Source organism: Rhipicephalus microplus, chromosome 2 (genome assembly GCF_043290135.1).
Source record: "Rhipicephalus microplus isolate Deutch F79 chromosome 2, USDA_Rmic, whole genome shotgun sequence".
NCBI lineage: Eukaryota > Metazoa > Arthropoda > Arachnida > Ixodida > Ixodidae > Rhipicephalus > Rhipicephalus microplus.
In genome coordinates, this window is record NC_134701.1 from 250,700,008 (window position 1) to 250,834,908 (window position 134,901).

At 46.6% G+C, this 134,901-nt stretch overlaps 5 protein-coding genes and 1 long non-coding RNA gene across 7 annotated transcripts; 2 read left to right on the forward strand and 4 right to left on the reverse strand.

The window, feature by feature from the left end:
• Positions 1-12,278: 12,278 nt before the first annotated feature.
• On the reverse strand, positions 12,279-16,575 carry LOC119169291 (uncharacterized). Its single transcript, XM_075879315.1, has 2 exons — positions 16,463-16,575; positions 12,279-14,577 (listed from the first exon to the last, which is right to left on the reverse strand). The coding sequence occupies exon 2, from the start codon at positions 14,556-14,558 to the stop codon at positions 12,588-12,590; it is 1,971 nt and encodes a 656-aa protein (XP_075735430.1). The 5' UTR covers positions 14,559-14,577; positions 16,463-16,575; the 3' UTR covers positions 12,279-12,587.
• Positions 16,576-28,017: 11,442 nt separating this feature from the next.
• Positions 28,018-31,198, reverse strand: LOC142776159 (uncharacterized). Of its 2 annotated transcripts, XR_012887361.1 has the most exons (3): positions 30,961-31,198; positions 28,459-29,981; positions 28,018-28,311 (listed from the first exon to the last, which is right to left on the reverse strand). It is a non-coding gene; the product is annotated as an uncharacterized LOC142776159 (long non-coding RNA). The 2 variants fall into 2 exon arrangements; XR_012887358.1 differs by having other exon boundaries at positions 28,018-29,981.
• A 10,824-nt stretch (positions 31,199-42,022) lies between these two features.
• LOC119170144 (adiponectin receptor protein 2) lies at positions 42,023-53,811 on the forward strand. Its single transcript, XM_037421202.2, has 2 exons — positions 42,023-43,755; positions 52,755-53,811. Exon 1 carries the CDS (start codon positions 42,169-42,171, stop codon positions 43,702-43,704), a length of 1,536 nt encoding a protein of 511 aa, XP_037277099.2. The 5' UTR covers positions 42,023-42,168; the 3' UTR covers positions 43,705-43,755; positions 52,755-53,811.
• Positions 53,812-54,400: 589 nt separating this feature from the next.
• LOC119169290 (basigin) lies at positions 54,401-57,156 on the reverse strand. The gene is made up of 3 exons (XM_037420403.2): positions 57,151-57,156; positions 56,890-57,068; positions 54,401-56,054 (listed from the first exon to the last, which is right to left on the reverse strand). The coding sequence occupies exons 1-3, from the start codon at positions 57,154-57,156 to the stop codon at positions 55,052-55,054; spliced, it is 1,188 nt and encodes a 395-aa protein (XP_037276300.2). The 3' UTR covers positions 54,401-55,051.
• Positions 57,157-69,353: 12,197 nt separating this feature from the next.
• Positions 69,354-88,916, reverse strand: LOC119170143 (17-beta-hydroxysteroid dehydrogenase type 6-like). Its single transcript, XM_075879334.1, has 6 exons — positions 88,444-88,916; positions 81,904-82,132; positions 77,583-77,795; positions 75,239-75,421; positions 72,686-72,818; positions 69,354-71,218 (listed from the first exon to the last, which is right to left on the reverse strand). Exons 1-6 carry the CDS (start codon positions 88,483-88,485, stop codon positions 70,846-70,848), a joined length of 1,173 nt encoding a protein of 390 aa, XP_075735449.1. The 5' UTR covers positions 88,486-88,916; the 3' UTR covers positions 69,354-70,845.
• A 3,436-nt stretch (positions 88,917-92,352) lies between these two features.
• LOC119169342 (neprilysin-1-like) lies at positions 92,353-109,614 on the forward strand. The gene is made up of 16 exons (XM_037420448.2): positions 92,353-92,564; positions 94,327-94,454; positions 94,548-94,787; positions 96,035-96,112; positions 96,193-96,461; positions 97,687-97,845; positions 98,442-98,563; positions 101,632-101,860; positions 102,419-102,595; positions 103,711-103,811; positions 103,903-103,961; positions 104,101-104,152; positions 104,530-104,597; positions 106,728-107,011; positions 108,013-108,086; positions 109,467-109,614. Exons 1-16 carry the CDS (start codon positions 92,488-92,490, stop codon positions 109,564-109,566), a joined length of 2,217 nt encoding a protein of 738 aa, XP_037276345.2. The 5' UTR covers positions 92,353-92,487; the 3' UTR covers positions 109,567-109,614.
• The last annotated feature ends 25,287 nt before the right edge of the window (positions 109,615-134,901 follow it).

The window sequence follows — 134,901 nt, forward strand, 5'->3', positions numbered from 1 at the left end:
GTGATCGCTTGTGAGATGGATCAGTGCTCTCTCTGTTATCGTTACCAGTTGCTACTTTTTTTACCCATTTCAATAGTTACACGTGGCGCAATTGTGCTTGACTTGCATGTCACTTCGCTTTCTACTGGTCAGTGTATCAGCGTTTGTGGAGGGCGGCTCTTCTGGTCACGTTCGCGGGTCATGCCTGCGCTTATTTCTATAGCATATATAATATATATATATATATATATATATATATATATATATATATATATATATATATATATATATATATATATATATATATATATATATATATATATATATATATATATATATATATATATATATATATATATATATATATAATCTTAGTGGGACAGCCCACCTTTGCGAGAGAAAATATTGAGACGACCGATCGTGCGCCAACCTTTCTGAGAAGACGGCCATGTTTGCCGAACAGCGAGGGTCAAGCCAATTACGTTGAATGAAAGTTTGCTCTGGGCAATGACTGAAGGGGCCAGAAATGTAGCGAGCTACATATATAAGGCACTTTGCTAATGCTCGGTGCATCATAGAGATATGGCGTGATCATATATGATGGTGTTTTAGCAATCGGGTGCTATTTGAGCCAAGCAGGAGTTGAACAACGTGTTTCAGGTATGCCTTGCGGTACTTGACGCACGCTCTTCAGTTTGGGCTCAAACCAACTGCGTAATGAGTATGTTCACAGCCACAAGCAACAAGATAATAGTAAGTACTGTAAAGGCCACTGCGTCATGCATCGTGCGATCTTCGAGCTTTTTAGCTTCCGGAATTGGGGGCATTGTTTCGAATACACTACGCAACTTACAAAGATCAAATATATATATATATATATATATATATATATATGCGCAGCATATTTTACAGCTTCTGGAATGGAACTGCTGAAAAATAGGAGTATGCGAATATAAATTTTGATCCCTATGCTGTAAAAACGTCTTACGCCAACACTTTTTTTCGTAAGAGAATATTTCAGCCAATTACGATGCGGGACATACTTAGCAAAGCCGGTTGACTAATGGGAGAACGCATTTACGAAAGAGAAGAGGAAGCTTTGTGAATTCGGCTCTTCATAGTGGTCTCTTGTAGGTTTTCCATGCAATGCCTGTCGGAAAACGACCATCGTTATCTTAATGATTCAACTCGATCCTTGGAATAGGTTGACGTTGATCTCGTCCTTTCTTCTATATTACGAACAATTTTTGATATAAAACTAACTTTGAATTTTACGGAGGTTGAGTCCACAGTGCGTCTTCACGCTGTCTGTCAGACAGCTTCTAAAGGAGCCGGTATAGCCTATGCATAGGAAAGACAACCGTTACAGCTTCGCAGATTTCATGGAACATTTTGAGAGCAATGAGACCTGGGAAGTTTCGTAATATTTAGCACAATATTCGGTGCTTTTATCATGCACCATTATTTTGAGAAAATGTTTTGCTTCATCTTAAGAATTATTTTTCGTTTGACTGGCCCCGGCTAGCAGTGTCATCCTTTTTTTTTTCATTTCTTAAAGCTAAAGAAGAAAGCTACCCACACTATCGCATGGGCATGAACGAGAACATTTTGCTTTTTTTTTTCTTGTCACCTTTCGTATTCACGCGTGTTCGAGTTTATTCCCCGCACTCATTAAACCTGTCACATACGAGCCCTGCTTTTTTTTAAGTGCGGGGTGCTTTAAGGGTCCGGGCTGTTGTACGCTGTCGTATTAATGATAATAATTATTGGAGTTTAACGTCCCAAAACCACCATATATGATAATGAGAGACGCCGTAGTGGAGGGCTCCTGAAATTTCGACCACATGAGGTTCTTTAACGTGCACCTAAATCTGTAAGCACATGGGGGCCTCAGGCATTTTCGCCTCCATCGAAAATGCTGCCGCCGTGGCCCGGTTGCGATCCTGCAACCTGCGGGTCAGCAGCCGAGCCACTAGACCACTGTAACGGGTATGCTGTCTCAATCTGTAGTGGTCGCTTGGCGTAACGAAGGCGAAAGCACTTGTATCATGTCCATCTCCGGCATACTGAACGCGCTCTCTCTACCAGGAGATCCCTTTTGGCTGATGTTCTTCAAGGGCCTTAACTGCTAGCCATTAAGTTCGAAGGAGTTTAGGCTCCCAGGCTGTCGTATTAGGTCATCCCTTGGTAATGGAAGGCCCCGCCGCGGTGGTCTACTGGCTAAGATACTCGGCTGCTGACCCGCAGGTCGCGGGATCGAATCCCGGCTGCGGCGGCTGCATTTCCGATGGAGGCGGAAATGTTGTAGGCCCGTGTGCTCAGACTTGGGTGCACGTTAAACAACCCCAGGTGATCAAAATTTCCGGGGTCCTCCAATACGGCGTCTTTCGTAATCGTAAGGTGGTTTTGAGGCGTTAAAACGCACATATCAATTAATCAATTGGTAATGAAAGACAAAACCTCGTATAAAATAAAAATAAAAGAATGCAAGAAATAAAACAAAAGAGGAAGAAAGGGAACAGTTAGAAGAAATTAGAAATAAATATGAATAAAGGGAAAAAAGACAGAAAAATGGAAAAACATAACAAAGAGTAAGGCAAGAGAAAACCGAAGAAAAACAAAGGCATGCCTGGTTCCGCACTTATTTATTTATTTATAATACCCTCAGGGCCAAAAGGCATTGAAGAGGGGAGTGGGTAAATACATGAAAAAATACAAATAAAACAGTACAATAAATACAAATAAAACAATACAATAAAAGACTGATAATATCAACATTTCTGCAGAATATACAAAAATAGTTATTTCGAAAGTATAAAAATAAACAGAAGCAATAAGTAAAGGTAACACATTTTTCTGGTTATATAATTTTGGCTAATGTTTCGTGAAAAAGTTTGAAGTCAGTGATGGTTGTGACATTCGAGGGAAGGTTGGTTCCAATCATGAGATGTGCGGGGAATAAATTACTGAAAGAAAAACTTAGTGTGCCATGATGCGATTCCTACCTTATTGCGATGATCAACACGGTTTGAGATGTACAGAGGCCGAAGTACCAGGTTATTATGAAGTGTTGGGTCATTATAAAGTGTTGCTTGAGGCTTGGCATCACTAGTGCAACGCTGCCGTAACTTTATTTAATCCGCCGTGGAGGTCTACAGTGGCTAAAGCGGCCGGCTGCTGGCCCGCAGGTTGCGGGATCCAATCCTGGCAGTGGCGGCGGCCGCATTTTCGATGGAGGTGAAAATGCTGTAGGCCCGTGAGCTCAGATTTGGGTGCACGTTAAAGAACTCTGTGTTTAAAATTTTCGGACCCTTCCACTACGGCGTCTCTCATAATCATATATGGTGGTTTAGGGACGTTAAACCCCAGCGATTATTTAATTCACTACTTTTATGTTGCGCCGTCGCTTCAAAGGTCACGTTCATCGCTGCTGCCAGATAAACGTCAGCGACTTCCGCCAGCCGGTTTTTATCAGCCCCATTCGAATGCCGCAAACCGGAAGAAGTAATGTGTGTGGTGAAGTGTATGCGCGGTCATAATTATATGCAATTGGTCAAAAGGGTCTAATTTTAAGATGCATAGCTGTTTGAGCGCGTGAGAGTTGATTCTGTGTATATACGTAAAGCGTGACCCGAGAAGAACGCCAGAGAAAAACAGGATGATTTAAGAGAAGGAAGTTATCCACCATAGCGCATGAACTGTCTCGACAAAGCTGCAAGTCAGAAAACCTATACCTAAAACGTGCGTCCTCTTCAACTTAAAAAAAAAAACAGTCGACAGTTTTCCTTGCCAGTTGATGCACGTGTTTGAGAAGAAAGTGTGCGTTTGTGTGTGTGGGTGTTTTTTGGTCTTGCGTCGCGCTGCACTGCTTAATTAAATGTAAGTGCGTGTCCTTTCATTGTATTGTGGTGTTGCCCTATAGGCATTCACTAAAGAAATGGCTAGTTGGTCCTACGTACCCCGCGTGACATGTCAAAGCGAGGGGAAATAATTAGGCTATTTTTCTGACCACGATGTTTACTGCTGGAGTTGAGGAGCCTCGCCATTATGAGTACCATATTTATATTTACTCGCTTGTAACGAGACCATGATTGTAAAGTGAGGGGTGACTTTTCTGTAAGTGCAGGAAGAAAAAAAAGAAGTTATTTTAGTATTTTATTGTAACTCACATGTCGACTTTGAGTAACATGTGTCGACTTTGGGTAACATAAGTCTGAATAAAAAAGATACCATATTACATTCGAGTAAATATGACAGGCGTGAGTTTGATCTTATAGCTCTGTATGCCAGCTGTATCTGACTCTCGAGACTTGGGCATGTCAGCTGTGCCTCCCTCTGGTCCTCTGTTCGGGATTGAATAGGCTTCGTTCGTGAATTATTGCTACATTCCCAGACCACGTGGTAAAGTTGTCGGTAACTTGAATTCGCGCTCTCTTTCATATGTTCCAGGGTAGATCACATGTAGCGGAGTTCCGCGCAGGTGATTTCCGTACTTGAAGTTGGTGCACTACGACATGTTCTTATAGACATAATCTGTATTATGGCGCCAGGTGTTTACACTTCTTGTAATATTATAAAACATCGCGGTAGTTTCCTTGCATCGTTTCATCAGGTTCTGCTGGTGGACGATGTCGTATAGTAAGGTCGAAAAACAACAACAACAAAAAAGAACCTTCTGGACACTCGTCGCACTAATATCTTCAAACAACTAGTAAAAAGCACTATTTAGATCGCGTCTTTCAATAGCCAAGGGACAATCTGTGAACTGCGAATCTCGGAGCTCGTGTTTCATAAAATAAGCTAATTAAAAACAAAAGCAAGACATTTTAGTTCGAAGTGTATGACGTTGTCTATTACGCATATATGACACGGATCTCCTTCCCTTCCAAGTAAGTAGATTGACGAACTTTTATTCGATAAGACGGGCGAACCTATACAAGACGTGTCAATAATGCCCGTCACATATGTTCGAATAGCGCGGCCTATAACCGCCTTTCTTTGTACGGTAGGTCACGTTCGCCGCATCACGAGTCAAGCACGTGCGGTGGTTGCGTCACCTTGGCGAGAGTGCGACGCTGGCGAGTGTTTATTGCGTTGATGTGCCACCGCCGGCGAGGCAGAGAGGAAACAGTATAAAGTACATACTGTTTGGTCCTTTCTGTACTTTTGTGGCTTCCAACAAATGCTTCATCGACGTGAATTGACGCCGAGTATTATACTCCCCTCCCCGTACGCATGTGGTCCGCAAACACAATGCTCTTTTATGTTAGGCGCAGTATTATACTGTTTCGTTGTAGCGTCGCGTTTGTCTTTCTTCTGACTAGGTGCGTAAGTGAAGCTCTCGCGCCTGACTGGCCTCGCCTTCCTTTGTTCGTTTAATGAATGAACACTAGTCGGCGTCATTGCAAAGGAAACGTCTAAAAAAATAACGAAATTTTAAATGAACATAACAAGAATCTGCCTGATCGCTTTTGTGTGCGGTAGTGCGACACAATTGATGAGCCTCCTTTTTTTTATTTGCCCGTTTGTTCGAATTCGGCGGAGCGCTTGTGAGGCACGTCTCAAACAGCACGTGCGTTGATTGGCCCCCTTCGAGTCAGTCTTAGCTTTACGTCTCCTTCTCTCTCTCTCTCTCGTCTCTCTCTCTTCTATGAATCCAAATGAGAGGGACATATACTCGCCGTTAAACTTAACTTGCATATGCCAAGCTGCAACTGTCATTCTTAAATATCTCAGTGTAGTAAATCGGAGAGTTCTTATCTACGCTCTTCACGCGCCACAGTTTGATGCATGTAGAGAAATATACGTAAGCACTATAAATGCAATACTTTTTTTTAAGTACGCTACTTAAGAGCAAATAGGAAGATGCACACGCTCTTAACCTCTCGGTGAACCATGCTTGTAGTGCGTTTGTCCATATACCGAGTATACCATGCACAGCATGTTTGTGTGAACCGGCAAATACATGTAATGTCTGGAAAATAATCACCACTGTTCGTAAGAGGTGTACTCATTGCGTGTGTCTCTTTCGTCTGCTTAAATCCAACAAGGTGGAAGCTTGGACAAATGAAAAGTGCTTGAACAGGGCACGTAGCTCTGCATATGCGTGTTTATAGGGGGGGGGGGGGGGGGTGTACGGGTTAAAAGAGAAGGAGTTAGAGAAGGGTGGACCGCATCCTTTCTTCTTTTCCACACCTCCGGTGTCGAACTTGCCCATCTCTCCCCTCTTGTTTGGTGCTTGGGGAAGATCGTACGAGTTACACACGTTGTACGCGTCAAGGCTGGCAGCTGCTGCGTGGGAAAGGAGACCACTCGTCGAAGCGTTGGCTGTTCAAAGATTTTTCGTTCCTCGTCAGCAATACATGCGAGTTGGTGCGCTATTCACGACCATACTATAAAGCTAGCTCTACGTTGAGATACGACCACTGTGTGACAAGCGTGACCATCGAAGCTTACCGCTTTAAGACGGTATTTTGCCCCGCCGCAGTGGTCTAGTGGCTAAAGGTACTTGGCTGCTGACCCGCAGGTCGCGGGTTCGATTCCCGGCTGCGGCGGCTGCATTTCCGATGGAGGCGGAAATGTTGTAGGCCCGTGTACTCAGATTTGGGTGCACGTTAAAGAACCCCAGGTGGTCGAAATTTCCGGAGCCCTCCACTACGGCGTCTCTCATAATCAAATGGTGGCTTTGGGACGTTAAACCCCACAAATCAATCAATCAAATCAATCGATCGCTTTAAGACGGTACAGTATAGTAGGATGAGCCATACGTCAATAGTGTTAACGGAAAAGTGCACGCAGTACCTTGACGAGCCAGAAACGCGTTATTTGTTCATGTGGAGGCGTGCGCAGTGTAGAAATTATAGTTTGAAAGATCATGCCCGCTCTACGTTGTCTTTGGAGCGGGCCGTGATTGCGACATTTCTTCGAACTGAAGAAATAAATTGGCCTTTATGTTCGTCACCGCCATAATGGCCACGTCGGGGTCAACTATCTTATGGGGCTTGCACCTTACTCATAAGGCACTCGTATATCTGAAACAAACATAATACAATCCAAACACACAGCATTAGTTCGAACAATGTTGAGTAGCCGGGCCACCAGAAAATTTTTGTCGCCATTTTTTGGGTCGGATGGTGCCTTATAAATTACACGTTCTTTGGTTTCTTTACGATCAGATCAAATGTTTTGTCCCACGTGTTCCACGGTGTCACGTTACGGCAACGCTATAATGTACACCGCATTAGAAGTGCCAATCAGAAAACAGACGCATTCGTTTCTGCGTATCTAGTCGCTCATTATCCTTCATGGAAAGAACGCTCTCGTTGCTTTTACATGAACAAGAGGTGGTGGAAGCCTCACTTGTTTGCTCTTTCTTTTTTCTTCTTAGAAACGCCACTACCAGAGAGATGAAACTGGTCTCCGGGTAGCACAAATCCGTGCTACCTGGCGATGCACTTTGTGCGACGGATAACCTTAATTAAGGTTATCTGTCGTCAACATAGAAACGTTAAGGGTTTTTTTATACTACAAGGAGCAATATTAGTGCTAAACCAGTCACTAAGCCATTCATATTTGCTGGTGAGTGCATGATAACCCGATGCTTTTCATTTATAGTTCCTTCTTAATTTCTCATTTCGTGTTACCTCTTCCGGTTCTTTTCTGTGTTTCTCGTTTGTTTTCCCTGACTCGCTTCATGTACTCTCAGCCACCGGGATTCCCCTTGGTTACACCAATGAACGATATCCTCTTATCCCAAAAGTAGGGATGGTAGATTGACTCGTTGGCATTTTGTCTCTCGATTCGAAGCTCACGAAAGCTGACAAGATTTCCAGAGCATTTCTTCGACGCCCAGGTCATTTCAATGTGCTCAGCTCTGCCTGTATTCTCTCTGCCTTCCTCCTCTGTTTCTCTCTCTCTCTCTCTCTGCCTTAATTCTCGCACGACAACGGCATGTCTTATTTCTCCAGCCCGAGAGGGAAGAAAAATGCTTTAGAAACGGCGGTTTTACGACTTACAATATCATTGTGTATCTGCATCGTCGACTAATATGCAGATCAATTATCAACAACAAATAACTTGCACATTTGACACTGTTGACTAGGTTCTAGTCGTGCGGGAAGTTAATGGAGGAACATACATTTGCAGCGCTGTCTATAAAACTCCATAATAACTTGTGCCCGAAGGAAGAGCTTGCAACATTTTGAGACGTAAGTATTCAATTAACGAGATCTCCGTCAATTCAACACTAGGATAACTGACGAATCAAACTGAGTCTAAGCGTGCCACTACAAACTTAGCTCGCACAAGTCTTTTACTATAAGTATAGATGCAAAAAAAAGGGGGAACAATACTTTGTATAGTGTAACAAGTTTTGTGTTTGGGAGAAAAGTATTTATGAAACAGCTGCGTTTGACGTGTCTGAAGAACGTAACTCGTCTAATTGCGTTTCCGCTTGTACACTGTTGTTGGACGAAACTTTTAATTATCAACAAATCTCCCCGCAGCGTACAAGCCTTAACAGAGCGTTGAAGTTTCGCATTTGCGGCTGTTTGAAGAAGAAGCCAAGGAGTGTTTTTTTTTTTTCGTACATAAAAAGTACATGGGCTGCTTAGAGAACGTGTTATCCGCCTCGGTTTTGTTCTCGCAGCTGTTGGGAAATAAAACTTGCCACTTAAATCACGCCGCGGACTCCCTTTATTTTGAGGTTTTCGTTCTTTAATGTGTTACTACTCGGCAACGACTTGCCGCATGATATTAACTTCACCATTATGAGGCAACAAACATCCGCAATGTAGGATTTCTCGTGGCGCTATGGTTGTTAGTTTTTCTCTGACACCAGATCCGCTTTAAAATATAGACCCGTAAATTTGTATGTTACACCGGAAGTATTTTCTGTAATGACCCGGTTGTTCCGAAAAGAGTTGCGTGATATAATTCCCGCTCGATATTTTTGGCCTGTGTGCGTTATGCTTATCCAGTTGAATTCATTTATGCTTAGAGTTTTTCGATATGGCGGAAATATTGTAAGCAACACTGTCACACCCCCCCCCCCCCCACACACACACACACGCGCGCGCGCACACGCACACGCACACACACACACGCACACGCACACGCACACACACACACACACACACACACGCGCACGCACGCACACACGCACACACACACGCACACTGATCCTGATGGTCGCTGCCATAAATTCATTATCGATAACCTTTTGGTCGGAATCGATTACTGGAGGATAATATGATATCAAAATTTGGATACTGTAGGATTGATTGAATGATTTATTTGTATGTAGGGTCTAACGTCCCAAAACCACCATATGATTATGAGAGACGCCGTAGTGGAGGGCTCCTGAAATCATACTGCAGGTGGCGCTGGACATATACCACACGTCACGAGCAGGGTCAGCATACCTAAACACTCAATAACAGTGGCGATGATGCAGATAAATTTATGCGTGATATTTATGGATCATCTATATGCTCGGAAACGGAGCGACGAACGACAGAACATTCTATATTCACGGTGATAACATCACACATATTTCGATGTTAGTGTCGCATAGATACCCAACGTGGGAAGCTTCATGTTTCTGACAGGGAGAGCGACTGAGTGGTTATGGTACGGATAAAATACGCAAGCTAAAATTAACTTACTGATAAGGTGATTGTCATCTATCAATGAAATTGCCAGATATAGCCCGCATATTGATATCTATGTAAATGAAGCTTCGGTCCAGCCCAGTGTGTTAGGTTCTATGAAATTAAGAGAAACACGAATGCAGTGTTCACTTTCGTCGTATGCGTGCGGGGAATCTCGTCTAATCCTTTCGTTTTGCCTGCCACAAAAGGCTATAAGCTCATGTTCACGCAATTATTATATTTATGCCCTATACCTACCTCGTGTTGAAAAGCTGTGGTCATTGTAAATACAAAATTGGCATCACTAGAATGCCTATGCGTGAGGCCTCTATGGCAGTTATGTGAAAAACACCAAAGCGATGCGTTACAATTGTTAACGAAGGAACTGAGATTACGTGTGTTTTCACAGCGAGTTGTTTTCGACGTGTATGTAGCTACACTTAGAGATTTTGTTTTAGATCTTAATTATGTCAATGCGGCACATATTCATGCTGCCCCTTTGTACCAAAACTGTGCACATATTCGGTGGCTCATACCGAACGGCTGACTATAATCAAATCAAATATAGATAAAAATCAGTTGTGTACAACGAGCCCTTCCGATGCGAGGTATGTGCGCTTTGGAGAGACATGTGAACTGGCAAGTTTTTTGTCCACTAAGCAGAGCTGTGGTGCACGTACTGGCACTGCCTTGTTACTCGGCATACGTGGGTTATGTGAGCCTCCATTTTTGTTGGTACGTTGCATTCAGCCCTTTCGTAGTGAAGCAACTACTAAGTTTGCAAATGGTTCAAGCCAGAAGCAGTGCCACCGCAGCGAATTTATTAGAATGCTCAGGTATGTATATATAGAAAGAATTTGCGCATACTATTGCTGTGAATTCACAAGTTCAGTTATACGGGCACATAAGAAAAGATGATTCGGTAGCGGCCCATATCGATAAGACGCGTAGAAAAAAGCATGACTGCAAATCAAGTGCACATATGGGGAAAACATTCACCTACGCAGCTGATTTTTATCGAGAGTCGTACAACCACGCATTCTGTGCAGCGTGCAAAGCCTGCAAGCCACACAAAGACGCAGCTAGCTCGTGAAAAGACCTCCATGCTCGATACATTCACCCGGTTCCTCTTAGCAGATTCTTTCACTGTGGTTTCGCCGTCGATGCTGGAACATATATTTTTTCCAATGGAAACCTGCTTGAGCCGCCACCTATTTCTCATTTAGTAATCTCGTACGCAGCCGCTAAAACACCTCTATGGTCAAAATAGTAAGATGCCTCGACAGGTTAAACAGGGGTCTCGGCGAAATATTTTAGTTCCAGGAAGGCGTGAAACTAGGGCAGTTGACTAGCTTCTGGAACATGTAGCGGCTAAGGCCTGACGATGTCACAAGACAGAAAACGTGGGTTAGGTCACTGAGAATGGTTTCTTCAGCTGCACCCGAACAAGTGAGCGTGGTTATCTATTAAACTTATATCTAGACAGCCGACAGGTAGCTTCGGTAACGTTCTGGCTTGGGTCTGTTAAGTCTGGAGTATTGTCGTTCGAAAAATCGGGCATTCCTCTCGGATACATCGTCCTCGACATATTATATAGTTATCGAGTGTGAAGTCTTTGTAGCCGAATAGCATGTGACAGTTATCGCAATTTGTGGTATCCTAAACGTGACGCCTTTTTCGTATATCCGTCTCCCACTGTAGTTTCGGCCTCACGCAGCGAGCATCACAATGACCTCTGAGATTGGTATAATTTTAGCCATACGGCAGAATCGGACACCGCTTTTTGAACCAGAAAAGTGGAGAAGCAAGCGTACGTCTTTTGTGTTGTCAAGTCCTTAACGTTTCAGTAAATTATCACTAAAATGTGCCCGTAATCATGCAGTGAACACAACTGCCTTGTTGTTGTCATCTTATTTTATTGGAAGACAAACGTCTCTCACACTGACGGGCTACAGGTTCTTGAGTTCAATCTCATCCCTGAAAAACCTCGTTCATCTGTGTTTAGAAACAGCAGAGCCATGCCGGTAGCCTTCATTCAAAAATCTTTAATATTCCTATTGAATTCGTTATATTCAGATAAGAAATTATTCTATTCATAACCTACTGACTAGACGCACTGCCACTCATTGCTGCGTCTTCATATACGTCTTATCACAGACAACGTCTCGGAGTGTATCCTACGCATGTACACGCTAGTTCCCCACACTTCTTACGACAGTGGTTACGATAGTTATATATTTAATACTAGAAGTGTAAATGCGTTTTTTTTTTCAGGAAGGGTCATTGTAAGGGTTACGTGGAACAATGGCTACAGTTCATTTGGTAAAATAATGCGTTGCTGGGCTAATCGGTTCAATATCATAAAGCTTCAAAGCGCAAAATTGATGAGGACAGGAAGGAACACAGAACACGCGCCATGTCTTGTGTATTTATGTTCTTTTATGTCCTCGTCGATCTTGCTCTTCCAAGTTTTAAGCTCATTCGTGTCACCTCGGTTCATCTCGGCATAAGTCTCGATGAATTGACTTGACTGGCCCACAGCATTTAGGTTTCTTTCGCGGTATTTTAGAATTAAACTTTGTCCATAAATTATTTTGGCGTGTTCTCTTTGAGATGGGTGTGGTGATAAATAAATAAAAGCTCACTTAAATGCACGTTATAAACGTACGACACTTCGTGCAATAGTCAACTTCCTTTGTCTTTAAAAAACAGCGCTAAGCTGCCGAGATCAGCACTGAGATGCATGGACATGCCGTGTCAGTGAGGTACAATACACACGCCCTTTTCGACGGAGGTTACCACACTCGCAGCACGGGGCGACAGTCCGTATACACTCGCTGCATGAAAGAATGCACGTGACGTCCGTCACGAAGTATGAGCTGTAAAACACGAGGTGCCGTCCATAGGGCCTCGTCGTCACTGTTTAAGATCAGTGTTTGTTTCTCTGCAAGACGTGCTTCATCCTAGTCCCCTAGCAGTGTTCACTTGCGTCCTACAGTAGCAGAACTTACGCAGAACCGCGTCCGATATGCACTCCCCCTGACTGCCATACATATTCAACCTGCTTACGTCACCGAGCACGACGTACTGTTCCGTCGGTTCGTAGTAGCGAATGGTGGCCTCTAGCAGTGCGCTGCTGGGTTTCACCATCACCGTGACCATGTAGTCCAGCGGCGCGGTCACTCGCTTTCCAAGCTGCACTCCGCGACCTATGACGTCGTGGTAGTGGCGCACGAAGCGCAGCACCTTCTCGTTGGGCTGCGACACCGTCGCGTCAACGACCTTGTCGAGCTCGAGCGGGCTGCAAAGTTCGGCCCTGCTCTCGAGCTGAGAGTTGACGGCGCTCACCAACGCGTGCGAGGCGTTGATCACACCGGGATCGTTGACCGGCACCACCGTCCTGTTCTGGCAGGTGCACCAGTGCGGAAAGATGAACGCGTCGTCGCAGCTTCGGTTGAACGGCACCTCGTGGAACAGGCTGAGGCCGTGCATCGTCCGGTGGGGATGTTCCGGTGGGAACGAAGCCAAGTGCTGCAGCGTCGCATGTACGTCAAAAGGCGTCGTGAGTCGCCGAGTATTGGTCCGCAGCCGCGCAACCGCGGCTGGGTATTGCTGCGCGAAGGCTTCTGGGAAGGCGAGAAACATGATAGGCATGCGCTCTTCGAGCTTCCCCACAAACGTTGAGCGTATGGGCCCGAAGCGCAGACCGTGGTCGCTGAAGAACACGAGCAGCGTGTTCTTGAGTGCCCCGCTGCTGTAGAGGCGCTCGAGCAGGTGTACTGAAGGCGCGTCGGCGTAACCGGCGTTGTTGAGGGTGTCATGCGTCAGGCGGGCCGCGAAGGTGAAGCCGAAGTGAGGACGTGAATCGCACGCCTCTGCGAAGTCGGCGAGGTAGTCGAACACCACCTCCATCTCCATCTTGGAGCCCCAGCAGTGGCGGCCTGCTTTGGTGCGCACGACCGAGTTTTCTGTGGCCAGACACAGCGGTCTCAAGTAGTAGTCCGTGGGTGGTTTGGCGAAGCCGTGTTTGAGGTAGTTGAAAGTGGCTATGTTAGGCGCGTCCTCTGCGAACAGTGAGCGGTACCCCCTCTTGGCGAAATCTTTCCACACGAAGTGCAGCCCGTCGAACGTGAACCTGGACATACTTTCGTTCCAGTAGTACTCCAGGAAGTGCCCCGTCAGCAGTGCCACTATGTTGGGGAACGTGTTGTCACCAATCTTGGTGTAGCCGTGAAGTTGTACCGCGCCAAGAACATCCTTTAGGAAAGCCTTGGTCCTTGGCATATGCCTTTCGAAATTGAGATTTGATATAGAGTCCACGCCCACCATGAGTACGTTCAACTTCACCGCCGCCGAATTTTCGGAAGACTCTTGGAGTTTCGTGAGTTTCAACTCCAGCTCCGGCGACAGAGGCACGAGAGGCACGTGTTGCACTAGCACTTCCTTGTGGTCGTGGAAGCAGTTGACGATGGCGTGGTGCACTTTCAGCGGTTTACCGAAGGTCAGCTGCCTCGGAGCACTCAGGTTGTAGCGATCGTCGGCCACGTGCGCCGGGGCGTTGGGCGTCCTGTACACTTCCCTGTAGGTGCACCTCACTTGCGAGTGCTTGAGCTTGTAGTAACGCCAGAGGAGCGCGTCATCCACCATCAGCACTGCGTTGGGACGGACGCGCAGGAAGGAAGGTCTTCCGGGGCACACGAAGTCGGCCACCTTGCGGTACAGGTGTGCCACGCTGGGGTCGAACGGGTCCCAGGCGGGGATGTGACACTCTGGCGTGCGGATCAGGTAGCCGCTGGCCTCCAGGTCCTCGTCTTCCTCCGAGCGCACCGACTTCCACCAGCTCAGCCAGGGGAGCACGCTCGTGTAGCGCGACAGGAACACGAAACACAAGGCCCCGAGAGCGGTGGTCAGAGCGAAGGCTCGACGCATCCCGGGCTGTCCTCACGACCTGCATAAAACCGGAACATGCGATGTCTTAAATCAAAATAATTTCATCCTTTTAACATAAATACTAAATACAATTCCCATTGTTTATTAGAGGTCAAAGTTAAGTTTTGTGAACCAGTACCAGGGCCCAAACATGAGGCATGTCACAATGGATGAATCTGGTTTCATTTTTAACACGTAGAGTTCCTTAACGTTGACGTTAACTGAACTACACAAGCCCAAAGTATTTAGTCCCCTCGAAATGTACCAGCTGTGGCTGTGGTTAAACAGGGAGTTTCCAGCTCTGCAGCTCGTAGGTGTCAAAATGCAAAACGCATCGCTCGCTTAAGCAGGTTGGACGCCTTCAAAGCGTTCGCGTCAAGCCACAGTCACGTGAATCACGAGAGCAGAAAGCAAATCGTGCATTAATTGCGTCCACTTGTCTTCCAGAATTTTTAAGGCATCAGCACCTTTTCAGCAAGGCAGCGTAAAATTATTATTGTAGATTTAGCGGGTGTAGTGTTCTCCAGTTACATTCCGGCACCATTGATGGCGTGTAGAATATCCCTTAAATGCAACGGTTTGGTTTCTAGGGCATCTTTACGTACGTAAGGGCATCTTTACGTACGTAATTTCAGACCAGCTGCACATTTTACTTTCCACTATGTTCAATCGAATGCCATCTGGTCAAGTGTGGTTAAGTGAAAACAACGAAAAAATTCGGAATGTCTAGGAATTCGTCGTGATCGCGAAACGTCTCATCTCTATCTCGCTCAGTCCTCTCCTCTTTACTTCGGTTGGTGAATTGTCACTCACATTCAATTTCCACTTCTTTCGTGGACTATCGGTCATGTATTTACATATTAGTAATTCATTCGCTCTTTGAAAAAGTGGTTGTCTGTATGTATTTCAAGAAAGGCGTTATTAACCTGGTCTGTATTGCCAGTCTGTACCAGGACATACGCGACCTGTCAGACTAAAAGACTGAAACTCGATTGGTTCAATTGACGACGGAGGAATGTCCCCATACATGTTTTATATTGAAACAGATTATGTCAAATATTTTTTTGGACCGGTTCATCCTTTCACGCGCGCTGACTCTTTCTTCAGGTTTGGCTTCAGCACCTGTTGACGAACTACTATACACCTTTGGGGCTTCAACAGAAGGCTCAGCTTTGCCGAGGAAAACGTGCCTTATTATTCATTCATGTTTGCCTCATGCAACAGCTGTCACATGAAAAGCACCGTTTAATACACGTAATTTATTTTACAACTGTATACGTAAGCCGTTATGCCGCCTTTTTCGACGTGCGTCTGTGTGCAGGGGTTATTTTCCACCTAATGGAAACTGCTGACTCTTTGAAGCAAACTTGAAAAGCAAAATGTTGAAAACACGTAACATTGTACACTATAGTTGATTTGGAAAAAGGAAGATGTCTACCCTGCACGTCTTTATTATACATATCCATATATTTTTAAGAAGATTTTTTTCACGCATTTATAACGTTTTTTTTGTGGCGTGTTTTCCCGGCCTAAAACAATGACAATTAATACGATGGTGGCTGCAACGGGAGCCATCAACTTATCATTGGTTTTATCGACTGGTCGTACGGTGCAAGTGAACATGACCACCAGCATCGCGTACAAAATGGATGTATTTTCAGCTCTTAGTTTCGTTTGTCATAGGAAATGAAGTCGCTGATGTCAGCAAAGGTACTAACGTTTCCTCTAAACATCGTCAATAAAAAATACAAAAACGAATAAGACGTCAAAACTACAATGATGACGACGACGACTGATAACTGGAGTAATGCATCCGTAGCATAATGTTATCAACAATACACGTGGGTGCGTTGCGGACAGAAACGTAAGAGTGAAGCGATGAGTTGTCGCAAAATTAGACTCACCTATAGCAGCGAAGTGCTGTTTCTGAAAGGGACAGTTCGGTGACCAGGCTCAGTGCGTGGAGGTATATTTCCCGTCCGTTCCCTCTACGTCCTGCGCTGGAGAATTGAAAAAACTTAGGACGGGAGAGGTCCTAGCCTGTGAACATTTGGCTTCGCCATTGCCATCCCACCACCTTCATGACATTGTAAGCTCTATTTGTACACAACGACTCCTTCACTCAGCGCAATGCCGCCAACTGCAGGGCAGGACGAGTTTGGGCCGACGCAACCTCAACCGCGAAACTGCTCGCGCACCAGCGGCATTGATATCCGGCCGTTGTGTGAGGAGCCAACATTGTCCGGGCATCAATGTCAGAGTGTTCGGCTGCGCAGCTGCCACGCGTTCCCGGCGCCTCGCTAAACGTATAACCGCACCCCAACAGATGCAAATGACGACACATTTACCGCTGCCTCGAGAGTTTTACGATTCAGTTTTCGTTGTTGTTGGCCCAACTCCTCGGCTGCGCTTCACAATGGTCCCAATTCGAAGTTGCCCGTATATTTCACGCACATTCGTGAAATCTGTACACGGAAGTCGTTTCCAGTTCACGCGAAGTCGCGCCAGTATACGTTACTGGTTCGTTTCTTTATTTACGCGCGTCGAGCAGTCCAACTTTTTCGGGGCCATCTTAATCAGGTCGTACCGTTTAGAGAATGTTTGTTTACCTGCAGTATCACCTTGCCGCTTTTCTTTTTCTTTTCGTAGGTGTGTTCGTTAGCTAGTTAAAAAAATGGCAGCATATCCACGGAGTGAATGATGGATAGTGGGGCGAAGCGTCCGTCCGTCCATTCGTTCTTGCTTCCGTCCATCCATGCGTGCGTCTGTGTGGCCGCCCGTGTGTCCATCCGCCCGTCCGCGCGTGCGTCTGTTCGTGCGTCCGCACGTTCATCTGTGCGTCCGTCCCTGCTTTTGTCCATGCATCCGCTCCTGCGTCCGTCTATGCGTCCGTCCATGCGTTCATCCGTCCATGCAGCCATCCGTGCGTCCGTCCATGCATCTGTCTGTGTGTCCGTTCGTCCACCTATACAACACTCCAAGTACCACCATCTCGCATCTTTTCATCAAATATTCCCCATTAGAGTTACTGTATATGCTACCTTTAGATAGGTAGCATATACAGTAACTCTATTTCCCATATAGAAGCACCGCCACCCAGCGGACATTCCAAGGACTAAACGAGTGGTGGCAGACGCACACTTTCTTACGGCTTGCCCTTCGGGTCTACTTCCCACCTTTAACCACCTCGAGTTCATGATATATACTAGTTCACTGTATTCATGGCACTGCGGCCCAATGCTCGCTAAACCTTTCTAAAACCTAGGAGGTTACGCCCAGTGAGTATAACGTAGCATACCCTTTTTGTCTTCTGTGCGTTGTTGAACAATAAAAGATTCGCAGCGTGCGCGTCAACTAAAAGCCGAATTCTCCTGTCTCTCATTCCCCCTTAACAGCCATTGGCATGTACATCGAGCACTATCTTTTATTGTTCAACAACGCACAGAAGAAATTTCTCACCTGCACCACCTTGGAGGTCGAAATGTTATACTTGTTACACACTACAACGGCTATGAGGGACGAACGGGCGCCGCTATAAAGAGCTTCGCCCCTAAAACAACATCAGAAAACGCCAACATCGAAAATTTCACGCCGTACAGTATTCTCAGTGATGGATCGCGCGTTCACGTATAGTTTCCTGTTTCTTAAATTGCTGCGTTCCTAATGGACTTCAGATTGCCGAGTGCAACTAATCTGTAATGCTGACGTTTTTAGGTAAAATTTGTTGCTATAGATAAACGTTACGTCACGCTTGCAGCCGTTGACGTCAGCCGTTGAGTTACGAAATAAACCGACATTATTCCATCGTTCGACTTCTAAAGCCTGATCACACAATAAAAACATCCTTCACTTCGACTGGTGATTCATTTCAGAGTTAAAATGAACCCGTAACGTATACAAGTACCTTTTGAAGTTTGTTCGTTTTCCAAACCTTGAATATGAGTGATATAACCGCGCAATCGGCAACCAAGATTATTCAATTGATGACGTAGTATATTTGTGCGCATTAATGTGACCTGCTGTTTGACCATGCTCAACCTGTATGTTACATTATTGCGCGCTTTAATACAGTCGCATCAACGCACACTTTATTCGCCCCTGAAGAAGCGACCAAACCGTAACATTGGGGTACATTGCAAACGAAACGAATTCTCCGTGGCTGCTGAACCTTATTACCACGCTCCGAGAAATGTATAATATATATGAAATCGTGTGCAATGAATTTGGTGGCGAAAGCCCGACGCGCAATAATAATGAAATCAAATGCTCGGCGCAAGTTCCTTACAAAGCGCAACTGTTTTGAAGTGGGGCAGTTTTTCAACGTTCAAAAAAAGACAAAAGTCGTACAAGGTGGTGATCAAATCGCCTCGCTGCTTTTGTTCAAGTAACCGAGCAAAGCCGCTTTTCTACCGTCGGGAAATTCGGCTGAATGAACGGGGGGGAAAGACGCAATCTGTTTTGTCGAAATGTTTTTCGCCCCCGCGTTGATGGTTCGAAGGTCCGCATTTCTGCGAGCACGATGACGTTGGGGTAATCGCTTCGATCTGCGACTTCTTTACGCGTGTTCGATTCCGCGACGTTGGGTCAAGTGGCACCACTGTCTTCCTCGTCTTAATTCGCTGTGCTGTCTCGTTTTTGTTTTTTTCCCGGTTGGCACGGAGCCAGCAAGCTACCGCTGCTCTCGGTATACCACCCGTCACGAGCCACTCGTCACGGGGTGCGTTGGCTGTTTACTTAAAAATTACGGCACCCCTAAGCTTGGCTTAGGGTCCCGGATAGTGGCAATCTTATCTTATCTTAGAATCTTATCTTAAGATAGTGGCAATCTACCTAGCACTCTCAAATTATGACAGGTAGGTTGCCACTATCCCTCAAGGGGAAGGTATATAACAGCTGTATCGGCAATTGCCGGTACTTAGCTACGGAGCAGAAACCCGGAGACTTACAAAGAGGGTTCAGCTTAAATTGAGGACGACGCAGCGAGCAATGGAAAGAAAAATGGTAGGTGTAACCTTAAGAGACAAGGAGAGAGCAGATTTGATTAGGGGACAAACGGGGGTTAAGGATATCATAGTTGAAATAGAGAAGAGGAAATGGACATGGGCCGGGCATGTAGCGCGTTGACAGGATAACCGGTGGTCATTAAAGGGTAACTAACTGGATTCCCAGAGAATGCAAGCGGGTTAGGGGGAGACAGAAGGTTAGGTGGGCAGATGAGATTAAGAAGTTTGCGGGTATAAATTGGCAGCAGCAAGCACAGGACCGGGTTAACTGGCGGAACATGGGAGAGGCCTTTGTCCTGCAGTGGACGTAGTCAGGCTGATGATGATGATGATGATGATGATGAAGCTTCGCTTTAAGAGTTGAACGCAATAGTATATGGCTGCATTCTGTGTAATATGTAGCATGCACCGCGAGATATTATTAGCGTGAAATGTTCTCGAACTTGCTGTGCACGAACAGGCGCAGTAACGTGTGTGCCTTTTGCAGTGACTGGCCGGCTGTAAGCCATGAAGTCATTATGGTAATCACATGTTCTGACGCCCGATCGTGATGCAGTGTACGCCTATACCACGCGTTATTACTGTGATAATGCGTGTTCTGTTGTGAAGCGTGTATACAGGACGCGTGTTTTTGTAAAGCGTGAAAGATACGTCCACTGCATTTCCAACTTAAAAGGAAGTTATTTTCACTGTTATCTCGGGTAGACGCGTCGCTCTGTGGTATAGAACAGCTGCTTGCCACGCAAACGAATCGGGTTTGGTCGTCGCTTGGACCCGGAATTCTTTATTACATATTTTATTTGCATCTCTCTCGATTTCTCGGTCACCCACAAGAGTATGATTTTTTCGCTCACAGCTAATGACGGTGCTTCCGACGCCGACGTCGGAATTTCTGCGAAACGAGCTCTTTAACGCTATCGCCTAAAGATCGTTTACCTAACCGTTAATTGCCGTAACGCAAGGAAAACATCGCTCTAACGTAATTCTCTCTCTGTCCCTCTCTGTAAGTGGTTATGAAAAAAAAAAGAGAGACAAGTACCGAACCGTAACTGTCTTTCTTTACGAGGGCACCTCAACAGGCCAAACTATGTCCTTCAAAGTACTTGCAGTATTCGCCGTTTTCTAACGTCTCTGCAAAAAAGAAAAAAAAAACAAAAAAACATTGTAGGCCGATGTTTTGGTAGCGCGTGACTTGAGCTCTGATGTACACTCAGCTTAGGTCACAGAATACAGAAAGATGCGACAAACACAAACAAGCAACTATAGCGTTTACGACTTATTGAAAGGTGGTAACGGGCATTCTGGCCTGTTGACCTATTTTTAAATGGAATGAAGCATACATGACCTGTTTGTTCGCTTGTTGTACTAGAGTGTAACATAACAGAAGCTGATACCTACGCAAACATGACCATGATACGGCAAGCACTACTGGCGATGGATAGCGGTTGGTATGCGCACATAAAAAGGCGTCAGCTGTTTAGGACTCATAATTGTCAGATATTTTTTAATCTATCCCTCCCATATTTTTGGGGGGAATCGCATAGAATTGAATTAAAGTCATTCATATCTCCGAGTTCTACTATTCCTATTTTCCTCTCGTTTTCTTTTACAATGCACTGTTTCCGACTTGTGAAAAAGGCTTCCTGAATATAGTAGCGCAACAATAAATAGACTATAGTTCAGGCTAGACATTTGAAACTGTTACAGCGTGTGCTGAAAGGGTCAGAGCACAGTGATTATGGGACGGCAAGTGACAAACAAATTGACGTATGTGGACCACAAAGTGTGTTTTCCAGAATAGATGACGCGACCACAGTCATATTTCTTTTTCTCTGATTCGCAATCTGCGTGTCATTTCATGCATTATCGCTGAAATAACAAAAATCTATCACGCCTGATTCGCGAACAAATAAAATTTGAAGCAAATGTCAAATTTCTAATTTCATTTGCAAGACCCTAAGGTGTGGGCTCAATCAAATTAAAATAAATCAAACCAATCAATCACTTAATCGTTATTTTCTCTTTGCTAGAAACAATAAAAGTGACATATGCTGGGTTCTTTGCTTACATGGTGTGTATAGAATAGAGATTTCCGCAGCGTGATTTCATTCTAGGATCAGCCGTTGCATGTGCTGAATCAGCAAAAGTATGTCTGCATTGTTGCATTTTTTCTGCCTCTTTACATATCTATACTTCTGAGAGCCTCTCTATAAATTGGTTAATGCAATGAAAGGGAGCAGCAAAAAAAAAAATCGTGTTTTCTCGCGATATCTAAAATTTAAAGAAATCTTATACACAAGTTGCATGCGGAAAATTATAGTACAAATTATTCAGTCGGGAGCAATCACCGAAAATCAGAAGATAGCTCTGAGTGAACGTCACTGAGATTATTGCAGACAAATGATTGGGCTACATATTTACAAGAAAGAAAGTGTGCTATAATAAATCTCATTTCATACATGCTGACGTTGCAATCTTCGCTATAGCGGCGGTTGCAATTATTCAAACAACGAATCAGCAAGAGAACGCGAAAGAAATAAACGTAGAATGTACACTAGCGTGCCGAGTGCTAAGTAATTATGACCATACATGTGCTCATTATGTGTACAAGATAATGATGCATTAAAAATACATTAAAATATAGGTGTACATCCCTGTTTAACTCATGAACTGCAAGACTTTCTACTCGTACTGTGGGAAAGCGTCGCCTCTGCATCCCATGCGGCACTGATGCATTTTCATTAAATGCACCTTCTGCGGTGGTTTCACACGCACGCACAAGTTCGGAGGGAGCTTTGGGGGCCCACGCTGTCGGGTTAATTGGTGTTTGTTTAAAAACACGGAACTACACCACGAGACAGTTATGAAGAAAGCGCCAGTGTCGTGCGTCTATATAGTTGATTTGTTTGCGGTTGTGTATTCGTGTGACATTGTTGTCTTTGAGAAACACTTTTCTTCTTCAGAAACAACAATCCGTGTGTATTTCTCAAGCCCAAGACTTAACGTAATTCTTCAGCGTTAACACCCTATAGCCTTCCTTCACAGTGTATAGCAGTGGTCGATTGCGCCGCATAGTACAAAGTCTGTCATGTAAAAGGATTCCAGATTGTAAGCTCGAGTGCAAAATGTAACTTGTCCTAAGGTGTGTGGGTTCCGATTATCTAGAAAAAAAAGAAAAAAAAATTGGCAGATCTCACGTACAGTGGGAATCGATTATATGCGAACCACGAATGAGGAAGGGTGATACTCCACTTTAAAATCAGCACAATGTTACGAGGCGGACGTAAATTATGCCGTACATGACTTTCATGTCCTGATTATCATGTCTGGACGAGTCATTTACCTTCGTCATCTATTCACGTCACCTGATATCAAAATGGGTATGTGTGGAGCAAGCAAAACGGCCGCTAGCGCGCTATGAGCGTAGCATGTAGCCATGTATTACATGACACACATATTATGATTATCATGTTTGGACCAGCCATTTACATTCGCCGTCCATTCGCGTCATATAATACTAAATTTCGTATATGTGGCACTAGTGTAACGGCCGCGAGCACGCTATGAGCGTATCATCTAGTCACGCATATCGTGATCATCATGTTTGGACGAGTAATTTACCTTCGTCGTCTCTTGATGTCGTGTGATACCAAATTTGGTATATGTGGAGCTGGTGAAACGGCCGCGAGTGAATCGTGAGTGTGGTATGTTTTCATGTTATTACATGGCACGCACCTGATGATTATCATGTTTGCACCAGTCACATAACTTCGTCATTCATTGGCGTCCCGTAATACCAAATTTGGTAACGTGAAGCTAGCGAAATGAAGGGCCCCAAATACTCCGAAGTATCGTTGACGCGCACGAACGCTGGGCGCTATATGACGCCACGCTAGCAAAATGCGAGCACTCTATGTAGTCTGACGCCAGGAGCGACCGACGCGACCAGCGTCCGTCGGCGCGTTCCGACAGCAACCGGCGCAAAATGCATAACCGGCGTGAAATGCAACATGATGCATTTCGCGCCGATGACCTTACCCAGCTCTACAGGTGTTCTGTAGCTCTACCCAGACAGCACTGCCTCTCTTCGTGATGGAGGGACGCTGGGAGCGCTCAAACGCGCATGCGCGTTGCGCTGCGTTGCTCGAACGGCCGCGAGTGCGCATCATGAGTGTGGCATGTAGTCATGTTGTTACATGACACGCATGTCATGATTATCATGTTTGGACATCTCGTTTACATGTGTCATCCGTTCGCGTCACATATTACCGAATTTGGTACATGTGAAGCTAGCGAAACGGCCGCGAGCGCATCATGATCGTGGCATGTAGTCGTGTTGTACATGACACGCATCTCATGATTATCATGTCTGCACCAGTCACATAACTTCGTCATCCATTCACGTCCCGGAATACCAAATTCGATATATCCGAAGCTAGCGAAACGGCCGTGAGTGCATGATAAGTGTGGCATGTAGTCATGTTGTTACATGACACGAATGTCATGATTTTCATGTTAGGGTCGGTCGCTTGTGTTCGCCATGCAATTACGTCATATCATACCAATTTTACGACATGCCATGTGAACTAAACCACCGCAAGAGCTGCAGGACCATGAAATGTAAATCATGACATTCATGACATACATGTCATGATTTTCATGTTATGACAAGTCAGATATGTCCTTCATACAGTCATGTTATGCCTTACCAAGTTTGGTATTGATACCATTATTGAAACGGCGTGGAGAGCTAAAAGTCGTAAGCGGCTAAATAGATAGATAGATAGATAGATAGATAGATAGATAGATAAATAGATAGATAGATAGATAAATAGATAGATAGATAGATAGATAGATAGATAGATAGATAGATAGATAGATAGATAGATAGATAGATAGATAGATAGATAGATAGATAGATAGATAGATAGATAGATAGATAGACAGGCGGACGGACGGACGGACGGACGGACGGACGGACGGACGGACAGACAGACAGACAGACAGACAGACAGACAGACAGATAGATAGATAGATAGATAGATAGATAGATAGATAGATAGATAGATAGATAGATAGATAGATAGATAGATAGATAGATAGATAGATAGATAGATAGATAGATAGATACGCTCAAAGTCGGCGAAGTTCGCTAAGAAATGGTTCGCATTTAAAAAATCATTCGTTTCGTGACTGAGGGAAGCCGAAGAGCGACGCGTCAGAACGAGCACTCCTTGGCCAAGATTGATTAAGAGCTATAGAACTGTAACGAGGCGCACTAACGACTCAAGCGCTGGCTAGACTGATTTCATTTTAACATCCGTGAGCAGCTTACGTAACCACCCGTCCGTGTCTTCCGGGCACTTTTACCATTTCTTTCTGCAGCTCCAATTAGCCACCTATGTACTGGACAACCTTACGGGGCGCTTTCCCCGCATAAACAACGGCTGTGATTCGGAGAACGCAAGCAATACTTCCGTAAAAATTGCTTCCCGAACTACTGAACGTTTGCCTTATGAAGAACGCGCGTAACCTCATTTGCGATTATGCTTCTTGCCCATGAAACACATAGCATAACCCCCCCCCCCCCTTCTCTTCCTTACAATGCAAGGACTCTTGCTACGATGATCTTGCACGTAACGTACATATACCAGGTGGTGTATTACGGCTGTTTCGCCGCAGTGGGATGCTTGCATTCGGTTGAATTATTATGAACGTCTTGGCAAAATTTTGGAGCGGAGGCATGAGATAGAGCATGCGCGGTTATTAAAAATTATTAATCCGCATTTCCGGCAGCAATAAGGGCGTCGCGTTGCGACCCGCCGACATCATACCTATTGGGTGATCACCGCGTGTTTCTATAAAAAGCTTTCCGAAGCGAATTTTCATAGGAAAAACAGTAGACAAAGCAAGTGCATTGTACATCATGATGATACGTTTGAGATAATAACGCATGTCTGTTTGGAAGTAATGTTTTACGTGGGAAAGCTAGAACAAAGAAAACGTTTGTTCGGGACTGCAAACTCCAAGCGGGAGGTCTTATAAGTTCGAGTGACGAGAAGAAATAGCCTCAAACTCGATATCGGTAATGCCGCAAACAACTTGGTTATACAACAAGCCCCACCTCCTGCACGGTAACAATGACGGTGCACGATGCGCCGAATCTGCCGAACCGTATAGCAGCCGCTTGCCTGAGAATCGGTGCGTCCGTCAAAGGAGATTCGCTTTATCAGTGAACTCCGGAGCAAACCGAATGCGCGTCTTCCCGGAGCGTGCGCATCGTGGAGCTGTAGCGACGGCACTGCAACTGTGACCAGCTGAGTTAGAGGAGCGTCTTCGTTGGCGGAGGAATGGCGGAACGGGCACTCCGCGGCTGCTTCGCCGGCCCAGGACTGAGACCTCGAGTCGGTCGCTCCGGGCACGCCGGCGCTGGCGGCGGAGGGGGCGTTGCAAGGCGCGGCGGGGCTGCTGGGATGCGGTGGATCTCCGTCCACGGCAGGGAGCGCGCGGCCGCCATCGATCCGAACCCGGGGAGCGAGCGGATCGATTCGGTGTTTCAGAAAGTTCGCGCGTGCCGCTGCGAGCGAAAGCGCGCTTCTTGGATCGCTTCTCCGCTTTGACATCTCTCGCGCGAGGTCGAGCGCAGGAACATTTGCATTTGCCGAGCGATACGCGTTGACAAACAAAGTCTGACGGATTGTATAGCGCTGCACTGCGAGTGCATCGCTCTTCTCTTCTTCTGTCTGCGAGGCTTGAAGATTTTCTGTGGATTTTCACGTTGGTTCGCCGCTCAAAGGGGGTGTGCGCTTCCTTTCCAATTGGACTTTCGTAGGAAGGTGATATATACTAGAAAGGAAAGGTAGACAAGTTAACCAGAAAAAGTAGTTTTACTACCCGGTATGCACGCACAGTGGAGTGTATACGGAGAGGACGACAAATACACAAAGGGGGACGTGCAGGTATAGACATATAAAATACACAAACTTTCATAGCACAGGATGACACTTATTAGTTTAGATTAGCTCATGGAGGATGTGTTGTTGTAAAAAAATGGCAATAATACAGTTAATTTTTTGGGGTTCTTCTTGGCTTATACAGCGAAATCGTGTCTATCGAAGTGAGGCAAGTTCTTTGACCGTAGTTGTCATCTCGAAACTAATTGGGGTGACCGTCGTAGGAAAAAGTGCACCGCTTCTGTAGAAACATTTGGTGATGCCGACCTGTGAGTATATGAATGTGGTCAGCATAAACTGATGCGACTGGAGTAAATGTAGCTTTGTGAGAGCTGGAGTTGACAGTTCGAGTACTTTTCTAAAGCGGGGTTCTTAGACACCCGTTCCTACGTGGAGCTGCGTCGCCGTTGTCATCGCCGTCACCTTCGGTGGCTAAGCGATAGACACGGAAAAGTGAGCGATACACGCGCGAAAATCGCAAGAATATACTCGGAGCCAAACGAGAATCGAGCCCGGACTTTCTGCGTGGCAGTCGAGTATCCTATACCACAAAGCTACAATGGGGCTTGAAACTCATTTGCAAAAAGACTCTACAGAACAATAAAATATCAACTAGTCATCACACAATGCTAATTGATTGCAAAATGAGCGTATAGGTCGATGCTTCGCACCCACTGCAAAGTGCTCAGCCATAATTCTTTCATCGTTGTCAACCACACGCGGCCTCAACAAAGCGCACGTAATACCTAACGTGATGTGTAGCGGGTACCTCGCTTATCCGAAGAAAGACGAGTAATGGCGTATAGTGGGCGCCGTCCTACTTCACAAAGGTTATCACTTGTGGCGTAGTCGACACATTCCCGAAAGGCAGAACTTCAAACACAGTTGACGTTGCCTGAACGCGAAGCTGTGCTCTGAATTCGCATTACGCAGTATCGTCATTATCGGCGATTTTTTTTTTTTTGCTATAGGTATGGTCAGGCTCGCTTCGGGTCAGCCAAACACCGAGGTTAGCGTCGTTCGTTTAAATGCCGTAGTGAAGCTTGTTGGAAGACCATTGCAATGCACTCTAAGCCAAAACGGAGCAACAGGGGTATAGGGGTTGCTCCTTTCAGGGAGCAATTGCATTGCCACTCCCATTACTCTCCTAAAAAGAGTAACTGCAGAGGGAGGAACCGTTGCTCTCCTTTCAGTTCCTCCTTCGGGGGATGAACAGTTACTCCCTCCAGTTCCTCCCTGCAGACCAACAGTTACTCCCACCAGTTGCTCCCTGCCGACCAACCCTTACTCCCACCAGTTGCTCTTCTAAGAGCAACAGTTACTCTTTACCGTTCCTCCCACGTGTTTGCAGTTACTCTGTGAAAACCAACTGCACATGCTTCCAGTTACTCCTTGGGGAAATGAGTATTTATCTCGAGTATGCTTGTCACACGCTTAACACATGGCGAGAGCTCTTTGGAAGAGCACTGCTTGGGTGCTTCTAACACAAAAAGTGGACAATACTGAAAGGAAAATAAATGCTTTATTGTTCTTTTTATGAGGCGACGTGTGACCACACGTAAAAGTAGACTTCGCCACACCACAGCCAGCACTAAACAAACACCATAATACATCAAAGGTTTTCTGCGTCATCCGTGGAAAAACAATCTTGAATTTTTAGCATAGGGCAGTCTGTGTCATCATTGGTGAGAGAAGGGCATCTTCTCCAATTCTGAAGAACTCAAGTTTCGCAGCTGGTGTTTCCATCAGGCTAGCGCAGCAGAACGTCACCGCAGGCATATGTGAAGCATCTCATTGCTGCAAGAAAAAAAATAGAAGTGTGAGGTTAAACATGCCAGAATCAATTCATAACAATGAGTCACACACACTGAAGCAGCGCTTACATTCTAGAACGTCTACTGCAAAACGAAATGTGAAAAAAAGGAAGGTTCGGCCAAACGTTACTTGGCAAGCCATATAAATGCTGATGTGGTAGACGCTCTTCACATGATGTCTCGGACAGCAATATTCTGGAAGAAAATGTGCAGCACCTATACAAGGCATATTTGTAGCAGTTAAAGATACCCTTAGGTTCAGTTAACTTGTTTCCTATACACAGCTGAGTTACATTTCTATGAGCCCAGTCACCAATGGGCATTCTAAATGAGGTCATGTGTGTGGCAAATAACACGTACTGTCCGCTCATGTTAAAATACTTATTTAGCTGGTGCACATAGTTGCTCTCGATTCTACTGTTCTATCATACGCTGCTGCGTCTTGAATTGTGCAATACCTGTAGGCACAAGCCAAGCATGCAAAGCCTGCTTGAAAGCAACTATTTGCAGAGGCTACATGATAATCTTCAGTATATTTCTTTGTACCTGACGCAAACGGCTGGACAAAACTATAGACAAATAAATGTAGACCGTGCTACCTTCAAAAAATGCTTTTAATTTAGAAAACTAGGGTGCATTTGTTCACTCGGTTGACGAGTCACAGCCACGAGATATGTAAACGAAGCAATATATCTTAAGGCATGCACAGATATTCTGATTCTTTGTTTGACAGTGTCACAGATAGCTTGCCAATACATATATATTTGAGAGCAACAAGATGTGAAGCTTTTATTAGTTCAACGTCTTGTTGGTTCACAGCCAAACAGGTTACTGCTTGTTAGACAAATTGGAATAAGCACACCATGGTTTCCAAAAAAAAAGCATTATTAGAAGTTAGCTCCCGGTGTGAATGTCTGCCTATTTATTTTGTACTGCCTTCTACATGTGCCACAAAGACATTTGTTGAGGATGTGCTACCAGTCAAGCCAAGATCGCATACTTGGTCAATGTGATGGAAATACAAACATTAGAAACACTGCCACCTCTAGTAAGAGCATAACACTTCAGTATCTTGGACTAGCAAAGAGGTGCACAAGAAAGTTAAGCCCACTCTTGCGGAACTTTGAACGCGAATATTTCAGAGTGGGGGAGGTCAACATGCTGTGGCACTTTTAAACCCACGAAACATCTGCAGAAAACAGGGTAAAGGCAAGTCAAGAAACGCTGTTATGAAGGCCTGCGCATGGACAGCTTTGTGAATCTAGGCCCAAGTGTTATGCTTTGTGCAAGCCAAAATCCATGTAAATAGGGAAAGCATACTTTTAGGAGTACCAGCATAAACAAATCTTGGCAGTTGGCTTTTTAGTACAAACAGCAATCCCTGCAATGAAAACATAAACATTTTATCTTAACGGTAACAGTGTGAGCACACACACGGGCCAGCGGAGCCATGTCGAATTGTCAGTGCCAGTGTAACCATGTGGCATAATGAACTATTCTCTGGCCAACACATGCACAGTTTGCCCCTAAAAAGCGATGCTTTCATATACGTAGTACAAAAAGTCTGCACTTACCAAAATTCACTTGCTTTCTGTACTTTAGCATCGTTGGGAGCATCTTTATCTGCAGTATAACCAAATTTGTGTCATATCCCTGAAAAAAAAGTAAAAGACATGCATCAAATATTGTTTCATTTGGTAGCAGTGAAGTCAGGTTAAGAACAGCCAAGTGGGAATCAGCCGAATTATGTGCATGCGGCAAATCCCAAACGGCGTTATTGAGGTTGTCGAAATTTTCGTCGATTGGTATTAACGTCGATATGTGACTTCAACGGCATGCCAAGTTTTCACAGCGCATAAAGATTTCATGATGCAGAATAATGACAGCGCTAACGAGAACATACAGCATTTATGATTGTCTTTTACAATATTCAGTTTTGCTAAGGTTTTACATCACTAAAGAAATCTGAAAGATTTGGGTCATTCCTCCTCCAATTGTTCTGTCAATATGTAAACTGCTCGCTTGATGGTGCGCTTATAAAATAGTACGTTCAGCGCAGAGGTGAAGCAAGTGACGCAGTGATGTGGGCAGATTTTTTTTTTTTTTTTTTAGGCGTGCGGGGAGGGGGGGGGGGGGGGGTCCGCTTATCTGAATAGGCCGGGCAAGCGAATATGGTCGTCAATTTGGGCTCCCTACGCCCGGCCTAAAAAAATTCTGTGCGCAACCGCCTGGCTATGCCAGTGAAGTGATGCGACAATGATTTGTTCACTTACTGATTTACATACACTTTACATCTCTAAAAAATGCGGCCCAAGGCCCCAACACTCAGCCGTTAACATTACATAAAGCCAATGGTAGAAAAGTGCCAGTATGAATGCAGCTACAACCCCGCCCCAATGTTTTTTCAAGCGAGGTAGTGTTGCGGAAATGAACTTTTTAACTGCAAAAGTACACTGGCACTGCAGTGGTGACAGGGGAAGCAAGAGGGTATGCAGGCGGTAATAGAGGTAATTTAGTCCGATAGGGCTAGCAATGGATACGGTGAATAAGAGCAAATCATTTCTTTTTCAATAGCGCAACCACTCAACAATGTATTGTGAGAGCATTAAATGTTGCTGGAAATGCCACTCACCTGCACGCTGATGCATGCTCGGTCCTTTGTCCGACGAGCGAACAGGCTTGCAGATAGCTGAAGACGTGTTTACGATGTGTTTGTTCCACCCAGCAGCAAAATCCACAACTACTTCGCGCTCCATAAAGATAAATATACACTAACCTTCATCACGAATAAGCAGAAACGCAAATCTGCGGCACACACACACGATCAAAACATAGCTCACAAGCTCGCCCGTCCATGTGCTCGCCAACCACAGACCATATAAAAATGAGTAAGTAGTGCGAACGGGGACCTAGTTGCGCCGAAAAAAAAAAAACGTCCAGCAGTGGCAGCACAGGCGTCAGCGCAATAATTTCAGTGTGTTCTCCTAATACAATTATAAAAAAAAACTGAGGTACACTAAAACTCATAAATAAATATAAAAAGTTTAGTGTAATTTTTATTTAGTGCTAGTCAACATAAACACTGAATAAAAATTACTTTGTAACTTACATCGTTTGCTACACCAGCGCCACTTTTGTCGTGCGGGTGCAGATGGCGCAGAGTTGTCATTCTGCCCTCAAACTACACGGTGAAGCGTGCTACTAAGTGTATGGCTGATGAGAAGCGCGTCTGGGTCCGCTTTTTTTTTTTTTCTTCTCCGATATATCTGGGCGGGGGGGGGGGGGGGGGCTCCTTATGCACGTGTTTCGGTGCTTGATCGACTTTGACGCCCTTACTTCGCGGACGAACGGCGTGTCTAGGCTTTTTTTTATCGTTGTTTTGCACGTGTTTCGGCATTCGGTCCGCTTTGACGTGCCAACTCTCCATTCTGCTGCTGCGTGTGTTAGGTATTTGCCGTACTGTATTCTCAGGCCTTCTGTGTTCAGCCAGCGCTGCTATCTTATTATCTACGGATGCTAAAATAAATCACTGTTTTGGCTTGGTGAAGTTTGGCACACAGAACAAACAATAATCTGGCCCATAAATATCAATGTGGGCGGCATGCATATTTGTGTGCGGTGTCCTGCCGGGGAGTAACCGTTGCATGACGAGAGCATTTACAGCGGTTCCTCCTTCCGATGCTCCCTTACAAACTTAAGATGAATACAGTTGCTCCCCCATTCTCGAACAAGTCGGCCATCTTGTTCCGCTTGGTCTTTTCGGAGAGTAACAGTCGGTCTGAAGGAGTAAAAACAGCCGTTGCTCCCATTTTGGCCATTTTTGGCTTAGAGTGTGGGCATAAGGATCAAATTTATTTTCGCGGACCATTTACTTTGCAGTACAGATGAACTAATGAATTATATCATAATTGACTAGTTAATTTATTATTGTAGCGGTACATGTGTCGTGCTCAAAACGAGATAAGCGAATTATTAGTTTTCAACACTTCGAGGAAGGCGAGTAATCATAAGCGCGACATTAACGGTTACGGTTAAGCCCATGGTGCGTGTATACGACCTTTTGCAAAACGATCCATGTGTGTCCGCCGAAGGTGAAACCGGTGACCTTTCTCACCATCGATGTGAGATAACTTACCAAGGACGCGCAGTCGTGTTATGCGAGCGGTTGTATAAAGAGATACGGCTCATTGCAAGACAGTGAAAGGCCCCATTCGAATCTATTATTTCTTTCATAATGGTGCCCCACGGAGGTTTGTTCAAGGCGCTCTGCGTTCCCGTAAGCCTCGGTCGGGAATCTCGCATTTGTTCCGTGTTTATTGAAACCGCGAAGTTTCGCAGGAGATATCCGGCGGGCTTCGGTCTTCGTAGAGCTTTGCTAAGGCCGCCGAATCAACGGCGCGTTGCGTAATATTAGTTCTGGATACCAGTATAAAGAAGCGCATTTTGTTGGCAGTCTCTTCGATGGTAAAATTATGAAATGTCTCACGAATTTCATTACATGAGCTTGTGGTAAGCATTCTCGGAAATGAGAACACGCTGAAAATTTGATGACCCCAATCTTAGCCATCCTATCAGGTATTCAAAGAGATAGGTGAAGCAGATCTTATTATCCACGGTAAGTGTGAAAAATACCAGTACAAATCGGGGTGCGTTTTGTGAGTATTCTCTCGATTGCATTACAAACGTAGGCGTCATTATTGACAATACGCCTATGCGAGAAAACGCTGGAGGTGTGTCCTGTATCTTCTTATCTGTAACAACGGGCTCTGCTGCCACATACGTCAATAAGAAATGACCTTGGTCGAACATTTGCAAGTGTGCAGATTGCACGCGATTCCGCCTTGTCATTATCTCTGCTTTTAGCGAGACCACTGATTTGAGTATTGCGTGCGGCTATATATATGGCAATTGTAATAATTTCTGGGGCATTACGATCTGACAACCCTATGTGATTATTAAGCACGTCTTTGGGAAAGCCTCCGAAAACCTCTGCCTCCTGGGTTTCAATAACCGACAGTCACATAGCTCAGAAGTGCAAGCACCACTTACATTTCACCCCCTTCGAAATGCGACCGGCACGGCCAGAATTGAGCCAGCCTCTTTCGGGTCAGCAGCGAGTGACCACTGCTCCTCTCTGGCGGCTCATCGGTATCATTTTATCATTATTGATCCTTATAAATGCAATGATAAATTATAATACATCTGAGGACCAATAGCGTTATCTTTCGCGTGTTTAAGTGCTTCACGTCATTTTTAGCGTAAGGAATATATAGGTCACTGTCGAAACCAACACAAGTGACACGGATAGGCACCAAGTAGCCCAATGATAAGTTATGCGCCGCAAAACTCATTCGGTTTGAATAACATGCAATGTGGTTAAATTCTCGTAGCGTCCATCGAGCGTGGTTACGGAAGGACACGCTGGGAAAAGAGCTATGCCGAAGGCCACTTTCCTGCAGGTGAACGTCGGTCTGCATAAGCGACGTGATAAACAGCTCCGGAGCAGAAAGTGGCGCGACCGCGAAGCGACTCTCTCCTGCCTTGAGACGCCCATTTGAAGGTCACGCGTTATATGACTAGTGGGAGCCGCTAGATCGTGCCAACTTAGGTTCAGGAAAATAATAACGGAAGGAAGGGCGAGAATACCGGTGTGTGTACACGAACGCGCATGCAGTTTTTCGCTAAAAAAAGCACAAGTTTCGTGTCTTTCGAACATATACCAACGTATATGTTCGACGATTCTTTTATGCAATAGAAGTGTCTGAAGGCTGAGTGTCCTGGTGGTGTTTTAAATTAGGCACTCGCGTGGGGCATAACTAGAAGGCTTTGCATTTGCCTTCGAAACTTAGCGAAAGCATGCGTCGGACGCGATGACAAAGAAGGCAACAAACATAGAGTTAATGCGGCTGGGGGTGATGCACTTACGTCATAATGATTGATGATTCATTGATTTGTGGGGTTTAACGTCCCAAAACCACCATATGATTATGAGAGACGCCGTAGTGGAGGGCTCCGGAAATTTTGACCACCTGGGGTTCGTTAACGTGCACCCAAATCTGAGTACACGGGCCTACAACATTTCCGCCTCCATCGGAAATGCAGCTGCCGCAGCCGGGAATCGAACCCGCGACCTGCGGGTCAGCAGCCGAGTACCTTAGCCACTAGACCACCGCGGCGGGGCCGTCATAATGAGTAAGATATTTTGTATACACCCTTGAAGATCCTCCGATAACAGACTATTTGCAAAAAGTCGACCACTGATTACAACCTCGAAATGCATATTCGTAATTTCGTAAAGGTGCATAAACTATCGGTATAACTCCCGTAACGAAGGATATATATTTCCGCATATACACGTCAGTTGCCTTGTTGCACGTTCACCCTACGATTCACCTATGTCGTTGGCCTGCCCCGCCGCGGTGGTCTAGCGGCTAAGGCACTCGGCTACTGATCCGCAGGTCGCGGGATCGAATCCCGGCTGCGGCGGCTGTATTTCCGATGGAGGTGGAAATGTTGTAGGCCCGTGTGCTCAGATTTGGGTGCACGTTAAAAAACCTCAGATGGTCAAAATTTCCGGAGCCCTCCACTACGGCGTCTCTCATAATCATATGGTGGTTTCGGGACGTTAAACCCCACAAATCAATCGATCAATGTCGTTGGCCTAGCTGGTGTCAAAGAGCGCTTGCGTTCCGAAATATGTCGATTCGGTTCTAGAAACGTTGCGTGATAACATATTCAGCCATGCAGGCTCAGCTAATCGCCTTCGCGCCGAACTTCCGAGACCGTGCTGTACGAATGCATATATGATTTAACGATACGTTGTACAGTGTTCTGCAGTGTTTTTTATGCATACATGTACAACACATGCCCTAGCCTTGGCACTGATATGTTGTTGAGAACTGCGCTTCCCATAAGGATTCTTTTAATTTACAGTGAAGTTAAATGTGGCTATAGTTCCTGAGCCCCAGTGTGCGCAAAGACTTTACTTAAGGCCCAGTTATCGCCCAAGTAGGAGGTGAATGAGCATACAATAGGAGCAAATATAAAAATAGAAGGAAATGAGAACAAGTATTGAACAATAATACAATTCATTAACAATATGTAAGACATAATGCAAAAATTAGTAATTAAAAACACAAAAGAACACGGAGTATTCCAAATGAGCAACGGTATTATAGCAGCAGATGATGACAATATTAAAATTCGTTTACAAGGTATAAAATATGTGTACCTAGAAAAAAAATGTCCGATGATGTAGAAAAGATACTTCGCTAAGTGAAAGCGGTAAGTTTTCCCTGCAATGTCAGTGCAAATATTCAACGTGTGTTTGTTATCAACGATTTACGGCACTATTTATACGCACTATACTATGAGACAGCAGTTCGCCGTCCCGGATTTAACTCATGCGCGAGAGCGGGTCTGTTTAGAAAAAAAAAAGATGTTTCATCGTAGGACGCTACGAACACGTAGAAGCAGTGTCTATACAGCAAAGACGATAACATACACAAATCACTACGCGTAATATAGATGAAAAGTTTTTACAAAAACGTCGAAGTACACAGGGTGTTCCTAACACATGCTGCTAAGGACTAACAAACACACACACTTGTCACAATAAACACAATGTACACTATGATCTATACAGGGTGTCCCACGTAACTTTAGCTAGAGATTAAAAATATGCCGGAACACGTAATTACGACTTGGCCACATGCATGTTGTTCAGCGTTGCCTGGAGTTGGTCAGACTATTTTTTGTGCTCTCAAAAATTGTTTAATTAGATATGTTTAATTGACCAACTTTTTAAGAAACGAAGATAGATAAAAAATTTGAATGACAAAGTTGTAGATCGGTTTTGCAAAACGTTCGATTTGACAATTCTGAACTTTGTATCTGTAAGGCATTAGTGTTTTTCTGCTAATTACAAATGCCCGCGAAAAACAAAAAATACCACGTGACAAACCCGTTCGTGCGCCAGTGCGCAAAATGATTGTAGTGCTCCCTAGCGTTCCGCGTTCGAACGACCATAGCATTTGCCCCATTCTGCTGTCCGCAACGATGGTGGTGGCTTTACGACGAACACGTTTAGCTATCGGCCACAAAAACGATAAACACTGTGACTGCTTATCGCTGTCATGAACCGTTGCGAGGGAAGCGTGTCGTTCGTACGCGGAACGGTAGGGAGCACTAGAATCATCGTGCGCACTGACGCGCGAGCAGGTTTCTCCCATGGTATCTTTTTTGCATTTCGCGGGCATTTATAATTAGCAGAAAAACACTAATACTTAACAGATATAAAGTTCGAAACTATCTATTTGGACGCCTTGCTAACCAATCTACTGCTTTCTCATTCAAATTTTTTATCCACCTTCGTTCCTTCAAAAGTTACTTAATTAAACAGATCTAATTAAACAATGTTTGAAAACACAAAAAATTGTCTAACTCCAAGCAATGGTAAGCAACGTGCATCGTAATTCGTAATCGTCGTAATTACGTGTTCCGGCATATTTTAAAACTCTGGCTAAAGTTACGTGGCACACCCTGTATGCACAATACACATGACCTGGTGAACATGTCAGCAAATATGTACAATAAATGTTATGGTTCATGTAATGTGCATAATTTTCAGCGTTAGCTTGAAAAGTACATAGTCAAGAACCCCCACGCATTCGGTGACATGCTCGCACAAAAGTATGCGCTCTTATCATCGGTGCTTCTGTATTGACCAACGAGACTCCCAACGTGGACCTGAAAACAACCACCACAATAACTGATGAAACGGCCATAAAAGCTACTTAGCCTCCTTAAAAATTTAAAAAAGAAAGCAGCCTCTTGCATTACAATGTGGCCGATATTAAATTCTTTATGGGAAGCCCATCGAATGCAGCTGGGGTCTTTTCAATTAACCGGAGGCGCTGTCCACCCGACCATGAAGCCAACAGGGAGGGGCAAGCGAAAATTTTTAGTCGTTCCGTTTCGCTGAACTCGACACGTCCCCTGCAGTATCAATACGTTTTTCTTTCGTTTGTTAGTTTGTTTTCTATTTATTACTTTTTTGTACAATATGCTCTCATTATAAATGAAACAAAACAAAAGTGGACTGTTTCGAAAGACCAAACGAATTGCAGCTTCTACCCTCGATATACGGGCACAAGAGCCAGACTTTTGCGGATAAACCAAACTGTACTATATACCAGAAATTACGGTATTGATTACTACTACAACCACAGAATGAGTACCACATCGTGCGTTACGTTAACAGCTGACGCCACATTCGACTTAAGGTTTTTCCGTCAGCATCACTTCTGTCCATGTTTACTTCTGAGACTGAAGGAAAGAAACATAGCTAAACGATAAGCACCATTGTAGCAGTATGGTTTAGATTTAGAACAAAAAAACACACACACTTCGACCTAACGCAATGCTGAAATACACATATGTGACGCGAGGCTTTCTTGGGTTTACTAGAAAGAAAGTTGGAGCATATGCACTTGTCTCTTTCTGTGCGCATGAGTTTGCGTCCATGTTTTCCTTTGCTTACGACAAGATTGAGCGAATTGGTTTGTTTGTGAGCTCTCCATGCATGCCGGTTCATGATGATGGTAGTTTTTTACTATGACACACAGCAAGCCTCGAACATCACAGCTTATAATGATGCACAAAATGATTTAATAGTTTTTGTGATAGCGCAATGTTGTCACGTACGGCAACTCAAAGGCATTAATGAATAATCAAGTGCGTCAATTGAGCGAAAAAAAAAAGGGGGGGGGGATCGTTATGGGCAATAGTTGTATGTCGAATTATTCACCTATTATTATTAGTTTTTTTTTTCGATAGCAGGAGCTGCGATATCAAATCGCAAACTCGATATATTTGTGGGCAGTGAAACAGCTGCAACGAATGTGGCGTTCAGAAGTGCCATTTAATGTGAGGTTAACAGAGTATATGTTTTTTGAGGGAAAACGCATTCCTACCAAATTCCAATTTTTAGCATCATTTCGCCAGTTTAATGTGAATCACAGATTCGCCCCAGGTCATGCCTTGTTTGCAACACAGCCGGTCAGTGTTGGCGTCATACAAACTTTTGTAAGTGTTTAGAGGTCCATATTGAAGGTGAAAACAATTTTCGACTAGGTCTGCGATCAGGTCCCGTGCGAATGTGTATACCTGTTGTTTTTTTATATGTGTCCAAAAAATCTCCGCACGTGAATGCACTTGGGCTGCGCTGCACGCCAGCGAGATGGATGTGTGCATTTGTCTTGTATAGGTTTCAAAACGATAGGTGTGGAAGGTGTGGCCAAAGGTACAGTAGTTTGCAACGGCTTAACAAGAAGTGACGTGGAAATATGGGATCGTTAGTGAAATTTGTCCGCCAAGTCACGTTTCGCTAGAACTACGGGTTGACCTATGCTGAGGTCGTCTCTAGATCGATATTTTTTTGCCATTATTACAGACAGTGCCCACCCTCTTTTCAATACTGTTATATTTATTCGTTGCCGATTGTTTTGGAGGGGCAAAGTGAAAGGTCAGTCCTAAAAATCTCGCGCAGAAGACCTATTCGCGTTATAGTATTTGCTCTAAGCATAATAATCAGGGAAGATTGTGAAACACTTCTGTCCTGCGCACCATAGGCTATCGCAGGCTTCTTCGTTAGTGCTATCCAAGTTTCACCGCAGCGTCACTTCCCTTCACACGTATTGGTCGAGCCTGCTCGAGAGAACAACCTTCCAAATAGGTTCGAATGTTAATATGAAGCGATGACGTTTATTAAACTGACTTCTATTAAATAGAATGAATATTGTTTTACTAGAGCTCATATTGATTCTTCTGAAGTTTCTAAGTGTGAAAACGCATTGCTGAAACATGATGGTGTTCGGAGAGTTAATTTCAAGTAGTCATCAGTGTAGAGAAGCCTATGCTAGCAGTTATATTGTCACGTGGTAGAGACGTGGTTGTCTACTGTGGTAGTTCACTACTAAGAGAGCAAACAGAAGAGAAGGTTGACGTCTACGCCCGAGTACACCAGGCGAAACGTGAGAAGTTAAGTTTTATTGCAGGTATAGTGAAAGGGAATGGAAAAAAGAACATTGAGTGCTTTGTGCGTTTTAAGGTAATGCTGCGTTGCACCAAAATAATTTACGTGGCCCAGTTGTTGTAAAGAAAAAACATAAAGAACGAAAAATAACTGACGCACACATATGGAGCTTCTGAAGAACAGCTGTTTTTATTTTACTTTGCACAATTTTTTAGCAGGAAAGAGCGAGAATTTCTTATAATACCCCGTAGAAAAGAAACAGGAGTAAAAAAAGAGTTCCTGTATAAATTTTCGCTGCTAAAACACTCGCGCTGTGGCAAGCTTGTTTGTGTTTTCTTATATCTGCACAATTTTTGGCAGCAATTTCTGGCTTTAGCACAAGGAACACTAAAGTGCGTGCCGTATTTGGGCAACAGCATAATAGAAAGTAGCTTTATATGGAACATATTCGTTTCTCTTACCACTTGAGGAAACCAAAGGATTGTGTAAGAAACTTGACTTTTTTTTCCTTTTTAGTCCCAACGTGTCGTAGACGAGGCCTCCCTTCTCGTTGTTTCCTACACACGCGCTCTCTATGTCACGACGCCGTTGCTGTTGCCACGGCAGAGAGTGCAGAGAACTTATCCCTATGACGAACTAGCGCCTTTAGTTGTTTGAGAGCCTTCCTAATCTATATTAGTATAATTAGATTGAATGTTAGGTAAACGTTCGAGAATCATTAAGAAGTGAACCCACTGTACCAGTATGTGTATAGTTGCTCTGCGAGGATTTTATTTTGGGAAGCGTGTGCAGGTTCGGTTTAGTGGTTAAATGGGCTAGGGCCTTGATACCTCATCAGACGCTCAATTTGACTGTCGACGTCGGCAACATCAAGACGACCGATGCAAACTATCATAAAAATAAAGTTAAAAAGAAACAAAAAGATTACCATGTTAGTGTTATAAGTAGACGTGTATGTTATCATTTCTTCACTATTTATTATTATCTGTACTGAATGCGAACAATTTTTTGCGTACTGCAAGCACTGCAAGCGTACTATAAGCCGCCTACATCTGGCTGCTCACATGATCACCCCCTTAACATGGGTGGGGTACAACGCCTAAATTATTATGGGAGGGTAATATGGTTCGACTATTATGACGCGCTGATAATGACATGAATAATGTTGTATCGTTCAAGGTATACACCTTGAACGATGCGATTGACACTGTATACGTACCCTTGATACCGATACTTAATGCATCAGCCTAGTTTGCCTATGTAGATTTAACCTCAGATGAGTGGTACCTCATATAGACAACACATCGCGTGCATTTCGCGAAGTGCGGCGTGCGTTTGTTTGTGAGTTGGCGTTTTTGCTCGAAGGCCGTGTGAAGTTTGTTTCGAACACTGACGCTAGTTTTCTAGTTGGAGAAAAAAAAAAACTTCCACTTGCGCTCTCGGAGGGACCTTCTTATGGCACTGTGCGAAATTTCATGGAAACAAGGACTGGCAGCCTTCATTTTTTTTTCTTTTTTCACGACTTCCTTCCGTCTTGTTCCCGTATACGTGGATGGAACAATTCATTTTCTTTATTGTGGTTTCCTGGGTGCCATCCTGGAAATTCATGGTGAAACCAGCCAAACTGAGGCTACAAAGCTGCACCCGAAAGATTTCTCACGTGTTGTGAAAGTCTTTCTTTGATGAAGCCCGTACGGTAATTACTGTTCAATAGCTTCGAACCAATATGCCGGGTGCGTACATCCCACAAACGATTCGGTGTCATAGTAGTAACACTGTCATTATTGCATAAGAAAACTCGCATCGAATTTCTGTATGTTCAAGTCCCATATTTCTGAACACCAATGACTCTACCTCAGGTATTCGTGGGCTCCAAGCGTACCGGTTTTTCGCATTGTCGTAAGGAAACTGGTTATGTACTCGTCTTTGAAATGCATGCCTGCACAATCAGTGCTACTCGTACCCTTTTCTACAAAGCTTGTTTGCTATTCCTCATACGATATACCGGCATCGTACGTGTTGACAATGCATGCATGGCGCGGAACAACAACATTTCAAGGGCGTATATACATAAGGCCTGAAACATGTGCACATCGACTGATCGACGAGACGCTTAGCGTTTTGCTTATAGACGTTCCTGTGCGTGCCTGCTTATTGCGGAGTTTCCCGAGGTATAGTGAATCGACGATAACCACGTTTTCCAGGTTTTATTTATTTTCCGTTATGCAAGCTTAGCATATATCGACGATACAGTCTAAATACATTTCCAGGCAGCGCGCGTCAATTTAGCGCACATGCGTTCGCGGGAAATCGGAATCGTTTCGAAGCGCGTCGGAACGACGGACGACTCTAAATGATGATCCCCTTTCTTCTGACGCTCGCGGAAAAACACGTCGGACCTCACTCGACGGAGGCCTGGCCGGCGACGTCGACGGCAAGGGCGCCTTTGCGTCACCCATGCCCTCTCCTGCTCTCACCTGAGGTGCAAGACGGCTTTCCCTGTCCGTGTGTGCGTACATGGAACGAAAGAAGCCGCGTTATCCCGCCCAACTGCTTTCTCTCCTGCTTGGATTTTTTTTTTTTCATTTTTATTTCCCGAGGGCCATCGGGCCGTTGCCTCCTCTCCTCTTGGCCGCCGCTATAACAAGTAGCGGCCTGGTTCTTTTCGTTCAGTGAGAAAAGAAAGCGCAGCCTAGACAAGAGGGGGTGCTCGAGGAGCCAAAGTGTATGGTGTTTTTGTTTTTGATCCCCCAGCAAAAACTTTCAGACGCGTGACCCCGTGCTTGTAGTTTGTAAGCGGCCGGGATGAAACAGAAACCTTCTTCACCACGGATCCACCTCTCCTCAGATGGCAACAAGTTCGTGGAGTTCGGCATCGTCCGACAGGGACGATGCGGTGGGCCCGAGGTTCACCTGCGGTGCCGTATCACGGCCATGTCGCGGCTCTCGCCTCGCGACAGCAAGACGGTGTCCAAGATCCCCAGCAAGGTCGACGACGTCACGTTGGAGGAGCCGGCTATCGTGGCAGGACCCGTGGCCGGACCTGTGTCGCGTGTCTTCGGACTCTTCAAGAGCGTCGCGCATCGCATCAGGTGCATGAACCGACTGCTAGTGCCGCCCGCTGATGAGTCGAGAGTCGAAGACCTGCTTCCCGAGGATGACGAAGGCGTCCTGTCCGACCTTCCCGACCAGGTGCCCGTGGAAGAAAAAGTGCTCGAGTGGGCTGAGGGCGTGCTTCGAAGCGGGCTTCCGGATATTCAGGTGTCCCCTCCGGATAGCGACGGAGGTTCAGACGCGGACGATGAATGCGATGACGACGAGGAAGAAGATGGCAGTTCTGGTTTTTTCAGCGACGAGCTCAGTGAAACGGATGTCGACTCGGTCCTCTCTACCAGCGACAAACAGATTCAGTGCAGCTTGGGTCGCTACACGCTGAGCCAAGCGCAGCGTCGGGAACGAACCAAGCTGAAGCTCGTTTCGCACTCAGAACTTCCGGAATGGTTGAAGAACAACGAGTACCTCGTGAGGTACCACAGGCCTCCGCTGTACAGCTGGCGCGCGTGTGCCCGCTCCATCTTCAGCCTGCATACGGAAAGCGGAAACATCTGGACGCACCTTCTCGGTGCCTTGGGTTTCCTAGCGCTGGGCGTTCACTTCTTCCGCTCCGACGTTCTCGCCCTGGACTGGGCGGGTTGTCTCGCCTTCGGCATCTACTTCGCCGGGGCAGCCCTATGCCTCACTCTTTCTACGACGTACCACACGTTCAACTGCCACTCCGCGAAAGTGGGCAAGTTCTTCTGCAAGATGGACTATTTCGGCATCACGGTGCTCATTTTGGGCTCGTTCTACCCGTGGCTCTACTTCCAGTTCCTCTGCGAGCCCCTCAAGCGGCTAGTCTATGGTCTCCTAGTGACTGCTTCCGGTCTCTTGACCATGCGCGTATCGTTGTCGCACAAGTTCGGCGAAGCGCGCTACCGCGCCCTTCGCGCGGGAATCTTCTTCAGCTTCGCCCTGGTGTGCGGTGTCCTCCCGTCTGCGCACTACGGGATCCAGCATGGTTGGAACGACCTCATGTACAAGAGTTCCTTCCTGTACATCCTGCTCATGGTGGCCATCTACGTGAGCGGCTGTTGCGTCTACGCGAGCCGCGTTCCTGAGCGATTCTTTCCCGGACGCTGCGACCTGGCCTTCCAGAGTCACCAGATCTTCCACGTGCTCGTGCTCATGGGTGCCCTGGCGCACTACCACGGGCTTTCGAAGCTGGCCACTCTCAGGGTGTCTCAGGGTTCCTGCCCACTGGGACAGACCGACTCTCTGCTGCACAGCTTGGCACTTGTATGAAGCAAGGCCAATACGACAGGAGAAGAAACGAGGCTGACCTAGATTTTTCAGGTGAGAATATTTTTTCTAGTAGATGTCTTACTTCTACAAAGAAGAACGCCAGATACGTACCATCGTTTTATAATATCGAGCGGCGTGGTACGTGCAAATATTTAAGTTTGCTGACATTTATTGGTGCTTGTGTTAAGTCCTGTATTAGAATCTGGAAGTATGGACATAAAGGCTACTGTAGAAAACAATACCTAAGGGTTTTTAGGAGCCGAATGTGACTAATGTTCTTAAAGATGCACGGTAAACATGGCCAAGAGTCGCATGCATTCAAAACAGAACTCTGCTTATTCTCCCTGTACCAAGCACGATGATAGCGATAGCTATGGGGGTCTTTAACCACTATCGTCACGGCCTCGTGTGGTGTTGTCAGGTCAAGGTTTTCATCGGTCACCGATCTGCGAACTAAATGTTAGTAACGGAGGGCCCTGAACACCGTTAAAGCCTGTTGGTGACCCTGATTCAACGCTCTGCCTCGGTGTGCCACTTGCAGCTCACGGTTTACTGCACTGCACGTTAACAGTTGACTCAAATGAGCGATGCTCTCCTTGAACATGTGTACTGAGGACAGGTTGCGCACATTCTGACGAGTGCAGTAAAAGAACGACGAAGTGCGACCAATTCAGGAAGTGTTTGGTTTGTAGATGCTACTCTCCACTGACCGATTACCTTCACTCATAATTTTTAAGACATCGCTTGCAGGCGGTACTTTTTATTAGGAGCAGTTCGAACGTAACAACATATTGTCATTACTAGTATTGTTGGATGTGTCGCTCGTTATGTAAATGGCAGGCTTGCGTTTTGAGAATTACACATCCTGGTTGTTCAAGTGTACACCGTTTCACGACGAAAAACCCACCGCAGTGGCCTTCTTATGAGCACTGAAGTCGTGTATATTCAAAGTTATAGTCTAGGGCTCTGTACTTCAGCCGGAGCAAAGGACGTGCATGTTCATGCACGTAGACATCTGTATAGAACTGAAACACGAGTTCCTATCTTCAGACGGTTTCGCAGTCCTTTAATGTGGCATCTTTCTCAGCTTCAGTATGGCTTCAAAACCGTGAAACCTATATCAGATACATAAGCGACATAAGCAAAAAAAAAAAAAAAAGATACGTGCGAAGTGCGCGCAACCGCCCCCATTGTCAGTCGTGTTCGCAGCGCTGTTATGCACGTCTCCTCACAAGCGCCACACTCTTTGTATAAAAGGTTAGTTTCCGAGTGCTGTTACATCAATCTTCTCAGTGAACAGTGAATAACTATGCAAACTTCGGTGGTTAGGATAAGAAAAAAAGAGAAGAAGAAACCGCATTTCAGATGCATACTGTGATGCAACAAAAGGAGGGCCAGCTAGAAAAAAAAAAAGAAAGACGAAAGAAGTGCTGAGTACTTTTTTTTTATTCGAAGAAAGGAAAGAATGTGAGCAAGAAAATACGCGACATAAACCTATCAACTATCACGCTAGTTGTATTGAAGACTGACACATTCCAGCGAAGATACGCCCATCAACGCAACGGTCTTTCACAATAAGGTCGGGAAAACGTTTCTTTTTTTTTTTTTAGCCTGATAACATTATTACCGAAACATAGCGTCTAAATGGCGGCAGACGTCGCTCTGAGGTATGCCACAGGGAGACGCATAATATACTTCAATAAAAAGATTTCACTGGCGTTCGTATAGTTGCACAGTATACGTCGATGGTACTCAACCAGGGCTGCAACACAATGGTATATCGTCGACAGGCAAAACCGAAACACAGAGAAGATCCATTGCAGTTGTTTTAAAACCGACTCGTTACGCTTGGTCATGACCGTCAGTTGTTCGCAGTGGCATGTATACAAGTACATTGACAACGTGGAGCGTTGTCCAGCGTGCCCTCACTTCTCAAGAGCATCGCCATCAGCTGATAGGCCAGTTCCCATGAGAGCGAACAGGAAGCGCGGTACAAACGGCATACCCGAGAGAAGCCACTGGTCCACTGACGAGACGTCAGCGACCTCGGAAACGAACCGCTATTTTCGAACGCTCGTAATTTTAAAGCCTGCCGCGCTGTGTGATACATACCGTGGAGGATAAGAAAGCGGCGCGTGTCTCGGAGCTCCTTTTTTTTTTTTCCTCGCGTCCTGTCCACTCATAACTCGCGCGTTCTTTTCTGTTCTTCGCGTTTGCTTGTCTCTTCTTCCACTGCGCTACCAGTGACCCGCTTTTTTCGCAGAAGCGTATAACGCAGTGGACAGGCGAGCACACACATGCACGCGCTGCTGCGTTGACTTCCTTCCTTCCTTTTATAGCCGAACGCGGAAGTGTGTGGCAGCCATGCCACGAGCGAAGCGATGCGGCTGCGCGCAAGACCGGGTGCGACCTTACGAGTGTGAAAAAGAAAAAAGGAAGCAAAGAAAGCGCGCATTTCTGACTAAGGTATACGTGATTCGAACGTATACGCTTGCTCCGAACAATGACCTCGTTGGCTTGCAGTTGGGAAGGAAGGCATAACTTAACTAAACGACAGGGAAAGGAAGAGTGGAGACGTGGCGCATGCACGAATTAGCCCTTGATAGTTACGGTGACGTAACTTGCAGCAGGACGCACGTGCGCAGAAACGCGTGGAGAAAACTGGTTTGCATATGATCAAAGGACGGTAGTGAGAGCTTATCTTACTCACTTAACGACAGTGCGTGAGTTATACGCCTGAGTGCCTCTGTTGAGGGCTCAGAACAATGGCCGCGCAACATCGACAATCGATCGATCGATTGATTGATTGATTGATTTATCGATCGATCGATCGATCGATTGATTGATTGATTGATTGATTGATTGATTCGCTATATGTAGTTTTATAGAGTTACGCAATGGAACGAATGCTGCAGTCGTAGGACGCAGTGATCACGTGTCATTTTGCTCTGCAGCAGATCCCCATAGTGCGCCAGACGCTGCAAGTTTGTTCTTCCAGCTTGTAATCAGAAACTATGTGACGGGTCCACATGAATTTCCGCACGCTACTGAAGTGAACTTTTCACTTGTTATTACAGCGTGCGCACGCTTCCCTGGCGAACACGTGTGCGTGAAGGGGTGGCGGAGGACGCGCTCAGCGGACACGAGAAGGCGGCAAGGCTATTAAGCGCCGTCCATGCGAAGCGGCTCAACTCCGCAATCTTGCCGCGTGCACCTAATGTTTACCGGCGCGATCGTTGCGTGAAGTGCAGTCACCCAGTGACCTCCAGCAGCGCGTGGTAGTGGCTAGCTGACAGGGACGACAAAGCTGTGTTCATCTTGCAGGACCGCTTTTGCCGACATGTTTAACATTGAAACATAAAGCGTTTGCTGCTACTGAATATCACTTAGTGTCTCACGCACTTGTAGCCATTTGCCGGGGTGTACTGAGCACTATAGGTGTGCATCTGTTTTCCATACAGTCTCACACAATAAGGATGACTACCTTGAGAAACTAAGGCCTTGAGCGAGGGCGATGGGTATGAAGGGCGAGAGGCACCGTATAGTTGTTGTTCTAAGCTTTCAGGTATAATTGCAATGTACTTTTCAATTTTTGCTTGTGTTTTGCGTACTTGGACTCGACTGCGCTAATTGAGGCTTTGCCGGTAGCTTGGACACACACTGCAGCCAAAAGTGTTATATATATATATATATATATATATATATATATATATATATATATATATATATATATATATATATATATATATATATATATATGTATATATATATATATATATATATATATATATATACAAACTCTTGTGAGGTTTGCAGTGAGTTCGGTCATCAATAACGGTCTCGTGCTCCTGAAGCGACCGCTGAAATATTAAAGCTGAACCTAAATATACTGCTAGATTTTCGTGTTTGCAGATATGTATATTCAATATAGGCGTTCATGTGACATCTCCTTCCAGGTCGTTTAGAACTCACGGCGTTCTTCTGCTGAATATGAGGTCACTGTTTCGAAACCGTAGCCGCAGCGACTGCATCACAATGAGAGTAAATTTCAATACCAAATGCTTGTGACGTGAACGAATAATTTGTGCTTGTCACAATTATTTCGCCGTCTTAAGGATCTCACACAGTCCAGGAAGCACATCACGATGGTGACGTTCATGAATCAATGAATGAGTCACACAGCTTAAGTGGGACGCAACGGTTGTATAGCGTAAGCCAACTAATATCTGCCGCTAAGTCATCTCGTTTCGCCGTTGTAAGCACTGAAGAAAGCTAACGGAAGTGGTCTAAACTGGCTGCAGCCTTTTTCAAAGCGTCTCCATAATAAAAATTCTTCGCTGTAGCTACAAATTAAATGGCCTCCTCAAAATTCACGTACAGTAGCCATTTACCGTCGCTCATGGGCTGCATTAGGTCGATACTCTTTAGTAATTTGCTTGAAACGCTGCCCAGGCCTTCTGATTGCCTGCAAGCAGCACATTTGTCGACTAAGCACTGACTCTACGCGTGCCCACTGCACAGACCCTTTTTTTGTCCTTCTCTAAATCACGAAGCAGAACGGCAGTTAATTATGCGAAGCCGGTATGCTCCCCTCATGTCTGTTATCGCTAATATAGTTCTGACGGCCAGCTGCCTGCAGCGTGAGCAGGTGGTTGCTACAAATGAATCGAGCCAACGGCGTCGACCTCACACATACCCCTGTGCTTTATTACGTTCTTTATTCTTAGCTACACTGAAGGCGTTTCTGTCGACCTGGGCATCATTCGGACAGGTATACTTCGTACATCATCTCAGCTGTCTTCCAAATCGACTTTATATTGTCTTGGTTTGTTCTCGGAAGCAAGCGAGGTTTGAGGAAAGTCTTTTATATATTTTTATTGCGTACGTTTACCCTATGACATCAATACATATTAAACAAATTGCGCAGTTTCGTTTCATCCGTTTTGAAGGACGCTAGTGGCATGGCATTTAGCCCAATACACGGTTGGCGGCCTCGTCTATAAATATATATATATATATATATATATATATATATATATATATATATATATATATATATATATATATATATATATGCCTTTGCCCTAGACCGCCACGGATCCCTCCACGTTGTTTACTCGCCGGTGAAAGTTGCGTGCGCGGGAATGACCCTCGACGCCGACTGCTACTTGGCAGAGTGCCCTGTCTGGTCGCGGAAGATACGGTCGCCTCAGCGTAGTAGCCGATGTGACGTCATTAATGACGAAAGCGGCAGCCTTGAAGAATTGCCCGACTTCTAAGCGTCCACGCGGCTTTGTTCACGCTCTCTCTTCCTTTCTCGCTCCCTTTATCTGTTTGTGTCTGCTTCGTTATTTTTTTTTCACAATACCTGCTCCTTATGTAACTTTCAAGTACGTCGGAATAGATGCCGTCAAGGGCGACGTCCGACGCCCTGCTTTGAATTCACGAACGATAAGGCTAATGGGGTGGCATGTGCGGGAAGGCTATTTTTGGAAAGCGAGGTGACAGAGAGAACCTTTCTTTCGGAGATCGGACGCTCTGATGTTTTTTCTTACGGTCCTTTTTCGGACATCGCCGGGTAAATCGAATGTCGGTACTGTTTCCGGTCGCTGTCCGCTTATCTCTTAGATTCGCGGATTACAATTAAAAGGCTGGCAAAGCGTTAATCATTCCATCACTTTTCCTTTACTTTATATTTAGTTAGTTTGACCCTATGTAGGATCAGTTAGGCGCCTCGGCGTTATAAAAAAGTGGGCGATTTCCCTTCTACCTCTCCTCGGCATTGCTATCTCCATCGGTTGCTTTAACTCACAGGTGCCTGGGCCTCGAATGTTAATTTTACATACATACATACATACATACATACATACATACATACATACATACATACATACATACATACATACATACATACATACATACATACATACATACATACATACATACATACATACATACATACATACATACATACATACATACATACATACATACATACATACATACATACATACATACATACATTGAATTAACTACAATTATGTACAAATATAGTGATGATACGACGCAGTAATTTGCGCCGTGAACATCGAAGGCGAGTGACGGATTTTGCGCCGAAATTTGCCAATAAAATCGGCTCGCTTATGTTGAAGTGCCATTGGAATAGCTCAGGCTCTTCCCCCGGAAAATAGGCAAATTTGTGCTATTATGCCATTGAGGAAAGCGGATCATACCGCGGTGGCAGCGTCGTACTATATATATATATATATACTGAGTCGCTCGATTTAGCGGGGGTCATACCAGTTAGTTAGAAGGTCTTAGGGGGCGGAAGAGGGCAATCCTGTGAAGCCAGGCTAACCACGGGAGTGTAATTACCCGGAAAACTCGACTCGGCGAAAAAAATCGACCCTACGCATTGCACCCGTGATTCTCATCTAATAGCCTGGTCGCTGTAATTTACATCGCTGTTATCACTGCGCTGTAATTTGCCGCGAACTTGCTAATTCGGTTGCAATTAACAAAGGTCCCTGTGACCTTCCAGATAATCTTGTACAACAACCAAAACGCGGGTAATTGCATAGAGTTATCCTTATTTACCGTACATATTTGTTCATCACGTGATGAACAAATATGTACGGAGCTAGGAATTTCAAGAAACCATGCTGCAGGCCCGTGTGCTCAGATTTTGGTGCACGTTAAAGAACTCCAAGTGGTCGAAATTTTCGGGGCCCTCCACTACAGCGTCTCTCATAATTATATGGTGGCTTTAGAACTATAAACCCATACATCAATCAATCAATTATTTCAATAGACTAGTACACTGCACTAGGTGATTTTTCTGTAGATAGTACGTAGTATATACTTCGCCTGCAACATAAACTGACTGGATGTTTATTGCAACGCAAGGGTCAGTGGTCTTTGGCAGCTGCAAAGCGTCTTGTGTCGCTGTGTGAATGCACAGTTTACTACGCACGGGTATTTTAATACCACACACACAAAAAAAACTGGACTTCCGGCATGTCACCGTTACCCGCCGCGCTTCTCGTCGACACTTGGACACGCTATGCCGCGTGCAGCCTCCACCAGTAACGTTGGCCTCCACAGCATCTCGCGCAACTGCGTCTCACGTACACATACTACACGAACGGATTTGTTGTCGCATTAGCGTGCGCGTGGCTCCAAGTTATCCAACTTTAGCCTGAGTCCCAGCCGCGACGTTAGATTTCGAGACTCACAGGCGCAAAAATTTTATATTTAGGTCTCCGCGAGCTCGGTGTGCATCTTAACGCGGCGCCCTTCATCGTCACCGACGCGTGCACGCAAGCAAATGAGGCCGGAAGAGAAGCAACGCCGCTGTTACTCAACGCTTGCGTCATCGGCGGTGTATATATACGAAACGCCGGCACCGGCGGCAGAGATGCAATCGCCGTGCATCGCTTCGGGGGTAAAGGAACTTGCGAGAAGTTCTCGAATTTGAGTATATCATCGCTACAGCTGGCTTCGAGGCACGTGGGTATAAACGAGGCGTGTATGCGGCGACCTACGAGGAAATGGCAACTGCGGCGGCGACAGAAGGAAGTAAAGCAGGAAGGAAGTTGCGTCTTACGCTCATTCCGAGAGCTCGCACAACGGCACGTGTGCCTCGGCTGCAGTGTGGTGCGATGTGCTGGTAGAAAGAAGAGAGCGAAAGAGAGAGAGAAGGAGGGTAGACTCGTGTTTCGTTTGCGAAAACGCGGCCGTTATGTCATTAGAGAATCTCGAGGAAACGTTTTATAAACCGCAGCCAGTGCGAAATGGTTGCCCCGTGGTAGTATATACGCTACAGTATCTCGCAGAAAAAGAAAGCAGATTAAGATTATGCAACAAGCGTAGGTGGATAATGGAATCATTAAATTGGAGTCACGACCACTATAGATCCCATTTCTTGTCGTGTAGGGAACATGGGACAGTGGTGAACGTACATTGAAAAATGTGTGCGTGGCACAGATGTAGGCCAAAAGTGCAGAATGGAACTATTTCAAGTTTTGTATTCGTCCTGCCCTGTGCCCCGCCGCGGTGGTCTAGTGGCTAAGGTACTCGGCTGCTGACCCGCAGGTCGCGGGATCAAATTCCGGCTGCGGCGGCTGAGTTTCCGATGGAGGTGGAAACGTTGTAGGCCCGTGTGCTCAGATTTGGGTGCACGTTAAAGAACCCCAGGTGGTCGAAATTTCTGGAGTCCTCCACTACGGCGTCTCTCATAATCATATGGTGGTTTTCGGATGTTAAACCACACATATCAATCATCAATCCTGCCCTGTTAGGAAGTCCCTAAGTCTAGCAAACGATAGCAACACACGGAACACGCCCGTCGCGTCAACAAACGTTATGGGCTGTCGTAAAGTGCAGAGTGAAAGTGTTTCTTTAACGATACTGTGCACGCCACAGGACTGTAAACAACCTTTCCTACAGACATGTTTCAATAGGGTGTTTGTGCGCGTGCACGTTGAATACAGCTCATAATTGAAAGCCTATAGCGCAGAGTTTATTGACAGTGACCATGCACGGATGCATTAACAAGATTTTTTTTGTGAACAGTCTCTGTAATTTTTTTCCTGTTTATATTGTATACCCCACCCTTTATGTAAAGCCCTGCGGGGTCTTCAAGGTAAAATAAATGAAATCAAATTAAATGAAATGATCTTACAGCTCGTAGGCCCTTCAGTCTGTCAACCATGCACATTTATGATTTTGAACTTTTCACAGCATGACAAAGAGCAATTTTGCGGACGATACAAAATAAAGGAGGTCGCATGGAGCCTCCGTTGCGTATGAAACTTATAATTGTTTCGTTGATTTAATAACTCACTGCTATTATGTTGACTTTCAGAAGAAGGTCACAAAAAATAATTTGTCCTCAGCAACCACTGTTACCAATTTTATGAATGCAAATTCTTTTTACTTAGTTGTGTCAATAATCGTAGTTTCTCAGCTCAAGTCGCCATCATCAGTGGCAGTTTGGGTTACCACATGTCACTTAAAACACGCGCTTTCTTTTTTTTTTCTCTTTCCAGACTTGGACCTTCAGGCTCTCCTTCCCGACCAGCTGGCAAGCCGAGGTCGTCTCCGATGTAGCGTCGCAAATAGCACGTCGCTTTCAGCGGCCTGCGCAGCGTCGAAGAGCCGAGAAACTACAGGTGTTCATCGCAGAAACGAACCGAAGCCGCAGCTTGTGTCCGAAGTGCGGCGCTTCGTCCTTCCCCCATTCGCCGGTCACGACGCTGCAAGACCTATAGGAGACGACCGAGGAGGAGTCCAAGCGCAGAGCCATGGCGTTGCTCACGTTCGTCCCCGAATTCTCGCGAGACTGACGAGAATCGAGAACGTCCCTCCCCGTATGTTTCAGCTATCATACGCAAAGAGTGTAACGCCATGGGGACACAACCACGTCCAGGACCGGTCAAAGCAATATCGCGTGATACCTTCGGAAGGAAGAGCGTGCAGACTTATAGCGTTCCCAAACACCCACCGCTGTCGCAACCTTCGGGTCTCCAAGCGCGCTCAGCTTTAACATCGCTGCTGACGACATCGCGAGCTGCGACGCACGCATGCGAAATATGGGCCAAAACACTCGGACGGAAGATGCGTGCGCATTTCACAGACTGTTGCGTGGTTTTGAAACGATGTCCCACCAGGCGTATATGCTTCCGAGAAGTCAGAAGACGTGCCTGTATTCTTCGCTTGGTGGCGCCGCTGTGCAAGACATCCTCATTGTAGCCACTGCCAATGGACACACCCGCCAAGCTGCACCATCTAGTTCCCTCGTTCCAGCCATATAATATACAAGCTTAGCGGTGTGTGGCCGAGTGTTCCAGTCATTGTAAACCTCCTGCCGGATTCACGTCACTTTTTGGATTGACCGAGACGCGATGTATATACAAGAGCATATATTTGCGGTGAACTCTATGGCTGCGTCATTGATTATATAGTACGTAAATTAATAAATTAACGCAATGTATATTTGTTGTCTTGTACTCAGCGTATATGGTACATATGCAGGAGTTGCACGGTATACCGTACTTTTTTTACTTGTGTCGGTTGACGCCTAATAAAAACTTTTTTCTGACATAATGGAGTTCTTACGTGTACGTATGTAGCAGCACCCCTTCCACAGTTCACAAGCAAAACACTTTTTGTGAGCTTCTCAAAGCACACAAAAACGCAAAAAAATTAAAGGAATACCACTAATGACGGAACATCACTTTATTATTATAGGTAGACGCGGAAGTAATGGGAATAGAAGAAAATTACACATTATTTAATGGTCTATTGAGGTTATCAGCATCAAGTAGCCCAATTCATTCAGACAACACAAAATGGCTTGTAATCGAACACCCTATCGCATTTCAGAGCAAGGATGACTCAAGCAACGATGACCTGAAGGTGTCAATTATTGAGGGTGGTAACAGACTAAAGACATAGGCTGTTCTTTTATCGTAACCAGGCCAGTCGCCGAAGAATCAAATACTAAAACACCTTTCTACACTATTCACACATTTCACGTCGCTAGCTAACGAAGGCTAAATAGTCTACGGAAGAGGTCGCAGTTATATTTGAAAGAAAGAGAAGCCGGGCAATGCAATATTACGTAATGGCTTTGTAAGAAAGAAAGAAAGAAAAAAAGAAAGAAAGAAAGAAAGAAAGAAAAGAAAGGAAGAAAGAAAGAAAGAAAGAAAGAAAGGAAGAAAGAAAGAAAGAAAGAAAGAAAGAAATAAAGAAAGAAAGAAAGAAAGAAAGAAAGAAAGAAAGAAAGAAAGAAAGAAAGAAAGAAAGAAAGAAAGAAAGAAAGAAAGAAAGAAAAGGCTAGATAAAACGAAACTCTGCGAAATGCGTTGATACGCATCACTTTCACTCCGCTTAAAGCGAAGTGCTGGTAAACAGTAGCCCACTTAGGTCCTCGTTATGTTGTGGTAAGCCTGCACAAGGGACGCTGCAGCACACTATGGATACCGAATGCTGTATTGCACGCGGCGAGACATAGGTGCATGTAATACAGCAAGAGCTAGCGTTTTTGCCAAAGACACCATTGTGCACACGTATGGTGAATTAAATACTTCAAAGCTCCCGAAAAAAAGAAAGAAAACGCGTCATATTTCACTGCTGCATATTATAGTGTTCTCGTATGTTCCCACTTTCTGCACGCCGACACCATGCGCTCACTGTCAGAGCACACGAGACAAGACTGCATTGCGTGCAAGTTGGCAGCGCAGAGCCAGGTTTATTGAGCTCTCCGGGAGCCGTCCTGCGCTGCGAAAAGGGCACTCGGGAAGCGCTATATCCGAGTGCCCGCTACAGTCTGGGCGCACGACGCTTACTGGGCGTGTGGCGGTACATCAGCCGGCGCATGCTGCGGTGCGTCAGCCGCCTCTTGGGGCGGTGCCGATTCGGCAGCAGCCTCGTGTGGCGGTGCGTTAGCCGCCGCGTGCTCATCCTCCTGGCCCTCTGGTGCTGGAGGGACCTCTTGTCCGGGTTCCTCCCCTGCATGGCCGGCGGCTTCTTCGGCCTCCTCGTGCTCTGCTGCGGGCAGCTCCGAGGCGCTGACTGCGGACACCGGCGGCCGCATGGCGTCGCCGAGCGCTTTCTTCTCCACCACGTAGACGATGGCGCACAGCACGGCCACCTCGACGCAGATGCCCATGAAAGGGAGCAGCGCCGCGTACTTGCCTTTAACCTCGACCGTGTGCTCGAACTCCACGTGCTCCTTGCCGTTATCCACTAGGCACACGTACTTGCCGGCGTCTTCCGTCGTGAGCGGCTTGAAGCGGATCATGGCGTCCTCCACTTCCTCGAACTTCTGCATCGTCACGCGATCGTCAACCTTCAGCGGCCGATCGTCCTTTGTCCAGGTCAGCGTGAACTTATTGGGGTAGCCCACGATGGCGACAGCGATGTACGCCTCTTTTCCCTCGACCCAGGCCGAGGGCGCGGTCGAGTGTCGCTCGCTCAGTGTGGCCGCCAGCTTGAAGAAGGCGTCGATCTCGGCGGAGTCGGCTCCGGCCGTGCACTTGTACTTGCCGGCGTCCTTGGGGGTTGGCTTCTCGATGGTCAGGCTCCACGTGGTCCTATTCTCGAGAACCTTGAGCCGCGGATCGTCCTCCGCTATGGGACCATCTCCTTCTTTCTCCCACTTAACCGGCACGCTCGCCTGGCCCGAGTCGCAGCTCAGCACGAACGGCTCGCCCGGGTCGATGGTGATGCCTTGACCCTTTTGCTCCTCGTTGGTGGTGATGGCGAGGACGCTGACGAGCAGCTGGGTGGACACCTGAGAGGCGAGCCGATCGCTGCAGTGCATATGCGCAGCTCGACATGTGTAGCTGCAAGAGAGGAAACGGCACATCTAGGGGTCATTCACAACGACGCTCTTTGACGGGAGTACGCGTCAGGGAATCTAGTTCGGCGAAAAACTGTTTTGAGCTAGTATTGGCAAAACAAAGCAAAGTACCATTTCTGGGATTACTTCAACAAGCCTGCTGCCAGTATCCAGAACGTAGGACGAAACAATTGAGCCTTCGCTTACACAAAAATAAAGGAAAAAAAAGCTTGTATTCCAGAGAAAATTAACCGATCCGGAATTTGTAGCTCTCTTGTATGTTCGGGTGGATGCCAGTTTTGTTTTTTTACGAATAAGTCAGTTGAGTCTGTTTTAACGATCTCTGTCTACTGTGAATGACGGCGGTACAGGAGGGATTACAGAAGGGTGAGGGGAGGGGGCATGGGCCCGGCACTCCTCTGACAAGCCAAGGGGTTTATCTAGCCCGTGAACTACGTGTATTGTACGTAGATTGTCTAAACTTTCCCTTTGCGGTTTCAAACACCTTTTGTGACTTGGAAAATTATCTCTTTCAGCAAAGTATCACACTACAAACACAGTTTGTAGAGCTGTTCTACGTACGCAAAGTCTTTTTGTTTCAAAACTTGAGCCATTATAAGGCAATTTTTCACCGTAATGATAATGCTGCAGGAAGAAAGTACTAAGCCACAAGCAGGATGATAAGTTAAATCGACAAATACTGTTTGCACGACCCTCCCACGTAATCTGGGTGATCGCAGTGCCACAGATCCCCCTGGTGGTCCTAGAGAAAAACCCGGCCATAAATATGGGTTAGCTCATGTAAGGTTAGGTTCGGTTAGGTTAGACTAGGCTCTTACGTATTGCGATCCTGGGGAGTTACGTGTAGAATCGTGAGCTTAGCATTCTCGACGCCATTTTTTCCGGGCGACAAGATAAGCCGATCCGAAGGCGTCAGTGGTGAATCACCGAGAAACCACAAGACGCGGGGACGCGGCTCGGTGTCGATATTGCACAGGATGCTGAACGATTTGTTCACCTGCGGGAAAGATACAGCGTCATCAGTCGTCACTTCATTTTGGTAGACTTGGCGCGACCTGAGAAATACAAGCTCCACTCACAGTCATCACTTCCCCTAGCACAGGGAATTTGCGTAGACATTCCGTCCAATTACAGTTGCAAATTTCCGTGACGTCAGTATTTTTTTTGCGAGTTTCGAGTAATTGTTTCCGTACAGACATGTTTGTGTCGTTGTCCGAGTAGAAAACTTGAGCATCCTGGCAAATTTCATCAGAGATTTCGATGTCACTGCTTACATTAGTGCCATATTTTAGGTATAGAAATAACGAACCCGTAGTTTTCTATATATGGGACTTTACATTGGCACAGAAAAAGTGTTTGCGGTTCGAAAAAAAAACTGACTTGCACAACACTCCTACATAGGTGATCTGAAAGCCTGCCGGTCTTGTGCGTGGAGTTCATCTTTATTCTTGGGTTGTAGCCGAGTGCATGACGATGCATAAGTGCTCATGCTTGTTGCACTGGCCATGACAAGTCGCCCTGTGGAATAGCTGGCTCAAGCGACATATTCCGCAAAAGCATTTCTCAGCACTATAGTGGGAATGTCGGGCGGGCTGGCGGGCGGGCTGGCGGGCGGTCGGACGGACGGACGGACGGACGGACAGACAGATATTTCACGGTTTACAGCTTCGCCCCGCTCATCATCATTCACTCCGTGGACTTGCACCAGTATCATTTTCTATAGCTAGAACCGAGCCGAACTAGCCGAGCTGTCTATATAGTGATTACACTCACCCTGGCCTTCTGGAAGGCTGGCATCGGTTCAATGGCGATCGGCGCGGCCACGCTAACGCTGAGGCCCGCGCCACCGCTTCCGAGACACGTGTAGGTGCCGGCATCCGAGATCCGCGCGTCCTGGATCACCAAGCGTCCGGGCTCAACGACGTAGCGCTCGCGCTGACCCTGGTGCAGCGCCACGTCGTCCTTGTACCAGGTCACCGATCGGCCTGTGCTGGATAGCTTGCAAGATATCTCCAGAGACTTGTTCGGAGTCTGTAAAGAGAACCAGCACAGTGCGCTCTACGGCTTCGTAAAGAATGCATTAGCGTCGCGCAACCTGGACAATGATGTACAGAAGAAATGGTTCACATGCAGCGCATTTGTGCCGCGTTCCGTCGCTGAGTTCAGGTCTGATTTGTTAACAGAGAGCTTATTTTCGCATCAAATATACATGCTTATTCAAGTGTACAGGAGGAGGTCCTGGAGCACTTGGCTCACTAAGGGACCTCCTGTGTTACAAGAGAGTCGACAACACGGAAGAAATTACAAAAGAAATTGTAGTACAAAATGCAAATAATCGAAATTGAATAAATGGAAGTACTACAGGAACACTGACTAGATCATTACTAGTCACACTGAAGTGGTCGCGCTGCACTGAAGAAACCTACAAAATAACGTATCAACAAGCCCAAACTATGACACTCACCAATGGCTTTGTTATTCTGATCACGTGCTGCTACGAAGAAGTTGCGCCGATATCCTTTCTTCGTGGCAAGGAGTCAGATACGTGGTTGGAATACGCTAGGTGCAGAGATCTACAGAGAAATATCACTACCTTACTATTTCGCATCACTTGAAGACTGGATCACCTCGACTGACGACAACCGAGTGACAAACTACTGCGTATCGAAAAAAATATCGAGTTTGGGCATAGGCAAGCTATCTGGACATCTCTGTTTCGTTACCGCTTTAAACTATTAGGCTGGTCGTACTTCTAGATCACGCTTTCAGTTTTATCCAGCGTTTTGCTTGCTTGTATGCGCACTGTTTCGGGTCATTTTTCGATGCACGTCAAGATCGAACGATCCCATTAAAGGTAAATACATTCCGAACAATGGTTGTGAAGGCAACTTCACGCGTCATGATTTACGTGGCAATATGGCAGAGAAATACCAACCAAGTGATGACAGTCTTGCTGGCTGTCTCTCCTCGAAAGAATGCCGCCAGGTGGTGACGAAGGCAGCACGCGCAGACGATGAGCATCATGGAGGCCGATACCGCAGGAGTAGTCGCCTGAATGGCCAGGCTGAGCATGCGCAACGTACAGGGTGCTCATCTGCATGGCGAAGCACTAAGCTTGACCAGCTGCATGGTGTATAGCCGCAGTGACGAGGAACACACGCAGGTGGTCATATTCTCCTATTAAGAGACGAACCTCGTGATATAAGTTATTTGTTAAATCCAATATTTGTTGTAACAGTAGAAATGAAAATCGGGTCTTACGAATCGGCAATCTCAATTGCGCAAATATCTGAGGCACACAAGCACGTTATTTTATAGGCTTAGAACCCCCTGCACTCGAGATAATCCTTACCTGTCCGGTGTTAATCTGTTTAACTAGATAGACGGCAACACCAGAAGGTGCAATTATAACTAGATAGACCGCAACACCAGAAGGTGCAATTATAAAAGAACTAAAGGTCGTGTAGGAAATGGGCTTGAATAAACAGTTATTTGATGAAGGGTGCAATTGTGAATTTGGCGGGCAAATGCGCTTGCGAATCGCCTTTCAATGTTGATCTTGCTTTTATTGCTACCTTTCGAGTTTTTAGGCTTGCCTCAACAAAGCATTTGCCATTTGCAGCCGATATCACGACGGCTCTCGCGTTTTCGATCTCGTTCTAGACAGAACAAATGTCCCTGAAATGAAGCGTGACCTACCAGAGTTCGTATCGACTTCGCTATAATCTCTAATACAAGAAGCCCGTGTGCTTCGGGTGGGCCGAAGGCTGAGTACACTTGGATAATCTTTTGAGCAAAGGAAGATTAAACCCTGACTGTTCTATATGGCGGATAGCTTGAGAACGAATCAGAGCAGCGTAACTTCGTAAGAAAAAATAACAGCCCCAACACAAAACACGAAGACCAGGGAATTGTGAAACACGGTACTGACTTCAACTAACCTAACTAAAGCAACTAACTAGGTTTCTTGAAGCCAGCAGTGCATTTCATGTCTTCCCCGTCTTCGTGTTTTGCGTTCGAGCTGTTGTTCTAAAAAAAAGTTATGCCCCACCGACTCGCATGCCAACGATCTTCCCCAGAGTAGTGACCCCAGCAAGGGCGGAGGATGACCTTATAACCGATTCGGGTCTCAGGAGGGATCACCTTTCTTCCCCCGTCGGTGAGCTCCTCGTGGAAGAGGAAGTGGCCCCAGGACGGAAGCGGCAGCCCGTCCTTGTGCCAGTCGGGCGAGACGTGCGGCTCGGTGACGCAGGCCACGAAGAAGCTCTCACCTTCGGCCACATGCGCGTCCCCGAGATACGTGGCTGCACGGGCGAACTCGGCTGCCAGCAACAGATGGAGCAGCAGGGGCAGGATCGACGCGGCGTCCATGATAGGGTTCCCTTGCCTTGCTGGATAACGAAACGAAACGAATGGCGGAAGCGCGCGCTGCTTGTGTGTACCTGCAAGAAAGTGACCGCGTGTCGCGAGCACCCGTGAAATTATTAAGATGATGATGATGACGACTCTAAACATGGGTGCACACCCATGGGCTGGCCTCGAAACGATCGGTAAGATCAAGAGTGAGCGAGTGAAAGCAATTATTGAAATAAGACAAAAAAATAGGACCTCTAAGTGCTGGTGGTGCGAAGTCTGGGACAGTGGAGCTGTATATAGAGCATTTGCCTCTTCCTTTCTCGCCTCCTCACCTTCGTTTTCCTTTCCCACCCCTTGCTGTGTTTAGGTCTTCCTGTAGGCTTGTAGCAATTAAAGTCTTGTACCTGGAAGCTAGACTCCCATCGCTTGATTCGAGTTTCAAATTGTTGGTGGTACAATCATTTTTAAAGCTTTATGAATCCACAGTGAGGCGTTCCCAAACAGTATTTATCTCCCAGCCCGAGTTGTTCTTTGGCGCATACTGGCCGAGATTTCATACGCCTCGAGTTGTGCATATACAGAGCTTTCTTGAGAAACTAAGTGTTCATATCAGTGACGTATCTTCGATGAGTGATAGCAACAGCTCTATCAAAATACATTTTGATGAGATTTTTCGAAAGCAAGCAAAAGCAATGTCGCACCTCTTTTTAAAATGCATTTTGAGTGATTATCTGGTTCATTTACAAATAAAGACATTCATTGCGACAGATGCTTCGCAAAATGATGAAAAATGTGGAATTAGGATCTTCACTCCTCTTTTATATGGGCCATTTTCTCGACGCTTTCTATATTTTGTACTCATTCTTTCCTAGCATAATTTTGCAATAAATTTATCTATCCGCAAATCGACAGCATCAAGTGGTCCAGCCGTACTTTTAACTGATTCGCTGTCGGTGTGTTGTTCTCTCACTGCGAATGAGAACTCACAAGTATTGAGTGCTTTCAAATCGTTAGTTCTACAGCATATAAATCTGGCTAAATTGGTTTGGGTACCGGCACATAAGGGACATTGCGGTCAATGAAATGGCGGATGCGTTGGCTAAGTGATCGTTAAATGGCCTGGTTGTTCTCTTAATACCGGCATCCAAATTCATTATAGGAGCTAGATTTAGGAGGGAAATGATGTTAGAAAAATTTTATTTATCGTCCACAATGAACACAGTGCAATTCCAACACCTAAACTATCGTTGTAAATGGTAAAGCATATCGCATGCATGCAGATGAAATCGCAATCACTATAGGCCTCAGTGTCAAACTTCTTTTTTTAATTTTATTTACACAGGGCTAGTCTGGCTGCTTCCCCTAATTGGTGGTTTTGATGAGTCCCCTAGACAACAGACCACTATCTATTATCTTATAAAAGATACGCCGCATTGCACAAAATCACATGAGGCGCCGTGTTTCGTCTCATAAGATTGGAGTTAAACACTCCAAACATACTTTCTTTGGAGGCGTTGCCCCTAGGATTCAGTGACGGGGAAAGTTGCCAATGCATTCCAGGGGTTCATTATAAGTTCAAAAAGATTCAGGCCGTAGAACCACTTATTACTCCTAAATTGCTCGCGTCCATTTTTTTTCATTTATGAGTTTATTTATTGTTGTTGCTGAAATTATCTCCTTCATTTTCTATATCCGTAGTTTCTATTTGTCAATTTCTAATATTTATTTTTTCCTTTGGACCCACTCATCATATTAAAAGACGTAAGCTAACAAAATAAAAGCATTTCGTTAGAACTACCTGGCTCTTGGCCAATCTCCGAGCGTAGGTGTGTGCCACAGATTCCATGCTCTTCTTCTTCGTCGTTGCCTGGTGCCACCACATGGCATAACGAAAAGCTTAACATCTGCGCTGTAAAAGAGACCGCAGATGTCGTTTGAAATTCTTTTGGTGAGGTTGGAGTCTCAGACTAGGACTTCTTGAACCGCGGTCGCCTTGTGCTTGCTCGCGACCAAGTCAATCTCGTCCGATAGGAGTGTATGCTAGGCAGCGAAGCTTCCCACTGTTTCATGGTTGGGTGTTTGATTGTCTGGTTGACACTTATGAACCGACATGCCCAAGTGGAGGGGTAGATTGATTGATATGGGGGGTTTAACGTTCCAAAAACCCCATATGATTATGAGAGACGCCGTAGTGGAGGGCTCCGGAAATTTATACCACCTAGGGTTCTTTAACGTGCACCCAAATCTGAGCACATGGGCCTACAGCATTTTCACCTCCATCTAAAATGCAGCCGCCACAGTCAGGACTCAATCCCGTGACCTGCTGGTCAGCAGCCGAATACCTCAGCCACTAGACAAACGTGGCGGGGCTGGCGGGGTATACAGCGTAGCCAGGGCAGTGCAGTATGAGCATTGCTGCTGACATTGTGTCGTATACCGTGCGGTGCTGAAAGATGTTTGTATATGTGAATCTACGATACAGATACAGGCTGTACGGACTATGCAAGGAAGGGGCGCTTGACGATAAACAAGGGCGAGTGGGTTGTGATTCATTATTCACAGACTTCAGCAATACAGATGAGAATAGAGGAAAGGAGGACCACAACACGAAAAGAAACAAAACGATGTGCGAAATATTTAATAATAACGTACTAATAACTCGCTGCGCAGCACTGTTTGCTTCTTATTTATTTATTTAGAAAATACTGCAGGCTAAGAATAGCCCAGGCAGGAGTGGGGGTGGTACAGTATGAGAATATGACAAAAAAAAAGCAACAATACAGGAGGCACAAACTAACAGGTAACTATACAACACATTAGGGTACAAGATCTAAGTTACTTCAAAAAATTTACTTACTAAGGTGTCACAGCGTTTCCACTTATTGCTGAGCCTAAAGGAAGGATTAGTTCGTGCACTTGCTGGTAAAGGCATCCGACTATTTCTTTTTGCGAACTTAGATGCAAGAAGAAGCAGTCGCGCTGTAATCTCCCCAGCGTTTCGCTGGTCAGAATTTATGAAATAAAATATGGTGCTTGCAGTAGTTGGGTAAGCCTTGATGAAACCGTTCACTCCTGGGGAGGCAGGGGCCCACTTCACTAAGCTTAGAGTTTTAGGTGCCCTGTGCCATTGTTTAGTCGACATCCTGGCTGGTCAAAGTTTGCAGCGTGAAAGTTTTTTTCCCCTTTTTTTTGTGAATTTCCAAACCATGGCATGACGCGATTGCCGCTATAAGGTGACCTCCCGAACATGCTTCGAGCGTTCTTGCGGCCTTATCTGCACCCGCCAGCACACAGCCGAATTTCCTCTCCCATATGCCTGCTTACCGGAGCTCTGCGCGGTATAAGTTGAAGTGTACAAGGTCTCGTACGCGTCTCAAGGCGATGCGTGCGCCATTTCAACAGAGGTTGGCAACCAAGGTAATCGGATCGTGGCGTACGTATGCCTCCATGTGTGTGCAGAGCTTCCGGCCAGGCTGGCGAGACCATCTTTCACCGCGTCGAGATTTCCCTGCAGCCGAGATAATTCTAAGGCCGCCGCACCAGAGATTCGCGATGCCGCGCGTGAAAGCTGCCGTAATTGTCAGTAATATCTTACCAATCTGGAGGACAGGCAAGGAAACGAACGACGTAAGACAAGGACGTGAGTCTGGTTTACAGGCTTGGCCCTTAAGGAAGAGGCGACCCATTTGTGAATGACATAGTTATTACGCTGGAATATGTTGTCATGCCGTTGCATCTAGAGCGGTGAGTGTAGACGCACCACGCGATGCCACAAAGATTCATTCGTGTTTATCCCTAGCATGGTAGTATAGCGCCATCCGTACGCCGCTTCTATAGGAACAGAATGCATTTATTACTATATAGCAAGGGCAGTGAGCATCGAAGTTCATGCATTGTTCGAGCTATGTACGGTGTATTAAAACAGGATTCAGGCGCATCTGTATCCTACAAACAAAATTGCGCCTACCTGAACCGTGTGACATTGCTCGCCCCTGCGTCTGTAGAAACACGACTGTTGACTTAATTGAGCGATCGCATCGATGAGATCGCTCCTGATCAGCTGACATGTAGGTGGCGGAGTCGAGTCTGCGCTGGGTTTTGATGGAGGCCAAATGCTATAGTCAAAGGTGTGGTTAGATTTAGGTGCACGTAAAAGGGCCCCAGATGGTTGAAATTCCCGGTGTCCTCCATGACGACGTCAATCATAATGATATGGTTTTGGGACGTAAAACAAATATTTTTGCAAGATTGATCGAACGCGCTGCTGTTTGCGCGTAGAGAGCGACAAGCACGCGAAGCCTATTTCGGGGGCATTTCGTAACAGGAGCTTTATTTATATAATTTATTTATTTATTTATTTATTTATTTATTTATTTATTTATTTATTTATTTATTTATGCTGTACTATACTATACTATACTATACTATACTATACAGCATGCCCAAGCAAGAGCGGTTAAATACGCACATTCCCAGTATGTAAATCCCACAAGAGAGAGAGAAAGAAGGAATACACGTGGGGAAGGGAACAAGGAGGTAAAAGGGAAAAAAATCACCAGTGTTGTGTTGTTATCTGTATTACGGCGCGTGAAAGGCATCGCCGATGAACAGTGTTAGTGAGGTCACCATGTTATCGTACATGCGCGAGTGGCTGGTAGGCGTATATATTCTGGCTCTTGTTCGGTTGCTGGGTGAACCGTTGCTTTGTGCTGCAAGCATGCAGTGCCGTAAATAAAGGTGTTCTGTAAGGCCTTGGTCTTTCTCTTCCGGCTGATGCAACAACCAGTACACATATTTCACAGCAAATGCTACAAACGGAAGATATGACCACCGTTGTGCATAATCTTCAACCTGCAGGAGCTCCAAAAACGACCCACCGAGGCTGAAAGACGGCGCTCTCTCATTAACGCTGCCGTCCCTGACGAAGCGCAGTCGCGCACCGCACAATCCCAGAGCAGGAGAAGGACTTTTTGTGGCGGAGGAACGTGTAATCGATGGGCTTTTTCCTCGCGGGGACATTCCATAAGACTCACAACGAAGTGCAAGAAGCGAAAGACCTTACGAGCAGTTTTTTTTTTTTCTTGGGGGGGGGGGGGGCGAAGCACCTTGGGACCTAGCCTTGTCATCCGTCGTGGTCATGGTACAAAACCGGTGCTACGACCGAAACGTGTGTGACACACACACGCACACACACACGCACGCACACACACACACACACACAAACACATACACACACACACACACACACACACACACACACACACACATCAACGTCGAGGCTAAATATAATTTAAGAGATCACTGTTTCCGGCAAAAATAACCTAACGAGAATAAGAGTATTGATGAAATAATGTCCACCAAAATGCGCCTAGATGTTGAAGCTTCTCAGACGAACCTGTAACACGAAGTCAGACGTTGAGCACTATATATCCCGATAAATCATCCATATTAAAACGGTGTTTTGCCACAAGTAAGATGGCGGGTTTTGGGATTCAATGTCGGGGCATATTCTCAGCTCCAGCGATTTTCTAAATTCTCCTCGAATTGCCTAAGACGACTGGAATAGCCGAAGACGACATCCACATATACACTATGTCGCTCAATAGGTGACCGGTAAAATGGGCAATGGCAGGGAACTGTGGGATACAACGGCTTCCGGTTCGACGCACCACGCGGGTTAGCAGAGGCACGCGCGCATTTTTGGACAGCTCCGTTGGAAAAAACACCTCTCCGTGCAATATCGGTGCTTTAGAAGTTGGTTTTTGTTTTTGCTAACCATAACTGTGACGATGACAAACTACGAAAGCCATGAACGGCAAGGAAACTTTTGTATCGCACTAAAATGTTCTGCAACGCTTTTATGCTGCTTTTTTAAACTGTCAGTTTGGCTATCAGATCAGTCGATACAGAAAGCAGTTTTTATTGCATGATACGTTACTGCTGATAAAAAATTACTATTTTAAAGATCTCATTGGATGGGGATGACTTTAGCAGTGTGCCAAAAGTTCATTTCGGGATCGCTGCTTCAACCGATATCGTTGGTCGATCGGCATGAAGCGCGTCACTTATGAAGCGAATTGAGATATCCTTTTTTCTCGCTTTTTGCGCGCTATAAGATGCATTTCTTAGTCGAAGTCAGATGCTTATATGAACGCTGATCTTGATTAACCTGCGTGGCACGGCGGCACATAAACAATACAGTCAGACATAGGCGGCGCCGAATAACCTAAACCCTGGGCTTGTTTAACGCACTTCTTCTTTTGATTGCCGTCCTGGCGCACAGTTTGACCAAGATAAACGCAAATGCATTCGTCCAGCGCTTCGTGTAAACTTACTCTTGAGGAAAGCTTTTGCCCTTTTTGTCATATATATATGGGTGCAATAACCGGTGCTCATCTCGTATGGCAGGTCGGTTTCCTCCGCGCGTTCCCATAATATCTTTGCTAGGCGCGACAGTTTATTTCTCCATATAATGTTCACAGCAAATTCATACGTAAGCTTTTTTTCAGTGTGAAATACACTTGTATCTGTGATAAAATTCTTTTCGCACACTCTGGATTTAACGTTTCGTGTATACTCAAAGGCCACCTGTCGCCGTGGCTGTCTTCACAGCCGCGGCCCACCTCATTTTTCTTTCTTTGTTTCGTGACAATTGATTCGTGCGTTTTCCTTTCACGCTCGTACGTAACCCCTATAAGAGCGAGTCTTGGAACCAGGTGGAAACATTACGAAGCAACCGTAGTGTCGTTATAACACCTTCAGCGTGGAAAAGTTTAGTTATATCAGTAAACGATTTCAAAGTCGATTGAGTGGCTTAATTTGGGCGTCTGAACAGCGAAGCTCTTTTGAGCCAGCCGAAAAAAAAAAACAAAAGAAAACTTTGGTGTGCTGAAAACCAAAGGTAGTTACGTGCCACGGGAATCGGGCAAGCACCACGACTGATTACAGCAGGTAGAAAAGTTCAGCGAGAACTCTGCTCGGCGAAGAGTTCCCTGCACAGTCCAGTCCCAAGTGCTCTTACAACCACCTTGAATATGTGCATCGTCTACTTTTCGAGTGCGAAAATCATTATTCCAAACTAAAAGTATTACGAGCAAGTTCGTTGCTTTAAGGGAAAATATACCTAGAGAAACTTCCACAGTACAGAAAATAATAGGTCCATGGCCGACAGCGGGTCTTTAAAAAGGCGCGGGTCTTTAGAAAGGTGCCCCTAATAAGTTCCTTGAAGAATCAGGTACCTTAGGGAAATATTACCCTATTTACACAACTTAGCTTTCCTCTTAAATACTAAAGCAAATATCTAATGTTGTGGCAGAGCAACTTTATGTGTGATTATCTATCCTAGTGTGTTCTCCTGTGTATCCCAAGGTACACAAAACATTTGAGTTTTGGCGTCTGCTTGTGAACTGACTTCCTATTCGAACTTCGGAACATTTTAACTTGTGTCTGAACTTTCATGTGGTGTTAGATAATGCTGCATTTGAACGTGCTGTGTTCAACTGCGTTGCATTTTGTGTAAATTTTTTGTGGCACATTTCATCTTCCATGCGAGTATATGGTAGTTGAATCCGTCATAAAGGCATCAACGTCTCTTATTCATTAAAGTAAAAAAAAGCACATGAAACACATGAAGTATTGATTGATTTGTGGGGTTTAACGTTCCAAAACCACTATATGAATATGAGAGACGCCGTAGTGGAGGGCTCCGGAAATTTCGACTACCTGGGGTTCTTTAACGTGCACCCAAATCTGAGTACACGGGCCTACAAGATTTCCGCCTCCATCGGAAATGCAGCCGCCGCAGCCGGGATTTGATCCCGCGACCTGCGGGTCAGCAGCCGAGTACCTTAGCCACTAGACCACCGTGGCGGGGCGAAACATATGAAGTAAAAAGAAAGAGAGATAGAAAATAAGGGGGGAAAACAGAAATGAGAAGCGATAGGTGAAAAAGTAGGATAAAAAGATAAGAAGCGAGAAAGTTAGAAATACATAAAAATGACAGGAATAAACACGAAAGTGTGATAAAAGAAACAGAGCAAGACCAAAAAAAAAAAGCAGAGAGAGAAAAACAAAAAGAAAGGGAAGAAAGCAAAATAAAGCGAGGAAGTGCGAGAACGAAAGGAACACAAATAAGCTAGATAGGTTCGAAAACACTTAGAAAGAGAAAGAAATACAAAAAAGAAGGGATACAAGGAAGGCCACCTATCTTCGCTCTTCCTCCTCCACGCTTTGCACCACTAGAGCGAAGCTGGTGTATTTTTTCCCGTTAAACTTCGTTAATATACTCAGTGGCGTGGAAGACAAAGGAAGTGCATTCCAGTAGAATAATATCCGTGAAAATAAACTTTTTCTTTAAGCCTTGCAAAAGTTGTTTTAAAGCTAGTTAATGTACATATGTCCTGTTCTTCGTACAACTGTGCTGCTGCTCATGATGCTGCTCGGAGCTGGCTCCTAGACTCTGTAAACGTGTCTATGACCATCAGCATTTGGGCGCAGTGTTCAGTCGACGGCGGTTTAGATAAAATCCGCTGTAGTGCTGAATTCCAGCGCGCCTATACCGTTCTGGTGACGACGGCACTAAGTTTGACCAATCCGAGCACTTCCGAGCCGGAACGTATTCATTGTGTTTGCACCTTCGTAATTCTCCGTGTACTTTCCCGATCAATCTTGGAGGTGACGTTGGTACTGCTAGCCAATCCGGGCGTTCATTCGTGTGCCCCTGGAATGCTTCCGTTATATGTCCATCTTCGCACGTCAAAGCTCGGAGCACAAGCTCGTGACAAGGGCGAGGAAAGAACTATAGCACATCTTCAGTGCGTCGTTTGTCGCCCAGTACACTTGGAGTTACACGCAGAGGATGTTGTTAACAAAGAAAGAAAAAGCAATGCCGCAAGTTTTTACGCCACTTGCGACCTCGAGAGCTATATGTCGTTTGGAAACTTGCGTTTATTATCACAAAGCGAAATAAATAAAACAATATAAATCACGCACATTATTGCACATCATAACAATCGACGCTTCAGCACTATAGTCACATGGTACCTATATACTTCAGGAATTGCAGAAAAAAAAGGTGGCAAAAAAAATGAACCAGAACAATCCGCTGCTTGAAAGCTCAAAACGGTTAAAAAATCTACGATCACAGCTTTCTTTGACTTGAGAAAAACCTGCTTACTGGGAGCAATCGCAGGTATATATAACAGATTAAATGTGCGCGTATGAATAAATTTGATAGACGCCTTTGTTGGCGTCGAGAAGTTTTTTTTTTTTTTTTGTATTAAGTCAGACCACTATATATGAAGAAGCACCTTTGACATAAACACTTGCAGAGATTATATTTACTTCCATATCACAGATTAAGTGGGTACTGAAATTGAAGGCTAATTAACTGGGGCTTTGGTATTCAGCTCAGGTTCCTGTCTGCCTCCATTTCAACAGCCACGGAATCTCATGAAAACACCTTGACACACATCTAGATGCACACTCATTGCACAGCGCTTGCGATGAACACATGTACTTGGTATATGATTTCTTGTCGATGACGAACCTCTTTAGATCTGGTGTTGCGTACACGTCTTGGGTGTTCAAGAACAATATCACTCCGAGATTACGGCACGCCACTGTTTTCACAGGCGATGCAGGGTAACCTCAGTCGCACGAACGCTGTTTCATATAGATAACTCAGTGCTGTCCCATGCTTCACCGAAGGACGGTTAAATATTGAGGGACGTTGATGGAGCAACTAAAGTGGGTTTCATTTCAAGTAAGTGGAAATAACCAATTCTCACTACAAAACTAAGCTCCGTTGTTTTTCATATGCTTTGTACATACATAGGCACTCATTTATGTGTGAGCCCGTCCGTGCGCTAGCTAGGAATTTCAGGGCTTTCTTCTAGTGGCTGCAACAGCACGCATAACAGCAACAAACGAAAAACAGTTCCCTACAAGAAAACAAAGTGTGTACTCTGAAAACATGTGATGGTAGCAGCACAACAAAATTTAGATCGCTTGCGTATAAAGTGTCTGAAAGCATTTCCCAGCCGAGTATTCTCTAGAAGAGGTAACCTCGACCTAGATAACTTTATTTTTTTGTCTCTAAGATGCGAATTTCGTCTTGACAAGAGCGCGATAGTTAAGCGGCGTGACAGCGTCCAAACTCATGCTTCCCTGGCAACTTCACGGCGAAAATACACGCGGCACTTCGCGAAAAGTGCGCGCGATAGATCCACCGTCAGTGTTAATCAGAGACCTTAATCTGACGCCTTAGCGGATCGACATATCAGTCTCGCTTGTTGACGAGATGCGATGTGATAGAGATCAACAACCACGGAATGTTCAATGAGGGAAACAAAAACGCAAGGATGGAATTGCAAAGGGTGGTGCAGTGCTAGCGGGAGCGTACAAAGGGCGGAGGGCGCCTAGGCGACCTTGTCTTCCGGCCTGCGAACCCTCTGGAGCAGGCCCCGGGCGTCCGGAGCGTAGCGCGATTTCCAGGTCATGGCGACCGCAGCGTCGGAGACCATGCTCGGGAGATTGAAGAGCAGCAGCGCCAGGAGCCAGCCGGCGGTGCCGTCGCAGCGATAGTAGCGCCGGGGCCGTGTCCTGGTGAGCGCGTGCGCCATGGCGTCCACGACCTCGGTCAGCTCGCACCGAGACACCCTGGACAGAAAGCGCACCATGGCCCGGCAGCGGTCGCGAGCGTAGTCCTCGCCGTACGCGGCGCGCACGTGGTCAGGCACGGCGGCGAAGCGCTTCAGCAGGTCCTGCTCGGCTCGCGGGTTGATTTCAGTCCTGCGAAAAGCGAGAAAAAACGTGGCACTATAAGAGATATTAAGGCGAAAGCCCGAGATGTCTCTTCAAGCACGAAAAGCTACCGTATGTGTCGTCATCGGCGGCGTCAACATGTGTCGCAAAGAGAGAGACATATAAAGATGCAAGCGAAGACAGGGAGGTTAACTAGACGCACATCTGGTTTGCTACCCTGCACTGGGGAAGAGATGAAGGGGAGAAAAGAGGTTGCAAATTAACAACCAATATGGCGTCACTTTATGACGTCATCATGGCTTCACAGGTGGCAGCATTTTGTGACGTCATGATGACGTTATCACATTGCATCGTTGCTTGGTCGAAGGTGGACCGATCGCGGGCTGATTGATATGTGGGGTTTAACGTCCCAAAACCACCATATGATTGTGAGAGACGCCGTAGTGGAGGGCTCCGGAAATTTTGACCACCTGGGGTTCTTTAACGTGTACCCAAATCTGAGCACACGGGCCTACAACATTTCCGCCTCCATCGGAAACTCAGCCGCCGCAGCCGGGAGTTGATCCCGCATCCTGCGGGTCGGCAGCCGAATACCTTAGCCACTAAACCACCGCGGCGGGGCAGGACCGATCGCGGAGGAACTGCAAAACCATGCGGAGTGCAGAAAGCTTCCGATTCGGTAGGCAGTTGCAAAAGTTGCGTGCGTAAGGCGTTGGGGCGAGATCAATGCAATCGGCGAAGAACAAAAGAAGATTGCTATCGCCTTCGTGTCGCCTTAAAGAAATGTATGGAACCACGGTACTTTTGAAGATAATACGGCTCTGTTAACATGGGTTCTGGCAGTATGTATGGTTGCCACCTGTGCGTTTCTAGACCAGCCCGGTGGTTTCTCACAGGTATTGTGCTGCTTGCCAATCGCGAATTGCAGTTTTTTTTTTCTGTCGTGACGCCGCAATCGTTTATTTTCTAGGGTGTTTTATAAGCGTCAATTAACCAGCTACGACATAAACTTTTATCGTCGATCATGAAAACACCTATGCCATTAGTCATGCTCTTTTGAAGGTCCCCCCAAGTACATCGATAATTAGAATTGAGCATGTTATTGCAATTGCATTTATGCATGATTGCCTGATATTTTTGTGGCATATGAACGTTATCCATTTCAATGCAATGAAGGCACGGACGGGCCCAGTGTGCCACCCCCTGGCTACGCCCTTCCTCGTGCATTATTGATTGTGTTGACGAAATAATACCATAATTGTATAAAGATGGCAGAGAGACACAGTTGCGATCGAAGGTGGCCTAACGCTGGTGATGTGGTGGGACATTATGACTAGAATGAGCTAATGTTTGTTATTTGTATACCACTAAATTACCTTCATTATCAACGTGATGAGAGGTGTCTGCTAAATGTTTTTTTCTTTATAACGTTTTCTTTGTAGCTCAGGTATGTGTAATTATGACCATTTGCGCAGCTACCTTACATATACTCACACATAATAAGTTGGCTCAATAGTAGACACTCCGACGCCCCACTGGGCAAGTTCTCGCCTGAGCCCGTCGGCAAGCGCGATCACGGCGGCTTTGGTCATGGCGTACGGCACGATCCACATGGGAGCCACGCGTCCTGCATGGGAGAAAAATGTGCGAGCATTTCACACTTACATAATGATTGACTGATATGTGGGGTTAAATGCCCCCAAAAAACCATCTGATTATGAGAAAGACGCCGTAGTGGAGGTCTCCGTAAACTTCGACCAACCTGGAGCTCTTTAACATTCACGCAATGCTGAGCACACGACCACAGCATTTTTCCTTCCATCGAAAACGCAGCCGCCGCAGCCGGGATTCGATCCCGTGACCTATGTATGGGTCAGCAACCGAATACCTTAGCCACTATACAGCTCCACGGCAGACCCATTTCACACTTTGGACGTGACGAGAATATAACTGCAGCACGCTCAAGTAGCCCATCCGAAACATCCAAGTATATGGATGCTTAGCGCGTACGGGACTCTAATATAAAGATAAGCCCCAGCCGTTGATTTGAACAATAAAATCAATGAATATATTTTTAGAATTCTACGTGGCCAAAGCACAATTTCGACGATCTGGTGTCCTTGCACGCAGTACACACGGGCCAAGCGTTTCGCCTTCATCGAAGAGCGACCGGCACGGCCGGGATTGAACTTGCGGCCTTCGGGTCAGCAGCTCGAGCACGGTAACCGCGCAGCGGTGGACAAGCACACAATACAGTTCATCATTTGTACCCCGTTGCATCTAGCACAGCCTTAATTTTAAAGCACATCTTCGGACAGTACAGTTATGCTTCAAGGCGGCTACTCACCTCGAATACATTTCTCGCCATTTGAATCTGAAAAGTGGGGGCCCGGGACGCTTCTCCATAGATACTGCTCTAACTGGGAACGATTCTGCCTTCACGAACACATCCAAACATATATACAAGACTGCGTAGAATGTTTTCTTTTGCATCTATTAGCACACAATGAGTTAAATTACACACGTGTAAGTTCGCACATTTAGGTGTCAGCCAACAAACCAAAAAAAATATTCACAAGCTACTACAACCAGAACTAAGATCGGATGTGAATAACTGCGAAGAAAAAAAAATGTGACGAGCACTAACACGCGAATGCATTCGGTAAAGCAAAAGAAGTAGATATGAGCGAAAAGATATGGTATCTTGATGCGCTACATGAGAATGAATCTACTGTAACAAATAACCTTGCACTTTATTAGATAGGCACTTATTATAACAGCAGCGTCTTGTTTACGAGATGTGTCCGAACTCACGAGTCTCTTCCAAGAAACAGGCCCACGGAAGACACAGCGTTCGTAAACAGAGCGAGAAGAGAAACGCGCTCACGCGAGTTGCCTTTTTCCGCATCTGCTCACCTTCTTTCGGTTTCAAACCGTGCGTGACCGTTCGTAGCGTGATTGCAGGGCCGGCTTTGTGGCCTTCAAGCAACCGCGGCCAGCGATGGGAACAAAACACACACACTAACCGGCGTCCTCAATGTCTGTTTCGGTCATAGCTTAATTCACTTGCCGACTGAAAGGGTTCGCGGTCGCTCGCTAATAGCATGTTCTCGGCATTTCTTTTCTTCGTCTGACATTGAGTTGAAATAGGCCTGCGGTAGTTTTACCAGTGCGCAAATAATGAACATGATTTAGCAACTTCTTCAACTGTGAGCTCACTCACTACGACAGCAAGAGGTTGTCATTTAGAGCGAACACTACAGTGGTATCGGTTTGATTCATTAGCTGTGTGTTTTCTTCTAATTACCCAAATCCCTGACGCACAAACATAGTATTGCTTGCAAGAGTGAACAGCTTATCAGAGACCGTATAGGTTTCTTGACCGTATGTTGCACGAGCTGTTCTGTTTTATAACTGACTTGCTGTGGAAAGGCCAAGGTCTATATTACCTCGTGCACTCCATTAATGTAAGTTCTGTGGCGAAAAAACTAAAATTAGTTACCTCAAATAAAAATGAACAACAAAGAAAACACGTATAGGACGTTGAAGCAAGTTCTCTTGTATAAGATGAACCGGGACACCATGTAAGACAGGCCCCGCCGCGGTGGTTTAGTGGCTTAGGTACTCGGCTGCCAACCCGCATGTTGCGGGATTGAATCCCGGCTGCGGTGGCTGCATTTTCGATGGAGGTGAAAAATCCTGTAGGAAAGTGTGCTCAGATTTGGGCGCACGTTAAAGAACCCCAGGTGGCCGAAATTTCCGGAGCCCTCCACTACGGCGTCTCTCATAATCATATGGTGGTTTTGGGACGTTAAACCCGACATATCAATCAAATCAACTGTGTATCGAAAGGCATGACCACATTCACAAACAAAGCTGTCCGCGCAAATTCATCTTCGTTCGATGAAGTGTTCCTCGTTGTCGCCTCCGCGCGAAAAAGTGGGCACTTCCTAGTCGCATTTTTATTACATTGCATGTACTTGTTCCAGCACTTTCAATGCACATTGGGGGAAATTCACCAAGCCTCATTTTTTTTCTGGCGTGTACCTGCGTAGCTGGCGACGAAGACAAGCCTTCCCCGGGAGCGGCGCAGCAGAGGCAAGAAGGCCCGGGTGACCCGCACTGTTCCGTGCACGTTGACGTCGAACATCCAGCTGACCTCCCGCTGACTCGTCCACTCGAACTCGCTGAAGATGTTCACGCCAGCGTTGCACACCAAGCCCCACAGTTCTGAGAGGCAAATGGTAGCGAGGTTCGCGAAAGTCCTAGAACGATTGTTCTCTTTATTTGCATTCCCGAGATGATATGTATGGCAGCAAGTGCAGTGATTATCGCAGGCGTGCGCGAGGTCACCCATTAAAAGGGGGAGGGCGTGCAAGTGTGCCTTTCCTTTGTCGTTGTCCTTAGCCTGTGCTACCATCAACTATTATGAGATCGCAATTACTAAGCGCGTACTGATAAACGCATACTAAAGCGCAATAGATGCGAAACTACAAACCACGCTGTGGCATTTCTAGATGTAGCTCAGCAAAATCTTGAACTTGGGCTTGTTAATACAATATTGTGGTATAGTTGCACTGAGTGACAGCCACAATAGACTAAGGGCAACTTCTCCTGTTCTCTACGTCTGTAGTCCTTTCGCTCAGTGCAACTATACATTACATATTCATCCATTTTTAACGGTTGCTTAAATTAGGACTTCGAAATGCATCGGTGTTTGGAATCCGTCTGCAGAGCAATAGCACGTTCCAATGTCATGTATATATGATACGCAACGTGCATTCTGATTTCTTATTTTCTGGTAGGATTTCAATTTATAATGGATGTTCAATGTTGAATCGAGCAGGCTGAAAGTACTAGTCATCATGCTAGTAGTTAGTCAGCACCCACGCGTTAAAGGCCAAATTCAATGGTCGTTCTGCATGTGTGCTACTTGAAGGTGAACATATCCTGGCAACAAGAAGAGAAATTCGCCGTGCAACTTCGGTGGCACTTACCTTACAGGCCACTAAATCTTATCGAGCCCTGTAGTGTTAACATCCACAGCAGGAGGTGCATTTATATCACTGTTGGCTGCTGTTTTTGGTGTACCCGTGTGAATTACAACACGTAGTGCTTCTGAAACAAAAACTCTGATATTTGAATTTCCGAGACAAATGTCTTCGGAATTCACAAAGAGCCAACTAAAACATTACGCATTTATATTGATACATCGCCTAGTTCTTTCTTTACGACATGCAAATAGTGCTGCTGTAGCCTTCGTCTTACAGAATAAACTTATTGTACAAAACAGTAAATACAGCATAACTAATAATGTATGATGCTCGTTTTATAGTTGTACAAAACAGTTCTGGTACAAAAACAATGTGTACACGTTGTTCCCGCATTCAACGTGAACATCGCCTCAATTAAGTCTATCCGTCTTATCACATTGCGATATGCCCGAGCAGCTTTTCAGCCGTTAATTAGATAAAATAAGGCTATAGGGACCTTAATACATACATGTTAGGGAGATGTGCTCTTGGTGGCCATGCATTGAACAGTACTTCCTTTAGGGCTCGCTCTGGTTTATGTGTTTCAGGATGACACTTGGGCAGCCATATTTGCAGCCACGTGTCGACACTAGACGCACACTTCACGCATACTATACCCATATATGTCATCGGATGCATTATCCGAAGTTTTTATATTTGCTTCCTACCGGTGACAAATTGTATTCCAGTCCACTTTAATTTTTGTACATCTCCTGTCCTAATTACTGCGCTACAGTTAAAAGACTACAAATGACGTGCTCTGCACCTTCCTTGGCTTCATTGTCTATCAATTTTCTTTGAGGTTATCTCTTAAAGAAAATGAGCCCTCGCTCCACTCAGGGGTGGATTCAGCCACTCATTTTGGTTTATGGACAGTACCAGCGCACAAAGTCACGGGACGAAAAGAAGAGACACAAACAAGCGCTTGTTTGCGTCTCTTCTTTTCGTCCCGTCAGTTTGTGCGCTGGTACTGCCCATAATGTATCATCAACTAGCCCAATTATCAGTCCTGACTCATTTTAGGTGGTAGGAGGGCGGTCACCTGAAGTAATATCAAAGAGGGGCGCGTGGTCATGACTTTTTTGTTCTTACTAGCAGAAAAAAAAAACCTTTCATAGCATAACTACATGAATGTTTGCTCACAATGGTTTCACTCATTGAAGGTGGACTACAAGCACTGAAGTGAGGGGCGGGGGGGAGAGGTTGCTGACGCAGATTTTTTAAGGAGAGAGGGGCGATCACCACTCACACCCCCACCCCTCCCCCTTAGGATCCGCCACTGGCACCACTGTCCTTATTACGAATACTTTCACTATACCCAAACCTCCACTGAATTGTTGTTGGAGAAGCAAGCTCACGCTGCTGTCCGGCCAGCTCTCGCTCGACCAGGGTCACGGCTTCGGCCACCTGCTTGTCGTCGGTGACGTCCAGCGGCACCACCCGCAGGCCCGAGCAGCTGCCTTCCTCCAGCTCCGGGCGGCTCTGCTCCGGGAAGAGGCAGCCGGCGAACACCTTGTAGCCCTGCCTGTCCAGCCGCTTCGCGAGCAGCTGGCCGAAGCCACGGTCGCAGCCTACGGCCAAGCCAAACGTGCGTAATAATAAATGTTGTGGTTTGGCTCCAAGGAGAGAGAGAGAGAGATGCAAGGAAAGGCAGGGAGGTTAACCAGACACACATCCGGGTTGCTACCCTGCACTGGGGAAGGGGCGAAGGAGAGAAAAGAGGTTGCAGAGAGAGTAAAAAAAAGTACACACAATCACGAGCACACTCAGGGAGCACACACAGTCTACAGGCGGTCGCTCAGGTTTGTTGTCTTCGAGTAATGTAGGAGCGCTTTAGTCGCTTTCTGCGCAACTGAGGCAGACGCCCAAGGTCCCAGAATTTTCTGCAAAACCACGACATCACTGTAAGGGACGCCGGGAGTCCGGAAATATTTTCCATCCGATGTTCTTTGAACGTACACCTAAACTATCTCCAGCATTTTGACTGCATCAAAATGTGGCCGTCGCACCGGAATTCAATACCGCAATCTTCGGGTGAGCAGCTGAGCATCGTAACCGCAAGAGTCTATAGCGGTTGCAGTGCTCAACTGGTGCGTTGGCGGCTAGACCACCACAGCAGGTAGCCGAAGGCACATGTCGGCTTCTGATTACTCAGTGGGATCACTCGTCACACCAACTTACGCATTGATAAATTGTCTTTTATGTCTTAATATCTGGAGTTTAACGTCCCAGAACTATGATACGATTATGAGAGACGCTGTAGAGAAGGGCTCCGGAAATTTCGACCATCTGGTGTCCTTTAACGTGCACTGACATCTCACGGGCCTCAACCATTCCGCATCCACCGCCCCGCCGGGGTGGTCTGGTGGCTAAGGTACTCGGCTGCTGACCCGCAGGTCGCGGGATTGAATCCCGGCCGCGGCTGCTGCATTTTCAATGGAGGTGGAAATGTCGTAGGCCCGTGTGCTCAGATTTGGGTGCACGTTAAAGAACCCCAGGTGGTCGAAATTTCCGGAGCCCTCCACTACGGCGTCTCTCATAATCATGTGGTGGTTTTGGGACGTTAAACCCCACATATCAACCAATCAAATCATTTCGCCTCCACTGAAATGCGACCGCCGCGGCCGAGATTGAACCGGTGATTCTCGGATCAGGGGCAGAGCACCGTAGCCACAGATCCGGCGTGGCGCGCTGTGTTTTATGTCTTGGACAGGCGCATAGGTTGAGAGAATCCTTCCGCATGGGAGTTTTTGCCCTCCGTTGCCGTCGTATGTGGCCGCTATATGGTAGACAGTCCGAACCACAGTCTCGTGTGTCACACCATTAATGTTTACTACAAAGCTATCTCGCGCGGCAGCTAGATTTATTTATTTATTTATTTATTTATTTATTTATTTATTTGGTTGGTTATTTATTTATTTATTTATTTATTTATTTATTTATTTATTTATTTATTTATTTATCCATACTGTTGGCCGAAGGCCGTTGCAGGGTGGTTGCGTTACAAGATATATAATAAAAACTTGAAGGGGAAAAATGCAGTCGCAATCGAGGACAGACTAAAGGTACAGTACACGCAAAAGACACAACGCAGTAGTACACGTTATACAATGATAGAAAAGGCACAATGCAAGCAAGAAGAGCTACAGACACTAGTAAATTCTGGCACCATCAATTTTTCCGCGGTCGCTGAAGGAATCAGCTCTTATACAACAAGAAACGACAGTTTTCTTTAGGTAAATTGAATCCGCAATGTATAGGCTATGTGTCTGCAGTCGAAGTGAAAAGTTTAGTCATCCCAGTTTCAAGTTTGCTTACATTGTCTGCTGTCAGTAGTTCACGTGGCAGCGAGTTCCGCTTTTCGATTGTTCTGGGGGGAAAACGAGTATTTATTAAATCTATTAGTGCTGGAATTGGCAGAATATGTTCTTGGTGGCTGCTTCTGACTGTGGGTTTGTGTCTTCGCTTGGGCCTACATGCGTGAATAAGCTCTTTTAATTTCAGATTGCGTGACGGTCAAAGACGTTGACGCGCGAATTCGTCGCGTTCACAGATATCTTTGGATCTCGCTGAATCTAATAAAGCCTCACTTTACTTTACCCGGCCGTACGGCGAATAACAGTACAAGCCGATTTCCGAACATAGCAGACAGCGCGCAACTCCCAAAATTGTCGCGCGAGTTTAGGGACGCGCAAATCTCAGTCTGGTTAATTCTGGACCCGCGGTTCAGCGCGTGCACGCTTCGTCTGAACGATCTTTGCACTCATGCAAAGTAAGCTAATTTGTTAGTCGAGCAACTCTGCGAAACAATTTACTGAGACATGCATATCGCATACATGAAAGGAGGAGATAAATATTAGCGGAAGCATGCAGAATATCGATCATAAAACGGCGGTGACAATTTTGCTGTTACTCTCATTCTGCAAGGGCAATTCGCGGTCGTATTGGGTGATGGTACTGGAAGAAAAGATATTCATAAATTGCGTGAACAAAGTCATTGTATCACATCCTGCTGTCACTTTCGCGACAATTAAAGAGGAAGAATAAAACTAATGTCCACCATTTTAAGTGACTGAAAACGTTCGTTCATAATTTGTTGTGCGCTCTTAATTTCAAGACGTTTTCCACGTGTCAAAGGGAAGCGTACATTGCGTACCACTTATTCTACCAGTATATACTGCTTTTATTTGTTATTTCCATGCTGTTTTCCTTGTCGAAACTAGCAGCGTCCTTCGAAGACCTAAATTGTGCCTAATGAAGCGCGTCAATGCATTCATTCGGCTCACGCTGTCTCAGATGCCGGAAAAAAAGACAAAGGATGCCAGGACAATTGCAGCGCAATCGTTGCCACTTCCTGGACAGCGTAACAGCCCGCCACGCAACGGCTACTTATCGCTGTGCGCCGATATTCGGCGGCCATGTGTGTCATCTCCAACTGAAAATTTCTGTTTGAAAGCAACGCAATATGAGCTCGAATTCCGGGTGTTTGTCTTTTCTAGAAAACGCTGCAATTATCACGAAAGCACGATGACCAGCGCGCACAGAAAGTTATTTATCGATTTAATTAAGATTAAGAACATGAATATTAATAAGGTAATAGCCTTGTTATGAAAAAAATGAGATCGCGTTCACTGTTTTCTTATAAATGCATGACTGCCTACACGTCATCCACGGGTCTCTCCCAGTAATCAGTCTTCATATTTTCAGAATAAAATTTCAAATTGTTAGACTCGCACTTGTATACCCTGTTTTTTCTTTATTCCCGGTAATGAATAAACTGATTATGATTATCTTCGTAGACTGGTCATGTACAGCAATTTCGGTGCTCTTCGCACAGGCTGTTTGCTCTTTGTTTCGTACGAACGCAGCCGTACAAAATCTTTGAAGACCTTCAAAGTGAAGCCAGCGAAAGACGACGCGAAACCTCACGATACGGTTTCACTTGAAAATAGAGAGAGAGAGAGAGAGAGAGAGAGAGAGAGAGAGAGAGAGAGAGAGAGCACAACGAACGCTTCACTAGGCTCGTGGTAAGAGTGCATTCGATCAGAACGGCACTCACACGCGTCACAGCGTTAACTCATAAAGCTAAACAGAAAATGTACAGACAGCGTATTTCGGCAAATGTGCACTGGAAAGCGAAAGTTTGATTTCTCATGATGATCATCCCTACCATGACCAATGTGACTACTTCCGCTGCTGGACAAAACCCTTCCCGTGTTTCTCTAATCAACCTAATCATCTGCTTGTTGCAGCCACGCTATATCCGCGAACTTCAGTCTCTCATCTGCCCACCGAACTTTTTACCTTCAACACCACAAGCTTGTATTCTCTTTGTATGTATGTAAAGATATGTACGTGTGTAAAGATATGAAACTTATGCCATGGCTGCGCAGTCTTCTTCCCTTTAGCCTAGTGGAACACCCGAATCTCCATGTGATGGTACCTATGCGCCATATGTGACAGTAGTTTTTCAATTTTCAACAATGATATGCTGTTGATGAGATGACTATCAATTTTTTTCGCCACAATCCCTGCCCATACCGATTTCTTCTTAATATTGATTAGGATGTCCTTGAAACGCGCCTGTTTCTTCGTCGGCTCTGCTTCATTATTTCACCTATCATACCAACCTGTGATTCGTTTCTGTTCAAGTGTGTTTCCTCCCAAGGCCCGGCTCACCTGTGATGAGCACGGCCTTGCCCTTGGGACTGAGCTTGGCGTTAGGAAGCAGAAAAGCGTCGAGCGCCCAGCCGAGCAGCAGCGTGAGTGCCAGCAGCGTCAACAGGGCGCCCAGCCACCACAGCGCGTGCGGCCAGCCGCACTCGTGGTCCCCGGGAAGCCATCTCCACAGCGCCACCAAACAGGCAGCCGCGAACAGGTGCACGGCGGCGTCACGGCGGACCTGCAGCTGATGTTTGTAAAGGCGTCATATCAGTATACTGGCCAACTGTCCCGTGCAGTGCATAGTAGCACTTTGTGAGGTTTCAAGGGCCAAAACTTACAAACGACTATGAGACACAACCAAATGAATCCGGCAGACAGTTAGGTAAAAAAGAAAAGCTTGGGGCATAACTTTCATTAATTTTGTTTAAGATTTTAGGGCCTATGTGTTGCTCCAGTCGTTTCTCTTCTTTTGCATAATTTGCGCCATAAGGTCATCAGCAACAATAAAGTAATACAACATTCACGCACAAAAATGTACATTCACACAGGCGGTGTTCACACGTCATAAACAATGTTCACGCGTAAACCACATTCATTGTTATTTTTAATTGTAGCGTAGTATTTAGAACATAAATTGAAATGAGCTAAAGTGAATAAAAGTACACCCTTTCTGTCGATGGGATCGGAATTGATTGATTTGATTGATTTGTGGGGTTTAACGTCCCAAAACCACCATTTGGATGGGATCAAAACACACCGACGAAAAGGTTTATATTTTATAAAGTTTAATTTATTTCAATTTGCCTCCTGTGCATTTGCGTCCTGTACTACTGTGCATTTATAGACAATTATAATTCCTATCCTTGCGTTTGCCTAATTGCCTGTTGTATCTATTTGGTTGTGTCTAACAAAAGAACAAGCTGCTCGAAAGAAAATTGAAACTTGCATGAAGCCGCGCGATGCTTGACACAGCGAAACTGGACGATTTATGAAGACTAATCTGGTTGCTTCTATGTTGCTTCTGGGCCATTTCTAGGGCTTTATAGTTGACGCTAGGCAGTTGGTGGTTGTTTTCTATCGCAGAGGTGTCAGAGTTCATGCACAGTCCGTCGCAGTGACGACGCGGGCACGTCGTCTTAAGTGCAAGCCTTCCATTACTTCGGGGTCTTCTCGCTGCCGGCGTTGCCTTTCCCGTTGCCTGGTATTCTCTCGTCGTACCCACTCGGGGTCTTCGGCTCACCGCCGTCATGTCGCAGCCATTTGTTGGGCCCACTGCTGCCGCCTTCATTTTCAGTGGAACAGTGGCGAGTAGGGAGATTAATCCAATTTCTGTGACGCGTGCCGGCTTATGTCGATGATGGTTGGCGTTACGGGATGAACATGGAACGATTTGCTAAACAGCATCACTGTTACACACACAAAAAAAATTTCTCTTCTTTCGTTCTGATGATTGACGCACGCCGTAGTGGAGGGCTGGTGTCCTTTGACGTGCGCTGAAATTTCACAGCACACGGACCTCTATAGAATTAAGTTTCCATCGAAATTAGGTTCCATCAAAACGTGATTTTCGGGTCAGCAGCCGAGCAAGGCAACAGCTTTAAACCCCACGGTGGACTGTTACCGCTACTTAACCATCATAAGCCTGACACGCGACTCAATCATAGAATATAGATTGAACGAAGACAGAATCACTGCTGTAAGAGCAAATATCCAAGAGTATATCAACATTACTCAGCATTTATACCACATTAGCCAAAGCTAAATAAGGATTTGAAAGCTTCACAGTTTACTTTGTGAGCTTATAAAGTTGTAGCGCAGAACTTGAACCGTCACCACAACGTTATTCCTCGTGAAGAAAACATCCACACATCCGGGCGGTGATTTCCGAAGGGAATAACTACGTCTGTTTGCTCTGTAAAGGAAGAGAGTTTGCTGCGGTATACTTCGAGCTCCCAAAATATGCAGTCACTCCGTTACTTCTTTTACAAGATTACGTGGGACACACGAAATAGTCAACTTCTCGATTGGACGGCGAATGATCAATCAGTGTGCGACTCGCGAATGAACCCATTTGAAGGGAAGCTCTAAAGGAAAGCAATTCCTTCGCGTCCCTGAAAATGGTTTTACGAAACAGGAAGAAAGTTCAGTTGGCAGCTTCCTTTTAACGAGGATGTCACTTCAAGGTTCTTGACGCGAGAATGTGTACGCTTTTTTTTATCTGGATTTCTGTCCTTGGTTGTTTCTTTACTCTTGTTTGCAGGCAGACAATGTTTTTTTTATACATTTGCGTCCCGCAAAAGCCAAACAAATTCACCTGTGAAGGAGAGAGCCAAGTGAAGCGTATTCCTAGTTTTCACGCCACATGTTAAACGAGCACGAAACAGACATGTCAACGTCAGACGCTACCGAATGGTGCGAACTTCGATTAGCTTGGATGACTAAACGACTACACCGAAACGTCACCGGTGCCGAAACGATACCAAAACAACACCGCAGCTCGTTTCGCGCCTCTCGAGCTAAACAAGGCAACGTGAATGAGTTAGTTTCAAGGAAGCCGCGTGCTGCGTTTCTTTCTTCACGCTTACACGGTTGACCAAGAAGGAGAAAAACACTTTAAGCGGCTGCGAGAAGCTCATCCTTTCACGACAGAAGCGTGAAACAATGAGCCGGAGCAGAACGGTCCTTTTCCAAACAAGGCCAGCGCTTGCGTCAGTTTTCCCTCATAAACGCGAAGCTTTGAACCGAGGCCATCGGGAGTATTCGACATGGCCGGTGGGAGGGAGCGGGGGTTGTTAAATAGGAAAAATGAAATGAAAAGTGATCCCCGCCAGCTTTTCGCAATAGTTGACGCCGCTCATATAGTGATGTTGCATGTCGCAGAGCACACAGACGGTCTTAAGTGCGTAGGTCGCACTGCTCATGTGAGACTCGAGCTTTCGACTTGCATAAACATAAATGCGCACGCTAAGGTGGCTGTCCGCCGCTGTGATGTATCCATGGTGCTCGGCTGCTGAACCAAAAGGTCACAGGTTTGATCCTGGCCACGTTTTGACCGAGACGAAATGCTACAGAGGCCAGTGTACTGTTTCATGTCAGGGCGCGTTAAAGAACAAGACGGTGAAATTTCTGGAGCCCTTCAATACGACGTCTCTCATAATCACGTTGTGGTTGTTGGACGTAAATTCAAAGTTATTATTAACATCATTATAACACTAAGGGCGTCTCTGCATTTAACGTCACGAAGGGAAAAAAACGGCACAAAAAACGAACCTCTCCAGAAGCTCACATGCGGCACTTCGAGGCAAACACGAACATGCCACTGCTGCTGTGTCATGATAAGTATCTTATCAGTGTTGCGATATTTTTATCGCGCTAGTCGCATGACCGAGTATATTTCTCGTACCGCATTTAGTACACTCACGTGGTTCCCCGCCTTCTGTCCTGAGCTTTTAATTTTTATCAAGGCAGGCTTGCAAGAGGATCGAAGAAAAGCTTCTCATGCTTGTGGTACATTTTTAGGCGTGTAAAAAACCACGCAGAGTGGCACGCAGGTTTGTTTGTGCTGCCGTGAACCGAGCACACTCACACTCCTTTTCTGTCACTGCAGGTTTAGCCGTTGTTTACAAACATAGCCACGCCACATACACATCATCCGTAATGTATACGGAAGCAGGCTGTCGCCCTTTAGTTATTTCTCTTTTGCCGACGCAAGCAACTTCACGGAAGCCGCGAGATGCTGATAACAAAGGTTGCGTCACTAATGAAAGCGTACTACGTGAGAGATAAAAAAAATAGGAAGAGGCATATGGCTGGAATTCAGCACGGAAGGGCGACCACGCTTCTCGTTTTACCAAGCTCATTCGAAGTGCAACGAAAACGTCGTTAAGTGCCGAGGGGCACACTGGTAACTGCTGAGAGAAGCGGCCTCTCTCGGGATTCACCCGTTCCGCGCTTCGAAGTAACGCCCACTAAGCGCGCCACTCAGGTCTTACGCCCTCGTGCGTATACACACACAAAAGCGCAGCTGCGGAAAAATTCCCGGCAAGAGTATCGCTTCTGTGGCAAATCTTTCTGCCCCCGCCTCATCCCAAGGAAACTGCCGATCTTTTGTTAACGCTCGTTCACTCATTCGGATTACGCTGTGCCCACTGATTTATTTCAGAAATATCCAGTGCGTCATATATCCAACGTACCTGAAAATAGGCGTATCTAGTGTAGCGTATTGGAATGGAAGAAAATCCTGCTCCTCATTTACAAGCATATTCAATTTTACTTGCTCCTTAACCGTTTTACGGGCTTGTTTTATTGCACATGTGTGAAATAGGAATCTTCGAGAAGCTTGGCTTTCTTACTTGCTTTTACATCAAATAATTACACATAACATGGTAGTTAAGGCACATGACACATTGGAAATCTTTACACACAAATCAGTAGTGTTATTGACCCTTACTATGAAATTATGTTATATACAGGAATAGATAATTACGTATGTTGAGTCTGTTGTGTAAGTGGCGTGTATATTATTTCTAAGAATACGCTCGGCCGCAGAAAGCTTTACTTGCCGTGTTACACTTTAGCTGCACTGACTGCAATATTTTCTTCGATGACGTGGCACACACATCAACTCGATAATCTTGAAGCGGCGTCCTCCAGTATTATATTTTAACCTGTGCTTTGATGGCTGCACCGAAAGTCTGCGGCAGAATATTTGCCTAGATTTTTTTAATGTCTAACCGTCGTTCAATGGCCGATACTTGAATGACAAATTACGATGCATGCATTATCATCTTCTCGCAACCACCCAGAATGTTATGCCCTAAATAGTGTAATAGCGTAAGCGCGCGTTATTGACCTCGTTAAACGTAGACTAGGCAGGTTGCGACACTCACGAAAGCGAACTATCAGAGCATATCACCGAGTTCATCAGGATCTCGCACAATTTGCGTTTACTGTGTAGCTACTGATGTCGTAGGACACGCTGCGCCCATACTGATGCGATATCAGTGAATGCGGAATCCTTCGTGGCTACGCAAGAATAGATAAAAAAGTAGCTTCGCTGTAGGCACACAGTCAGCAGGCCGTATTCCAAGTAGCGACTGAAAATAGCGCAAGAAGCATGGCTTCGACAAGCAAACACACTGGACATAGCGTGTCCCGTGTGTTTTCTTGTATCCGTGCTTTTTTGAGCTCTGTCTTCAGCATAAATGGCCAACTAGCCCGGTCAGCGACTTAAGTAAGCTATATATTTGAGTAGCACGGCTTTCAGTACATCCAAGTCGCGTGGTAGTGTGATTCAGCGTTCAGTGTAAAGCGGGGCTCATTTACTTTGGCGAATGTATCTTGCAGTTTTAAAATAGTAGCGATTATTGTGGCCGATGGAAAGTTTTTTTGTACGTTTCAGCTACAAAGTTATCTTTGTAATGTTGTGATGGCTGACGTTACAGGAACATGACCAAGTAGACGTTGAGAGGCCACTTATAGGCACACAAAAGTCCAATGACAGCAAATTCACTCGAAAAGTAGAAAAGCATTGTATTGAGTGGCAAACAATATACCAAGTCACGGTTTCATATATGACTTGAAAAAAATGTAAAAAAATGCAACACTGTGGTGAAATGGACTTCAAATTTCAAATTAGTGACAATAACTTATCAAAAGCACACGAGATTCCTTTGTGTAAAGCTCAAGTGTCAGGAAGTTTAACACGTTCACAAAATTCGACTAAAAATTGCGCTGTTTTACTAATACGCAGAAAGAAAAAAAAACAAGCTGTGGTCCAGCTAGACGCAGCTACGCTGATACGGAACTTGCAGTGCCACGCTACGTGCTTTCGAAAGACGTTACCGTTTTGACAGCAAACACTGACTACGCATTATTTATGAAACTCCTACTGAGGGCCATGCAGACAATCGTATAAGTGCCGGTAATAATTTTTAGCAATATTGGGGGGTTTTACGTTCGAAAATGCGAGGTGATTATGAGGCACACTGTTTTTCAGAGGTACGAATTAATTTTGATTACCTTGGGCCTTTCCACCTGCGTCCGAACTGAGTACTACACAGATGTTACTGCTTTTCGCCCTTATTAGAGTGTAGTAATTGAACCTACGACCAATATGCAAGTACATATATATCTTTTAGACAAGAAGAACGGCAGTATGAACTTGCGAGTGCCTCACTTTTATGTTTATAATTGAATGTGTCTAAGGCTAAACTGTGGCAATAGGGGTCAAGGTGATTTTGCTCACCTGTTGTTCTTTAAATAGACTTAAATCTATATTTAATCATTCACAGCATATACAAATGTATCTGGCAGACTTAGCATTCAGCATCAAGGGTGTTGCCCTCACTGAACCGCAGTGGTGGGCGTTTCTGGTATCGCAACCTCGCCGCTTAATGTGGGTCTCGTTGTATTTATGAATTAATGGAACAGCGCGCAATCGCGGAAATCTTCGCTGCAGCTATTCCATCGGAAACAAACAAACAAACAAACAAACAAACAAGGGCCCGCAAGCAACGATCGCAAGGCAGATACGTAGGGATGCTGCAGACATACCAGGCCACCGATGAATCTTTCCGCGGACAGTGAAGCGAACATGGGCGCTGTAGATTCTTCGTCCCCGGCGGCTCATGGGAGGAGATGCAGGCCTCTTGCAACGCGGGGGCTCTTGGGACTCGCTAGAGTATGCGTGTGAGCATAGTGCAGCAGCGGCGGCGTCGGGCGGCAATGTGGCGCAACACAGAGCAGCCCTGTTTCCGCGGCGGCCACTTCGAGGTCAGGGCTGTCGTCTTCTCGCCGGCCGGGCTCCTCCTTGCCGCTCCGGCGTCCAAGTCGTCGTCCCTTGAGATACCGGCTCTCTCGCCGTGCATGCATGTCCAACTTCGGTCGGTGACGGGAGCGGGCTGCGATGCAGCGTCCCAGAAAACGCCCCGCGCTCGCAGCTTGCACGCGCGCGCTCGTGTTGTGTAAGTCAGCACGCGCGAAGCCGTCACGCAATCGCCCCGTTGTGTGCAGCGCGGTGATTGCCGTCTGTTGCGCGTGTAGTCTGACCGTGCATACCTAGTGCCCCACATAAGGCGGTGCTGCCAATGTTTACTGGGTTTAAGAAGCAAAACTGGCACCTCGATCAAACCGGCGAAAGAAGAGATGGCGAGAGGAAGTGTAGGAGGAGGAGGAGGAATACATCACTGTCGCGAGATGACGTCATGAGTCATCAAAGGTGGGCAGCATTACTAGTCCTGGCTTGAGGTGACAGCTAGGCCCTATTTGCCAGACGTGGGTGGTCTTGAAAGAAGGTAATTGGGGATGGCCGCAGGCAAAATTGAAACTTTCATCCGTATCTCTTTCATTTTCCTGGAACTAAAGTGAATATTCGCACTTCGACGATCACTCCAGTGCCCTACACAAGCTTCAAGCTCAGTATGCTGAGCCTGTAGCAAGCCGACCCCTTGCAGATTTTTGCATGTCTTAACTGTACGTCCACCGTGGCGGCAGAATGCTTGACTGCTGACCCGAAGGTCGAAGGTTCGATGAAGCTGAAGGTGAAGGTTCGATGAAGGTGAAGGTGAAGGTTCGATGAAGGTGGGTGAAGGGCTACAGGACTATGGACGTCAGTGCGCGTTAACCAGTTAATCTAAATTACCGGAGACCTCCACTGCAACGTGCCTCGTAATCACATTGTAGTTCGGCCCCACAGTACTTCAATTATGTTTATTATTTATTGATGCTTTCCTTCTCTCTTCTTCCCCTGCTGGCTACTTCGGATCAGCCTGAGCTCCGACTTCTTGCGTAACAGGCTTTCCACGCCACATATACCGTTCAGGAAAACCATTCTACACGTTTCATCTTACTTTTCCCGACGTTGTCCGTAAAGGCGTCGAGCACCCGCAGGTCGCGGAATCGAATCCCGGCCGTCGTGGCCACGTAAATTTTGGGTGGAGGCGAAAATTTACTCAGATGTAGGTGCACGTCAAAGAACCCCAGCTGGTCGAAATTTCCGGAGTACTCCACTACGGCGGCTGTCATAATCATGTCGTGGTTTTGGGAGGTTAAATCCCAACAACAACAACAACAACAATTATTATTATTATTATTATTATTATTATTATTATTATTATTATTATTATTATTATTATTATTATTATTATTATTACAAAGGCGTTAGTGCTGTGAACGAAGCGGCTGCGTTCTAGCTCCCGCGACCGACGCAGACTATACTGCCCTTGTTTTCGCGATCTAGCTGCAGTTTTCTCATGATAGCATCGTGACATTCGAAGAACAGCGTACGCACGTGGTGCGGTTTGTCCAAAAACAAACTATTTCTATTGCGCATTGTTAGGACAAAAGCCCAGATGCCTCGTCTCCTTTCTTGCTTTAGAGACATGGCAGCTCCCTTCCACGGAGAAAAAAAAAGATAAAAAAGGAACATGGTTCCCGTGTCCTGCACAGTATCGCGATACAAGCGATAAAGCGTTGAAGTATTTCAATACTGAGACACAAGTACTGTTTTTTCAAATCATAAGATGAACAGTGGAAGCGCCTCAGACTAGCTGGCCGACGTTTCGATGGGAGGACCTATCCTTTTCAAGGGCGGCGTGTTAGTTTTAAAGGGATTAGTGGTGACGTCATGTCATAGTGGTGGCGCGTATCCCTGTTGATGATCGCCGTCTTAAAAGCAAAATACTATAAAGCAGGACTGCACTCTTTTGCTCTAGTACCGCTGCACTGCTCCACCCTGATTCAGGCATGCTTCCAAGGCACGTACTACTTGTTCTGGCTAAAAATGGGCCCACATGCACTCGGTGGCACTGCATTATACCTAATCGCCCAAATCATCTGCTTGGCAAGAGAAGCCACCTGCAACGCTCGTAAAGGGTGAGGGCTGTGCGTATACGAGGGAATGGCAGCGACGATTCCTTCAGCAAATGGCGCAAGCGCATCGTAAGTTTGCGGGAAGATGTAAAAGAAGCTTGACGTTAAGAATAGCTGATTATGAGGATGATAGTGCACAACACTGTCATCACCATCATCATGGAAGGGTTGTCGGTTAGGGTCATGGTTGCGTGGCTTTATCCTCTATGGGGTATAAGTCACAAACCAGGGGTGGAAAAGGAGCTAAAGATGAAGAAAGAACTACTAACACGAGATTGTGTAAATAAAAAGCAGACATTGAGGATGATGATGACGATGACGGCGACGACGACGACGACGCCTTAAATATGGCTCATACCCACTCGTGGGGATCAGCCAAGAACTGATTACATGAGTTAGACATTTTTAATATTTAATGTTTATAAGAAAAATAATGTACGTAAAACTAAAGGAGTGCAATGAGTGTTGTTCTCCCGTCCAGACCAGACAAAATAGTCATTATCTCGGCTACAACTGAACATACCTAAAAATAATTCATACTAATACTCATCATAGTAAAAAAATGATTTTTATTTTTTTTGTCAAATGGTGTTAATAAAATAGGCCGATTTTCGGTGACATTGTGGAAAATGTTGAGATTTATATTAAGCATACGCACGACGTGTATACAAGTATGTCTTGTTTTTGTGAGAACTAAATAGAAAACGCATGGATGCAGATCTTAAGACTAATGACTCACACCAGTCCCAGAGAAATTAATGCGGAATCTAGTACGTAATACAAAGAAATTGGCCCACATTGTACGTCGTGTCTATTTTGTGACGCCCCAGCCCGTGATAAGAATGTGGAACACTTTTGAACAAGGCTGAAATTAAGCTATCTTCACCACGTCCTTGCAGCAGGTTTCAGGCCCGGCAGACCTCCCGACCTCGACCACTGGATTCATGAACTGTATCACAGTCCGCTGTTAGACATTATAAATGAAGAAAAGTGGCATGTGCACTTTCGATACCGCGAATGGCAACGCCTAAGGACAGTCTTTGGAAATAACAAAAAGTTAATTGGTTGGTTCGTCAACACCTTGGCGCAACCCACCTAGGGGATAGGCCATGAATGGGACGGTGCCTTGCTTTTTAAATTAATTCACTTCTTGAAAGAGAGGGTTGGATTAATTAGGTAATATAGGTAATAATAAAAAGGTGTTAAATTTCTAAACAAAAAACCTTGAAAAGAAAACATAATAAACATACAAAAAGAAAAAAATATACATAAAACAACTGAAGTTACTTATTTTTAGCATTCCATTCTTTCAGATTCTCGTAAGAAATTTGTAACAGCGGTAAAAACGCTCCTGTGGCTGAATCCAAATGCGACTGCGCCAAATGAAAGAATCACCGGAAGTGTCAAGTTTAAGCCCAACTTTTCGTAGGGGTTCTTCTAGTAGATTTTTCCCTTTGAGTTTTGAATTTGATTAACAAAAAGGCAAACAATTTTTGTGTAATCGAAGCTCTTCGTCGTCTTCTTTCGACTGCACGTTGTTGTGCCCGACCAAGGCGCGCGCAGTGACAGTGGCGCAGTGAGGGGGCGGCCGGCGGCCTCGCGAGCGCCTCTTCGAAACCCCTGCGAGCCTCGCTGAGCCTGCCGCGCATGTAGACCACGGTGAGGACCACGGTCACCTGCCCGCGCGGATTCACTCAGACCTGCAGCGAGAGACCCGCCGCCGCCGCCATGTCCACTCTGACCACTGAGCGGCGCACCACAACCACGAGCGCTACCTCCTCGGCCCGACAGCACCCTCGGACATGGTAAGGGCGGCGGAGATCGCACTTCTGAATCGCCGTATATAGGTGTCCGTATAGGAGCCGAAAAGTCTTGAGTTGCCCGAGAGCATCTCCAGAAACGGTGGGGGAAGCACGTTGCCGTTGCAGATTTCCCAGGATGAACTCGATGTTTGCGATTTGTCGCTTTCGCGCGTTGAATGACTTCGAGTGCGTACGTGAGTGTCGGAAAGACAGAGCGGACCTAAGTATTTGCGAAATTGTGAGGGTTAGCATGGCGTTTTATGACATCTCTTTTCTGACACACATGGGATTCCGAGTTCCCACTGACAGAGTCAATGCATTTTTCATGTTATGAGTGCTTTACTTTCTCTCGTTATTTTTAATTTTATTTCTTTTACGGACATCCATTCGTCGGAGGCTCGCATGGAAGCAGTCACCTTGCACAGCCAGCGATATCACGTGCTGAATGAAATTTGGGTTCAACTGTGCTCTCGTTGGGTGTATAACAGCAATTCGGGCGTACTGCTGTGAATGTTGCGAAATTTTATGAGAACTCTATACTTGATATGAGAAAAAATAAAACAGTGCTGTAGGCTTGCTGCTCTTCTACTAAAGGCTGCACGCGCTCAACTTTCACTCCGAACATTATCCACAAACACAAATGCACGCCCCAGAAAGAGCGCTTTCTTTGGTATGCTTTAGTATGCGGGGATTTGAAGGGGGAATATTTCTTATAAGTGAGCAAAGAAACCAACATGCCCTATTGTAGGTGTCCATGTTTCATTTGTTCCTGCTTCGTCTGCAGAATTTTTATCAATCAAATCGCCACTAGTGCAGCCAGCGACGGCAAGGGGGAAGGGGGCGTAATCAATAATCGCAATATTTGATTTTTTGTGCAATATTTGATATTTTTGAGGGATGCGTGTATATACACATTCACGTACAAGCATGCGTACGAACGTCGGCTGATTGAAACCCCGTCCTCCTCTTTCCTGACAAAAAAAAAAATATGTTCCTACTCACCCTGCAATCCGCTGTGGGTAGAGGTCGATGTACGCTTTGACGCCGTGCCTCCCAATCGTGCTTATAGCTTGTACGAGTCTCCGAAGACCCTTTAAAGTTATCAGCACGTCTTCAAGACAAGTTATATTGCTTGTCGGTATAACCTTGGTCAATTTCGGCTCATAAATGTACTCAGGTCGCTCCCAAACTTCATGTGGATTTCACAGAAAAGTTAAGCATGCCGAGGCTACATCTGGTCAAATGCACTGGCTAAAATACTAGCTTAGTTGTGATAACTCGCCAGCAATTTCATAGGAGTGGGCGTACAAGCTTATATCACCTAACTGCGATCGTAATTCGCTGGCTTACATGCTACTATTTAAATCATTACTAGTATACCGAAAATCGTTATGCCAGGGTTGGGTCATGTAGGGAATCACGTAGAATGTTTAAGTCGGTTGCTGTAGCGAAAAATTACATCGCTTGTAACTGTTCTGAAGAGTATTTCTGTATATCTACAAAACTATTGAACTTTCCATATTGAAGAAATGTCTACTGCAGAGAAGTTGTAAGAATTCTCGGTGAAAACTTGTTTTAGACTAAACAAAACAAAAACGTGTACGAAGAATTTGGCGCAGCTGAAGTTGGCCCATGTTGGACTCAGTGCGACGTTCATGTATATATTTTCAAATTCGCGTCTCGCGTCATATAGTTTACCGTTATATTCAGTAAGGCGATTATACAAGGTGTTATTGCTATCGCACTCTCTGTTCTGCGAGCACAGGCTCGACATGATCGAGGAGAGCCCGAACCGTCGCAAAATCGAAGTCGGACTGATCAGCAGCATCTGCCTGGTGCTTCTCATCGTCTTGTCCCTCACGCTGTTCGTGGTGCTCACGTTGCAGACGAATCGTGAGTATACCGGTGTCACAGCACGCGTGCAATTAAGAGGCGCTGTCTCGCCGACGCCCAAGTTCCACCGCACCCTTGTCGCCGTTTTTGCAGCCGTGAACAAAGCACCGCTGAACCTGCAGAACGCGGTGTTCTGCGAGAACGCCACGTGCTTCGAACAAGCCCGTCGCGTCATGGGCTACGTGGAGTGGAGCCGTGAGCCGTGCGACGACTTCTACACGTACGCCTGCAAGGGATACCACGTGAGCGTGGCAAACTCGGCCTCCAAGTACCCCATCACGCAGGGCGCCCAGGAGCAGCTCAGGGCCGCTGTCGAGGAGGTGCTCGCCAACTGTAAGTGGGCACGCTTTTCTCTCTATGCATACGTCGTCACTGATTTGGCTGCTTCGAGGAAGGTTCTTTTCGTGTACATCAATACAGCGCATATTTCCGGTGGGGTCCCGTACAAACATAGTTCTAAACTATTTTGTATAGACTATGGTATTGAGATTCGGCAATGTGTCCACGGGGGTAATCAACCTCGGCTCATATCCAAGCACGGATGTATAAATCGCGATCGAGTATTCGCGACGCAAGGTAGGTACAATAACGTGTTTAGCACAACTTTATACTGGGGCTTTTGAGGCAGTTTCAACAACAACAACAACAACAACAACAACAACAACAACAACAACAACAACAACAATAATAATAATAATAATAATAATAATAATAATAATAATAATAATAATATGTTTATGGTGGCTGTATAACGCTGTGTGTGTGTGTGTGTGTGTGTGTGTGTGTGTGTGTGTGCATCTGCGTGTGCGTGTGTTTGTGAGTGCGTGCGTGTGTGTGTGTGCGTGTGTGCGTCTGCGTGTGCGTGTGTGTGCGTGCGTGTGCGTGTGTTTGTGTGTGTATGCGTGTGCGTGCGTGTGCGTGTGTTTGTGTGTATGTGTGCGTGTACGTGTGTGCGTGCGTGTGTTGTGTGTGTTTGTGTGTGTGTGTGCGCGCGTGTGCGTGTGTGTGTATGCGTGTGTTTGTGAGTGCGCGTGAGTGTGTGTGTATGTGTGTGTGTGCGCGTGTGTGCGCGCGTGTGTGTGTGTGTGTGTGTTTGTGAGTGTGCGTGAGTGTGTGTGTATGTGTGTGTGTGTGCGTGTGTGCGCGTGTGTGCGCGCGTGTGTGTGTGTGTGTCTGTGTGTGTGTGTGTGCGTGTGTGCGCGTGTGTGTGCGCGCGCGCGTGTGTGTGTGTGTGTGTGTCTGTGTGTGTGTGTGTGTGTGTGTGCGTGTGTGCGCGCGTGTGTGTGTGTGTGTGTGTGCGTGCGTGTGTGTGTATGTGTGTGTGTGTGTGCGCGTGTGCGCGCGCGCGCGCGCGTGTGTGTGTGTGTGTGTGTGTGTGTGTGTGTTTTGAAACTTCGGCTCAACTGACCCACACGTAAATAAATAAAAACGTGCAAGTACAGATATGCAAATGCAGTGTCGCGTGCAACGGCGTTATATGTAAATTGTAATATCGTGCCAGAATTCGCACATCGAAAGGCTTCTCACTTAGGCTGTAGCTTTGCAGCGCACACGTGTTACAAGATCTCGCCGTCTTCCAGGGCACGCCAACATGAAGCCCACGGACAACTTCTACCTGCGTTATGGAGTGAACCTGTTCCAGGAGTGCATGCAAGGAGGTGGGCGACACGTACACCGTGCATATATCTCATCGTCGTGACGATTTTTCGCGTCTTTCGTTTTTTTTTCTGGCTCGCAGTGACGGACGCCAAAGAGCAATTGCAGAACGTGTTCGCCGACATGACGTACAACCACAAGCCGTTCTTCCTGCCCAAGAGCTTCGACCTGGAGCCGCACACGCTGGCGTCGCGCGTGGGCCGCAACTTCTGGTTCTTCCCGCTCATCACCGTGCGCAAGGACGTCGACCTCGAGAACCGCCAGCGCATGATCGTGCACCTGGACGAGCCAGAACTGACGGCACCGCGCGCGCTATTCGACGACGCCGACTTCCAGCGAGAGTACATGCAGGTTGGGGGCTGTTTGGTGAACGCGGATTCATGAGCGAGCGAGAGTTGAACGATGGTAATCGTATTTTAATGGAGCGAACTAGCATTGGAGCAACGAGTATCGGAGAGATCCGCATGGCTGTATGCTTAAAATGCCTCTCCTTATGTATGCGATCGGAATCGAAGAAAAATAGAGTGCGTGACAGACACGAAACAAACGCAAAATAACAGGCTTAAGTATTTGTTGAAGCTTACAACATTGAACGGGAAAAAAACAACAACTCATAACTGCTGTATTTGCTTGAAATGCAGAGGAAACGTTTAACCATTGTGAAAAAAAAGTTTTTATCGTGATAGCAATTATATGGACACTCTCACTCTCGGCTGAATTTTGCCGCCGGCGTCGACGTCGGTGTCACTTAACGTGCACACACACACACACACACACACACACACACACACACACACACACACACATATATATATATATATATATATATATATATATATATATATATATATATATATATATATATATATATATATATATATATATATATATATATATTCTGAAAACGCAAGAAAGAAAAAATCTAGAAAAAGAATTTGGCGCGAGGAATCGAATTGAAACCTCTGTACCGTGAGTGCGAGGCGAAATACAGAGGAAACGTTTAACCACGGTAAAAAAAAAAGTTTTCTTTAAAAAAATGACAATACTCGATGCTAGCTCATATATGGCAACGAGTGCACGGGATCGAACAGGGCGCATTCACTTCGAGGCAGGTTGGAACGAGCTCAGGAACGGGCTGCCACCGAGTTTTGACAGCGGTGCAGTTTGTCGTATAGTTTGCATATCTGTTTATGCAAAGTCATTGCATGCACTATTCGGACGGTTATTGAATTACTTGTCATGAACTCGCAGATGGGAGAATGGGGCATCCTCAAGAAAATTTCCAATCTCGCCACATCACAACTTCACTGCCTTCCCTTTAGGTTTATGACAATCAATGAATTAAATCTTGTGTAACTACGGAGCACTTGCATATCTAATTAGAGTTCGCTCGTACTAGGTGCTTAACCGAGTCTTAGTACTTTGTGCGCTTGACTTTTGATGGTCAGCGCAGTTTAAATAGGCGCGGAAATATCTGTAAAAGACAGCACGACCTTAGCGTTCCACATACGCAGTAGCTGCATGGCTATATACATGAGGCACTTAAGCCAGTGCGCTATCTTTTCGCAAACTTCAGGCGATCCGCGACTTGGCCATCACCCTGGGCTTCGACAATGTGAACGAGACGGGACGCATCTTCAAGCTGGAGCAGATGCTGTCCAAGGGCACGACCAGCCCTCGGGCACGGGCGCCTTACTACAAGAAGGTCAAGCTCGGCTCGCTGTTCCTCGACAAGGTGACTGCGGTGCCCATTTCTTATAGTCTGTTCGGTCCATTTTAGGGGCGAAGCTCCTTAGGGCGCGGGCTGTGCGTCCCCTGTAGCCTGTATGTAGCCACCTCTAGTTTAGTTCTTGCAGTGTTCACTAGATGGCGGTACCGTCTCCTGTATGTAGCCACCTCTCGTTTAGTTCTTGTAGTGTTTACTAGATGGTGGTACTTGTAGCTGATGATGAAAAGATGCAAGATGTTATAAACTAGAAAGCGGTACTTGTAGCTGATGAAAGACGCGAGATCTTATAAAATAGGAATGATGTCACATATGGCGCGTGTCATTGGTTGAAGGCAATCGTTCGATTTAGTGCGGCGACGTACGCTAGGGGGAGCGATGTAATAAAATCGAGTGGGCAAAATGTACAGAGGATTCATGGTTTACCAGGTTTACCTCCGGAGCTTCGCCCACTCATCATCATTCACTTCGTGGATATGGCGGAATTTTTTTTTGTTATTTCCCCGATTTGAAGAAGAGATTCTTTAACGACTTACTTCCCAAATTTGTCAGACAGGCTTTAGCTGATCACACGTTCACTGACGTCATTTCTTACGACGACGCAGTGGAATATCTACATGTACCTGAGCAACGTGCTTGGAGAGAACATGTCGCCCGAGGACGAAGTTGCGCTCCGCTCAGAGAAGTACTTTTCGCGCTTCCTCAAGTCCCTCAAGACAACCGAATGGTAAGCGTATACCTGTTATTACCGTGTGGCATTTACGCAACTGAGTATCGTTAGTGTGCAGAACTCGGAACTGTTTGCGAGCAGGCACAGCCATCGGTACTTCCCACGTCGTCTGATTATTCCCTAGCGTAGTATACACATGCTTGAGATATGCGGAAACGAAAGGATTCCCCTCATATCCGTCGCAGTTACGCATGACGAAGACCGGGCTCGTAGGCGTGCGCAGGCAGGGGGGAGGGGAGCCCACCTCCGATTGACTAAAAGGGGGATACAAAGTCTGCCCCCTATTTTTACTTAGTAGGACCTGTCTCTCACTGTTTCAGGAGGACGGCTACGGCCGCCTAGGTTTTTGACTATTAATGTCCGAAGGCCCCTGGTGTTGCATTTCCAGAACTGCTTGCCTCTCCCATTCTTTACTCACGGATGGACAGCTACCAAAGGCAGGCCACAGTGGACTGCGATGAACCCTCTTCACACTTTCTTTCAATGGGAAACCCTGCGCACGTTTATGTGGTCGGGCAGCAATCGACAGCCACGCTTCATAGGCGAGCTGGGCTTCGTGCTTAGTTTTCACACGTCTGCTGGTCTATTGTAAATACCAGCGCGCACCGCAGATCCTCGCCGATGATGCAGTATTCTCGAACACTTTCTGTCTCCTAAGCGCCATTAGTGACCGACCGCCTAGGTCATATGTCATGAAAGCCATGAATGTTGGATTGGTGTTCGCAGTGCACTAACGTGAGCTGGCGTCTTGAGAAAGTGAAAGCGCCTTAAATTAGCGCTAGCGAATGTTTTGTTAAGCATGCGTCTTTCCTTGTAGCTGCCGCGTGTTCCTTCGTGCACCGAGCGCATTGAAAGACCTATGCATCGACGTGTCCGTGCGTCTTAAACAGAGCACGTCTTGTTTGTATGACCGATCCGGCAGCCTTTAAAAATCACTGGTTATGCTTGTCAGAATGTAATTTATTTTTTCTCTAACAAATGGGCAGTGGGACTTTCGCAACCCTTCATATTGCACTGTTTGCGCTACTGCTTTTGAATAGTCACTCTTCACTGCATAGCAATATATGGTCAAGTTGTGCTTTGCCTTTTAACTTAAAAGCACAGGGTGAAGTCAGCTTGCTGTTTGAATGCCATAAGTTAATTGGCAACCAAATGCCGTTATCACACACATTGCGCCTATTTCACCTTCTGTCGTGTAATATCTTATCTAGGCTGACTTTCAGAATTTAAATCCATTTTGAGACTAAACTCTGTTAAACAGACTGAAACTAATGGTCACTGAGAAGCAAAAGATCGGCCCGGTGTCGCATAGTGATCGATTTTAGCGCTGCCCCTTGTTAGATGGGCCATGAGGGACGCCTAAAAGAGCAAATGTTGTAAAAATCATGCATTTTCGTAAAGCATCAAGGAAATAAGAGTCTACTGCACAGTGGAGCAAGTGTTAGTAGCAAGTTCTCTTGACGCTGTTAAATTTGAGCGCCCAAAGTCAACCTCCATCACACAAGAGCTGTTAATCCGAAGGATCGTTCACAAACTAGACGCGCTTCAAAAGGTTGCCTGCGCATTCAAGCATGCCATACGTGAGGGTATCTTCAAACATTCTGTGACTTGCCTCTGACAGACCATGCAGTCTGGAGAGGTTGATCTGTCTGGGCCTGTGTACGTGACGCTACGTGACGCTGTCAGCCATAGTGGTCGTATTCTGAGAGAGATGAAATGCAATACATCACTTGTATTCATATAGATGTGTACGTTGAGTGAGCTTACGAAGCCTAAATTTCTTGGGTTTCTGTTTTAGTGCAAAAGCAGACTTTCTTCTGCCTTTGTCAAAGCGTTATAACTATTTAATTACACGTGTCACTATAATGAAGCTCTTAAGGTGGTATGAAGTTTGGAAGTGTTTTGAGTAGACTCAACAGTGTCTCCTGGTGCTCTTTAGATGCACCTTACTAACATCTCTGTTTTTAAGAGACGATCGAGGTTAAGGGGAGACGTGGTGGCACTTACAAACGTTTTTTTTTTAGAATATTGATCGATTTTTGTCGGAGTGTGCTGAGTTTAGGCATATTTGTTAGCCGATTTCAGATATTCAACTGTGCTTCTTTTTCTATAAGTAGTTTACAAAATAACACAAACAGTTACCTCTTTGTTTAAGGCCTAGTTAGCTAACTAAAAGCGGCCTTCACAGAAATGTAAAGCCTGCAGAATCCATAGTAGATGTTCATAGTTTGTCGCAAAAGTCCCAACTATTGCTCTAAGCCATTTGCAACCAATGTTGTGCACTATGACTATTGAACCAGATTTAGAAAGTGCACTCATTGATACTTGAAACAAAAGCTCTGATTCAGAACATTTTCTCATGGAAGTATTATGACAAAACTTGCCTTATGGCACATCGTATCGGTTTATCTCAGAAACAAACGCAAAATAGTTATGATAACGTTTGTACAACAAAAAAATATAGCTCCTCCATCTCTGGGAGTATGTGCAAATTGATCTCTGTTCGCTCTCAATTTTAAGGTTTTCGGTTTTTTAATGTAGGATAATGATACAATGGGGTAGTATTGAGCTATTAAAAGTTGGAAATAAGTGTGGAATGACGTCAAGAACGCGCAAGGACTGTCCGCAACAACTTGATTTTTTTGGCTGACTTTTGGTCCTTAAGTTCCACGCCTCCCCCTTAATAGGAAAAGAAAGACAACTCTATTAATTAGAGGACAAAGGCAGCATTACTACGGACAGCTACAGGTACCACCAGGCAACCGCGTTGCACGCCGGCGTAGGAAATCAAACTATTCACTGATGTTACAATCACTGCATCTTCACGCATGACCAACTAAGGTGCGCAGCGCAATCAGCTCGGTTACCTGTTCTGTCAATGCCAGATGCCTGCGCGAATTTTCGAAACATCGTCGCGTTGTCCTCGCGTGTCTAAGCTCGGTTTGCGACGACTGCGGAAACTCGTTGCCGATAGTCGAAGTGCTTGATGCTAGCCTAGCGCTCTGTTGAGGACAGTGCGCGACCAGCGTGCGATTGACGGCTCGTCCTCGCGGCGTGCTGTGCAGGGGCACGGTGAACAACTTCATCGTCTTCCGGCTGGTGCAGTTCTTGAGCCCGCTGCTGATGCCCAAGGAGTCGAAGATCCTCCAGTTCATGTATAAGTACGGCCACGCCCTGCGGCCGCCTCCCTCGAAACGAACCCGATGCCTGGACGTCATGGAGCCCTACTTCAAGCCCCTCCTGCTGACGGCCGCCAAGATCACCTTCAAAGACACCGAGACGAAGCGGGCCGAGGTGTGTCCGTTAGGTCATTCATTCATTCATTCATTCATTCATTCATTCATTCATTCATTCATTCATTCACTCACTCATTAGGACGTGTTAACAAATTAACCTAGCCTAGTTTTCTTGCCTTCAGGGAAATCATAATTGCGCTGACAATATTCGTCGGATTCGGCGTTAGTTTATTATCTTATTAAGACCAGCTATCGCATTCACTTGGCTCTCTTGCAAAATAAAAGAAATGGCCGTGGTACAGTGATGCCATGAAAGTTCAATTCGATACTGTTCGAATCAATAAAAGTACGACTCATTTGCACTACGTTTTAGTGCAATTTTCATTCTCCTCTCCCATCTAACCACTCCTTGCTTCATTCATTCATTGATTTCTTCCTTTCTTCCTTTCTTTATACTTTCAGTGCTCTCCCTTTTCCCAGATTTATTTATTTATTTATTTATTTATTTACTTCTGGAAATGATAAAAGCACTCTACTAGCCAAAGGCTATTTGGGAACCCGATCTCTCTATTGCATGCACACACACAAAAACATGCTTTGTGTGTTCTACTCGCAGGCGAGCCGCGCCATCGCCAACTTGAAGGAGTCGTTCAAGCGCATGTCTATCAACTCGTTCTACCCCCACACTGAGCAGAGCACGCTAAACAACAAGCTCCGGCGCATGCGCATCTACTACTTCTACCCGTACGAGACCAAGGAGTACCAGTACATGAAACAGTGGTACCGCTCCTGGGTAAGCATGTTCCTGCGAAGCGGTTCCCGAGGGCGCATTCATAAATGTTGCCTGTTATTGCCAGAAACTGGTGCTGAAGAACCGTGGTATTACCGACGCCTACCATCATTGAAAACTTCAATATCACTTGAAGGCTTCTCTATAGCGCCGCTCGTGTAGCCTTGGTTGTTTATTTCAAGTATGAGTATTGTGCACGTCATTTTAGCTGCAGTTGTAACAGAGAAAGTACGACCTAGGCTAACAACTCTTTTGAAAGATTAGATTATAAGATTACGGTCCTTTGAATTAGGTAAATGTGATTCAGTACCACCACAGTGATTAATAACCCCCCAGAATGTTCCTTCGCGAGCTTTCATTCCCGAAGATAGATGAAAGTGAAAACAAAATGCCAAAGTGCAGAACTTTTGTCCTCGTTCTTTTTTTTTTGTTCGTGTTTAACCATGTTGTGCAAGCGTTATGCCATCGATGAGCAAATATCAACTTCTCATAGAAACATTCGAGGTTTAGTTGCAAATATGACCCCATCGCGCGCAGCACAACACAATACTGTTCCGTGCTGCCTTAGCCAATATTGTATATGCAGAAATATCTAATGTTTAATCTGTGTTTGTGTGACCACATTGTTGCGATAATACTAATGTGTTATGTCTTTCCTTTTCCCTTTTATGTACACAACTTTTTTGTAACCATGCTACTTCATGTATGCCTTTGTTCTGTACCACTCCCCTCTGTAATGCCTCTGGCCCTGAGTGTATAATAAAATAAAATAAAATAAATAAATAAATAAATAAATAAATAAGCGTGTGCAAATGGCATGACACTGACATTACTAGATGGTAGGGTAGCCTAAAGACAGGGATAACAGAAAAGGCACACTCAACGCAGCGCAGTGTTGTGTTGTGTCGAGTGGAGTGTGCCTCTTTTGTTGTTGATGCCTTTAGGCTACGTTATAATCAAGTAGATTGCAATACCGAAACACACATTGACACCCTCGTCGATTGTTATATAAGCTTCTAAGAATTGTCTTGGTAAAACTTCGATTAGACTTACCCTTGGGTGTGTATTGTTCTAACCACACTCTTGTCTATTGTTCGTTAATTAATCACCAAACGCAGAAAAAGCTGCAGTACAAGTACGGCCAGATCGTCAAAAGCTTCCGGAATGCGGGCTTCGAGTTCGCCAAGTCCCAAGCTCACAAAACTATCCAGGACTTCGAGTAAGCTATAGGACGGGCGGTCACGCCGTTTCGCTTGTGAACGCTCAATTGCGTCCGAACGCTGACAGTTCCCACTTGCTTCTTCGCTCAGGTGGAAGGGCTCCGTCTTCCAGCAGGACCCGTTCTACGACGCCGACAACAACGCTCTGTGTGAGTCATTGTTTGGACCCCACGGTCAGATCGCCATTAAGTTGAAACGAACGCAAGTGAAAAAGCTCATTTTATTGTTTTTTTTCTTCGCGCGTAATCATTTGCGCGTTTTCTTCCTCTCTCTTTTGTTTGTCTTCAGACATTCCTGCCAGCTTGTTCGAGCCACCGCTGTATTACGGAGACTCATTCCTGTGAGTTGAAGTTGTATTTGATTACGTGCGCTGAACTCTTACTCTAGCTCACAGACAATGTTGGCATGAGAAATCCTTATGGGTTAAACAGTACGAAAACTGGATACAATAGAAGGAGAACACAGCACGAGCGCTGATGATCAACTGAGCGCGATTTATTACGGCAAGAAAACTCGTGTCACTAGGTGCAAGAAAGCATACAAGGACGGCTCCTTAGATCCAATATTAGTGCCATTTTTTGTTTTTGTTTTATTTTTTGTCTTCGAGGTAACGTGTACCAGCTTGTGCTTCAACAAACACCACTGCAATTAGAAATCTGTGTAATGCTCAGCGTGATGCAGTGTAACTCCATTGCGCCCCGTCGATGCTGCGTGCAGGCCATTTTCGATCCCCATGTACGGCTGGCGAATCGGCGTGAAGATGTTCCAGGCCATCGACTACCGAGGTGAGATGATCAAATACCACCGTGCGCCGTGGTTGCGCCTGGATTGCATTTGGTTGCTCCTTAAAGAGCAGTAATTTTCATGTGCTTTTAGATTATGTCCTTCCATGGCACTGACGTCTTAATCCACTGCAGACCACAAATATTGTCGCGAACCAAGCTGACACATTGATCCTCATAGTTGATTGGGCTTCAAAATATTTTAACAATATGCTTTTTTATAGTAATTCGGGACTGCATGTGAAGACGGGACAATGTCAGTTGCTCGTCTCGTCACGCTGCATTAAAGTAGATTATCACAGCTATATGTCCGAACAAGTTGACAAAACAGCGTTGTAACAGACGAGTAAAAATGAAAGTAGACACACGCATGCATTAACACTTTGCGTGCGAGCATTCTTATTGCTTGTTTGTTATAGCATTGTTTTTCCACTTAAGTATATGTGAACGCTCAAGAACTGTAGCCATTTTTTTTTCATTCTATTAATAATCGAATTCACTTTTCATAGGAGCCTTATGACATGAGCCAGTTTGTGTTCTATAACTGAGGGGTGGTGGGGTGCCAGACTTGACAAAAGAAGAGACGACAAAGACAAGACTATTAATTGTTAGGGTTTAACGTCCCGAAACCGCCATACGATTATGATACGCCGTTGTGGAGGGCTTCGAAAATTTCGAGCACCTTTGGTCCTTTAACGTGCACCTTAATCCAAGCACACGGGCGGGTCTCAAGCATTTCCACTTCCATCGAAAATTTGGCCACCGCGACGAGTGCTTACTGTCGAGGGAATTTATTGCGGAAAAGCAGACGAAGAAATAGAAAAAGAAACTGTCAATCTGTGTAACGTCATACATCAGATGACTGGCTAAAAAAAAATCTGACAATATATGACGTCAGCAAAGGAGCAAGAAGGAGCACGTTTTCTACGTTAAATGCCGGGTTCTTGCTCGTTTTTTTAGGGGCGAAGCTCCTTGGGGCGTGCTCCTCCGTATGCATGGAGTAGTACTTAACCACCGGTGGCGCATACCCGCTCTAGAGTGGGTATGTGTCACAGGGGATGCGAGATGGGAGATGGCAGTACTTGGAGTGTTGACTAGATGGATGCACGGAAGGACGGACAGACAGGCTAGCAGACGGATGGACGGATGAATGGACGCGCGGACGAATGGACGCATGAACGGACGGACAGACGGATGGACGGACTCATGGACTAACGCGTGGACAGACGAACGGACTCATGGGTTGGCGCACGAATGGTCGCACGGGCGGACGGAAGCAAGCACGAACAGATGGACGAAAGCACGGACGGGCTCATGGACGCTTCGCCCCATTCGTCATCAATCACTCCGTGGATATGCCGTGACTTTTTTCTTAGTTGTGGGATCACCTGTCGTATTATGCCAGAAAATCCGTTCATTTTTCGGTATATATTCCTTGCGCCCTAATTAATGCAATTCGCCCTGTCATCAGTATGCTCCTGTCGTCGTTCATTGCTATTTGTTCCGATCCGTACTCCGCCAGTCCCGAAGTACAAAAACCCATGTTTGAACTCTTCGGTGACTGCTCGAAAATTATACAGCGTCATCGCCATCATCATCATCATCATTATCGTCGTCATCATCATCATCCTGACGACGACCAGCGCAAGGCTAGGCCTATTAGATGTTTTGCCAATAAATTAACCCTTCTCTGTGCTTGCTGCGGCCACTTCATCTGCACCAACTTAATGTAATCTGCCTCTTCAACCTTTGTCCCTTATTATTGCTCTCTCTCTCTCAATATTTTCTCCTATAAACAACCACTTGATGAAAATTCCCCTCGGGCGCTTGTCTCCTCTTGAAATTCAGTCTGTTTCTCTGTTGTATGAAGAGTGGTTATCTATAGCTTTCGCACTGCATGCCCCGCCCATGCCGATTGATTCCCGATTTTGACTTGCAAGACTAACATTTTTTTAAAGTAGTATACATTTTAATTTGCATAAGATCAGTTACTTTTGGCATGTCCCGCTCCACAATTCAAACATATAACTGTGATAGACAGGCCCGATCGGAGCCCTTTCCCATCGGGGTACGTGGTATACAAAGCGAACACTAAACATCCCAGAGCTTTGTGTTGGGTCGTTGCGCACGCAGGTCGCACCATCACGGACAGCGCCCAGTACCGCAACTGGTGGGGCGAGACGCTGATGGCGCGCTACCACGAGGTGGAGAAGTGCTTCCGCGGCGCGCACGGCTCGCTCAAGCTGGCCGACGAGTCCGAGCTGTACGACCACATCGCCGACAGCGCGGTGGTCATCGTGCTCTTCCGGGAGTACAAGCGCGTCGTCCAGTCGCGCGTCGGACCCGACAAGGACATCCGGCTGCGAGACATCAAGCACTTCTCCGGCGACAACATCTTCTTCCTCTCGTTGGCACACGTAAGTCGTCTGGAATCACGTCTAAAGAAGAGCGCTTGTGAAGGTGGGTGAATAGTGATTTTGGAGATTTCACGTTCCGAAACCACTGTGTGATTTATCAGAGTCGCCGTGGTGAAGGGCTCCGGAAATTTAGAGCACATAAAGTTCTCCAGTGTGCGTTTAAACCTAGGCACATGGGCTTTTATGGTATTTCGCCTTCATCAAAATGCGGCTGCCGTGACCGGGATTCGGTCCCGCCATCTTCGCGTCGGCATTCAAGCACCGTAGGCACAATGAACCACTGCGACGAGCTGCAAAGTGGGAGCTCGCAGTTAGCCTTGGATATCCTTCCTCGGTGAAATCCTGACAGTTGTCTATGAATGAACACGACTATGCCAGGAACTAATTTCTGCTCTTGGAAATTCCATGTTATGGAATAATTTGTGGTCGGACTCAAGTACACACGCTTGTTTTTGAAACGTCAGCTAGCTAAACGGACTCTCACTTTTTTCAATTTAACGTTGCTGGATGCTACATACTGTCATGCAAAAGAGCAACATGTCCTATTAATGTAAGGCATAAGAAGTAGGTGACGTAACAACTCTTAACAATTATGAACAATTTGTAGCTGCGAAGATGAATTCATTCTACTACCTTTCACAGTCTTATGTAGGGGAGATGGATGGTTGGAGGCCCGAATGCCCTGCGTCCCCCCCCCCCTTATTTTGTTTAGTGCACTAGCTGAGTATGGCTTCTGACCCGATACAGGTTGGCTTTAAGTATTTGACTTACATGAGCTGCCCCCCCCCCCCCCCCCATGAGTGCAGGGGACTAGATTTTCAGGAGAAAGGGGGAAGGCGATTCGAAAAAGAAAATGCTCCTACGCTCATTTGTGCACTGTTCGCCATATGTTCGACTTAAACAAATAGCTCAGCTAAACCTTACTCGTCTTCCTCCACGATGATGTGCTGTTTGGCGGAGCTGGAAGGGCTAAGGTGGCTGCTCTTCTATTATATTTTCAGGGCGTTTGCACTCGTATTTTCAACGACGCAGCACAGGTACAGAAGAAAGGCGGAAAGCGCATAGCGCAAGAGAGGTAAGGGCTGCGTTGCGTCAAATTTATCCGCGCTAGCTAGCAGTGTATAGAGGAGACTTGGCGCTGAATTGCTTTTCTTCATACGTGGAGGGTTGGGAAGAGACATAGCGCTTCTCTCTCTGATCTGCTCGTGGTCAGTGGCCTTGCTTGCCATGCATTTTGTGATAGAGGCAAGCTTTCACTGCACGTGACTTACCGTGAGGCTATAAGGCAAGCGACTCTCGGAGAGCAACAAAAGCCGCTGACGCACTCATATTTCAGGACATGCATTATCAAAGCAAACTAGCAATAGATAGTGCGGCTTTTATTATTATTATTATTATTATTATTATTATTATTATTATTATTATTATTATTATTATTATTATTATTATTATTATTATTATTATTATTATTATTATTATTATTGAGACTATCTTTATTGTATTTTTTTTCTTTCATATTTGCGTGCGCCGCCACAAAGACCGTATGGTTGTTCCTGGGCACGTTAAATAAAGAAATGGTTGATTAGTTAATTCATTGATTGAATAAATAATTATTGGCCACTTACCAATGGTAACGGAATGATTTATAGACTTCGTATGTGACACAGTCAAAAGTCCAGAAGGCCTAGTAAATAATAATAATAATAATAATAATAATAATAATAATAATAATAATAATAATAATAATAATAATAATAGCCACCAAAGTGTACAACAGTGTTTAGCCTATGGATCATATCGCGAGGCATTGTCGCGCGTAGTCGTGAACGTATTCACGCTTTCGCCTAAAATGTGCCGTCGTGGGGCATTTGCTAATATGTGATCAGCTTGCCTACGTGACTTTTCGTTAATAACCGCTTAGCTTCCGTAGAGTGAATCGCATGCACCTTCAGTCACTTGAAGCGTTCAATGTCGTGTGTACAAAAATGTATTACCAGAGGGCCGCTATGATTTGGGGGGAACTTTTATGATCTGATACGATTCCGATCATTTTCAATCAGTTACGATAGCGATGACGTTTACCAAGATAAAGTTATCCTTTGGTAACGCGTGTCAATAGTTTTCAATCTTCGAACGCACGTTGACAGAAAAAAAAATTAAAATAAAACAAGAATGAATAGAAAGAAACGAACTCCTCCGCAAACAGCATCGTATTGTAGAGAAGCTAGCTTTACAATCGCATTTCACGTTTTTACAGAAAAAGAATGCTTTGCTGCAAAACGGACAAAATAGACAACGCCTGTCCATTAGTGCGTATTTAACGATACGTAGAAGTGATTTGAGCCCACGCAGTGGAAACGGGACGCGACCGAATAATACATTCGGCCAAATCTGTTAATATTTTTGCGGTGCGTGTTGTGACCTTGGTCCCGCTGTCTTCCGGCACCACGCGCAGGCTGAACATGGCGCTGACGCACTGGCCCAAGTTCAAGAGCCTCTACGAGTGTCCATCCAGCGCCCACATGGTTCCCCAGAGAAGATGCATGTTCTGGTAGACGGCTGGGACGAGAACAGCGACAAAATACAGCCTGTTATCTTTTTTATCCTGCTGAGGACATGTCATCTCTTTAGCGCCTTGCACACACAACGAGTTTCCATAAACCCCGTGGGGCATCCGGATGGTTGAGGCAAGCTACGTGTTTCAGAGAGTAACATTAAAGTTAATGCCTGAAACGACATATTTCAACTGCTATAATGACCCGACGCCCTTTCCGAGGGTGAAAGTTGTGCGCGAGTTGAAATATTACTGATTGGCTTTGTTTTATCGTTTCTTTAGCTGATGACTATAGTGCATATTCTGTGAGATCGTGGGTAGCAGAAATCACAAACTTCGGTCTCACACTCACAAATGAATTAATTGCCTCTGAAGTCTGTGTCGTCATGGGAGATAACTGGTAGGCGCCACTGTAAGATGGACCATATCACGAACACTGCTTCGTCAGTCCGAGACATTGTATCGATCCCCGGCTTAGACGGTATACTTTCTTCGCATACGTGTACTAGCTGGATCGCGTAGGTAGTACTACTCATACCTGATAACTGTGGCAGTGTAGGGACACTGGAACGTATAAATTGAGTCGTCAGCGTCATTGGTCGTGAGGGAAAAATCGGCGTTGTACATGACCGTATACAATCTAAAAAGATGCAAATAAAATAAATATTAAGAATAATCCTGGTTTGAGAATCCCCATGGTTGAAACGCAGCACAAAAAGACGATAGACAGCATAGAGGAAGACACGCGAAAAGCGCTGAGCTAGAAACTGTTGTCTTTTCTAAAAAGAAGAGAATGCGAGCATTTCGGCTTCATGAGCACCCTCACCGTTGGTCCATTGCCGATAATTGTCGGTTTTTTTAAGTAGGCTGATGAATTCACAAACGTGAGGATAGATTGATGGGGCGGAACTGCAATTAATATGGTTTTTCTTGATGTGGAAGGACTCGATGATTTCACGTGATCCCTGATTCACGTGCCTGATGGTTACATGCGTACTATCAAACAAAGGTTTACAACCACAGGAGCGACAATAAGGATGCAAATGTGAAAAGGGAGTGCTGTTAAATATATTTGTTGGCGGATTGTAACGTGGGCATGTGGTGTGGTATACAATACACTGTTGATACGCGGCAAAATTTATATAAGACAGACTGGCACCAGCCTCAGCGAGAGGCTAAGGTAGACGCTTCAATGTAAACAAATTTCTGTCGTATCTTACGAGTGCCTCTCATCTCTGAGAAGTTGGGCGATGGCTCCGACGACGGGGGCCAGCTAGCAATGTCAAGATCCACCTGACCCGTGTTCCCAATGACAGTGTGAGTGCGGAGATGCTGCAACCACCGGGCCCATCAACTGGAGGCAGCGACGGGATGCTCCCGAGTCTCAACAACGCCCGGTTTCAGTTCCCTGTATACGGCATGCAGGAAAGGTTGTCTCAGTCGGCAATTTATTGAGCTAACAATTCGTTGTTGCCTTCTTCATTTTTAGTGGACCGGCGGCGAGCAGCAATATTTGCCCAATTTTAGTTGCACACGCCCGTTTTTGTGATGGACTGTGACTCATGACACACCGTGACAGGAGATGACAAGTCGAGCCCATAAGATACTTCGCATAAAAAAATCATGTGCATAGCCACATCGGCCGATATCGACAAACAAGCGTTTCTAAAGTATGATATTTCGGATGGACGAACGGCAAGAAGAGACCGGTGCTTTCCGCCTGTCCGTCGGCCACCCCTGATTCGGAAAATGGAATGTGCTTGGAACTGATGCTGATGACCTCAGATGAATGGCGCTCACCCACAGAGGGGGATGGGCCAAGAACCGGGTGGCAGGATACTGAAATGAAACTAAAATGAAATTAAAGCCAATCTGAAAAAGTAGTTTAGAGAGAAAACTGTCAATAAACAAAAATGGAACTGTCGCTGTAGGTGTGCTCGTGATCAACAGCAGGCCACGTGTCGCAATTTCGCGGCTGCGGCCTCCGGTCACTTATTCTAATCTTTTGCTGTTGCGACTGTACCGCTCTGCGGTCAACACATTGCCACACGTAACCATAAATCACTTCCTAGCTTCTACGTAATTTTCTTCGTGATGCCACTTCTGCAGAGAACCTGGGTCTCTTCAACACGTGGTAGGAGGCTGCAGAAAATCGTAACTTAAATTCCTCAATCCTTACCTCACCAACGACCTTCGGGAATGGGTCATTCAAGGCTGGTAGCGAAGACCTGGGACTCTGCTCCAGCTCAACAGACGTGTCCTGGACTAAGGACGCCTCTCATAAGCTATCTTATAAAGACGTTGGATACATTTCTTAGTCGGTGTTGCGACTCCTGGTTCTGCGGGTCTGTTTTGGTAGCGGGCCCCCGTCGTAGGAACCATCGTCGAACAAATCAGATCAGGCGCTCGTACTAACGACAACAATTTATTTACGGGGCTGAGGAGCTCACAAATGCGCTCGGAGAACTCAAGCTCGAGGAGACCGGCTGAAGGTCTTGCTCTGGACGAAGCTCGCTGAAGGAATGCAAAACTGAACTGAAAGTATACAAAAGGTCTTCCACTTATATAGCGTCGCGTTGCCAACCCCTGGCGCATTGTCGGCGGCTTCAGCCTATACGTCGCTCGATGGTATAGGTGCTCCACCCACGAAGGCGGGGAAAGACACCACACAATGCACGTGGAAGAGCCAGTTTAAACGATGCCAAAATATGGTCACGAACGCACCACGCCACGTTTTGCACCCGTCACCAACACTTTGCGCACGTCTGGTGAACCTATAGATGACTGGAGTGCCGAGAATTCTCTCGGAGCTGAGGGTTGTGTTCGGAAAGCCCGGCTCCCGGTACTCGTGCCTAACTTGCCTGTTTGCGTCGGGTAGGACAATGTTGTGGCTTGACAGCTTGTTATGAACCTTGCCACTCTATTAAGCCGATTCTACGGAAAGAGGGCGAATGAGGAGAGGTCGACTAATCTCTCGTAGTTTGCTAGAAATCTCCGAGACTTCACTTCTCCTCGAAAGGTGAAGCTACGACCGGTTTCGGTTTTAGCTTCCAGCCAATACAGCAAATACCACGCTGGTTCAGGTCTCTCCAAATCTACGATGTCTTCGGAAATTGCCCCTGTGACTCCTTGTTGGCCCGGACAGCTTCTGTACCTGATGTGGTGTCGAGGTGACTATGGCCTTTCCTGTGTCGTGCGTTTTCTTAGCGCCGGACCGGTCCTAGGACACCTTTGTTCACCCTGGGCAAAGGGGAAATCAGCCTGTCTCGACGGCACATCCTTGATTGGTATGCGTCTAAAACTTTTCGTCTAGTTTCCAACCGCCGAAAGAACTTCTATAAGGATGACGGTCGTAACATCGGGCTAAGTCAGGCATCCGGCGGTGTCCGCCCACCAGCAGCTGTTATCTCTCCGCTCTCACTCCCTCTCCCATAGCAGCAGCTGCGGGCGCGTGCGCTTGCGACACCGCATGCACTTGCGCACCACATGCGCAACCGCAGCATGTGGTGCGAGAGAGTATAGGAGAGGGTATGTGCAGTTATTCGCCGTTCCTTCTCTCGCCATTCGCTCGCTCTCCTCCCTGCGCCCCACATTCTCGTCCACTCGCGCCTCACTCTCGACCCTCCGCTGGCTGGGCGCCTCTCAAGAACATGCGGAAATGTGTGCTCGAGACGCTGCTGTGAAACGCCAACGCCGAGAACGCTGTTTGTTTGGTTGACTTCTTAGTTTTTTTTAACTGTGCACGCTAGCTACTAGTATAGTGCCTAGAATGTACTTACTAGTGTGCCGACCGCGGCCTTCGTGACGGCCCCGCCGCGGTGGTCTAGTGGCTAAGGTACTCGGCTGCTGACCCGCAGGTCGCGGGTTCAAATCCCGGCTGCGGCGGCTGCATTTCCGATATAGGCGGAAATGTTGTAGGCCCGTGTGCTCAGATTTGGGTGCACGTTAAAGAACCCCAGGTGGTCGAAATTTCCGGAGCCCTCCACTACGGCGTCTCTCATAATCATATAGTGGTTTTGGGACGTTAAACCCCACAAATCAATCAGCCTTCGTGGTGGCACGGAAGATGGTGCCTTCCACCGGCAGCCACCAGACGGCGATAGCCACAGGGAACGTGCTATGCCGAGCCAATGGCCGTGCGGCCCGGCCCGGAGCCCGAGCGCAGTGGTGTCGGCGGCGTCTCTACCACGGCCGTGTCTCAACCAACACTCCAGCCAACGCGCGCGTGCGACAGGCGCCGATGGGCTTTCCCAGCCAACTTAGAACTGTAGAACGCTGGTTGGGAGGCGATGTGTATTCGAAGCAATATTTTTTCGTTGCACTTACAAACGTACGTACGCCCCTTCATCATTATTACGGTACACAATATCGAGTGTTCCATAAAAAATTACCAATAGATGAATGAATACGCGTGGTTTCTGAGGAAAAAGGAAAACTCTAATAAAGTTGAATGAAATTCAACAGTTAAACTCGAGGTTTGTTTAATTATGCAACAACATTTATTATAAGGCAATTTTTCTATTGCTGAAAGGTAGGATTTTTTTTGCATGAGCTTCAATACTATAATGACGTTCACGCTAGCTTCACTCATTAAGCGCAAATAGTTTATTTTCATAACTAATATGCTCCGAGTGCTACAGCACATATCGAATTTTCTTCATCTTTGAGGATTTTGGACACATTGATTGAAAGACCCTGTACAGATGCGGACATTTTCGACTGGTGCAAGAAAAAAATAAATATTGACGCAACAGCATTAAGGAGCTCATTTCGTCGCTATGCTGGTGTCAGCGACGCCATTTTAAATGAGAAATCATCTTGGCGATGAAGAGAAATCGAGAGAGTTGCAAATAAAATGAAGGATAAATTTTTTTGGTTTCACTTTTTCACACTGCAGGGAATTCCACTGATGACACCATCGGCTGTAATTTTGAAGGAATGCAAGGAACAATAAACGTAGCATTCACTAAAATGTTTCTCACTAACGACATCCACCGCAGTTAGTCTTCGATCCTTTCGCTTTTTGTTTTTCTCCCACTTGTTTCAGCGTTTTGGGTCTGCAAGGGCGCTGAATATTAAGATCCGCTCGTTGTTAGAGCAATATCTACCCACACAATGTGAAAAAAAATGACTCCATATCCACGAAGTGAATGATGATGAGTGGGCGAAGCTCCGGAGGTAAACCTGGTAAACTATGAATCCTCCGTACGTTTTACCCACTCGATTTTATTACAACGCTGCCCCTAGCGTACGTGGCCGTCCTAAATCGAACTATTGCCTTCGACCAATGACGCGCGCCATATGTTACATCATTCCTATTTTATAGCATCTCGCATCTTTCATCATCAACTACAAGTACTGCCGTCTGGTTTACAACATCTTGCATCCTTTCGTCAGCCTTATCCATCCGGCGACTCCGAGCGCGTGCCAACAGCGAACGGATTTTATTACAACGCTCCCCCTAGCGTACGTCGCCGCACTAAATCGAACGATTGCCTTCAACCAATGACACGCGCCATATGTGACATCATTCGTATTTTATAAGATCTCGCGTCTTTCATCAACTACAAGTACCGCTTTCTAGTTTATAACATCTTGCATCTTTTCATCATCAGCTACAAGTACCAACATCTAGTAAACACTACAAGAACTAAACGAGAGGTGGCTACATACAGGAGACGGTACCGCCATCTAGTGAACACTGCAAGAACTAAACTAGAGGTGGCTACATACAGGCTACAGGGGACGCACAGCCCACGCCCTAAGGAGCTTCGCCCCTAAAAAAAAATCAGGCGCTTTTGCTACGCCTCCTTTTCTGCGATGACACCCGGTTTCGTGAAGAGACACAAGCATAAAGAACGCACACAGAAAAGAAACATGGCAAAGACAGGCGGAGGCATGCGCTATGTTCGCAACAGCAGAAATGCCCCTCAACTACACCGCAACCGACTAGGTTTACGAACGTGCATCCGAAGTACATCCAAAGCGGAGATGCCACCGGGAGCGGCCGCGTTTTGCAAGCGCTCCGGCAAAACTCCTGTTTCTGATTGTTTAAGTCATTCACTGGCAACTTGAACAAATGTGAAGCTTTCTACGGAATCGACCGCATCATTTGAACTAATTTCAAATGAGTGCTTTGCAGTTCGCATCCACGAAGATCGACTTTTTGGCAGCGTTCGACTACCTCGGTGGGCCTACCGGCTAGGCCTACCGGCTAGGCCTACCAACATGGTCATCCACGAAACAGAGGGAGAGGAGCTTCGTTCCGCCGAAGCTCTCGACGATGATGAAGGCAGCTGGTGTCAAGTGTATGCCAAGGCCAGAAAGCCCGCTTCGTCCCCGAAGAAATTGACGCCTGACATCAACACTTCGCAAGAAGAGTCACAGAAAGCTCTCCCATCGACTCGTCGCACTGCCACCAGACCCCCTCCACTTCCAGCGGATGAGTACAAAATAGTTCTGTGAATACGTGGAGGCCTCAGCTGTGCTGACACTCCACTTCCGAAGCTCATTCATTCCGTCCTAAAAGCGGCAGCGCTCACAAGCTCATGACCAATACCGCATCAACTCTGTAAGCAACATTTTGCTCATAAGCACACCAGACTCGGCACGCACCGAAACATACCACCGTATCAAATCCATCAAGATGGACGAGCGCAGCTTTGAAGTGGTCCCCGACATTACCGATCCATCGAATACCTGCCGAGGGGTCATCCGTAATATTCCTATAGAACACACATCTGAAACCATCTTGTCAAGTCTGTTGGACTATGACAGACTAGGCCTCATCCTGACCGGACGTCGCATGGGTTCCACAACGTCCATCTTGGTCACCTTCAGAGGTACGCGCGTGCCTTTCCACATAATTAAGTTATCAGGATGGCATCACCAGATGCGTACCCTATCGCCATAAGATGGAAGCCTGTAATCTCTGCCGCAAACTTGGCCACAGACCAGACGTATGCCCAGGCACCCCTCAGCCTTTATTCCCAATGTGTGGCATTCCGAACCCACTCCTTGATCACGAATGTGAACCTAAGTGTGTGGTGTGCAACAGTGACCACCCCACCGGCTCGCCCCAGTGCCCACAGCTCTACAAGCCCAAACCAAAGCACGCACCCTCAACTTTTCAGCAAGATGCAGCTCCATTCCTCGACCCAAGCCCATCTTTCAAGAACGCTCCTAGAGGACACTCACCCAGTATCGCAAGACAGCAAAGCCGAAAAAGCCGCAGCCGAAGCCACAACAAAAGGATGTATGAAGACCCCAGCCCTCGGACTGGCCCTGGACACGAGGTGAGCTGGGCTGATGTAGCCTCCCCTGAAAGCTCCATTCAAAAGCAGCTCAAACTATTGCAGTATGAGATGGCTAAATTAAGGGCAGAAAATGCAAAGCTACGCCTAGAGCTTGAGTCCTTCAAACAACCACCTACCTCCCCACACCTTCCCGCCTCATCTTTCACCCCTACGCCTATCTCACCATTACCAGCTCCTCTCTCAACCACCCCTATAACTAGGCACCCCGCTCAACCACCTGCGCAAAAACGAAAAGTCTTGACTCCCACTTTGTCATTCGATGAGAGAGTAGACCAAGTCAAAGCGAAACTAGAGAAGGTTGACAAAGAGAAAGAAAAAGTAACCAAACTTGAGGAAAAACTAGACAATTTTATTACCTTCTCCACAGCTTCCTTGCAGATGCTTCATGAATCCGTCGCCTCGATACAACAAGCCATGTTACCGATGAAACAAACCCTAGATAGAGTCACGCAGTGGATCTATACGGTCCACGCTAACCATCCAGAGCTTGCCCAACCTAAGCCAAAGCAACTTAGCGAAAATGGCTCCTCGTAACCGCACTGACCTTTGCGTATGGCAATGGAACTGCAGGGGGTTTCGCCGAAAAAAGACAAACCTCCTGCAGTACATCAAATCTCAAACTGCCCCTCCCCCAACCATTGCGTTACAAGAAACAAATGATGTAGTGCAGCTGCCAGGTTATAGAACGCATCAAAACCCGGCTGATGCCAAATTAAACACTGCTGTCTTAACTCAGAAGCACCTTACAGTTACCTATTCAAAATTTGCTGACATAGATATTGAGTACGACTTTCTCCAAATACTACCTGATAAACTTAACTCGCCATTTTTATACATTCTTAACGTATATAGTAGACCGCAAGAACAAAGGCACCGCTTCGATTCCCTATTTACCCAAGCTACATCCTCGGCAGGCAAACACACCCTCCTCATAGTGGGGATTTCAACGCCTCCCACCCAGCGTGGGGTTACACCGCATCTCCACCGAAAGGTAGAGCCCTCTGGTCCCATATTCAGGCACATTGGTTTACGCTGCACAACGACTCGGAGGAGCCTACTCGTTTGAGGAACAGTGTGAACAAAGATACATCCTCCGATCTTACCCTCACTAACAATGCCCCCACAATGGTTTGGACTAACACCCAAACTAATCTTGGCAGTGATCATTACATTATTAGCATTACTTTATAACTAAAACACAGACCCATTGCACCTAAACCACTGATGCTCACAGAATGGGACAAATTTAGAGAGACCCGCAACAGCACCGCTCCCTCACGTATTGCAGACCTTACCAAGTGGACTCAACAGCTTCAAAAAGATGTTGAAATTCACACGAGAACTCTACCCCCCGACACCCCGATAACTACTCTCGACTCCAAGCTTCCCCATATGTGGGAAGCAAAACAGTCACTTCTGCGACGGTGGAAACAGGAAACTCCGCATTAGGATAGCGAAGCTAGATCAACAAATCGAGTGATACACGACTCAATTGGCGGCACAACAATGGGGTCAGCTTTGTGAAGGAATGCATGACCACCTCAGTAATAAATGAACGTGGCAACTTCTTAGACATCTGCTAGACCCCAGCACGTCTCGCGCACGACACTCTCACGCTATCACTAAACTGTTACACGAGCACAGTGACCATTTAGGACAGCTCTTCGATAACCTCCGCACGTTGCATTTACCTCAATTACGTAAGGATTATATACCATCTTACACAGAAAAACCTAATGAGTCATTAGATGCGCCGATAACGGAAGCGGAAGTTAGGCACGCCCTCGAACACTCCGTACCACATCGGCTTCAGGCCCAGACCGCGTTAACAACAAATTACTTAAAAATCTTGACCCTATTTCTATTAAAGCTTCGACTGAGTACTTTAACGACTGTTTTGACACGGGCACCCTTCCACCTTCGTGGAAAGATGTCAGAGTCATATTTATACCTAAACCGAACAAACCTCCCTTGGTAGAAAATCTTAGGCCCATTTCCTTAAGATCGTGTCTCGGAAAAACTATGGAGCATGTTGTGCTTGCACGCCTCCAGAGACACGTGTAGGATAATGGACTACTGCCTCCAGAAATGATTGGTTTTAGGGCCTCACTTTCAGTGCAAGATGCGATGCTTCGCCTTGAACACGACATCATAACTCCCAACCAGAGCGAGGATACTCAGGCAATCCTTGGTCTGGACATACATGGAGCATTCAATAACGTAGCCCACTCAGCTATATATGCTGGCCTCAACTGCATTTCTTGTGGCGCTAAAATGTACTCTTACATAAAAGGCTTCCTCACAGACCGCACAGCTACATTAACATTAGGACCAGAACATTCCTCACCATATACACTAGGCAGCTTCGGAACACCTCAAAAGTCAGTGCTCTCTCCAATCCTTTTTAACCTGGCTATGCTACCGATACCCAACGCTCTTCAACGTAACCCTGATTTGAACTTCTCCATCTATGCCGATGATATCACCTCATGGGTGAAAAGAGGCTCAGATGGACACATTCAAGACACCCTACAAACAGCTGTAGATATAATAACAGCACTAACATCTCAGATGAATCTCTATTGTAGCTCGAGTAAATCAGAGTTACTCCTTCTACCAGCTCATCGTCGGAACAAACACGTTCCAATGATCAAAGTTCACATAAATGGGTGCCTCATTTCTAGAGTATCACGAATTCGTGTGCTAGGTTTATTTATCCGAAACAACCGACTTAATACGCACACACTCGAAGCTTTACGCAATACCGTTGAAAACGCCCTAAGAATGATAGGAAGAATCTCAGGGGAAAATGGAGGGCTCCGAGAGTCAGAGCTACTTTGTATAATACAAGCTTTGTGATTAGTAAAATCACCTATACCCTCCCTTACCTTCACCTTAAATTAGCAGAGGAGGAATCGGTCAACACCCTCCTCCGCAGAGTTTACAAATACGCGCTAGGCATTGCAATCAATACCTCTAACGCACTACTCCACCATAAATACCCAATGTGAAATCCGCGAAGCCCATTTAACAGCTCAATACGCAAGGCTCGCGACCACTAGCGCAGGTCGCCACATTTTATCGTCTACCCGAATTAACTTCACCTCGCTCACCAATGCTAAATACAACATTCCCCAAAACATACACAAACAATTACCCATACCACCCCTTCCTAAAAACATGCATCCAACATATCATACTAAGCACCGAATCCAAAGAGCAAAAGCTCTTCAGAAAAAATTGCATGGAGCCAATGACGTGCTCTATGTCGATGTGGCAGAATACCCAACCTCCTCATCCTATGCCCTCTCTGCCGTCGACTATAACGGCAAGGCGCTCACAACGGCATCCGTCACTGTCAACTCTTCGGAGGAGGCAGAGGAGGCTGCCATCGCTTTAGGTCTATCCATCCCCAATACCACTATGATTGTAAGTGACTCCAAAACTGCCATACGTAACTTCAGCGCAGGTCGCATCTCATCAACTGCCCTTTCAATTCTTAAGAAACATCCTCCCACGCAAGACGTTGCTCTCATATGGACGCCCGCGCATGCGGGGTTGAGTGGCAATGAGACGGCTCATACCTGTGCTCGAGGAATGACAGGCCGAGCGCAGGCCTCTGATGGCGCCTTAGACCACGCGGCCCTTTTCAGCGCGAGATATCGTCTTTTGACCTTCTACGATATAACAAATCACTACCGCCTACAGCACACTATATACCCCCCCTTACATCATGGAGCTTCGTGCTAACACGAAATACTATGGCGCCAGTTGCAGACCCGCACGTTTCCTACCCCATCTTTTCGCCATCTTATACACCCTGCGATATATCCCTCCCCTTTGTGCATTTTCTGTCAACAAAGAGCCAACCTAGACCATATCATGTGGGGGTGTACTCGAAACCCACCACCCAATTCTCTACACATTAATAGTGAGGAGCAGTGGGAGGCTGCTATGTGCAGCTCGGCGCCCGAGGTCCAGGATCAGATCTTGGATTGGGCAAAGAGGGTAGCGGAGACCTACGCTGGGTAGGCTCCTCTAACACTCCACCACCACACCTTTCCCTCTTGGGATAAATAAAGTTTTTCTCCTCCTACATCCAAAGCGCAAGCGACGCGCATGCAACGCGCGTGCGACGCGCGCTCTCGCACGGTCCTAAGGGTGTCGCCGTCTGGTGGCCTCCGCAGGAAGGCATCATCGGGAGTGCCAGCGCCCATACAGTTCCAGCGCCTCCCATTGAAAACGCTCGGCGGTCGGCACACTAGCAAGTATATTGTTACGGGGTCAGTGACTTCTGTATAAACGCAATTACAGAGGAACAACCTCAGGCGAGAATCACAATGGCTGATTGGCACACTCGCGCACCTGTCAGCTGATTCTGTCTTTCCTCTTCCTTTAATTCATTTCCGTCGCAGGACTCCCGGGCGTTGGAGCGCCGTCTCGGCGCGAGTCCGAGTGTGCGACAGAAGTACGGTTTCATGCGCGAAACATGGACAATTTCAACAAGTGACGAACTTGGTGACGTATTGGAGTGCAATGGCGCTATCTCGTAGTTGACGTCGCTAACTTGACGTAAGGCTAGGTAGGGTCCTGCGTATCGGGACAAACGTTTTTCGGAGAGACCTACACGGCGACCAGAGGAGCATGCGTTCACCTGGGGCAAACGTTATATTACGATGCCGGTGGTCGTAGCGGGCTTTTTGAATATCCTGTGACCTGGTGAGACGAGACTGGGCAACTTGACGAGCCATGTGAGCCCAATCAATGGCTTCGCGAGTGTACTCGGAAGCAAATGGCTTGAGAGGTAAGGTGGTTTCAAATGGCAATATGGGGTCGCGACCATACAAAAGATAAAAAGGTGAAAATCCCGTGGTGTCATGTCGAGATGAATTATATGCGAAAGTCACATAGGCCAACGTGGGGTCCCAGTCACGATGATTTTCGGAGACGTACATCGAAAGCATCTCTGTGAGCGTGCGGTTGAGACGTTCAGTTAGGCCATTAGTTTGTGGGTGGTAGGCGGTAGATAGCTTATGCGCTGTGGCACACGATCGAAGGAGGTCGTCGACAACTTTCGACAAGAAAGAGCGGCCGTGGTCTGTAAGCAGCTGTCGGGGTGCACCGTGGTGTAAGATGACGTCATTAAGAAGAAATTCCGCGACGTCGGTGGCGCAACTGGTTGGCATGGCCTTTGTTTGGCATGGCAACTGGTTGGCATAGCGCGTAACGAGTCGCATAATCTGTGGCGACGGCGATCCATTTATTTACCAGTGTCGTCGTCGGGAAAGGGCCAAGAAGGTCAAGTCCCACGTGATGAAATGGTTCAGTGGGGACTTCTATTGGGTGAAGCTGTGCAGCTGGCAGCTAAGAAGGTCTTTTCCAACGCTGGCAGAGGTCACAAGTGGCGACGTATCGACGCATGGTGCGGTACAGTCCTGGCCAGAAGAACCGACGTCACACGTGGTCGTGTGTGCGGGAAACACCGAGATGTCCCGCTGTTGGTGCGTCGTGAAGTTGTTCAAGTATGGCAGGCCGTAGATGACGGGGAATGACAAGCAGAAGGTCAGGGCCTTCAGTGTTGACGTTGCGGTGGTAGAGGATGCCGTCATGCAGCACGAACATACGGGATTCAGCGTTATGGCTGTCAGACTGGATGGCGTCGACGATAGTGCGCACTTACTCATCTCGTCGTTTTTCAATGCGCATATCACTGATATCAGTAAACGCCATCACGCTGCTCTCCAGGTCAGGCGCAACGGGATCAGGACGGTCCACCAGATGACGAGAAATACAGTTTGTGCAAACGGCCAGACTTGTAGCTGACGCTAAAAGAAAATCCTGAAGCATCAAAGCCCAGTGACCCAGACGTCCAGTCGGGTCCTTCAGAGAAGTCAGCCAGCAGAGGGCGTGGTGGTCCATAACGACAGAGAACGTGCGACCATATAAATATAGCTGGAACTTGGCGACGGCCCAAACTACCCAAACTAAAGCTAAACACTCTCTCTCGGTGATGGAATAATTCCTCTCAGGGGGAGAAAGCAGGCGACTGGCGTAAGCTATCACGCACTGTCTTCCGTGGTGCCGCTGAGCGAGAACTGCGCCAATACCGTGGCCACTGGCGTCGGTGCGAACTTCTGTGGCAGCAGAAGGATTAAAGTGGGCAAGTATGGGGGGCGTAGTTAAGCAGCCGATGAGAGCGGTGAACGCTTGAGCCTGCTCAAGCGTTCACCGCTCTCATCATGAGAATCTCACCATGAATGTGGTATCCTTCTCCAGAAAAGCTGTGAGTGGCCTGGCAACGTCGGCGAAGTTTTTCACAAAACGATGAAAGTAGGAACATAAGCCGATGAAGCTCCGGACGTCGGATGTAGAACAGGGCACCAGAAAGCTACGGACGGCACGGATCTTTTCGTGATCTGGTTGGACGCCATCGGCGTTTACAAGATGGCCCAGAATGGTAATCTGACGGCGGCCAAATTGGCATTTCTTGGAGTTGAGTTGTAGTCCAGCTGTTCTGAAGACTGCGAGAATTGCAGCGAGATGGGTCAGGTGGCTATCGAAAGTAGATGAAAAGAATATCGCATCGTCTAGGTACCAGAGACAAGTAGACCACTTATAACCACACAAGAGATAGTCCATCATTCGTTCGAATGTGGCAGAGGCATTACATAGTCCAAAAGGCATCGCCTTAAACTTGTATAAACCATCCGGTGTAATGAAGGCCGTCTTCTCGCGGTCCATCTCATCGACAGAAATCTTCCAGTAGCCGGACCGAAGATCAATAGACGAAGTACGTAGCGCCGCGGAGTCAGTCCAACGCGTCATCGATGCGTGGTAGTGGGTATACGTCTTATCGCGTGACCTTGTTGAGGTGGCGATAGTCGACGCAAAAGCGCCAGGTACCGTCCTTTCTCTTCACAAGGACGACAGCTAGGGACGGCTCAGGGACTACTTGATGGTTCTATGACACCTTTGTTGAGCATTTTGTCAACTTCCGCTTGGATAACTCTGCGCTCAGTGCGGGAGACACGATAGGGGCGTCGGCGAATGGGACTGGCGTCACCAGCGTTTATACGGTGCTGAACGGTGGATGTTTGCCCTAGAGGTCTGTCGTCGAAATAAATAAAAAAATGTCGATATACGACTCGAGAAGGCGATGGATGTCGTTGGCTTGCGCAGGATTGAGGTCGGGTGTAATGATCTTCGAGAAACGATTCGGCATAGAACAGATGCTGTTAGCTACAGGAGAATGAAGTAAATCAATCTCGGTGGTGAGAGCCGCTATTTCGAATTCGTTGGCATTGGATACGCTGGCCAAGAACATGCCACGAGGAAGCACTTGAGGGCAAAAGCTGAAATTGAGAAGTGGGAGCGAGGTACAGTTGTCAGTGACAGTCACGAGCGTATGGGGAATGGCGATGTTGCGCTCCAAGAGGACGTCGGCGAGATGAAGGAGAACATATTGACCATCGGGAACCTGTGGCTGTGCGGTCAAAATGACGTAGGTGGCTGCCTGATGTGGCAGTCGCACATCCTGAAGAGAGCACAGGCGCGGTGGGGCAGTGTGGTGTTCAGCGACTATCTGAGACAGCTCTAGCTGAAGGACGCCGGTAGCCTAATCTATAAGAGCAGAATGATTCGACAAGCGGTCCAGGCCTGGGATAACGTCATAAGGGCAGGGGTCAATAACGGCTAAAATCACCGAAGCAGTGTGGTCCTTTAAACCACACTGACAACATACCACGCTCGTAGCGTCATCATGGCCATTTTGCTAGCTCCACATATACTGAATTTGGCATCAGGTGACGTGAATAGATGGCGAAGGTGTATCAAAACTTAATTATCATGACACGGGAGTCGCGTACGGCATAATTTACCTCCACTTGTTAACGTTGTGGTGATTTGAACGTGGCATATTGCCACGTTCCATTTCCGAAGTTTTGTTATCGTCTGAAAACACTACACAATTCTCAGCACAAACCGCGCCTGCAGTTTTCTAGAAGCTTCCGGACTGTAGTAGATCATTTCAATAAGATCACGCCCACTCTGCGAACTGTACAGATTATTCTGGAACCTACGCCGCCGCCTGCAATAACGTTAGAACATTCGATGGCAAGAGTATAAATGCCGACGCGCTTCGCCGCTTGTCAGATGTTGATCGACGGCCGACGCTCCGTTCGTCGCTATCAGTCCAAGACTGCTACTGTAGTCCGACTTTCCGTTTACTGGGCACAGGTTCGCCCAAATAAACAATTTATTATTCGACTCGCAGTGTGCTCCATTCGTCCACGTCACCAGCCACGTGACATCTGGTGGGGGCGCTGTTTCTTCCATGTACCGGACGCCTCCGTCACGCCGTGAATCCAGCCCAAGCCGTGAAGACACCGACGCCAGCAACGAGCAGCGAGTTAGCCGCAGGCTACAAGGTCTGCCACCGGAGTACGGGCTTTTACTGGACAAGGCTCAGAAAATCAAGACGTTGACGTCGACCACGGCGATCATGTCAACGCCGATTCCACCTGCACCACTCCTGCTCTGGCAACCGAAAGAGCCGCCAACTTTCCGCGGTTCGCCACTGGAAGACCCGGAAAGCTGGATCGAAAGGTTCGACCGCGTCGCCGCTTTGAATGACTGGACAGACGATGACAAGCTCCGGCATGTGTATTTCGCCTTAGAAGATGCTGCTCGGACCTGGTTCGAGAATCAAGAGCGAAGCCTTACAACGTGGGACGTCTTTCGCGCCAGGTTCCTCACCACTTTCGCATGTGTAGTGCGCAAGCAGAAGGCCGCAGCTCTCCTCGAAACCCGGACGCAGATTCCAAATGAAAACGTGGCGCTATTCACGGAAAATATGATTAAACTCTTCCGCCACGCTGACTCCGACATGTCCGAGGAGAAGGTCCGTCTGCTCATGCGAGGAGTAAAGCAGGAACTCTTCTCTGGCCTGATCAGAAACCCGCCAAAGACGGTCGCCGCATTCGTTTCAGAAGCATCTACGATAGAGAAGACGCTCGAGATGCGCACGCGGCAATATAACCGTAGCCTCTCGTCTACAAGCTATGCCGGCATTCAAGCGCTAGGAACCACTGACTTGCGTGAGACGATCCGAGCGATCGTGCAAGAGGAGCTGCGAAAATTACTTCCTTCAGCGCAGCCTCATATGGAATCCATCGCGGATGTCGTACGCCAGGAGATCCAGCAATCGCTGGGCGTTCCTCAGCCTCAAGAGCCGCAGCTGCAAGCCATGAGCTATGCTGCTGCAGCCCACCGCCACGCCCCTCCTCCACGCGCACGCCAAAACGCCGCCCCATCGCACTTCAGTCGCCAGACGCCACCGCTGCCACCACCCCACCGACGACGTACCGTTCGCCAGCGGGCAAGCGCAGTGCGCCGAGGAAAACCGACGTTTGGTGCACCCCTGACCACCGCCCACTGTGCTACCACTGCGGCGAGGCCGGGCACACTTACCGCCGTTGCCAGTACCGACAGATGGGACTGCGTGGCTTCGCCATCGATGCACCACGTCCGCAGCCAGGGGAACGGCCACGTGACATCGCCGACTACCTGACAGGAACTCAGTGGACACCACGAAGCCCTTCCCGTTCGCCGTCGCCCAGCCGTCGCACTTCACCGCACCACCGGCAGTACCCTGGCCCAACACGGGGCCGGTCCTTAGCTCGTATCCGGAAAACTAAGGGCGGCGACCGATGGAGGTGCGGTTTCTGTGCGACGAACTACCGAAGGTCCTCCGACGACGACGCGACGGAGCTTTTCGAACACAACGCCAACCAGGCAAAGCCCTAACGGCGAAACCTCACTTACCGAAGGTGACCTGACGACGCAACATGGAAGCAGCGGAACAAGCGACCCCAACGTTCTTATCGACGGCCACAGTGTGACCACTCTCGTCGATACTGGAGCCGACTATTCCGTCATCAGTGGGCCGTTCGCCGCGAAGTTGAAGAACGTTAGGACAGCTTGGGAAGGCCCCGAAATCCGCACAGCCGGAGGTCATCTCGTAACGCCTGCAGGAATCTGCACAGCGAGAGTCACCATTAACGGCCGTATTTATCCTACAGACTTCGTAGTCCTACAGCATTGCTCGAGAGATGTCATCCTTGGCATGGACTTCTTATGCCTCCATGTTGCTGTCATCAACCTAAAAACAAAGCCGATAACGTTATCCACAGAAAAAGCCCTACCACCGCGCACGCCGTCAGGAAACCATGCCTTGAATGTGCTGGAAGAACAAGTCACCATTCCGCCTCGCGCAAGCGTCATTATTTCAGTCGGCGCTCCTAAATCACCTGACTTGGAAGGTGTCGTTGAAGGCAGTCAGCATCTGTTGGTCACCCATTGATTGATTTGTGGGGTTTAACGTCCCAAAACCACCATATGATTATGAGAGACGCCGTAGTGGAGGGCTCCGGAAATTTCGACCACCTGGGGTTCTTTAACGTGCGCCCAAATCTTAGCACACGGGCCTACAACATTTCCGCTTCCATCGGAAATTCAGCCGCCGCAGCCGGGAATCGAACCCGCGACCTGCGGGTCAGCAGCCGAGTACTTTAGCCACTAGACCACCGCGGCGGGGCATCTGTTGGTCACCCAAAATATTTGCGTCACAAGAGGAATTGTAGAGCTGCGGGGAGGCAAAGCAACGGTTATGCTCACGAATTTCAGCAATGAGTACAAACATGTGAACAAATGAACAACGGTCTGTTGTGACTGGGGGAATTTGTCGGGCCTTGAGCCATCCAAGGGTCAGGGCGAAGACGGGCCGAGGAGCCGGAGCTGATAACTTGAACGATTTATTTACACTATTTTACATGATGTTGAAGGTAGCGTGTTACATGGAGTAAGCATCATACTAGATGATGGAAGGAAGCTCTCTCTCCGAGCGTCTTGCGCTCGCGTTTTTATGCCCCCGAAGAGAGAAAGTCACACCGCCTCCTTCCCAACCCAGGAAGGGAGGAGAGGTCCGCCCAGTTCGCTGCCCGGCGAGGGTGTAACACACACAATACACGACACCACTGGCACAGTGCGAGAACGGGGAGTCGGACGCGCCGAGATGACTCCTCGAGGAAACATCGCTCGGGAAAGGCGCCATGGAACGTGAGGAATGTCCCCGAAGATGAATACAAAGCGCTCGGCTCATTGTCCGCTGAATGTTGACGACCCAAGCAATGACCACTCCTTCTAGGCAGCCCAGACAGCGAACAGCCCCCCCCCCGGTAATCTGTCGGTCGTGCGTGCCCAAAGGGCTTTTTGGCAAGACGAGCCGACGACTCCAAGGAATTCGCAGTACTACTGCTGTGTTGTTGCCGATTCTGGACGTCTCAGGACGCGCTGCGAAGCCGGAACCATTCCACGCGTCCAAGCGGCGCCCAGACATGGGGGCCGATCACAACAGCTCGTCCGCCGCCGGGAAAAGGACTCGTAGATGGGCAGCCCAACGCTGCACCTTGAAGAGGCCTGGCAGCGCAGCAGCTCTGGAACGGCTGCGGCTCAGGTTTTCTCTCTCGCTCAAGTGGGGTCAGCAGGTCCGTAAGTAGCACTCTCCGTCGAAGGGGCCCCCGCAGGTCGAAGGCTGGGACTGACATTAGTGATCAAATCCGCACAGTACCCAAGCAGCGACAAGGCGGTACACCACCCCTCCCGAGATATGCCAGGCTACTGAACTCTTAGCCCGTTGTCGGCATAAAAGCAGCCACACTAGAACGTTGCCTGGAACGTCCCCAAACAAAGCAATATGGCAACGCTCCTAAAGTTTTGAAGAATTTACCTTAAATAAATTGCACTCAAGCCGCAAGTCGCATAGCCTTGAGGCAAATGGCGAGTGAGAAGTGAGAAGGTCGGGAAACTCAACTAACAAATTATATCCCTTTCTCAACGTCTGGCCGTGGCAGGCAGACTAAGTAACAGGTTCACCATGCAGTAAAGGTTAAAAAAAAATCCAAAACGAAAAGATACACGGAATGACATAACAAAATAAAAAACCCGGGCTGTCGTAACTCAATCGGAATGCGCTTGCTCCTTATCACAGGAAGCCTCGGCTGAGAGCATCAGCATTTCCATTATCCCGCCCCTTTTTGTAGCGGATCTCAAAATTATGTTCTTGCAGTGCCAAACTCCATCTCAGTAGGCGGCCATTTTTAGGCGACATATTCCGAAGCCATGACAAGGGACAGTGATCTGTCTCGACAAGAAAGGGCGAGCCGGCCAAGTAGCACCGAAGCTTGTAAATAGCCCACACTAAGCATGCACACTCTTTCTCTGAGGTGCTATAAGCCTCCTCACGTGTGGAAAGCTTACGACTAATGAAAAGCACGGGGTGCTCCTCTCTACTTTCATCTCGCTGACTCAGAACAGCCCCAAGACCCCTTTCACTAGCGTCGCACTGAAGTACAAAAGGTCGGTTATAATCCGGAGCTCGTAAAATCGGTTGAGACGTCAGTGCTGCTTTCAAAGCCTGGAACGAACTTTCCCTTAACTCGTCCCACTGGACTTTAACGGGCTCTCCCTTCCTTAAACTGTCGGTCAGAGGACTGGCGATCTGTGAATATTTGGGGATATAGTGTTGGTAATATCCAGTGAGGCCTAGAAAGGCCCTGATATCAGTTTTAGTGACAGGTCGGGGATAGTTCTCGATGGCGGCAAGTTTTACCTCGTGGGGCCGCCGGCATCCTCGCCCAACAATGTGCCCCAGATACTCTACTTCCGCCTGTCCCAATTGACACTTTTCTGCTTTAACAGTGAGGCCCGCGTTCCTTAAGCGCGTCAAGACGTCCCGCAAGTGGCTCAGGTGTTTTTCCCAGCTGTCCGAAAACACTGCAATATCATCTAGATAAGGAACAGCGTAGTTCTCTGCTCCCGCCAGCACACGATCCATGAGCCGTGAAAAGCAAAAGGGCGCGTTTTTGAGCCCAAAACTCATGACCAGGGGTCGGAAAGTGCCCAAGGGGGAGATAAACGCTGCGTATTTACTGGCTCGTTCGGTCATAGGCACCTGCCAGTAGCCGCGTGTGAGGTCTAGCGTGGAGACGTACTGAGCCCTGCTAACAGTTTCCACTCTCTCCTCTACGTTGGGAATAGGGTACAGCTGGTCTCGCGTGACGGCATTCAGTTTCCGATAATCGATGCAGGGTCTCGGTTCCTTCCCGGGTGCTTCCACCAGTATTAGAGGGGAGGTGTACTCACTCTCCGACGGGACGATGACACCAATTTCCAACATTCTTTGAATCTCGCGTGCGAGAATTTCCCTTTGCCTGGGTGACACGCGATAAGGCCGTGAAAGAATGGGTTCATTAGAAGTTAGTTCAATGTCGTGCTCAACTAAATCGGTTCTTCCTGGCCGGTCGACGAAAACTCCCTCAAACTCGCGCAGTAGGTTCTCCAGTTCTCTTTTCTGTTCTGTATTCAAATTCGAGTTACTGGTGACCGTGTCTAGCAAGATGTCGAGGGACTGAGAATCAGAAGCCTGCCCGGGAAAAGGAAAATCTGTCTCTAATTCTTCCGGAACGTTAAGCGCGAGTTGAACTACTGCTGACCGCTGGTGGTAAGGTTTCATCAAGTTTGAATGGTAAATCTTTACCTCTTTCCGCCTTCCCGGTAGTTTGACCACATAATTGGTGTCCGACAACTTCTGCATAACCTTCGCAGGGCCCTCCCACTGAACCGCGAGCTTGTTCGCTTTAGATGATGCTAAAAGCATCACCTGATCTCCTTCTGAAAACGAACGTTGACGTGCGTTCTTATCGTACAGACGTTTTGCTTTAAGCTGCGCCATTGTCATGTTCGCCTCAACGAGTTCTCTGCAGGTCTGAAGTCGCCCGAGTAAGCCCAACACATACTCGATCACAGTGGGATCCTCACCCCTCCCTTCCCAAGATTCTCGCAGCATGCGAAGTGGGGTCCTTAGAGATCTCCCATATACTAGCTCAGCGGGACTAAAGCCGGTGGCCTCGTGCGGCACAGACCTCAGGGCAAACATGGTGGCTGGCAAGCATGCTTCCCAATCTTTCCGATTCTCGTAGCACAATGCCCGTAATACCCTTTTGAGAACCGAGTGCCATGCTTCTACTGAATTGCTCTGAGGATGTCTGACGGAACTGTGTATTATCCTAATGCCACACCTCTCCAAGAATGTGGTAGTTAGTGCGCTAGTAAACACACTGCCCTGGTCGCTCTGTAACTCTGACGGGAAGCCTACTCTCGAAAACACTGAAAGCAAAGCATCCACTATTTCTACAGATGACTGCTCCTTCAAGGGAACCGCCTCCGGGAATTTTGTGGCAGGACATATCAAGGTTAAGAGGTAGCGGTACCCTGACTTTGTCACAGGCAGGGGGCCCACAACGTCCACGACAAGGCGGCGGAAAGGTTCACTAATGAGTGGCACCAACTTTAAGGGCGCTTTCTGCTGGTCGTGTGCTTTGCCTATTCTTTGGCACACATCGCAGGATTGCACATACCTCTCGGTATCCTTGAAACAATTGGGCCAATAAAACTCCCTAAGTAGACGAGTCTTCGTTTTCTTTTTGCCAAGATGGCCCGACCACCCGCCACCGTGACACAGCTCCAGTACTTTGGCTCGGTATTTCTGTGGAACCACTAATTGATCATAGTGCACCCCCTTCGAGTCTTTGTACTGACGGTACAAAATTCCGGCGCGGCGGTGCAAAAAGACGTTCTTCCGCGCCAACCCCTCCTCCACCATATCGCTCAACTTTTGCAGCGTTTTATCCTCGGCCTGTTCCGCAGCGATAACCTCCGGGCTTACTTTCGATAGCTCCAAGAACCCGCCCATGCAAGGTAGCACGGAAAGAAGGTTAACTTCCTCGCTGGCCTCACTGGAACTCTTAAAGCTGCTTTCGCCATCGCTCGGGACGTTCTCCTGATTCGCGTCTGCCCTTGTTTCGTCGGGGGCCTGTGCCTCTCTATTTTGGGAACTGCCGAGCTCCTTTGCGATCTCCTTTGCCTTAGACCGCGTTAGAGCATGTACAGTGTGTTCTCCAAAGCTCAGACCTTTCTTTCTTAACAGGTCCTCCGAGTGGTTAGAAAAAAGGTAACCGTACTGCTTCGGCAAACTTTGTGACACGGCAGCCTCTGTTTCCAGTTCTCCGAAGGGACCCTTGATGAGGACTTTGGCCACTGGCAGACACACACTGTCTTCCTGCGCTACCTGTCTGATCCACGCGCAGTCTCCGGTGAACCCATCCGCGGGCACGTAAGATGGGTGTATTACATCCATAGTGGCCGCAGAATCGCGTAGAACCCGGCAATTTTGCCCATTGACAGTCATCTCTCTTAAGTACGGTTCAAGTAACCTCATGTTCTCATCAGTATGGTTAAAAAGGGAGAAAACGAGTTTTTCCTTACGGCAACCCACTGCTAAGTGCCCCGGTTCATTACATCGATAGCACACAATGGGTTTCTTTGCCTCAAATGCTCTGTCGCGATTCTTATCCTGTTCTTTCTCTTTGCCAGCGCGTCCACTCATGGTCGATTCCCCGTGCGTGTCTTTTTCATTCGTCCCTCCTGGTGCAATAGGGGCATAACTGTTGCGCTCAGACTGCTTAGAATTCTCACGGTATGGTTTCTTTGCGGGTTTGTTGCGCTCTCTTATTTCCTCACGCCTCATGGTGTACTCTTCAGCCAGTTCTGCGGTACGCTCCAAATTCTTTTCCCCGGGCTGATCTAATACCCATAAGCGTGCTTCGTCACTTAGAACGTTCAGGAATTGCTCCGTGCAAATCAACTCGACTACCTTGTCATGGTCTCCAAAAGCTCCCTCGCCCTTAAGCCACTCGGTGAGATTGCACCTCAGACTGTATGCAAAATCGGCAAATGATTCACTGCTACGTTTGCTACTATTTCTGAAACGTCGTCGGAAAGCTTCAGCAGACAGCCGATACCTCTTTAGTAGCGCACGCTTTACAATATCGTAGTCATTCGCCTCATCTCGCGGCAAACGAGCCAGTACATCCGCTGCCTCGCATGGAAGCACGGTCAAGAGCATTTGTGCCCATAACTCACGCTCAAACTTGCCTTCGCAACTTCTCTCAAAATTGACCAAAAATAACCCGATATCCTCTCCCATCTTAAAAGGATTCAGGAGGTCTTTTATTTTTGGTGCCTTGCTTACTGGAGCATTGAGTGTTGCGCCTCCTGAGGTAGTTGCCCGAGCTATTTCTAAGTCTAGGCGCTTCTTATCCAGTTCGTGCTTGCGCTCGCGCTCGCGCACGCGTTCCTGCTCTTCTTTATGGCGCTCGCGCTCCTGATCTTCCCTTTTTTTTTTATATCCTCCCACAACTCCACGATCTCCTCGTCATCTCTGCTTGCCTCCATAGCCCTGATGACTTCCGCCTTTTTAAGATGTTTCCCGCAATCAATCCCGAATTCCCCGCATATCACGTCTAGGTCCGATCTGTGCAACTTTCTCCAAGCCATGGCTGCTACTTTTCTGCCGACAAGTTTCTCAAGGGAAAGCGTTGAAGCAAGGTTCCCGTGAACAGGCTTCCAACACTCTTGTTACCAGGAAGAACTAATTTAAGCCTGGCAACTCTCAAGGAGAAAAGGTCGTGCACTCACCAAGCCGGAGTCGAATTCCTGCGCAGATCATCTCACCGCTGCCATCCACTGTTGTGACTGGGGGAATTTGTCGGGCCTTGAGCCATCCAAGGGTCAGGGCGAAGACGGGCCGAGGAGCCGGAGCTGATAACTTGAACGATTTATTTACACTATTTTACATGATGTTGAAGGTAGCGTGTTACATGGAGTAAGCATCATACTAGATGATGGAAGGAAGCTCTCTCTCCGAGCGTCTTGCGCTCGCGTTTTTATGCCCCCGAAGAGAGAAAGTCACACCGCCTCCTTCCCAACCCAGGAAGGGAGGAGAGGTCCGCCCAGTTCGCTGCCCGGCGAGGGTGTAACACACACAATACACGACACCACTGGCACAGTGCGAGAACGGGGAGTCGGACGCGCCGAGATGACTCCTCGAGGAAACATCGCTCGGGAAAGGCGCCATGGAACGTGAGGAATGTCCCCGAAGATGAATACAAAGCGCTCGGCTCATTGTCCGCTGAATGTTGACGACCCAAGCAATGACCACTCCTTCTAGGCAGCCCAGACAGCGAACAGCCCCCCCCCCCGGTAATCTGTCGGTCGTGCGTGCCCAAAGGGCTTTTTGGCAAGACGAGCCGACGACTCCAAGGAATTCGCAGTACTACTGCTGTGTTGTTGCCGATTCTGGACGTCTCAGGACGCGCTGCGAAGCCGGAACCATTCCACGCGTCCAAGCGGCGCCCAGACATGGGGGCCGATCACAACAGGTCGCATACATCGAAGAAATTGTCGAAGCCACCAGTGCTTTCGCCCTCGACGATTCTGCGGAACCTGCTCAAAGAAACCAAGCCCCTCCCATAGCTTTCTATGTCAATCCCAGACTTCCGAACCATAAGCAAGAACAGCTCAAGGCCCTTCTCCTGCAATATGAAGATTGCTTTTCGTCGTCACCGAAAATCCGGAAGACCCCAATCACGAAACACCGCATCATAACCGAAGAAAATGCCAGACCACTCCGTCAGAGTCCGTACAGGGTTTCGACGCGAGAACGTAGGCCATGAAGAGACAAGTTCATGAAATGCTGCGGGATGACATTATCCAGCCGTCCAAGAGTCCATGGGCATCCCCCGTGGTGTTAGTGAAGAAAAAGGATGGGACCCTACGTTTCTGCGTCGATTATTTTCGTTTACTGGGCACAGGTTCGCCCAAATAAACAATTTATTATTCGACTCGCAGTGTGCTCCATTCGTCCACGTCACGACACACGTGACAATATCAACCTTCCTCATTCGTGCTTCGCATATAATCGATTCCCTCTGTACGTGGGATCTACCTATTTTTATTATCTCTGTCACTCCGGCTGTGTGGTGGACCACAAAGTAGTGTTACTGGCGAAATTCATATCCTTTTCATTTCTTGAACTTCTGGCGAAAATGAAATTTTATTTATTT

Excerpts from the sequence above, each read along its gene's own strand:
- LOC119169291 (XM_075879315.1), bottom strand. The coding sequence starts at position 14,558 with ATGCGTCGAGCCTTCGCTCTGACCACCGCTCTCGGGGCCTTGTGTTTC.
- LOC119170144 (XM_037421202.2), top strand. The coding sequence starts at position 42,169 with ATGAAACAGAAACCTTCTTCACCACGGATCCACCTCTCCTCAGATGGC.
- LOC119169290 (XM_037420403.2), bottom strand. Across the intron at positions 56,055-56,889 it reads ACTCCCCAGGATCGCAATAC|CTACACATGTCGAGCTGCGC; the intron begins GTAAGAGCCTAG and ends CCTCTCTTGCAG.
- LOC119170143 (XM_075879334.1), bottom strand. The coding sequence starts at position 88,485 with ATGTTCGCTTCACTGTCCGCGGAAAGATTCATCGGTGGCCTG. Across the intron at positions 75,422-77,582 it reads AGAGCTGGCCGGACAGCAGC|AACTGTGGGGCTTGGTGTGC; the intron begins GTGAGCTTGCTT and ends TTTGCCTCTCAG. Across the intron at positions 72,819-75,238 it reads CTTCGTCGCCAGCTACGCAG|GACGCGTGGCTCCCATGTGG; the intron begins GTACACGCCAGA and ends TCTCCCATGCAG.
- LOC119169342 (XM_037420448.2), top strand. The coding sequence starts at position 92,488 with ATGTCCACTCTGACCACTGAGCGGCGCACCACAACCACGAGCGCTACC. Across the intron at positions 97,846-98,441 it reads GCTCGCTGTTCCTCGACAAG|TGGAATATCTACATGTACCT; the intron begins GTGACTGCGGTG and ends ACGACGACGCAG. Across the intron at positions 98,564-101,631 it reads TCCCTCAAGACAACCGAATG|GGGCACGGTGAACAACTTCA; the intron begins GTAAGCGTATAC and ends CGTGCTGTGCAG.